At 37.7% G+C, this 117326-nt stretch overlaps 6 protein-coding genes across 16 annotated transcripts in view; 3 read left to right on the forward strand and 3 right to left on the reverse strand.

The window, feature by feature from the left end:
- Positions 1-4292: 4292 nt before the first annotated feature.
- On the reverse strand, positions 4293-22472 carry LOC111262297 (uncharacterized). Its single transcript, XM_022836443.2, has 7 exons — positions 21212-22472; positions 16159-18026; positions 14808-15123; positions 12949-13203; positions 10621-10810; positions 8030-10139; positions 4293-5907 (listed from the first exon to the last, which is right to left on the reverse strand). The coding sequence occupies exons 1-7, from the start codon at positions 21415-21417 to the stop codon at positions 5573-5575; spliced, it is 5280 nt and encodes a 1759-aa protein (XP_022692178.1). The 5' UTR covers positions 21418-22472; the 3' UTR covers positions 4293-5572.
- Positions 22473-22808: 336 nt separating this feature from the next.
- Positions 22809-52428, forward strand: Arp3 (Actin-related protein 3). 2 transcript variants are annotated; one of them, XM_086969022.1, is made up of 9 exons: positions 22809-23057; positions 27219-27448; positions 33877-33932; positions 35729-35900; positions 43217-43434; positions 44248-44429; positions 44751-45026; positions 50563-50772; positions 51964-52428. In XM_086969022.1, exons 2-9 carry the CDS (start codon positions 27342-27344, stop codon positions 52057-52059), a joined length of 1317 nt encoding a protein of 438 aa, XP_086825148.1. In that variant the 5' UTR covers positions 22809-23057; positions 27219-27341; the 3' UTR covers positions 52060-52428. The 2 variants fall into 2 exon arrangements, with proteins under 2 accessions (XP_086825148.1, XP_022692177.1); XM_022836442.2 differs by lacking the exon at positions 27219-27448.
- An 8489-nt stretch (positions 52429-60917) lies between these two features.
- Positions 60918-81388, forward strand: LOC111262299 (uncharacterized). 7 transcript variants are annotated; one of them, XM_022836449.2, is made up of 5 exons: positions 60918-61230; positions 73349-73575; positions 73979-74211; positions 75590-75861; positions 81169-81388. In XM_022836449.2, the coding sequence occupies exons 2-5, from the start codon at positions 73472-73474 to the stop codon at positions 81229-81231; spliced, it is 672 nt and encodes a 223-aa protein (XP_022692184.1). In that variant the 5' UTR covers positions 60918-61230; positions 73349-73471; the 3' UTR covers positions 81232-81388. The 7 variants fall into 7 exon arrangements, with proteins under 7 accessions (XP_022692184.1, XP_022692191.1, XP_022692187.1 ...); XM_022836452.2 differs by lacking the exon at positions 60918-61230 and adding an exon at positions 66163-66564 and having other exon boundaries at positions 75590-75852; XM_086969024.1 differs by lacking the exons at positions 60918-61230; positions 81169-81388 and adding exons at positions 66163-66564; positions 80225-81156.
- Positions 81389-94432: 13044 nt separating this feature from the next.
- On the reverse strand, positions 94433-97756 carry SdhD (succinate dehydrogenase, subunit D). 2 transcript variants are annotated; one of them, XM_022836445.2, is made up of 4 exons: positions 97628-97756; positions 97091-97303; positions 96083-96237; positions 94433-94739 (listed from the first exon to the last, which is right to left on the reverse strand). In XM_022836445.2, exons 2-4 carry the CDS (start codon positions 97278-97280, stop codon positions 94626-94628), a joined length of 459 nt encoding a protein of 152 aa, XP_022692180.1. In that variant the 5' UTR covers positions 97281-97303; positions 97628-97756; the 3' UTR covers positions 94433-94625. The 2 variants fall into 2 exon arrangements, with proteins under 2 accessions (XP_022692180.1, XP_022692179.1); XM_022836444.2 differs by having other exon boundaries at positions 96083-96252.
- Positions 97757-101193: 3437 nt separating this feature from the next.
- Positions 101194-116655, forward strand: CycE (cyclin E). 2 transcript variants are annotated; one of them, XM_022836438.1, is made up of 5 exons: positions 101194-101258; positions 101539-101614; positions 104057-104471; positions 109785-110128; positions 115222-116655. In XM_022836438.1, exons 4-5 carry the CDS (start codon positions 109785-109787, stop codon positions 116021-116023), a joined length of 1146 nt encoding a protein of 381 aa, XP_022692173.1. In that variant the 5' UTR covers positions 101194-101258; positions 101539-101614; positions 104057-104471; the 3' UTR covers positions 116024-116655. The 2 variants fall into 2 exon arrangements, with proteins under 2 accessions (XP_022692173.1, XP_022692174.1); XM_022836439.1 differs by having other exon boundaries at positions 101555-101614.
- Positions 106139-117326, reverse strand: part of LOC111262294 (uncharacterized) — a 28347-nt gene continuing 17159 nt past the window's right edge. The window contains exons 2-4 of one of the 2 annotated variants that reach the window (XR_015311876.1): positions 109897-110040; positions 107592-107684; positions 106139-106423 (exon numbers count right to left, since the gene is read on the reverse strand). The gene's annotated coding sequence lies outside the window, so the exon portion shown is untranslated. The remainder of the gene's footprint in view (positions 106424-107591; positions 107685-109896; positions 110041-117326) is intronic. The other variant, XR_015311877.1, reaches the window with a different exon arrangement.

The raw sequence follows: 117326 nt of genomic DNA on the forward strand, positions 1-117326 counted from the left end.
TATTTGAAAACTCCAACGAGATTGGTCATTTGGACATTGAGGTAAAGGAGAAAGTCATCTGATACTTACAAACTCCAACGAGTTTGGTCGTCTGATTGTTGTGACAAGAAATAGTGCCATATCGTATTTGAAAGCTCCAACGAAATTGGTCATCTGGACGTTGTGGTAAAGAAGAAAGTCATCTGATGCTTACAAGCTCCAACGAGTTCGGTTGTCTGGTCGTTGTGATAAGGAATAATGCCATCTTGCGCTTGAAAGGTTTAATGAGTTTGGTCATCTGGATGTTGTGGCAAAGAAGGGAATCATCTGGTACTTGAAAGTCCCAACGAGTTTGGCCATTTGGCTGTTGTGACAAGGAATAGTGCCGTCTAGTACTTAAAAGCTTTAACAAATTTGCCCATCTGGACGTTGTGGTAAAGAAGAAAGCCATCTGATACTTGAAAGCTCCAATGAGTTTGGTTGTCTGGTCGTTGTGATAAGAAATAATGCCACCTTGCGCTTGAAAGCTTTAACGAATTTGGTCATCTGGATGTTGTGGTAAAGAAGAGAATTATCTGGTGCTTGAAAGTCCTAACGACTTTGGCCATCTGGCTGTTGTGACAAGGAATAGGGCCGTCTAGTACTTAAAAGCTTTACGAGTTTGGCCATCTGTTCATTTTGGTAAAAAAGAACGTCGTCTGATATCTGAAAGCTCCAACCAGTTTGGTTGTCTTGTCGCTATGACAAGGAATAATGCCATCTTGTGCTTGAAAGGTTTAATGAGTTTGGTCATCTGGATGTTGTGGTAAAGAAGGGAATCATCTGGTGCTTGAAAGTCCTAACGACTTTGGCCATCTGGTTGTTGTGACAAGGAATAGTGCCGACTAGTACTTAAAAGCTTTAACGAGTTTAGCCATCTGTTCATTGTGGTAAAAAAGAACATCGTCTAATATGTGAAAGCTCTAACGAGTTTGGTTGTCTGGTCACTGCGAAAAGGAATAATGCTATCTGGTACTTCAAAGCTTTAACAAATTTGGCAATTTGAACGTTGAGGCAAAGAAGAAAGCCATCTGACACCTGAAAGCTCCAACGAGTTTGGTCGTCTGGTCATTGTGACAAGGAATAGTGCCATCAAATTCTTAAAAGCTTTAACGAGTTTGGCCATCTGTTCATTGTGGTAAAGAAGAAAGCCACCTGATACTTGAAAACTCCAACGAGTTTGGCTGTCTGGTCGTTGTGACAAGGAATAATGCTATCTTGTGCTTGAAAGGTTTAATGAGTTTGGTCATCTGGATGTTGTGGCAAAGAAGGGAATCATCTGGTACTTGAAAGTCCGAACGAGTTTGGCCATCTGGCCGCTGTGGCTAGGAATTGTGCCATCTGGTACTTCAAAGTTTTAACGAATTTGGCCATCTGGACGTTGCAGTAAAGAAAAAAGCCATCTGATACTTGAAAGCTCCAACGAATTTAGCCATCTGGATGTTGTAACAGAAGAGTGTCATCTGGTACTCGAAAGCTTTCACGAGTTTGGCTCTTTGGCCATTGTAGTAAAGACGAGAGCCATATGGTACTTGGAAGCCCCAACGACTTTGGCCGTCCGGCGGTTGTGGTAGGAAAATAGTTGAAGCGTGGTCATGAAATAACTGTTCGAATTGTTGTAACAATTTGTCTGTATACAAGAAATTTTGCCCTGAAACCTGGCCACGAAATAAATGTTCGAATTGTCGTAACAATTTATCTGCGTTTTAAAATTTGGCCACGGAATCCCTGTTGAAGTTGTTTTAAAGACTTACCTGTGTCTTGAAACTTGGTCACGAAACATCCGTTCGAATTGCTGCAACAGCTTATTTGTATGCGAAAAATTCTATCTTGACCCTTGACCACAAAGTACATGTTCAAGTTGTTGTAACATCCTGTCTGTATGCGGGAAATCCAGGCCTGAAACTTGGTTACAAAATACGTCTTCGAGTTGCTGTAACAACCTGGCTGTATGCGAGAAAACCTGGCTACAAGATACATGTTTAAATTTTTGTAACAACATTTCTGTACGTATGAAACTTTGTCCTGAAACTTGGCCACGAAGTACCTGTTCGAGTTGTCATAATAATTCGCCTGTGTTTTAAGGGTTAGCTACGAAATACTTGTTCGAGTTGTTCTAAGAACTTGTCTATGTCCTGAAGCTTAGCCATGAAATAGCTATTCAAATTGTTGCGACAACAGGTCTGTATGCGGCAACTCTGTTTTGAAACTTGGCCTAGCGATGCTTGTGTGACTTATAACTTGTCTATATGAGGAAAATTCCGTCCTAAAGCTTCTCCACGAAATACTTGTTCGAATTGCTGTAATAACTTGTCTTCATGTAAAAAGTTTAGTCCTGACACTTAGCTATGGAATATCTGTTCGAGTTGTTATAACAACTTCTGTATGCGAATAGTCTTAAAAAACATGGCCTCCAAATGCCTGCTCAAGTTGTTCCAATAATTTGTCTGTGTCCTGAAACTAGGTCATGAAATATATGTTCAAATTATTGTGACGACTGGTCGGATACGGGAAATTTTGTCCTGAAACTTTGCTACGAAATACTTGTTCGAGTTGTTTTAACAACTTGTCTATGTTCTGAAACTTGGCCACCACATATCTGTTCGAGTTATTCTAACAACTTGTCTATGTCCTGAATCTTAGCCACAAAATACCTATTCGAGTTACCGTAACAAATTATCTGTGTCCTGAGGCTTGGCTACGAAATAGGTGTTCAAGTTTTTGTAGCAACTTGTCTGTATCGCGAAACTTGGCCACAACATATCTGTCTGTTGTAACAACTTGTTTGTGTCATGAAAGTTTGACACAAGATATCTGTCTGTTGTAACAGTTTGTCTGTATGTGGGAAATTCTGTCCTGGGCCCAGTTTCAGGACACAGACAAGTTGGTGTAACAACTTGAACTAATATGTCGCGGTCAAGTTTAGAATACAAACAAGTTGCTGGAACGACTTGGATAGGTATTCTGTGGCCCAGTTTCAGGACTGAATTTAGCTCATACAGACAAGTTGTTATGATTACTACAACAGGTATTCTGTGTCCAAATTTTAGGATACGGATAAGTTGATATCATAATTCGAACAGATATTTCGTGGCAACGTTTCAGGGCACAGACAAGTTGTTATAACTCGAATAGTTATTTTGGGGCCAAGTCTCAACATAAAAGTCTCAACATAAAGTTGTTACAACAACTTTAACAGGTATTTCGTGGCTAAGTTTTAAACCACAGAGAACTTGTTACAATTCGAACAGGTATTTTGTTGTACAAGTCATTGTAACAACTTATCTGCGCTTTGAAACTTGGCCACGAACTACCCATTCAAGCTGCGGAAACGACTTGTCCGCATCCTGAAACTTAATTATGAAATACTCATTAGAGATGTTGCAACGACTTGTCTGTATGCGGAAAATTCTGTCCTGAAACTTGGCCACGAACTGCTTATTCGATTCGTTGTAACAATTTGCCTGCACCTTGAAACTTGGCCACCAGATATTTGTTGTTCTAAAGACTTGTCTGTACGTAGACCCACAGCTAGTTGAAATAGGTATGTTTACCATTATTTACATCTAAGACACGTGTATAGATATTTATTATTAAATTATATTTTACTGTGCTAATCTTATGCCACTGGCTATTACCATATGAATTATGATAGACCACCCTTAATTATTTCAGAGTTTTTTACTATTGTTCTCGCAACCTGCTAACACGGTTCGCATATGTATAGACTTTCATTTTGTCGAGTATCCTAATGTGCTGCAATATAACTTAATATCTTCAACTATTGTGGCTTATATAACACATAATCAATTTAACCTTTCACGTAAACCCATTGCTTCCAAGGATTTGCGCAACGCAATACTATTTGTAGAAATTATCTATTTCGGAATCGGTCTTCGTAAATAGATATTAAAATAAACTAATATATATATATATATATATATATATATATATATATATATAGAAAGAATGGCATACGGTCAAATAATCAAAAGACCTTTCTAAACATAAAAAAACAATCTTATTTTTGTTTCGGCCACAATAACTAGTAAGAAGTGTTTACCACGTGTAACTGCCAACTACAATTCTTTATACGAAAATCAAGTTAACTGAGCGTATTTCACCGGAGTATCTACTATTCTGAGTTACTTGTCTAACGCTGCCGTTATTGTAAAATATGAAGCTACTCATTTGACATAGACTTTCAATTAAGCATATTTTAGCAGCAACGCTTTTAGCACGTTCAATAATTGAGATTGAAGAGGCGCGGCACGTTATAAGACAACGGTAGCCTATTTTGTTTATTAAGAAACAGTATTCCCTTCATAAAATATTTTGATTTAAAATTTAAAAAAATTATCTTACTCTATGCTTATTTTTAACATACGGTTCAAGCGAAATAACTTACTGAAAACCCAATAAACTTTTATTATTATAAGTGCATAAACAATACACTTGATAATGACGTTCTCAAATCGAATTTTTCTTGACGCTACAAAAACGAAAGAAAATAACTGAGATGAGAGCGGAAATCGCACTAAACAACCATATAATGTGTAATTATGATATCCATATTAATAATATGCGATACTAAGAATAATCGAGTAAATGGCAACACATTGCTGTTGTTTTGTTGCAACTGATGTCCTTTTTTAGCTATGTGGCCATATACCTGTTTCCATAACAGTTTTTTTCTATACACAACATTATGTACAATGCACTATATTCACCTAAATGTCAGCAGCAGTTTTCTCGCCCCATGGAAAATGAAAAAATTTATGAATTTAGAAGCCATTCTCTTTAACCTTAAATTTATATACAAGTGTCTGTTTTTTGTTGGGTCTATACTGTACACATTCATACGAACGTTAATTATTTGGTTATCATTTCCGTGCAGCATTCATAACATTATAATCTCGCAGCACGCATTGTGCTGAGGTCATTGCTCATCATGTATAATGAGACCAGGCTTTTCATTTACGTACTGTAAGAGCTGGTTTAGCGAGGACTATTTCCCTTATCATATCTGCCAATTTTATCGCTCAAAATAAATGTACACACTTGTAAAGAAGAGTATGCTCTTGTATATCATTGTTACACGTTTCCCATTGGTCAATTAATCGGTGCAGCACCACAACGGATATTCCCATAGAACCATACACCAGTGCAGATTTCGCACTGATTACTGACACACGACTTATTTTACGACACACGGGTTCTTATTTAAACAACTGGTAAAATTTAACACTCACTAAAAATACTCCTGATAGTATCGTTGCCGAAAGTTTTGCCGATACAGTACGGCATAGAAGATTACACATTTCACATCCACGTATACACTGAGTTTGTGAGAGGCTCTGAAGGGCGAAGGATACGCTAAAATCTGTACACAACATTGAATTATAACTGATTATAAAAAACATTTTTAGAATATATTCAACACAACTTAAACCAGAACGACTGTTCTCTCAAGTATCGCGCATGTTTTGTCGGTGTATCCTACAGCCGTATTCTATTCCGCTCAATTCCAAAGTGTGTGGTGTGCAGATGTCTATTAATCTTTTACTGCAGTAGTGTCACTTGTTTCTGCTGATGGAGACGATGTCCCCGTTTCTATTGTAGTTATGCTACTTGCTTTAATTCCCGCCGTGGTGTCTTGTCGTTGAAGTTGAAGCTGTTGTTGGCAAGTAGCTGCAGTTCCGTCAACATAGCCGACTGAAGAAACGTTATCCAGTGATGAACGCGGGTCCGTGTTGCTGCTGTTGATGCAAAAAATGTTTCGTACCTTGGCACTAGGTGCGTATGATGCCAGGAGAGAAACATGCTTCTCGGCCTTCCAGTGATACAACAAACTCGTAAGCAGCTGTTTGCGCTGGGTCAGTATCTCACCTAAAAGTTGGCACAGGCATATTGATAATTAACACTCAAAACAGATACATTACAAAAATGTACATAACGGATGTCATCCTTCACAAAGATCCGGAAGTTTAGTTGCTTAAACACTTCAAAAAAAATTTAGTTGACTCTTGTTCTACAGTGTAACAAAAGTCTATGGTGACTGTGCGCATTCGAAAAATATTTTGTTTCCACTTCGTTAAATAAGTTTGATCACACGTTCAAACCTTTGAAGATTTAAAAATATATTCAACATAACATCAAAAGTTTATTTAATACTACATATAATTATTTAACATTTAGCTATACAAGTTTGAGCCTGGATGATACCTCAAATTGATCGAGTAAGCTATTTTATTGGCATTATTATTACTACATTACATTACATATTACTATAACATTACTCATTTCAAAAGAATTCTAAATGTGCTGTACTGGAGAATGCTTTCCGGAGACTATGGTGCATGTATCCTATTGGCCTAAGTCTTAGACCGAAGAAAAATTGGGGCAGAAAATTCATGATTTATGAACAGATGTGAAGAAACTAAACTTCCGTGGAAACTAATATCAAAAAGATTACCACTGAACAACGAGTTCCCCTATATTTTCTCCCTATCATCATAATTAGAAGTTCAACATTGATTTACAATGTCTGAAAAATATGTGCTACGTCCTTGAAATACCTAAAAAAAACCTCCTTCAAAATAATTTCTTGATATATGCTAAAACTACCATAACGTTTACGTATCAAAATCAGCAACTCAGAACAACAGATTTCACACACAGCGAACGTCAAGATGAGAAACTCTGCTATATATGGTTTAGCAGAATTCCTATACGCTGAACAATGTTACGTTTCCATTATTAAAAGGCGCACTTCTTAGTCAAACACTTCTGACAACACAGTGATCTTATTATGCTATTGTTATTAATAAAGCGAGGAAGGCCAGAATTGAGTTATTACAATGAATACTTACTATTTATGGGAGAATATCCTTGAACTATTACAGTATTAACTAACAACTAAATTATCTCTTCACACAACTTTGGTATCTTTGTAGTAAACTTTTCAGTCTATCTCGTTATAGTGAGGCATATTGACAATGGTTTTCAATGGGACAATTTACAAGTACTCCGCTTTATTATGAACTGCTCGCTGGTGTTCGAATAGCACAGACCATTTTAGTTCATGTGTTCCAACAATAATTCTCAACCTAATGAAGTGGTGGCGATGCAGGCGAAAGCGTTTATTACATTGCTGTGTAATAACCGCTTTCGCCGCGATTTCTGCCGATAAGTTCTCATAACTTGCTGGGCTACCTTAGTGTTCTAGACCTTTGTTTTTTTTTTTGTTCGAGTAGGTCATGACCCCTTTATTAGCACTCCAGGACCACGGTTATCGAAAAAAACCTAAATAAATGGACAACGCAAAAACACCTAAATATACGTGTATATTTTCACGTAAAACCAACAAAACGCAAACAATAAAGAAGCAAGGAAAATAAAAATGAGATACTTATTTTTATCTCTCTATGAACTTATGTAGTGTTGTTACACTAATAATAATTATTTTTTGAAGTGTAGCGGCTCCCTATTAAAGAACTCTAAAGATTGCAACGATTAGAAATACGTAAGCATTTGTAAAAAAAGATATCGATAAAACAAAAATTTCGGTTTTCTTAAAATACGCTCTTTAATACCTTTTGTTTATTTTTTGACAGATTACCCTTATAAATTCGCAGTCTAATAAAACTGGCATATTTTTCTTATATCTTTTTAAAATAAACCGAGGCAATTTTTTGAACACAGCTGTATATTATTCCAGGGTATGTAGAAACATAATTTAATAATAAATTATGCTTCTACTAAATATGTAAAATATTTATAAATAATAAAAAATATATGTGTATAAAACTAATTTTAAAACATTAAAATTAGTTTTATTCCTCAAACTTCAAATGTACAATGATTTATAGAAATACTAAAATGTATAACGTGATAGCTATGCAGTGTCTACTACATTAACTGAAATTGTACTGACAATATAGTCTAACAAAGCTTTCATTCTGTCATCGATATTTTAGGATTCAAGCATTTTAATATCTACGTAACTCACCTTCGTTGGAAGCGAGCATCTGGGCAAGTTGCTTAAGAGTCTCATTGGCTTCATCTCTTTCTGCCTCTTCGAGCTGTCTTTGCACGTCTTCCTCGCTCCAGTAAACTTCAAAGTCCTTGGGTAGATCAGCCATTTGTACAAGCACCTTGCATCCGCGTAGCTCAACGTGACGCGCTCTAAGAGTCTCTTCCACAGTGCGTTTTGGTCCTCGCAGTTCATCACGTCCTTCCCAGGCTCCTTGGGGTACTTGACCGCTGCGGGCTATCTTATTAAACCGTTCGTGTGCTCCAACTAGAGAGCCACCTGACTCACCTCGAGTTCTTTTTCCACGGGTGCGCATTCTTGAAGTCCTTCGTCCAGTCCGCGCTCCATATTCTATATAACAGTTACTTCCAGCCGGCGGCAGATAGACGGAACCTTCGCTCTCGCTCTCATCCCCAGCCGGTGTGTGAATAAGAGCTGTGCGAGACCTATTAGTCCCCCTCACCGGATGCTCTACGCTCCTATGGTTACTAGTATTGTTGTTGTTATTGCTGCTGTTGTTGTCGGTTAGACTAGCCTCTTTGTGGGCATCACGGATTAATAAATCATTGATCTTGTTTTTTGGAAGGACTAATTCTATTGCGGCTTCACCCATGTTTGATGAGCCGTATGCCTTTTCCTTGCTGGAGTCATCGTCAATACTACTCGAAGGATCCGAGCCATCCTGGATAGACATTTTTTGTGGGTTAGTTCCCTCGAAGGTATCTGTTGTTCCAGGCGAGATAACCGATGAAGACAGATCTTCCTGAAATGCTCCTACCTTCAATGCTTTTTTCTTCAGCGCGAAGACAACATCAGAAGTGACCACATTTTCACACACGTTAATTTCGAGCTTCTTAACCTCTCGTGCAAAGATTCGCTTCGTTTTGCAGTCATCCTCGCTTGGGCTATTGGTTCTCGGTATATCCGACCCCATCTCTTCAGCCACGCCTACATTGAATAGGTTATCATTATTGGGCGAACCTTTATGTACTTCGTCCTTCATGTCTTCATCTAAAGCGCTGCCACTTTTCATTGAGGATGAGCAATTAACCATAACACTGTCCGCATCACCGTCTGCAAACCTATCTGCGTCTTTCTCCATTTTCACGTATTTTTCTTCCTTGGTTTCGTCTTGTTCCAATGGTTCGCCCTTGGCAGCTTTAGTCCACGAACACAATACACTCCCATTAACCTTTAAGTCAGCTAAGTTGTTTTGCGACTCCTGTAGGGTTTCCTTCAAGCTAACGTCGATTTCAATGTTCACCTCGGGGACCACCTTGCCACCTTCCTCTCCCTCAACTTTGATTGCCTCGCTATTTACTTGAGAGGTATTTGTGGTAACCCCATCAGTAGCATCAGCCAGTGAAGTAGTCCTGTTGGCTTGGTCCTTAGGAACAACCTGTTCTTCTGTTAATTCTCTATAGTGTCCATTAGTTTTAAAGTGACATTCCACAGTCTCTCCTTCGCTTTCTCGTTTGATATTCTCCGCTCTGACCGCCTGGGCCGTCCCTTGGCCTGGTTCGGGGCCACCACTGCGGCCCAACTGAAAAGTCCGCTCTCCACTGGAAACGAGGACACTAGTATTTTTGGAAACAACATTGTTGTTGTCACAACTCGATATCTTGTGACCTTTAAGACTATGCCCTTGCCCTTTATCAAGGGTATGAGGTCCTTCAACGCCTAGGTGACCTCCCAGTCCAAGACCGCCCAGGTCGTCATGCTTGAGAGCTGCATCGAGTGAAGCGAGATCAGCTGGGAGCCCGTCAGTTTCGCTCAACTTATCAATTTCCTCTGCAAGTGATTGGATATTGGATAATAGGTCGACCTCGGGTTCTGCTTCCTCATCGCCATTCATCATCTGCAATTGTTCGCTCACCAGGTGTTCGTTTAAAAAGGAGTCGTCTAAAGGTAAATTTAAACAACCACCTCCACCAGAACCGCCCTTCTGTCGGGAGTCATGGCTATGGTCAGAGCCTGGATGCGCCGTACGGCAACCCCCACCACCCACAGAATCTGCCCCTATAACTGGCACAATTTTAGGTAGTGTAACACCACTTAATAGTGCTGTTGTTGAACGCTTAACGCCCTGTAATATAAAAAAAAATACGGAGAGTTATACATGTTCTTGATATTATTTTATATATTATTTTATATATAAGTATTTTCAATTTCAAACCTTTCAATTTATGTAACGCCAATTCCACCGAATTCTACTGCAATGCCGTTTTTTTGGTATCATCATGACCACATGCACACTGACCAAAACCCGTTATAGGTTTCGACCTGCATAGGTCGTACTTTATTATGGCATTTAGGCGTTTTGTTGCACCTCCTCTTTGGGTAATGCTAGTTGAAGTCATGAAGCGTCGTAAAACTATAACAGAGCATTACAATTGAGTTAAAAAAAAATGAATTTAAATTTACCCTACAAACCGTAATAGTACATAAACACAAAAAGAAGGCCAGTGCTTCGGAAGAACTATTCTTGAAATCCTCAAAACTGTGCGGGTTCTAAAAAACATAAAAATTCGGACCAAATGTTACAATAATCAATGCGAGCAAATTACCTTTACAGGCGGTCGAGCTAGCTTGTTCAGGGCTCCTGTAAGAGAAGTTCGAGCAATTCCCTGTGTGAACTTCTCTCGTAGCTCATCATCCGGAGGATGATCATGGGATTCGTCCAACTGTTTAACTTCCAGGCCTGTCCCGCGTGCATTTAGCTGAAACGTAATGCGCGCGCTACACGATCCCATAGGCCTGTAATGTAGCACGAAACGATAGATAAATACGTGCAGTAGGCACACAGAACTATTTTCAGAGATAAGACGTAATGAACAGTAGTTGATTACGTTTTTGGCATAATGAAACAGAAGAACCACTTTTTAGTAATTATTATACAGCAGTGTAGGATATTTTTTGATATCTCGTTCATTGCAGCACACTAAACAGCTAAAGAACATCACGAATAAGTTTGTGTAATGTGACAGAAACATAATACGAGTTTACAACTATTCCTACAAATCGACGGTTGTGATGGGCATATAGTTTACATTTTATAAAAACAAGTCTAAATTATGGGCTGAAGTAGATTAAAAGACTTGAAGAAGATTTTTGAACTCAAGTAATTCGGTCGCCGCTGACCAAAGAATGCCGGACTTAATGTTGTTAAAGGTTGTTTGAGCAGCACAGTATCGTCTGCTCGTTTTATAAATATGCAAACGTAACAGATGTTTAGAAAGGTAACTGTGAAAGCGTTAGGTTTAGCGGCCATCAAGGCTTCCTTTTGTGCAATATAGTTTTCTTGCATAAATATACATACTGTACTAAATGTCCCAAAACGTATAAAGTTTTATGAAAAAAAAATGTTACTTAACACACAAGTTATCCTTTATGATTTAAATTTATGTCAATCATCTTCTAAGATATTTTAGAAGAATTGTTTATTTTGCTTTAATTGCAAAGTATCTCTATAACCGTTTTACTAAATTATGTCGTTGAGCATGAAGCGTCACGAACAATCTCATATTGAAAAATTACGATATTTTATGACAATGTGACACTTTGCAAACCTTATGTTGGCATATAGAATGCACTTGTATTCTGTGAAATCTATACCCGTTAACGTAGATACTATCACTCGAGCTTTTAGCAGACAAGCTATAGTAAATTATGTAAAATCAGAAAATACGAATAGTTTGCAACTGGCTAACTACTACTAAAGCAATTGGCACTTTGAAATTGCAGTGGTGGAGACATTTCGATATATACATTTCGATATTCGGTAAAGATTCTACAAGTAGAAAAATAAGCTAAAAAAATTTGAATCTAAAAAATAAATCTCGTGAAGACATCCCGTAAAAATGAATAACAAAGAGTCCAGGGCGGTGATGACAGCCTACTGATCCTAAGGTGCATGTGTGTTAGCATTCAGATTTGGTGTAAGTAAAACTACCATACTTGTTCAGCTGGGTCAAACGAAGTAGTTAGAAAATTTGACAAACGAATGCCGCATGATCTGAGTGTAAAAAAACAGACAAACGCTTATACATCTTTGCTTTTACATTACAGCAATAAGTAATTTTTGCAGCGAATTTTGACTTGGGCTGAAATATTTGCAGGCAGTCATATTACCGACATAATACCGGCAGGACACAAACGTGAGGCAAATGTACAGCTGCCAAAATTTATGGTGCCCACTTGGTGGTCTAGTACAGATATTACCCACTGTGATTGAAATTCTGATTCGTTGACTTCGTATGCTGTCAACAATTAGAGGAGGTCATCAAAAAAATTTCGCATAAAGCCAAGACTGACAAACAGAAGTAGACGACTCCTGCTATAGGGCAACGCTCGACCTCACACCGTAAAAATCACGGTGACCAACATCTAAAAATTACAATTACAGGTTTTCCTTATCCACCATAACTACTAGGGACTGCCCCCCTACAAATTACTGTTTTTCCCAAAATCTCGACAACTTAATAAAAAGACCATACAAATCTCAACATGATGCCGAAACTGCTTTCGAGATATCATGAACCCTCGAACGCTAAATTTCTACAGTAGCAGACTAAATAAACTATTATCTAAATGGCAAAAGATCATAAAATATAATAGTGTACATTTCCATTGAAAAGGAAAAAACTAAGCCTGCAAAAAGTTAGAGATCGTTATTCATATTAAACGACCCATTGTATGTATTACAACCTTGAAAGCCATATGAATTTTAGTTTGGACGGGTTTGCTATGAATACTAAATGTATTACAAACCTGAAAAGACAAAACAATAATGATGTCCATGTATGTGTTTCACATCTTTAAATATTATAGTGTAAATTACTTGCCTCATTTCAATGCAGGTTGTTAATTTAAACTTCAAATATAACGCAACTTACACCTTGCTACTATTTGAGGTAGAATCATTGTTGTTTTGGTTGGTATCCATGGGAATGGGAGACTCTTGAATGGTGTGTCCATCGTCATCTTTTTTCTTCTTGACATAATTTGACACCATCGTGAGCTGCCTCGAGCGTACGCAACGGAACTTGAGTGCAAAGTATTTGATACCAGGATCCGCCGTAGCATTCGCAAATTGCTCTTTGAGTTTCTCCTTGCCCTCGATCCGCTTAAGTAACATCGAGCCGATTTTCCTGAAACCAAATTAATTGTAAAGAAAAACAATCTATGGGCAACTCGACATCTTGGACTTACGTATATACAGAGTGGATCGCCTTTTCTATTCTCCAGATTTTTGTTGGAGAGTAGAGGTGTCCAGACGTCGGGATTCAAACCTGGGCCACGCTACATAATCCTGAGAGAAATGGAACCCACATTACTACTGCATCTTCGCAATGGTAGACCTTTCTGATCTGTAACAGGCAGCGCTCCAGGGTTTTGGTCTCGCTTATACTACGGCTCGACACCGTAATGTTTACCCCACAAATAATTGAAAGCGCCATTGTTAGAATATTATTTTTATTTCTTTCACTAGTTATATTCATAGTTCTGTTCAGAATTGTTAGCATATTAGATGATACCTGTCATTCCCTATATCTCTCTGCGTAGAAGAAGGAAAAATAACCAAAAAAAAAAGATATACCCTTTATAGAAGTCCTTTATGTGAATCAAGTGTCCAAAAACCAACACGCCTTAATTGATAACCCTTTAGAGAAAAATCATACCCGCGTAAATGGAAGACGAATTATTCACTAAGAGAACATGTGATTTTCGCATATATCGATGTTAGCATGATTCCAGTGTTATCAAGTTGGTGCACTTTCGAATAGCCCTCGCTGGCCTAGACCCCTCGATTTAACAGATTCTTATACTATGAGTAACTGATATCCTCAACATCAGGTTTTTCTGCACTCATGGGCGAACAGCAGGCCCTTGTCTCGGTCACTAAAATCTATCCTTTTGGAATACGTTCCAGTGGCCTATAGTTTACCCTTATTATGTCTAAAACACCTGATCTATAGAGTAGTTCTTATTGATTAACAAATGAAAATTAATAGAATCGAATATCCGGTATGATCACGTAAGGCTCGTCTTTAATATTACACAAATGATATAAAAATCCGAAAACACTAGCAGCGCCGATGTTCTTCAGTCTAAGTCAAAAGCTGAATCGTACCTTAAGTTTATTTTTATAAATTCGAACTTTTTATCGAATTAGAAATTACAAATCTAAACTGAGTTTGCTACTGTAAGACTGTAAGTATAAGGAATCGAGCCTGAAATGCAGGAGATCAAGGCTTGTTTACTCCGTCAGAGAAAAGCACTCAAGGGCCACGGTCGCTTTTTTATAGGGCACGCCGAGTGATCAAAATATTACCTATTTTTCCAAATACACAGGAGTCACAGACTACCACTGGGCTGGCGTATTGCTCCATTCCACAGCTCAGCTATTTCAGAAAAGGCACGGTTTGATCAAGGCAATAGTTTTGCACCAGCTCGACGAACTCGCGCACATTTAAAGAACAAACCTAGTGATCTCAGTTTGACGACGCGATCCACAAGGACTGGCCTTCAATGATTACTTACTGCGTAAAAATACCACGCAACACCATATATAACTATCCTACTTAAAGGACTGAAGCTAGATAAAATGCAAAATCTACTGATGTTACTAGTTTGTGGTATACAAGAAAAATCATTAAATTATGCGGCTTCACGTTCTTCGAGACAGAATAAGTTGGATGGCTAGTGCTTACCAAACGTTCACACAGAATTAAGTTTTTGGCCAAGCACTTACCGAAATTTAAAACCTTTCGGTGATGCGTAGTTCTCGACGGCTTGTTCCGCCAATTTGTAAGAGCAGTAGGTCTGGCCGAGATGAAGATGCGGCACGGCCTCTGTTCCTCCACTATTTCTGAGTTCGAGTGAAGTGGATCTTGTCGAATTTGTTTGGATTCTGTTTGTCCCAGTTGGCACGCCTCCGGCAACGGAGCCCTCGGACTCGGCTTTAGAGTGAGCAGAGTTCCGCGCGGAGGCCCCCACAGAGGATCCTGACGTGCCTCTTGGACCCGAATTCCCAAGAAGAGCTTCCAGTGTTGATGTGTTTCTTGGACCTATATAAAGTAACAGCAAAGAAAAAGACCCTTACACAGCTTATTCGCTCGCACATATTGGTAAATTGGAACGTTGATCCTTTTGAAAATCACCTTGAAGTAAAAGATCATACTTTTAATAGGTTTAAATACTGGTTACCACAATTTACTAATAACCGGATAATACTATTTATCATAGATATTCGAAAGCTTAATGCATGGATGGTTTACACATTTATATCTTATTAAAGCAAATTCTAGATTCTACCATAATAATAATTATAGGCCATATAGATCAAACCCAAATACTCCATAAGCTTAGTCCCTTCTGGTGTCATACAGACCGCAAAACCAAGTTTCATCTTCATATTGAAAACTCCCCCCTCTAGTATGAAAGATATTGCCAATCGCGTAGACTCATCTCATAAATGCCCTTTATCTCTGAAATTCCCAGTATTATAAGGTATTTATAATAATTCCCAGCATTATCAGATATTTATAATATGCAATGAGTGTCCTGCGACAGCTGAAATCTTGTAACATCAATGTCTTTACTGAACGTATCATGTCAGTAGAACAATGGAAATAAACTGTCATTTAAAACAAGCGTGCAATTATATAGCTGATATTAAAAACTGAAACTTTTGATACTGCTAGGTTTTAGCTAGAGATCGAACTCTAGACTTAATACCTGTGAGTCTGGTGCCCTGTCTACAACCGCTACGAACAGCTTATATGTAAATTACGGGTGCTATTGTAAAGCTGCTTCTTAAGAAACCTGTTTTCATTGCAACGAACAATTGTCACCATATGTGAAACCCAGTTTCCATCTCCTTATATTTAAGTGAGTTGTTTTTTCGTAGTACGGAAATTAATACTTTTTGTCTATGCAAGTTTTCAGGAAAGGGATGTGGATACGACAGTTCACATCGCCAAATAACTACGAACACCTTTTACTAAGAAATATGAATCAACAAAAAGACCTACACTAAATCTACAAGCTATAAACGCGGTAACTATACGCATAACCTTAGCACCTGCTATAGTACTACGTACCGGCCTTCAGAGCAGGGACTTTTGATGTGAGATCTTTTAGATGTACTACTTGACGATTGCTGTTGTTTTGATGATGAGAATCGTTTACAGAGGCGCGAATCGTTCCTGGCGTAGTGGCCTTCTGTAATGAAGACGTTGGCTCTGTTGCAGGCAGCTGCTGTGTCTGCTGCTGCTGTAGACTGCATGCTTTACTTTTTTTCTTCCTGTTGGCATTAGTTGTAGTTGTCGGTGTCACCGTCGCGAGCGAGCCAATTTGCATCTGATTCGATCCAGTTGTAGTAGCTCCTTGTTGGTTATCACTGCTGCCGTCAAGCGCGTTATGAACAGCTGAGTGCTGTCGAGTTGCAACGTGCTGATACGACAGCTGAGGCTGGCTGAGGTCAGCATAGAGAAGACCCTGGTCACTCCCGCATGAATCTATTTCAACTAGGCTAGAAGGGTAACCTTGCTGCTGTTGCGATGCTGTTATTTGCACAACACTATGAGGTGTAAGCGGTGGTTGAGACATTGACGACGAACGACTATTTAGCTCTATCACCTGAGATGCTTGTCCGACAGTAAGAGGTTGCATTTCCTGATAATGGGGTTGCGATGTATGTGGGGGTTGCGACGAAGGAGGAGCTCCGTGTGCATGCCCTCTGGTTATAACATCTGTTGCAATCTGCCCGTAGTCACCAACATATGGAACCACCTGCTGGACCACTGATACTTGCTGAGTATGCTGTGGTGGAGGTGGTCCAGCTTGGTGTTGACTGTATACTTGTTGACGTTGCTGTTCTGAGCCGAATGGAGTATTAGCAGCAACCGGCCCGGATTCTTGCTGTTGTCCGACAACAACACTGGTTGGTGCTTGAGGTCCTGGCACATTTACTTGTTGAGCTAAATGGTGTTGCTGTGGAAGTCCAGACTGACTCGATTGCTGATTTTGCGGTGTCGACGACACATCAGGCTGCGGGTGATGGCCGGCCGGGAGGGTAGGTATCGACATTTGCTGTTGTTGGGAATGCTGAGGAGGCGGATGTTGTTGTGAAGGCACAGAATACAGCGGTTGTAATATCGCAGTCGTATGTTGAGGATTTTGTTGATGTTGTGGTGCTGGGTGGTACGATATAGGGGGGTGGTATTCCATCTGCTGGTATCCTCCCTGTGGATGAGAAGAGTACATATGTTCAGGAGGCGGACCTGATGTAGCATACTGTTGATGATGAACCTGCTGTTGCTGCCCACTAGGTTGGGGCGGTGGAGCTGGCGGCTGCTGTTGGCCCTGCTGTGGGCCTGTCGCCGTTGTTGCTTCCGACTGATACCCATGCTGAACAGTTATTGACTGCACAGCCTGCACCGGTTGCTGGAAACCACCGAGATGTCCGAATGATGGCAATGGGGGAAGACCTTGCAAATTTTGAGGATCCTGAGGACCTCCAGTCGTTGCTTGAGCTAGCTGCTGATTAGTGACTGGCACGTACCCCGTTGTTTGTAGTTCCGTATACTGCACACCACCGCCAGAGGGCTGATACGACGGTGGATGTTCCATAGGCTGGTATATCGACTGTCCTTGATCATAGTACATCTGCTGTTGCGGATGTATTGAAGCCATTATAGGAGTCATCTGTGGACTTTGCGCCGGAGGTGCTCCACTGCCGGTAGCGTCGCACCCAATCTGCGTCTGAGCTAGAGGTTGCCCAGGAGTGGCTGGTTGTGGATGTCCTTGAGGGGGTTGACTACTAACTGAGTTTTGATTTTGATGACTATTATTGGAAGGTGCAGGGGGTCCACACTCTTTGAGGTCCATCGCCACCACTTCCAATCGCTCGCCATCTTTCGTCACCCCTAACCGGATCCAGGTGCCACAATCACCGCCGGCCGCCTTCCTGCAAGCCACATAATTCGCAACTGAATACATGTACCTATGTTTTGCTAATAAGCCGCCGGGCGTACCAAATTATAGGACTCAAGTAAAATGAGTAGAATCAAGTGAGACTTTTCGCGTATAACATTCAAGAACAGTTTTAATATATTTGTACCTTGTATGGTTATTACTACCTACGAAATAAATTGCAATACTAGTAACGTTCAACCTATGTCTGTTCGAGAACTTCTTTCATTTCATTTGTTCATTTCAAACCAACTAGAACGTTCTATGAGTATTCGTGCTAATGAAGGAATTCATGGAACAACGGAGGGGAAGATACCATCATTGACTAATAATACATGGCTCACCAGCATACAGCTGCTTTAGTTAGCGCGTTTCCCTAGTACATTGCATATTGAAAATATGGAATTATTTAAGCAATACTACCATGCACTGGACGTTTTTATAAGATGAAGAGACGGGTAAGATATCAGTACGACAGACAAAAGGTAAGCACATAGCTTTTTGTAACATATAGAACATGCAAACTATGATTACTGAAATGGATTGAATTTGTTCATATTTAAATAGAATATCGAATATTTTTTGCGATACGGCAGAGTGGTAATATCGTTTCCCGACTGGCAGGTAATGATATTACAGTTCCGCAATCCAAGAGTAGCGACAGTTCTCTCAGGTGGACCGCTTATGGGTCAGACCATTGGATATATGGTCAGAATGAAGTAATTGTAAAAATATGATAACAATAACATACAGCAGAAGCAAACAAATACATCATCGCAAACTAATACATACAACCCCGCAGTACACAGTTCTATGCACAGTTAATTGTTCCATGATTTTATGCTGACTTTTACCTGTCCTCATATGTAAATCGATATTCGAAATCATCTTGTGGTGGCGCTTCAAAAGTTATCAGAGAGGTCTTGCTGGGCTTAATTACCGTTTTTCAACAGACTCTATCCAGGGTGACCATAATAAAAGCTCCTGTATTTAATAGCCCTGTTCACTCATTTCTCCTTTTTATACATCCTTAATCATCATCTGCCAACGCTAATATCTTAACCAGCAATGGCCCTTATGGTTGCTGTTCACGATACGCATGGCAGAGGTGCATATTGCAAAGATGCACATTAGCCACCCACGTAACGCCGCTTCTTACAATTTCAGTACTAAGTCTCTCTTCTACATTGTGAATAATAATTGACCATTCTTTATGAGTCGTCACCTATCTTCCACTTTTTCTTGCTAGCTGTCAACATAGATACTAATCTTTTCAAAAAGTTTTAAAAAATAACGCTTAAGTTCATTTTGACCGGGTTTCTGCTCGGAAATATATGTTGCAATAATTCACATTGTTTTATTCCACTTTCCTACAGCAAGCAAATAAATCAACTGCATCTACACGAGTACCGCTTAAACATTCGTTATTATATACGGGGAGGGTGGGGATTAAATGAGTCAAGAAATATGAGTAATTTATAAATATAATATAAATATATAAATAAAATTTACAAAAAGGTTCAAACCGAGATACATAGTTTTGCAGAAAATAGTTTCTCATTTCCATTTGAGTTGAGATCGCGACATTTTTGAGGATATTCGATAGTGAATTCACGTTACAGCAAGTTGAAACCAAGGACATCGTGGGAGTACCGGGCAATCTAGGGAAGCACTGCTTATTGGTTCAATCAAATAGCCAACCTCGAAGAGCAGAAATTGCTTCATAAATCACGTTTTCCATTTGGTTACCAATTTGGCGTGATATTATAAATTAATCACATATAGCTACATAGAAACACACGTATATAGCTGCACATTAAATACAAAATAAAGTTTTTATTGCTAGTGTACGTATTATTACACTGAAACGACAAGTAAAATTCTTTCACTTCAAATAAGATGTTTATCAAATGTTAATTAGTAATTTCAACGACAACCTTAAAGTGCGTACATCAATCGACGTTGAATAAGAGCTTTAAATGTAAAAATAATTAATCTGTAAAATATTTGTTTATAGAAACTAGTTATAATATACTTCTGTAAATTTCTAGTGCTGAATTGAACGTTTTCAGTGTTGCAGCACAGAAAAAATTCTGAAAATAAAACATACGTTCCTTCATAATGCAAACACGTATCGAAAATCTAGTTTTCGATTTCGAACTAAAGAAATTCGAAAAACTAGATTTTCGATACATGTTTGTTTCGAAGCTAGACAGAAGCTTAAGTTCTATTCTGTATTAGGTCAAAATATACTGATTGAACACCAAGTGAGTATTCATATTGGAAGGACAGGAGCATTTTATTACTAGCAGACAGTAAATAGGTGCCTCTAAAACAGTGTAGTAGTAACGTGCTTGTCTGCTAAACTTAAGGACGCGTGACATCCTTTAGGTTCGAAACCAGCCATGAACACACTGTTCTGTATTGGATACCAGTGATCTGAAACAATGTCTAACGACAGTACCGGATGTAAAAACTTGAAACTTAGCTAGTAAGGGGTTATCTAACACGTTAAGAGTAGAGAATGAAACTAAATGCTTAGTATTTCCATCACTGTTTCCTAATAGATAATAAACATGTACAGACTTTTTAAATGCAGCCTTGTGTGTAGGCTAGTGTGTTACAATTAGGGCGAAAACATATCACTGCTAAAGCAAGAGTGCTTACTTTCATCAAGCAATCAACTTGCATATTCATAGTCTATTACGATTATTACACACTAATGCTAGTTTATGGATACAGAACGCAGAATTTTAACTTGTGAAAAAGACTCATTGGAAAACCTCAAAATTCGCCCTTTATAAAAAAAGATGGTATTTAAGATTATGCTTCGATAAGCAAGCTCAGTTACTACAATAACTTAGCACTAAACAATAGTAGTGCCGTCCACAGTATTGTAAAATGCATCGTATTATAAAATAATACGATATACATTATATAACTGTTCAAGCATCATATAATATTGTCGCATAACATCTCCGTAGAAACAGCAGCACCTAATGTCCAACGTTAAATTGTCAACTCAAAAGGCAAGTTGGATGGTAGATTTTTATTAAAAAATATATGCCTAACAGTTGCAGTAAGTGGTCATTCTAAAATCTGTTACTACGCACATGCATTTACGAGCTACACTGACGTAATAAGTAAGCGGTAGTAATAAAATGGTAGGTTGATACATACGACTCCTTTCGACTGCAGTTCATTTTCAACCGAAAATAACGCAGGCGTGGTTGCGGTGGTGGACACACATTATTTTGAGTGGCCCATTGAACAGTCTTCTGATAATGCTTGATGAAACGATGCCGGCTTGCTTCCTGAAACGCCAGCAGGGTTGACATAAACTCATCATACGAACTAAATTGCTGGCCCATTTGAAGGGTCGACATTTTCCGGCCGGATGAATTGATCCCCGAGTAGGACCGCAATGAACAAGTCGTCCTATAGGAACGATCTCCGAATTTTAGGGATTGTTAATAATGGTGCAAAAGTCGGTCATCAAGACTTGCCCAAGCATTCCATCGGGCGGAGGACAGTTCTGTCGCCGCGGGGGCTCGTCCACTTCACAAGGCATAGGATGATGGCTCCGCATCGGTTTCCAATTTGAAAACTGTGTAAGTTTATTTTCACAAACGACAACACGGGTCTGGTGGCTGTTTTCGGGAACACAAACGAATATAACTGTAGCACTAACAAGAACAACATCACAACTTAGCGAATACTACATTCGCTACAGTCGTCAATGCGATGTCTGACGATCGTCGACAAATTTACAACAACAAGAGCAACAACGCGCCGCCGGCGGCGTCAAACTGAAGCACACCATTAACTCATTTGCACTTGGTTCTATTGCACCACTCGAACTGATGTCGATTAATACCTCCAACAAAGTTCTTTACTCATATTTCATTGAGTAATTGATGAAACAAGGTATAACTTGATAAAAGTTATTCACTGCGCTGCTGACAATAGTGGCTTAGGGTGAAGCCCGCAGCAAGAAAGCTATAATCTTAATCGGGTCGCGTCCCCCTTCTGAGCAGACAGGGAATTGTTAACAGATATTCATAAGGTATTTTTCTGAGTAATCATCCGGTCCAATTCCTGCAACTAGAACTGCATTTGTATGGAAACCTAGGCCGCTGTCCACTATTGTCAGACACCCTCAGTCAACGAACTCCATAGCCAGCCCGTACGTCTTTCGTGAAAACTATTCCAGACTTCAAGCTTTCAGTTCACCTCGGGCACTAGAGGCGAGCCGCCATGTCTGTGATGGGTTTGTGTTGTTTTGAGTGCACCACGCATGCGCATTCGGCGATGCAAATAGAGAATATCGCTACTCGTCATTATAAAATTAACAAGAAATTAAAGCATATGCTGTGACTTTATATATAAAGTTTCGTAGATTCCGATATCCTTAGGAAAACACTTGACTAGGAAAGGCGGGAAGAGACTTAACTAAAGCTGAATAACTACATACAACAGAGTCCAGAGGCTAAAACAGCGGAATCAACCTCGGGTGGTGACTAGCGGCAAATTTGAATCCACAAATATCGGCTATGCCTGAGCTTCTTCTTTCATTGCATGCTTAATAATTTAAGAATCTACATATCGATTTCTTACAAGGTTATTTATTAACTCGTTAATGAGGAAACTGTTTTAGAAAATACCTTAGTGTGGTGTAATTTTGATTCACCTGCTTTGATTGTCTTGGGCGAGTTACTTGATCTAGTCAAGAACCTGGAAAGGGTTGCTGGTATATCCGTTGAATATTATTGTTTGAAGGGAGTTTCCGTCAGTTGTTTCCTGCAACTGCGACGCGCGTTTGAGCCGCTCAGTGTGTTTAAGAGTGGCATGAGAATTCGAAATAATAAAATTAAGTTCATCTGTGTGCTGATTCTAAAGATAAGCCTAGGAGCGTCAGAAGTTTACTGCGTGTGTTAAAAGTTTTGCGTTTGTGGTAAAACGTAAGCCGAACTTGCGAAGAGATGACGGGTCGGTTGCCTGCAATCGTTATTGACGGAGGGACGGGGTAAGCACTAAATCTTTGATCTTTGCACCGCTTTCTTTTGCAATATTTTTTTTTAATTCTTACGATAATTGTCTTTTGTTTTAAGAAATTACAACGACCCATACAGATTAAATTAGATTTAATAGGCAGTTTTTTACCCATTAAATTTATTTAAAATTTGAAGTATAAATTGCTTTGATAGTAACGACTAACGAAAGCTCAGCTACCATTAAGTAGTTCGCCGTTTATTTGGAAAGCTACGTTTTGCTGATATGGATATAATAAAAAGACTTATTGAAAAAAACGAGAAAAGACACATGATATTTAAAATATATTTGTACATTAGTTATGTAAATGGTTTGATATTTCGACTTTAGATTTTTAGAACTTTAGATTTTAAAAATTGACGTAGTATGTTAGAAACTCACAGCCGAATTAATATAGAATTTGAAAGTTGTCCTATATTAGTTCACAGTTTTCGTTTCAAAAACGAGTAACGCCAGATGTTTATATCATTGACTATATACTGTTGTTTGAAAAGTAGCATCTAACTTGCTCTAGCTCTTTCATTCTATAAAGCACATTAATTTGTCATGATTTTAAGAAAACAGCATAAATATAGTATGAATTGTAACCAGTCAACCATTTAAATATTATCAAACTTGATACCGCCTACAAAAAAAGGAACGCAATTCAAATGATATAACGTAAACACTTTATCGTAGACGTAGTAGTGCAGTAGCGAAGAGGTTACGCTCGTGTCAATGCAGAGAGAGTGCTATGCTATAATTTAATTAACGACATTCTACTCATACATACGTGCCAGCATAAACGTTCAGTAAAAATAAGAGTGTAAGACATGCCCGTATAAGATATTATCATTTCATCATTTCAAGGTATAAAGTGAAATTCTCTTTAACACGAATAAGGTAATTCTAGTGTGCAGCGTTCACAACAGCAACTCTATCCTCATTAGATTCTTGCAATTTCACAAGGTCATATTTTTGTTGGAATTCATTTGTTTTCTTTGTTAAAGATTCTGACACAATTGGCCCAATTCATCTCATACCTCCCGATATGAAACATTAAGGTATGAAGCATACCTGAACTAATGCATGCTTCTCTCACATTATTAAAATTGATATTGAATTAAACGTCACATGTGATAAACAATTGCTGCATGCTGTAAAGTAAAAAAATTGCAAATGCTTGGTTTTACCGTTTTGACAAAAAACGTACTTAATATATCATTATATTAATATAGAAGCAGCCTTGCAGTTTTCTTAAAATACGGTCGATAATTTACATCGAAAGCAAGGCTTGTACTAAGTTTGTACCTCTCGATAATAAGCATTCGATAATTCAATCTATGCCAATGTGCGCGTCGTAGTGATCTGATGTCTAACTTAGACGTTTGAAAGACTCGTCCCTCACATAGCATTCTGTGATTAAAAGCAACAAAATGCTGGCCCTATGAAACGAATCTTCAGGGTCTCTATTGAATGCGGCTGGAAGGGTGGTTAAACCTCATCAGATATCTTTTCGTACTAAATTACTCCTATTTATACGAAGTCAAACAATTAAGCGACCATAATATTATGTAATAAAATTGCGTTCTCATAAACACGAAACTGTGAGGCGTTACTTCTTCCGAAGTAAAGCTTCTCCCTCGGATAGCTAAATTCCCACACCCCTAAAGACAAGCAAACATCCCAGATTTCAATCCTTACGTGGAGCACGTTTTAGTAGAACTCGGCTTCAATAAATCAATATAGCGTCACAAATGGCGCTGTTAACAAAAAAAATAATTCTCTAATTTTTTTTAAAAAAAAAGAGTGCTCCATTTGGGATGGGAATTAAGGAAATAATTGAGGAAGAAAAGGAAATAATGAAAAATTGGAAAATTGATGAGTAGTCTTAGGCGAGTGTGTACTAAGAAGCAATAAGTGCAGTAATTAGTGATACTTCTTATAACTATTCAGTTATTATTTAAATAAAATCAGTTCACATACGACATGGCTTCACATGTACTAGCTTAACCTGGTATGTTCTGATAGCTGTTCCGTATTGCGTTATTCGTCTGTTCAACTTTAAATAGACAAGCCAAGTCGATTGTGCTACCCTTGGATCCTATGTATAACAGGTATACAAACTGTAGCCCACCCGCTTGGAACAGTAAATCGAAACAGCATCCATTTTGAAGCAAAAAGGCTTTTAGGTTGATAAACGACATGTTTGTAAGTCCCTCAGGCAGTATTTTTCTCTTATTTCAAAACTTTAGATCTCAGCAGGGCAATTAAATATATTCTTGTCTATTCATTTTGCAATGCCTTTTAAACTTTATTTCGAGACGCGTTTATCACCCGCGGAATATTGCATTTATTGAAAGAAAAACCTAATCTAACGAAAGAGTAGCCGAGCTTTTTTATTATTTATTTAGGATTCAAAATCATAGCAAAGAGAATTATACGCAAAATTGAGTGAACCGTATGCAGAAATGCAAAAAGTAAATCACCCTCTCGGCAATAGTACGCAACTGGTGGTTGCACAACACAGTTGCACGAAAAGAACAAAAAGGGTGTAGTAGTTTTCAGCTCTGAAGTTAGCATTTAAATTCATATACGATATTATTAATCACCCGTAACTTATGAAATTTAGAGAATTCTTTTAGGCCTATGTATAAAGTCTGTTCGTGAGTTTGGTTCTTCGTAATTTTGAGAGCGAAGGTTTGTCAAATCGTTGGATCCGAACGTAAGGAAAATTAAATTGGCTCAGAGCTATTAAACTCCTAGTGTTCCAACTATGGAAGCGGAGACACAGCATTTCCTTGTAATGAGCAATGGCATTAGTATTATTTTGAAATTACAGTTTCAACCAAGTATGCATTTCTCTCCACACAAAAGTGCAACCCGCTACTAATTAGCAACACTGCACTATTATGAAGGACTATACAGTTGATCGGAGATTGATGGTATATCGACCAGCGGTTATAACTTACACCCTAATAATAATCGAACTAGTAGTTATGCATTATTTACATCTTTGGCCGTTATATTCGCCCATTGTTCGCCCAGTTTCGTCTAGACAGCATTCGTGTTTTCCGTAGGGTTGTGCCTTTACCACAATCCTCGAGCGGTTGTGGCGTTTTAGAACTGCTATCTGTCGTCATAATGAGACCTCAGAGCTTTGTCTACAGTCAGGTGTTCTAGGTTTTTATCTAGAGACTTCGTATAGTGTATAGTTGCTTGTTCGCAATAGGGCATTGTTTTTCTATTCCATCTACTTTCCTTCCGCAGACACTAATCTTAGGCGACCAAGCTGCCTCTTTTCTTCCGTGCTTCAGCGAGGGTAACCACGTAGACGATGGCCTAACGGGCTACCTACTCTAACGACTGGAGCAAGAGTAGCTTAGCTCTGTCGACGATCTGATCTGTGGCCTACATTCCGGTTTTTTCTTTCGTTTTGTACAATAAAAAAAATCGAGCGGTGAGGCAGTTGATTGGTGACAGAAACTCAAAGAACGGCTAGAGATTTTATACCCTGATGACGTTTTGACGTGCAGTTATCTCATTTATATTCTTGATCGTTGCGTCCGTAGTTTCCAAGTTTTCTAATTTGTTACCACTTCTATGGCGCTTTTTTGTTTGCCTGATTCTGCTGTTAGATATATTGTCATGTTACGCTGTAACGGTCTTATTTGCGTAATCCTTTCAAACTAATATTTAAGCTAATTAATCATATGGTTTAAATATTTTTGATTTCCGGTTCCTTCCGTGTGTATCGAAATATTTGTCTAAGTGTCGATGTAACTCTTATGTTTGAAAACAATCCCAATTTTGGTGTGCAAGAATAAATACAGTATTTCTGATGCTATTTTACACGCGTTGTAAGATGAGGGGTGTGCCCGGGAAGAGTATTCAATTTTGAGTAGGGGTACGACATATAAATTGGATATCGCTTGGGTTTTTGAATACCACACTTTTTGTGATGATCTGTAGTGAAGTATACTAAGTCATCTTTGCCTGGTTAGTTGCTCTGCGACTGATGCAAATGCTTGATGATCATTGTTTAGTATAAGTTTAAAGTACTAGTGAATAATTGCTTAAATACGGATGTCGTTCCTTCTATATGCTGCTACTGGTTGATTCCATTTGTTGTTGCCCACCTCACGTTGTCATTTAGTTCTGAAATGCCGGTATCTCTCAATCGACCTGCAAGTGGATGTGGATATCATCTGGGAGAGTCATTCATATCGGGACAGCGAACAAGGAGTGAAGCAGCAAAAGATGCGCCAACTCTGTCATCATGATAAATAGGAGCAGGGAGCCTATTAACTCACGAAAATGTATTATACATTACAAGCACAAACGAGGAAGAAATGTAATGACTACTTACGGAGGAAGCAATAACAGGTACCACCATTGACTGACGTGGGTGCTGAATGTAACTGTCATTAGCTTGGGTTACGTTCTTAAGTCGAAGCTTGAACGGCACACAAGTAATTTTTGAAAACTTTAAAAATGGGTAATAATTATTTAATAGTGGTAGTGATATAGGGGATACTGGTACATCTAAACTCGTGAAGCTTTTGTTGAAGCATGCAATACGCAACGAGTTTAGTTTGGGCTGAAGAACCAACTATCTTAAAAAACGTGGGAGTCAAATAGCCCAGAAAGTTCACGAAAATTATTTGTAAGTACAACCGAATTTGGCATAGATACATCTGTCTGAAAACAATTTGGGATATGTTGAAAATGGCTTTTCTAGCTGTTTTGTGGATCTTTGGACTTTTTCAGTTCAATCCCTATTATGAATTATATGCTTTTCACCAAAATGGCTCTGGTTTCTTCCAAACCCTTACAGTGACGGACAATGGCATAGGCTGTTAAATAGTTTCTAGCTTCCGTCGGGTTTTTTTGGAAATAGAAACGGTGGCCAATAGATCTTCTGGCTCCGACAGGTGAGGTTGAAATTTTGTTTTAGAAAAAGCGTGTTTTTTTTTCTAGAGCAACGGTTAACAGATGAACACGCACATACTAGGACAAATCGCCTATTAATAGATATACAAATTCGGAACTACCACCTAATAGATCTAAATGGATTAAAGTCACTGATTATTAAGATTTCTTAGCTAAATTTAGCTTCATTAAAAACGCAGATAAGAACTAATAGAGAAAACCATACCTGAAGGATCTATAGGGTGTTTCGCGTTGAAATATTTCAATTAAAAAATTTGCAGAAGGAAATGTTTTTGAAAATAAGCATTGACATTTTTTGTTGCATGAGGCATGGTTTATATACACCGCATTTACTCTTTTACAGGTATCCTGATACATTTACCATTAAATTTAAGTTGTATTTAAAATAATCAATATAAATGGAGACAAAAACGGATATCGAAGGTTTCAACAACTGCCATCTCCGTTGTTGCCACATCCTTGATTCGAAACGACGTTGATTCGCGTATACGTTAGCTTTTTTTCACAAAACTACCGCAATAGAGCTTCTGCGACACTGATAATTCAATGTTAGAATTATGATCAAAAGAGTTTGTGATATAATTACCTGTCAATATTCTCCATTTATTCCTGACTAACTGAGGTACCTATAAACGCCAATCACATAACTGATTCAAGATATCTGCTCTGTGCAAGCGACCTCGAGTGGATGCATTTCTTTACCCATCTGTAAGTCATTTAGCAAAAAGCTGGAATGCTTACTTTTTCTAGAATCACAATAAATGGACTAAACGGGACTGCACGGACAAACTACTTGTAGCCTGGCTACAAGTAGCTTGTCCGTTCGGAAAGGTTCCGTCGTCCTAAAAATTAAGACGGCTGTTTTAAGGCTACTTGAACAAAAGTGGTTTCAATAGAAAAAATAAACCAACACCAATGTATAAAACAGAATAACAAAAAAAAACGGACCATATTTTCAATTACAATATAAATCAATATTGAAAGATTTAGTAGCAGAACATTTTGTTCACATGAATAAATTTTATTGTGAGATGTCGTATAACAATCACCATGCCCTCTTTCACAGTGCAATTATTAGTATTATTATTACAAATGGTTAGTAGAACGTTTCATAGAAACGTTTTAACTCCAGACATTTAAATTGTAATGATGTGCTTAACGCTTCTGCCTTTGATTCACGCATCGCTAGACACCGCTACAGTGAGATCTAAAGAGAACATCTTTTTGTGACTTTTTTGATTCACATACTTTCAAATTCATTTTGCAAATGCTGGTCTCTACGGATAACCATGTTTGTACTAAATACTGAATCTAACAATAGCTTCAAATAGCTGTGGTGTTTAATATTGGTAAACATTAATCGCCCCTGAGTTGTTTTAATTATCTTTTCTTTTTTTACCTTGGGCAACGCACTAAGTTAATTAAGCTAGCTTGTGTTATGCATTTTCTTTTTCGTTTACAAGTTGTATACAAGAATTTCACTAAAGACAAGAATATATTATCAGTAGACCTAATGCCTGAGCTAGATCGCTTTAAAGACAACCACAGTAGAGTTCATCTGAATATATCGCGAGCACTTAAGTTGTGTTCATTCCGACGAAAGGTTTTTTTGACTTTTTCCGCTTATATTTGAGATATCGTAATAACATTTAATAGTGTATTCCAAAGCGACAGCTCCTGTGACCCGCTTGAAGTTGTAGGAGTTGTCGTCTTCCTGGAATCCGACACTAGCGTTTGAAATGTTCCACCACTGAGGCTCTGGAAGCTTTTAGTGAAATGTGCGAAGGAAGACTATGTTCATTCAATAGTTTGTCACAGGTTTTTCCACTGTATGTCCAGAAATATAGAATGTAATATAATGGTTATTTATCAGTATATATGAATAAGGGCTTTGCTTTTAAAAACCAGATCCTTTACATTTCATACTCTAGCATAGGGCAGTAGCTTCGAGGGTAAGAACACAGCATTATGATTAGAATTTTAAATATTTTTAACAATTTTCCTATTTCGTTCCCACAGGGTGAAACCTCTCATACCTAAGTGTCTCAGGATTATATCAACAAGTACAAACTCAGTCAGCGATAGCTGGGTGAGAATTTTAAGAACCTATCTAGATGCAAATCTAGGTTCCCTAGATGCAAACAGCTTACAGAAAGAAAATGTAAGAGAGTGAGAATATTTTTTACACCTGACGCGGTACATTTTTAACTGCCGTATCTAGCTAGTAATTATGTAACCAATTTTTTTTATTTGTGAAAATGACGCCACTGTCTCATCAGACCTCGACTATTTGCAATAGAGGTACGTCAAGAGCTTCTGCTGGATGCTTTTCAATGCTTATAAGCACGAAGTGGTTTATGGTCTTTTCCGCAACAAAAAGATCATGCTGGGCATCGGCGCATTCTACAGTTTGCTCGTTCCGTCAACAGGGAAAAAATGCACTGTTATGTAAATTAAATAATGAGAGGAGGTAAATGTCTTACAGGTAAAGGACATCTCTTGTGATAAACTGCAAACGACTTAGTTCTCGAAAGAGTGGAAGCAATATTTACACTGGCCATTCGTTTCTTTGAGCTCGACGAATAAACAGTGATATTGCAGAGTGTTCTATTTCACATTGACTCTCGCGTTGTTCTGAATATAGATCTGAGGATGTGACCTAGCATTATATTGCACTGTACGGCTGATGATCCTGTATGTGAGAGTAAACTAATCGACAACCAGCGACTGAGGAACTGAGGAACCTGTGCCCATTGAGGTTATTATTACCTCGTTATTTGATCAAATAGAAATTAGGGATCCAGGGGTTGAAGACTCTTTCAATCTTAAAAATCAAAATAATCATTTTCTAGAAAAGACTAACAAAAATCAAGTGTGTAAGTGTTAAATTAAATTAAATTAAAAAGAAACTGATTTTCTTTTTCCGCGACATAAGCCACATGACCCTCTGAAAATGTTTGTATTTCGTAATAATATGGAGTTGTTGAACACACTGTGTGAAGGATGAGTTGGTACAAGCTTCGACGATCTGTTAGATGTAGCGGTATGTGCTGATCAATGCTTTCGTGCTGGGTGAACGGCTACGCATATTACAAGCGTATAAAATCGTTGGCCTTCATTACTGCCGGTTGTTATTTGGCTCCTAGGAACATTTCCATGGAATAAAATTTAACCGGGTCTTTAACCGGGATTCGATTGAAAAAGTTATTGAAAAAAGACACAATTCTGATGATCCAAGGTACGATAAAGAATGCTTTCCAACTCAATATTGCTTTAACGGACTCCATGAACCAATATCGCTTCACTCACGGTTATTACCAAAATTTTTTTGTTTATGTAAATTACCTGTTAGCGCTTTAGACTATTAATTATGAGAGCTAAATTATATAAACACATCTATAATGCTATTTTACTGAGTAAAGATCTTATCAAATACATCTGTCATGTTATATATTGAGAAAAGAAGTCCTATCAAATCCTCGGCACCAGGAGATGCTGAAAGTTTATTTATATAAAGACCTCATAAAGGAACGACATAAATTTGTTTGAATTTACTTTAAGCATCCTATCGGTTTGTAGATATTTTCAAATCCCGCTTTATTGTGTTTCATTATAACGTGCTCTATATGAGCGCACGGTAACCTTGAATTGCGGCATAAATATTGTGAAGGACTAAGACACTGGCCGATGAGTGATCGCATAGGAATTTTATACTCTAACCGAGCCCACACTAGCAATTATCCTTTATTTCAATTCCTCACAACATCCACGCAGCACTTAAATGGCTTCTATAGCACATCTTTCATGTTAATTGCTTTCCATGAATGAATTCAACTTGTACCCGATTGGTTCCCATGCGGTATTGACTTTTCCTCCCTTTTCAGGGGCTCTACTGCAGACCCTATTCCTTCGTGTTCGAGTTTTATTTCATCCCTTGCTTCAGCGCTTTTGGATCACCGCGTACCGTTTTTGCGATGAGGTTGGTTTTTTCCCGTCAAAAGCCTGGTCACCAATCCATATACCTCTGTCAACGATATAGGCAGTGACTTTCGGATTCCTGCTCTTGACCTCGATCTTTTACGATCAAGCGGAAATCAGCTAGACCGATAGCAGGACGGTGTCGAAGTCAACTATTTTGGTTTATTCAACAGGTTTGGTCAGGCGAAAGTTTTGTCACTGCCATTAAAATTATGAACGACTAGACGACCGTTGTTTGAAAACTGTATATCAGCTGAGGCTCTTACACCCTAACCGCGTTTAAACTAACAGCTGTTTATTAGTTACCTTCTTGGCCAATATATTATAGTGATCCGTTCAAATTCGCCGTTTTTTTTGAATGGCCGCACGCGGTTCCATGTACGCGCTCTTGTCAAATCGGTTCTACTAGATGAAAACTAAATTAAAGGATGTAACTAAACTTGCCGCCATTGCCAACAACAGGCATTTTTTAATTAAAGCGATGATAAGCTTCTATCCAATGTTTTTGCCCAAGACGAAGCGTCAAGGTAGTAATAAATTACCAAATCCAATTAAAATAATTAATTATTAATAGACAGTGTACAACATTGTGAATAAATCTGCGGCTGGAGCGAAAGCAAACTCAAACGCAACATAGCGGAAAATTCTTGAGACATAAAACTATATAAATTTTAGGGTTAATTGACGTCGTAAAAAGTGCATTGTCTGATAATCCCTTTGTCCTGATAAGGTCGTTAGCGAAGCTTTATGCGGGTATGGCTGCCATGTCACATATTGCCTTCAAAGACGTCAAATACAAACCATATATTAGTTGGACATATACTCTGACATTTTAAAACCTTGAAACTAACTTGATATCGCGTACTCCCGAGGTAGCATGTCTTCGATTGTTTCTTGACAGAAAAATGTTCACCACTGATGCAGAGATCTACCGCAGAAGCGATCGCTAGCTTATAACGTCGAGGATATGTGTATGACGGGTGAAACTAAATATCTAGTTAATGTTCTCTGTGTGATGGCTAGTGAAGCAGACAAAATAACGCCGTACTTTTTTCTAAAAAAAGCTAACTTATCAGCAGACAACGTGTTCTAAAAACTTATGAGACGTGAATGTGTTTGAGGGGAGACAGACGTTTTCCAGCAAAATGGCCCATCAGCTCATCCTAGTTGGTCAATGTAGATGCGGCTACTTGAGAATTTTAACATCTTTGTCATTAAGCACAGATGGCGGCGGAAGAACCTAGCTTAGAACCTGCTGTATTGCTTCGGATAGAGCATTATTGAGCGAGAGTCTGGCAGACTTGACATGACAACGTTGACTCACTCACTCGGCTTGTCAAGGAAGCATTTGCACAATTGCACGGGGAAACTTTGGAACAAGTCCGTTATAGGAGCTGTAGGCAAATTGAACGGCGGTGTTGTGAAATAAACTTGACCGTCAAAGCTAACAGGTTTTAGCAAATGCAAAGCATTTTGCTACAATATTTACTTTTGTTTAGATACAGCCTTGGAAGACGGAATTCCGAATATATGTATAACAAAAAATGGAAAGAGCCGCCAAACGCAATCGTAGTAAGTTCTACGGTGATACATTTTTGAGGTGATTATTGTTAAACGGTAACCATGAATACTAAAAATATTAAACTTTAATTTTACAGGAAAAAAGCTGTAAAAATATTTTTTGCTTAGATTTAAGGTTAACTGGGAGGATATCATAGCCACTTTTCACAAAAAAGTTCGTGTTAAGACCCAAAAAAGGCTAACAATCGAACTGTATGTCAACTGGCGTAAAAAGGTGCTCAAAAATACGTAGTCCAAGATGAGATTTCCTTTCAAAATCTACATTACAATTTAAAATTTTAACGACTTATTTTGATTTGCAGGTATACAAAACTAGGGTACGCTGGGAACAAGGAACCACAGTTCATAATACCGTCAGGTTAGTGTTTCACGTGTTTCGAACGTGTCTAAACTGACAAGTAAATGATTTTATCAGGCTTACTGCGAGTGCTTGCAATTACCAGATCAGAAGAGGTTTTCCCGAATGGAGATCAGCCCCAAAAGATGGGATCAAATTATTAAGAATTTGTGTCCATGTTTGTCGTTTTTCACTTCACTGCCCAAAAGAGTTTTTAGCGTTTTTGTTTTCAATATTGGTTATTGTGATAATATTTCCTTTTAAAAAGGTTGAGAAATTGCCTGTTTTTCCTCGAAAATAAATAAAATATTACCATTACGTCTAACTTCATCACTGTTACAATTAACACCATTTTTATTTTGGCCTTGGAAATCGAAAAAATCTTATCGGTACAAAGCTTTATATTGCAATGAAATATTTGGTAGCTGTGCGTTGCTTCAAAATTTCTGCACTAAAAAATTTCGTAATTTTTTAGTAGCTAAACGTGCAAAAAATGAATAGTAAAAGGCATAGTCCCTGGACTGGTTTGGCCAGCGGTGGTTCCAATGGATCTCAAGAAATGAAAACAAGTGGCCCTGCAGATGGTGTACCATAAATTATATCTGGTGAACGCGAGTGAAATTTGCTAACACAGAAGGTAATAAAACAGCTGTAGTAAAAGTTGGTGGAACATTGTGATAAAAACTAACAAGTTATCTGTAAATGGTTACGGAATTAGTGTAGTGACGTAACTGTTAGTATAGAGCCAAGCTATGGTTCACACTGGGCTGTGTATGACACTAATTAATCGCATCAAAACTCTCATGTAAGTCTATTATTTACTAAATTGCCGATCTAAAAAACGTCTTGCTTCCTTTCATGGCTGTGTACCTTTAACAATAACGCTGAGTACCGTCGTGTAGTATTGCTTCAAATACCTGGCAAACGTAAAAATACAATACAACTGGAGGGACCATGCAAGAATAGGGCTTAGTTTTGTTCCTTTTGCTCCATTTTTGAATTTGGTACTTTTGCCATTGCGCGGATTCTTAGTAAGAGTGTATGTAGGTTCAAAGTTCTAACATTTGTTCAAAAGGCTAATGTGTGAATTCCATTCACAGGTACCAAATTCAGACTAGAATAATACGCGGCTTCAGTCAACGTTGTCTGACTATACCCACTAAATATATATCTTTGTGTATTCTTAACCTTAAATTTATACTTTTTTAATACATATTCTTTAAATACAAGCTAAAATGTTCAAATCTACTCGTCACTGCCACCGAACTCTATTTCCTTATAAGGTAATGCCGTCCTCTTGCCTGGTTTATGGCTAGCGATAGAAATTGAACCATGTCTTGACTCAGGCGGGTTATTTTGTTGATTTAAGTTCCGTAAATTGTTCATGGAATACATCATACACATTTTCCACTGGCCTGGACTAAATTCACGAGGGACCCAGATTTCATCCTCCGGAGGCGCGTATATCAAAAGTTATTCAATTCAAAGTTCGTCGGATTTGCTTACAACAACCCGCAGGTTCATATCCTCTATATAATTCACCCTCTGATGTGTCAAAAGATTCGTGACCCACAGAAGTTTTTTTTATATGACAGTCCTTATCGTTCGGACCTGTCAGTTTCGAACTATCCTATTTCATCCGTGAACTAAAGATCTGCTAGGAACCGATGTGCAACATACATATATAATCTTTGGGAATTGTTTTCCTAATTAATAAATTAAGAAAAGTTAGGTTAAATAGACGAATTCAACATAATTTTGTAGTTTTTTATAGCTTCACTGTTGCTTTAACATGGCATATTTTTTCTATGTTCCAGCAATTGCAATTAAGGAGAACGCCAAAATCGGAGATATGGCGACGCGTCGCTTAGCTCGTGGTGTCGAGGATCTGGATTTCTATGTTGGAGACGAAGCTGTTGATGCAGCTGGATATGCAGTCAAATACCCTATCCGGCATGGAATGGTTGAAGACTGGGATCTTATGGAAAGGTGCGTTTCTGCAGATCTAGAAGAAATCTGATCCTAAACATATATGTAAATCCCGGAGGCTTCAGTTATTCGTACCCTTTACTAATGTAATTTTCTAATAATCGATTATCACATACAGTCTAAGAGCTCTTTTGTTATCTTTGAAGCCTGTTGTCATTGTAATCTGATATCTAAAGAAATTTATGACTAGGTTTCGAAGTTATGTTTTATTCTTAAAGCGCGACAACTGAATGTTTTTTAATTGGATTAAAAATTCAAATCAACATTTTAAAAATACTCCGAATTTAACATTACATGTGAAAATCGTTTAAAAGAAAAAGATTTAAAAATCATTAAAAAACAACGAAATAAGCTTCTATAATGACCGGTAATATACATCGATAATGGTCATTAGAAGATAATGCTAATGAAGATATAATTTAGCACTTATTATTGGTGTATACTTTTTTTTATATTAAATTTACTGTTCGCCTTTTCTAATGTCATTTGCCGTCCTTACCAACTTTAAAAAAAAAAAACAATTTTTGACTGTTTGCTGTTTTTTAGTTAAAAAATAGGATCCATATTATTTTTACTAAGGAAACATACAAATCCAGTACAAACACGTGTCAAATAAGGAAATACTGCCGTCTGTGAGAACTAATTCCTAATTTTTTCCACACGCGAAATCTCCTTTAAACGCCTTCCCTTAAATTGCTGTTTTTGAAATGAACATATTAGTAGTCATACCATTATTGTACTTACAATTATTGATTTTTTAATATTAATTTAAAATAAATTGCTATTAATATTAGCTCTTTCATGCACCTATATTATTTTCCTAAAAGATGTATTTTGCCACTGTATATTTGAACGAAATTATGCTTACTTAGCCTGTACTGTGTTGACGGTAAAAATGTCAGTTCGTGTAGTGTAGAAACCAAATTGGGGAACGTAAGAAGTTTGAGATAAAACATTAATTTTCTAAATATGAGGTAGCAAAGTGTGGTGCTGCAATAGTGATCTACTGAGCAAACAAGTTGAGTGTGAGAGAGAAAAAAGTGTAGTTACAATTGTCATTGAGTAAATAAATGAAGATTGCCAGTTATACGTCCTACAGTGCTGTTAACAATTATCTTCTGACATTATATTTGCACTTAGACCTTAAAAGAAACGGAATTACAATGCCGTACAATTGGTAAATCGCCTCCAGACCCTGAGAGGGCACAACAGTATATCTTAAGGCCGATCCATTAGCATATCATTCTCGTTACGGTATTCTGCCATATTGCTGATAACTTTGTTATACCGATAGATTTCTAAATTGTAGAAGTACGCATCGTCAGTATATTTTCACAGCAACTGTAATTTTGAAAACGTTTGATAAATCTCAAACATATGTACCTTGTTCATGATCTATTTATGGTTCATTACTTTAAATTGGTTTTCGTGTATTATTTTATACTTTCATTATCTTTAGACTCAAAGTATGACATATATGTGAAATATCATCAAAGTTTCTGCATTTTGAAAAATGACGCATTTACTTTAAAACTGTAACTCCAAATTATTATAGTCATTGTCTAGTCGATGACAACAGGGTTGGCAGAACAGTCTCTACTAACTAAGAAGTGAGTAAACGTAAGTTGCGTGAGAATATGTGAAAACCAAATATTTGCAATAACACACTTCTTTTAAAGGTTTGTCACGATGGTGCACGTATGCCTGAAGAATTTAATTTCTTAGTCCACTCTAAAAGCTTGCAACAAGTTACTATCGTGTTTGTCGGTACATACGCATGTTTTTACATTATCTCTGTATTATATTAAAAATACTGATAGAGTTAAGTACATCATTGAGTTTATACGTATGAATTTTACATGAAGATCTCAACTCTGTTTTGACATTGACTCTAACTTTAGAGACTACGGTCTCTGAAAAAATTTTGAATCAATTTCAGCAGTCGATCACTTAATGTGAGGAAGCACCTTGAGAAGCTTGGGATGAGTAACTTGTTCGAACGCTGAAGTCAAAGCGCTGAGACATGTTGATGAACTTTATAAACTGTGTTTCCAGCACCTACAGCACCTAGGCTTGGTTTCTGTTTTTTGACGAACTGAGCATTGGAGTCCTGGCACGTTAGCCTTCTTGTAGAGGGTTGCGCAGGTGTTGCTTTCTAGTAGTTTGCGTGTTACATGTTACTTATTCTCGCTTCTATTTCTTATCTTTTTTTGTTCACCGGGCACACTATGGCAGTTCGAAATATGTAAGACGTTTGACTAGTTTTATGATGTAAAAATATGTGAAAGAGGGATGTAAACTGAGATTCTGGACCTTTCAAGGATAACATAATTCTGTCCGGTATCTCTCTAGTTTGGGGTCGTAGTTTCTTTAGATGTTCTATATGTTTACTGAGTTGACATTTAGTACATCGTGGACAGTGAATTTAAGGGAACCTTCAAGAAGTAATAAAAAATCTATTTGATTTCGCTACAGCAGTATGTACATGTATTCGAAAAAAGCACTAATTGTTTTTTTTCGTGACCAGCCGTATTTGGAATTTCATATGTGCACCGAATAAGACTCAACTGGTTCTTCACAGTTATAATGTTTTGGATATTGTTGCAAATTGCTTTCGGATCACTGTTTTACCGAATGCTATGTTCTCTCATTATTATTCTCTGACGCTTATTACCTTTATTTTTATAGGAAAGTTGTCAAGTTTTTTCAATGATAAATGTAGCTGAATTATATATTCGAAGTTTAGATAGAAGATGTGTTTCACTTGGGTGGAACGTAGTTGTAAAATTTAATTTCCCACCACGTTGTTTAGATCCTTGAAATCGCTAAAGAACATTTTTCCGTTAATTCAGTCTAGATTTGATTTTATTGCAGCGTAGTTTTCTCTGTTTGTAACACTCATCATACCTGGAAATTCAGAACTTTACCAAATAATGATCAAAGTTGCTTGAGTTGGCAAGCTCTTTAGCATGTGACATTCGGTTGTCGTTAGGTAACGCAATACCAAACAGATGTTGTGCTTGTCATATTTGTAGCAAACTGTTTAGGAATAATTCTCCTAGGACTTGTATCTGTATGCGGAAAATAGACTGACATGAGCTGTATTGGTCCTAGTGGAAGTGCGGTCTACTTATACATGTAATAACGTCGCACGCGCAGAATCTTATTCCATATTTAAAAATACACGAACACTTCGACTACGTAATATTCTGGCCTTTCGGATTACTTCTAGCGGGTTTTTCGGAGAGCCATGTAGATTTCTTGATCTCTAGGTATTGGTCGAGAGTCTGTGTACCCTTTAGTATATTTATTTATTTACCATGGAGTCTGTTTTCGATTTTTGTCTGTCTTGGGTGTTCGTTGTTTGTTAGAGGTGCATTAAAAGTCTTGCATAAAAGTTGCAGTTGATGGAGTAAGTTATATTTTGGTGCGAGTTTTTATCGAGGTGTGTCCTTTTGGACGAATTCGAACCTTTTCTAGTTTGTTCTTTATATGATGTTCTCGCTTATATCCGCTTATGAATTAATCTTAATCTCATCGTCGCCATCTGACCAATCTAACATTAGTTTTAATGTCTTCAGTGGCAGATTCACCAGGCTTTTTTATTTCTTGCTTCATTTACCTTATCGAAATCGTTAGTTAACTAACGTTCGATATAAAAGTCATAACTTATGACTTATATATATATATATATATACACTTAGAAGTCAATTGCTTGATAGCACAGAGGTGTAGACGTAGTGCTCACTAAAATACTAGCTCGGGATCGAACAAAACACAACCTGAGTTGCCAAGTCATTGTTCGGCCTTTTAGATTCAAAAATTCTTAACCATTAAGTGATCGAAGTTTTTTGTATACGCTTAGAAAAAACAGAGATTTCATGTTTCCACAAGCGAATTACGGATGATCTTAGATTTCTTATTGCATCCATTACTACATATCTTTCTGCTTACAAATCTCTTTGAATATATTCCGCCTTGTTGTATCCTAACTTGAAACTTTCTTTTGTTCCAGTGCTGCATCTGGCATATATGTTGCATAAGCTCATTAGAAGAACCACGCTGATAAAACCTATTAGCTTGCTTGGCATTTCAAGATTAGATGAAGTCCAACTAGTCATAAATCCAGCATATATTATACTGAATGAAACAAATTAAGTTAAAGCATTGAAATGAATGAATGAAGCATTTCACAATTAATCTCAAAGACCATCAAAAGGTCTTGCGCGGAAAAAAATGTGTCTAGTAAACTAAAGGAAACTATATCATTAAAAAAATTTGATAATTCCCTCTACAACAACTTTCGATACCGATGCTTAGCATTGCGTTTCCAGACAGAGTACGGATTGGCCGAAACGAACGGCGTTTTGAGTCGACTCAACGGGTAGGCATCATCTCAGTTGAATTCACCGCGACACTATGAACCAGTGCTCCAGTAAGGAAAGTCTGGGGCCTTCCACTTTACATTCGGACCCGACACGCTAATATAATTTTTTCCCTAAATGATCTAGCATGACTTTCCATGAAGGGCAACCTGGGTAGTTCGTCCCCGCTGTGCAATTACGCGTCCACGAAACCCTTAAAGCCATCTGTCAAGGCCCTTTCTAACTTAGCATTAGAGAAAGCGCAATGGGAGTCACTAGAGCGCTCTAGGATCTTGCGTTACCCCAGGATATGAAATGCGTTTTGCGCAGTTGTGCGTAAACAGCAGGTCTAAAAGGGTCTTCTTTATTTGGTGCTTCTTTATTGGTGGTAATGTTGGAATCCAGCGTGGCTTGCGAGCACTTAACTAAAAACGCTAGTTCGTTTCCCGGCCTTCCCAGCTAATTCCTGATGCTCGTGACGATGTCCTTAGCTGCTTGAGTGTTGTGAAGGGGAATGGCAATCCATACGTTTTGTCATTCGCCCGGCAACTCTTTCGTTGTATCCGCTGTCAAATCCGCCTAGGTTTTCTGTTGTTCTTGAGCGTTCAGATCCGATGGGATAGTTCCTGCCAGGACGAGGACTGCCTACGTACAGACTATCCGGTAAGGTTTGAGGCGCCCTTCGAGCGAGGGTGTGTTGAGCGTTTTGAAGAAGCCTGCTATTAAAATTTTGGGTTGAGTCCGACCTTGCCCAAATTGGGGCTTTAAACAGGACGGTTGACTCCACCACTCTTATCAGCAACTGTCTTCCTACCCTTGAAAAATAAAAGTTTAGTAATATATTTACTAAATTCTGATACTTTCATAGCCCTACTATCGTGCTTTTTTCTTATATACACTGAAAGCGGCACACTGAGAAGCTTTAGTTACTGCAAAGCTACAGTTTTGACGTTGGGTGACTTACCCACTGTTGGCGAGTTTCTCACTCCCTGAAACAAAGTGATGTTATTTGGCACCGTTAAGTGCAAGGCCTGATACGTATCGAAAGTCGATAACCCTTGCAGCACACACAACATGAATTGTGCTATTAAGGTAATCACGACGTGCGCTCAAGGTACAATCATACAGGTACCAAAGTTGAACTTTCGCAAGTCATAGGTTAATTTATGGTCTGCATTGTTGATGTCGTATCCTTAATATTGGAAACTAACTAAAAATTTGGATGTCGGTGCATCGAGTGATTTTTTTGAATAGGCCTCGAGTAGATGATTGTTGACGAATTCTAGGATCAGGTCTTTCCTCAGGAAGCTAAATGCACGCTTGGTGAAAACCAAGCATGGTCCAGGAAGAATTTGTAGTTTTGTCAGTTCATATACAAATTAGATATGAAAAATTTTAGATTGGTCTTTTTATGAGCCGTTGGCTTATCCTCGTGTTATTCGGCACATATACGGACGGTTTGTATATAACAAGATCTGGAAATACAACCTTAGTAGCCTGCAATAGGCATATTTTAGCGTGAGAAAAACTCAAATTTCAATCGAATCTGAGTCCGTTCGCAAATAATAGTAATACCTTAACTATCTACCGTTTTGCAACCGTGCCATATTTGCCTTTTCATTGTTTATTTTATGAAAGTTCAATACTTATACGAACGGGCACAACTAGGGCAAAGTCTGTTTTATGACAGTTGGGCTTATTTCAGCCATCACCACTATTTATTCATTTGTTATTCCTTTCTTACGCTTCACCCCGAAGCAATCCGCATCTTCGCTCAATAGTACTACGGGTTGCGATATTTGCCTCGTGTCCAGTGAAGGTTAATGTTCAGAGATTATATGCCTTCATGAAATCAATTGGTATGATAGGCTGACTTCACAGCGAAAGTTAAGAAACTGATATCACTTATCTTTGGCGCGGTGTCAATAAAGTATGATTATAATCGATTTGACTTAAAATTATAACAAATTTTGGTCGATTGAAATGACTTCTACTTTCAAAGACAACCCACTCAATATGCTAAGCTCGTTTCTGGAAAATTGATAAAATGTAACTAAAGAGGTTTTTATTGTTTCTAGAGATGATGTCGCTTGCAGCCAACGTACTTGGTTTTTCATTCATTTTTAAGAAAAATCGCTAACATTAAAAAAATATGGTCGCTATAGAGGTTATGCGTAAAGAATTCTAACCTATGATTGACTGTGTAATTTATATTTGGAATTGAGCAACCTTGCGTCTGGTTACGCATAAACTTGTAAACAGTATGTGCATGTTAAACAATATTCAACTTAAAATAGACTAAGCAGACAAGACTAACATTGGGTGACATAGAACACAGTGGTTACTGGATAATTCTTCATTATGACTTATATAATTATTGCCTAGCTTCACTAATCGTAAAAGTCACTTTAGTTTCTAAGAATTCATGAACATATCCGGATAATCCTAGCTGTTCTGCAAGGTCACGTAAACCGTCATCGTCTTAAATTTTACCGAAGTAACTACCGAATGGAAAGTGTAGTTATAACTGTGCCTTTTTTCATGCATGAGGATTGCATATGTTGACAAGAAGGTTCTAATGTAACGATACGATGATGCATCTGATTACTTACATCCTTATCACTAAATTCTGCTCACAGGTATTGCTTGATAGAAGAAACCACACAGACTACCATATAGCGCTCATTTTCTTAAAATTATGACATCCATAAATAAGGTTGCATCAGTAGTATTTTATTCAAATAGCACTGATGCAACCTTATTTCTATAGCCTAGTCATGACGTTATAACTTACGCGCTTCTTAGGTAAAACTTGTATTGAGGCCTAGTATATACCAACCTTGGTTCTTCTACGTATTTTTGAGTGTTACCATTTCTTCCATGGCGCATGATACCTTGTCTTGCGAACCGTTTCCCTGTTCTAGCAGATAACTGTGTTATGTAATGTTGCAGGTTCTGGGAGCAAAGTATATTCAAGTATCTACGTGCTGAGCCCGAGGACCACTATTTCCTGCTGACTGAACCACCATTAAATACCCCAGAAAATCGCGAGTACATGGCTGAAATAATGTTTGAAACGTTCAACGTACCCGGGCTGTATATTGCAGTGCAGGCGGTGCTTGCCCTAGCTGCAAGCTGGAGAAGCAAAGCCGGAAAGCCCACGCTTACAGGTACGTCTCAGTACTTATTTTTAAATTAAAAAAAAAAAACGGTTCTGTATACAGTAGGTTTTAAGTCGCTACGTCGTAGGTTGTAAGGCAGGCTGTAGTATCCGCGTCAGAACAACGGTGTTTGTTTTTCCCTTCCGGCCCGTGTTGACATAATTTTTGTTCGAGCTTCTTTATTCCATCGACAAACAGAACTTCGTCTCAAGGGTGAGATTTACATTCGCTCAAACTCTGATTTCATAATGAACCATTAGATCGCCATGCTTTCGACGATCACATTGTGCGTCAAATCAAAAACCGACTCGGCTTATAGTGTCGTGTGTTCCAGCTCACAGGAAAAAGTACTGTTGAAAATACTGAGCTTCAGTCTAGCACGGAGAAAAAGATACTAAAATGAACCAACAATCACCGCGACCGCAGCTAAATCAGCATAGCGTGCTAACTGAAATCAAAAAGATCTTACTTACATTGTTAGAATTGAGATGTATTTAACAATGGTAAGGAGCTTATTATTAAACGCAGATATTAAGAAAAAGCGTTGTTAAGCAACTGAAACTATTTTGGTTGGAGGCATATGCTTATAGGTGCTAATAATACAAAATTAATTTTACACGAGTTTACAATTTTTCAAAAATTATGAAATTATCGTTACAGCTTTGAAAGTCCAAACGTCTCAATGCCTCACATACGTAATATAATCATACCTAGCTTCACCTGTAATTTAATCAAATTTAATTAAGTTTGTTAATACGGACTGTTAGGTTAAATAAATAATGTTATGCTTCTCACTCTTTGATAATGGACCTCTCACTGTAGGACTAGTTATAGACAGTGGGGACGGAGTAACTCATTGTATCCCTGTAGCCGACGGATACGTTGTGGGGAGCTGCATTAAGCATATCCCCATTGCCGGCCGGAACATTACGTATTTTATTCAGAACCTTTTAAGAGAACGCGAAACTGGAATCCCACCGGAACAATCTCTCGAAACTGCAAAGGTATTGTATTATCTAATTGCAATTAAACACGATTATATGAATAAAATCTGTTAGCACGTATAAATTCCAAGCTTAGTTAAGAAATGTGATAGAACATTTTATAATATTACTGTACATAATAAATTTAATACAATGATTTTTAATAAAATAAAATCAGTAATCTATGCATATGCCTAACTAAAGCATGCACGTATACGAACACCTATATTAGGAAATGCCCTAATATTGTTTTTCATACGAACTTGTACCTCAGGTTATAGGACACAGATAACTCGGCAAATAATATGACGAATGTACAATTTATATTGGAATAATTTTCAGGCGATTAAGGAAAGGTACTGCTATATTTGCCCGGACATTGCGCGGGAATTCGCCAAATATGACAAAGAGCCCGACAAATGGTTCTTGTCATATGAAGGCATGAACAATGTTACTCGTCAAGGGTTTAGCGTAGACGTAGGCTACGAAAGGTTTCTTGGACCGGAAATTTTCTTTCACCCCGAATTCGCCAACCCTGATTTCAATACGCCGATTTCGGAAATTGTAGACACTTGCATCCAAAGTTGTCCGATAGACGTGCGCCGACCACTCTACAATGTAAGTACTGGAGAAGTTCAATAAAATGAAGAATGTAATGTACTTCCAATAATTGTTTTATAGAGGGAAGCTACTACTGGTAGCTTTACATTTTTTTTAAATAGTAAAATGCATTTTTATTAAAGGTAAACACGTATTTTCTTAATGTAAATTATGATTTACCAAATGCAGGTCTTCTTTGTGGCCACTATTGAGCGCTAACCAAAACAGGTACTGCAAAATGGGGGCGACTCGAATCATTTTTCAATTGTTTCGTTTGTTTCCTTTGTGCCCCTATTGTCGCCGTGTCGATGGCTCTAACGTAGCTAGAGAAATTCATACTCAAAGTGCTTAGTTCACTCTATGAGGTAAGGTAGCTTGAAGCATTCATGATATTGGATCTAATGGAAGAAACCGCATTTTGTTTCGTTTTACACTCTTTTCACAAGATCCTTTGGGTTATTATAAACTAAGTAAAAATAAATGCGGTAAACTATCCCGATATTACTGATACAAAAAAAAAACTAAAAACATATTATTTTAACGTTGAAACATAAACAGAAGTTTTTTCACCTCCCTTTGTCTTTGGACATAAAAGGCTTGTCCAGACACTGCTGTGTTTTTACGTTGCCTGGATACCCTTTTTATAATATTGGGTTTTCGAAAAAGCATTGATTGTTTTCAAGTCAAAATAGAAACAAATACTTTTTTTTATTTTAGAATAGTACTAAACTGAATATGTATTATTTTCATCGATAAACTTTTGTTGTTTTTTGGTAACAGCATACTCGCATCACTGTAGATGTTCTGTGGTTCCTGGGCGAAACTTGGTGACAAGTAATTTTTGCACCTCTTAATTGAAGCTAAATTGACACAATTAAGGAATTTCTACATAAACTGAAACAGATGATATTCTTGTGGTGGGCAATCCGAGCTACACGATAAATGCATTAAAATTTCGTATCCAAATTCTCTCAGTTTTTGTGGGGTAGCTATGTATGTTTGTGGTACATCATCGTCAAGATGGGAGGCAGCCTTTATTTACGATTTCCTGTCGATTTTTTCAGTGAATTGTTGTAGTCCGGTTAATTATTGACAGTAGAAGTCAGAACCAATCATTTTGCCAGGTAGCAGAAACCCGTAATGCGCCATTCCTTTCCAATCCCGTCAAACACACACACCTTTCTTTAATGTTAGTGTAAATATTAAAATTAAAGAGCGTATTTTATTTTTTTATTTGCACATTGTAATTCACTTCATTATCTGTGGTCAATCGTTCTACAATGGTTCGATTTTCGTAAATGGAGATACAACTAATTAAATTCTTTTGCGTCATTTCGTGTGGCACTCGGAACTTTCTTTTGTAGTTAGTTTTCTTCACAAAGACTATTTGGCAGCGGAATAGTTCTTTGGCGGCTCAGGTGTCGTTTCGAAATAATTCTATGAACTTTTTCCATGACTAGCCTACAAATATGAGGAGCATCTTTCACACCGGATTTCCAAAGCAAAAGCGATAAAACCATTTTTGGGCCGCTTTTTTTCGATAACACATATTGATCATGAATAGCAAACATTTTTCTGCGAGCCTTTCAGCTTTAAAGTGACGTTAACGTCAACCCGACGCGGTTTATATTACCTATATGAGACTCGACCAATATGTGTGAAAGCCATCCAGCTAGGAGAGCGGTTAATACTTTTTTGGCAACCCAATAATAACATGCTTAAAAAAATAGTAAACTCATACCGAAGAGAAATTTTCTGAAATAACCACCTTTGTATTATAGCATCAAAGAACTGCCCCAGAAGAAAGGTAAGTGAACGACGGGTTTTCTCTAAGAGGTCTACTGAACGACGTGGTAATCATATAACCAGCTAGTAACCTTAGCTTGGTTTTTTTACAGTGATGATTTCTAACATTTCATTTTTTTAATATTAACTAATATTTAATTCCTGGTAATTATTTTGCGTATTCTGACATTTGAGCTAGCGTTGCTGCATGCTTGTTTTGCAAAACTATTACTGCGTATTAACTACGCAGACCACACCGTCATGTCGCTATTTTGCTATGATGAAGCCTTTGCTATAGTTGGCTCTATTTTGTGATCGTCGTTTCAAGGCCCTGATTTCGTAATGTCGTTGTTGTATCCTGAAGTATTCAACAATAAATTTGTTGCTTCTCAAATGGTGGTAAATATAATCACCGTAAGAAAGCATATCTGACCGAGTACACCGAGTGGATAGATTACACGGCCAGGATGAGCATATTGGCCTACATGTCGTCGAACTTTTGTAAAAAAATGTTCATTGTTAATGCTTTCGTGACCTGTAGCTGGTTGGCTTTTTTCGTCGTAAACTGGTACTTAACGGAAATATTGTTGGCTCAATTTAGCTTATATAGTATGCAAACTGCTTCTATTGTTGCAGTTATCATAGCAGATGTGTTTGGTTGAATGTGGCTAGCACCCGTATTCACCACGTCAGCGACCTGGTTTGAGCGGCCATTAGAGCACCGCCCGCGGGCTCTGCTCCGCTGCTCAGTTTCACTACTAAACACGTAAAATTTTATTTTTATAAATTTGTGTAGGATAATTAATACTTTATGATAGTCACCGTCGAATAACAGCTAACTATTATTTCATGATTTAATTTAAACATAGTGTTTTCTGCAACACACGCTGAGCACGTTTCTTCACGCAACAGTTGTCACCAGACAATGCCGGTGCAGCATTGAACGATCGAAATGAGAAAGTAGTTGCTCCCGTCGGTTAACGATTAAAATTTATTGCGCTGTATGGAAAAAAGGACCTATTTGGCCAATCGGTTCTATATGTTGCACAAATTTTTTTCCGGTTGAACCGAACCACTTTTTTCTTGGGTGGGACAAATTTGCTATCCAAGGGTTTGGTAGAACAGAGAAAAAATATATTTTAACTAACATTACATAGATCGTTTCTATCGGATAAATCGCTCTAGCCTCGTTTTCTGGAACTGCTTGAAAAGCTAATGATGACGATTGCGAATGAAAGAAGCGTTCTAGCAAAGAAGTGCCATAAACATAATAGCGCAAAAACTTTGACAAATGATTTTATCAATTGTTTATTTAGCCTATTTACCATATTTTTAATATCATTTCTCGATTATTTAGCAATTAAGCTTTCATATATTGTATACATAATCATAGACGATTTAAGCTTTAAAGAAATTTAAGCTTTTTATTATTTCAGATGACTAAAAGAATCACACTTTCCGCCAGTTATGCTCTTCTTTGTGCATATCGCGGAAATCATATGTTGATATTCACTTCTACTCTTAAATATAGATGGCTCTATCGGTATTTCATACTGCTTTTATCGTACATCTAGTGCAGCAAAGTCAGTAGTGTGCGTTTATCCGTCCAAATAAACGTAGTACCATTGAAAAATGATAAACGTTTGATGTGAAGAAGGCAGTAAACCTTAACGTCACCGACTATGGCTAGAACATTCGAACGATAAGATGTAGAACTAACACAAATTAATAGTATCATATGATATTTTAAGTATTTTGCGACTGATATCGAAAGCACCGTTTTCGATACAAACTCAATAATGGCATAGCGTAGGTGTTGGCACTATTATATTAATTAATAGGTTAAATTAATTTTAAAAAAAATTCGTTTTTCCCGCAAGTCTTCGTAATCCAGTCTAGTAATGTACAGGATGGGGTATTCAAATTTCGATTGGTTGATAGTAGTAGCGGGCCTGTACTCATCCGTTATCCTTAGCAGTATGAAAAGCCAGTTTTTTTTTCTACAAGTAACAAGCTTGCCATGCCGAAAAAGACTATACCGTTTTCAAAATGATATAAGAGCGAATATCAAGTCTTCCCGCTGGTTTTTATCAATATTAAAAACGTCTTTTTTCGCTCAAAATAGACGCATTGTTGTCAGTTTCCATGTAGCTTTTGAAAACCCGAGGAAGACTTTTGTGATAAGATGATTTTGATTCAAAAGGCTCGAAATCTATCAAAAGGACTTAAAAATATTTTTTATATTCTTGAGTTTTTAATATAAAAGTGAATACCATTGTGGAGAAGAAAACGTTTTTACTAATTGTATCTATAAATCAGCTTCAACGATTAGTTTTTTTTTTAAATCCTTGTTGCGTTTTTAGCATCTTTGAACTTTTGGCTGTTTCGGTCTTTTGAATTCTTTAAACTTTCTTCTGCTGTTAGACCAAAATTTGATTCCTCCGGAATCTTTGGTGTGTACATATATTAGTCTACTTTTATTAGCACCGCTTGCCACACAGTCATTATTAAAATAATTTGCGAATTTAAAGGAATATCACTTAGTGGTTTAGATTCTGAATTGCAGCTGGATCACAGTAAGTGGTAGTGGTAGTGGTAGTGGTAGTAGGAAACATGACTGCCAGAGTTACACTTTTAGCAGATGCAAAAGAATACGCGGGGTATCGGTTTCTATTTAGATACAATATTAAAAACAATTAATAACAAGACGTCCGGATTCAGACACGGACGCGTCACCTAGGTACAGCAAAAAATTTGATTATGTTCGAGATCATGAAATCTTGCGCAGTCGGATTTAAAGCTGCTTGTATCAACGATACACGTGTGTGTCGGCCAAAATCTGCAACCGTTCTGATAACATTGGAACAGCTAGCCCCGAATTAGATGCCGTGTTTACTCACCCAAGACCTAAAACTGCATTCGAATGAACGTTTATAAAGCTCTGTTTGAAGCAATTTGAGTAAAATGTATCGTAAATTGACGATTTGTAAAAGTTATAGGGGTTTTGGCAAGCAACTGTAAAACACTTAGCACATGACCAGGATACGTGGTGCAGTTCTTTCTAAGCTTTTCAAACACAGTGTGCATATAATTTATACGCTGTTAAAAACCTTGTTTCTTTCCTTTTCTCATATCAGTCTCTTGGCGGAGTCCGGCGGACGCAAAAACGATACTACACCATAAAATAATGCTGTGAAACATCTAGCGGATCTGGGTTCGGGATGATAAAAACCTAGACTATTTCCATTCATCGCGCTTCGGAAAGAGCAGATTGTAAAATTTTGAAAATATGCGACCCGCGTAAAGATCTTGTCCAAAATAGGTTCAGTATAATGACGCTTTATCAGAGATGGGAAAGTTCAATCTCGAACTTACTGCTCAATGTCAAAAGAGTTCTCACTACTTTTTTGAAGCAATCTATCAATGTAATCAATCCCTTAGCTACCTGAACTCGTGAACTGCAAAACATCTATTCTCTCAACAGCCTCATTGAGGCTAAATTAAGGCTACTCCAGACAACTGCAATCCTAGAATTTAGAACTAAAAGAGCTTAATTTTAAGAGAACTCTGACACACTACAGGTTTTTCCAACGTTACTCACTCGATTACACTATTGAACTACAATATTGCAATTCACTCTATTTCTAAACATAAAATTAAAAGATCCCCTTACTAAATATACTAACAACAAAGGTCTTATGATCATAGATTTCTTGTCAAGCTTAGGTTAGAAAAAAGAAATCAAAACTTGCCTAAATATGCGTTACAGAACATTGTACTGTCGGGTGGTTCTACAATGTTCCGCGATTTTGGACGTCGTCTCCAGCGTGACGTAAAAAGGGTTGTCGACGCACGCCTGAAGCATTCGATTGAATTGAGCGGAGGTCATATCACACCCAAGCCGATAGACGTGACAGTCGTTTCACATCATATGCAGAGGTACGCCGTTTGGTTCGGCGGCTCCATGCTTGCGTCTATGGTGGGTACAGTCTTAACGTTCGCTGAAGACTTATATATCGGGATTTGCAATCCGGACGTTAGGCGTTTTCTAGTCTCTTAACAGATGAAAGCATAAGTCCCAAATTAAAATACGGGTTTCTTAGTTCTAAGCAAATAATAGAGTCATTCTTGTTTATAACGATTGTAATTAATATTTAAATGTCTATGTAAAGCTAAATTTTGGCTTTTTAATAATCTTGTCCTTGTAATCCTCTGTAAAAGCCCTTGTAATCTCACCGATTTTGGCTCCGACACTTGAGAATTATTTTGTGGGTCCTAAATGTGTTATTTGCAAAAGACAATTTTGTACTCAATATGGTTCACTCTTCGTACCTGCTGGTTATTTATTAGTTAGTGTTATAGGCGTACACTTACCTCATTCTATATTAAATGCAAATGTTTGAAAAGGAATAATAGCTCCGAATATATTTCGTTTAAGTCTCATATAGTTATCGATATGTAAAAATCTAGCGCAAATTTAGTGTCCGTCCAATATTTCAAAAAAACCAAGCTTAACAGAATGTGTATCTATGTGTGAGCTATCCATTGGCCAACATCTTTCTTTCTACTAAAATAATTGGTTTTATTGTTTTATAGTTATTGTGTCAAAACTGAGAACCCTGTTTAATAGCCGTTCTTTTTTTTAACCCCTAAATACTTATATTGTCAATTCTGTATTTAAACATTGCATGGCTAGCGACAGTAAGATACTATGAAGGCACGATGGAGGAACCGCACGCCGCAAAATTCCTACCTGCTCTGCTACAGTTTGTGCCTATATTACGCGTGGCAATTTTTTTTACAGCTAGAAGAAATTGAGTGTTTTTAACTCATAAAAAAATTATTTTGGAGTAAAAAACGATGAAGAATTATGTAAGTCTCTCAGTTTATATTTAACGCCAATAGATTTAGATTCGATTAAATTTATGGTAGACACACACTGTTTGGATAGGATGCACACCATTTTAAAGTGTGTATAATTTTTCAACAGCTACACATCTGAACTAATCCGGCCGCCTGGTTTTATTACTTGATTAAATTTTTGTGTTATTGTTGGTAACTTCCAACCTTAGCAAGTTTAATCTAATTAATAACAACGCACGTTTTTGTTTTGTCTCTTGTTTTTTTATACGTAACGTTGATATTTCAATACCGATGGCGTTAATTCTAGCCGGAGTTCTACCCAGTGTGCCACACCAAAGCGCAGTACGAAGAACATGGTCCGAGTATATGTCGACACAATGCCGTCTTTGGAACCATGTGGTGACCTGCAAGATCGGTAAAACCGGCAGCAGTTGACGGTGCAATGAGACGTGATTTCTATGGAACGTTTGCCGACGATCTATGCACAGCTCGGATATCCATCTCGGCACTGCAATCTGAAAAAGAAAGCCTTTGGAGGAAGGATGATGAAGTAAACGTTACTGCCTTAAGCACAACGGAGGACCGCGGTTGGATACTAAACCCGTGATTTTGTCTCTCACTATTATTGATAATATTACGAGTAAACTAACCTTGATGCTCCATGATTCCTCACTTTATAAGTTTAACCGCCGCATTGGCTGTAAAGGATGTCATTTATCTCGTTATATGAGATATGCGGTCAATAAAGTTGAAAAAGAACTCTCAAGAACTACGTTTGTTGAATATTCATTGAATTAACTTCATTCTTAAAGTACAGTTCCAATCTATGCACCATATAAAGACTGAAGTGCGAATCATTATTTATTCTTTCGATTGGTTCGAAAAAATAAGTGTAAGGGCACGATCTGTGTTCCACTTGGTTTTCAAGGACAAAAAGAGTACACAGATAGTTATATTGTGGCAGAGCGCACGTCAACAGAGCTTACAAGTTCTTCAAGGAAGACACGAAGTATTAAAATGTGCCACAGAGGTTACTCACTACATGTCAGCCAAATACAATCATTGGGCTTCTCAGTGGAAAATATTCTAGCGTAGATGAAATTATAACTACAGCTCCGGAATAATGCAAACGTGGCTGTCAACGAAAAACCCACAAATAATGCAATAATAAAATGTTCAATTGTCAGTGTGACAATAATATCGAAATTCAATGAGAAAGAAGATGGCAGGATTTCAAAAGTTGCCCAATGAACTCTTTAGTAGCATACCATTCATATCTTCGCAAAAACTAAGGAAGAGCATACGTGAGACGAAATACATTAATGATAAGACTTCACAACCATATATAATCGAACCCATTTGTCTCAAAGTGGGAAGCATAAGTTATAATATAGATACCATTGACCTCTGTTTAGTTTAGTATACAAGTGAACTGTTTCATATATTGTAGGTCTATTATAATATACCTTAGTGCTCTTAGCAGCATATTCGCACAAAAAAGTTCACTCAAATTGACTGAAATTTCATTTCACACCTTGTTACTTTGTTTGGCAATCGCAGCGCAGTCTTCTTGATAAACGCTCGTTTTTTTTCTGATTAGTTAGCAAAAATAAGTAAACTTTAAATATGTATGGACGGCGAATACTAATTATTAGTACTTTTGCTTGAGTTTTAATTATTAAGTTACAAAAATAGGTCTGTAAACAGAATAAGGAAAATTGTTAATTTCCTTTGTTTTGGGGTTGGTCGCCAGTTATTAAAATAAAACGACATTATTCGCTGCGTCTTTTCATGCAGTTGTCTTTGTCTTTATGCGATAACAAACTTCGCTATATTATAATGTTAAATTGAAAAAAAAACAAGCTTGTTAGATAATGTGGTCGTTAAAAAGCATGTATAGCGTAAATATGCTATCGTCCTAACTTTCACATAACTTTATAGTTGTTCGCCTTTGACTAGCACCAAACAGTAAGTTTTCATTATATTTAGCAACTCTATTATTTGAGAGAAAGTAAGTATGAGTACCCCAAAGGTGTGTTCTAAAAAAGCAATTTTACGTTTAAAAACGATCTTCTGAATGGCTTTTGGCTGTTTATGCGTATGGATTATTTGTTTTTAATTACTGAAGGTTCACGACCAGGCAGTCTGCTAAAATAATGGCGAGCTATCTACTGTATCAAATGTGCAAGCTCCATTCCTATAAGAATGATAACAATACCACTACTATGTGCTAGTGGTCATAGTAGGCCCTTAGTCAGGAGCTGAAACTAGGACGACCCTTAAATTGTAAGATTGCTAGTTAAACCATGCATATGGGTTACAAAAATATAGATATTTTAAGATTGTTTAAAGACTATGATAAATCGAATGGGTTCTGACTTCACAAGTAGCTGCTTATTCACTACGTTATTGTAAAATAACACTAGATTCGGTGGAACGCTTGACGTAAAAAATACTTGTCTATTCAGATAACTGATGATTATTAAGGGACACCTGTAGCATCCATCAAATCATGCCCAAGCAACCACTCCTATGATAATCGGTTACTTCATCTATTGAGATCTGAAGCTCATCTCAGCTAGAATACAGTTATATTTTTCATTTATATATATATATATATATATATATATAATTTTCAATAATAATAATAATAAGTATTTTTATTTATCCACGCTCGCACAAGTAAATCTCGCTGGATACGTTCGTTTTTCCACGGGTGGTATGGTAGCATAACGTCTCCTTTACTGTGCGCCACATTTAGAGCTTAAACATTGCTCAAGAACTTGTTTTTTTTACCCACGATAAACGCATCCTGTAAATCCTTCAAATTTGGGTTGGACAACAGCCATGTGTGCTCATTGCAAAGTATGCTCATATCCCGAACACAACCAACTTCACAGTAACTGGCTCGTATAAGCCGGTTTGCATCGTCTGCAAAACTCAAGGTCCTTCCTTAGATATTAGCTATCCCGAGTCGCATAAACATATGCAAATTAACTTCCTTATTGATACCTGCGTCTTTGTGGAAAAAGTACAATGGATTGACGTCTTCTTTACGGGACAATACACTCAGAACGTGAGCACTGACCGGAAGGTTGTTTCTATTTAAAATAGGCACATCCTCGCGTAAGCGAGCCAGTGACTATAGGGTTCATTTTTTTGCATCGATGATATAAATTTTCCTATGCAGAAAGAAAACAAAAACTATCTGCTACTTTATTTTTAAATAACCGAGAAGCAAAGAACCTCGACTAAATCGATTGGTTTTAGTGTTGTCAGAGGCATATGTCTGACTTTTATGGCATGTTCTCGCGGACATGGTGGCTTTACCCACATCAAGTTTCTTGGCTAATTACTTGATAAAAACAGCACGATTGCCAGAAATGCCTTTTTGGGCGGGGTCAATCAGCCATAGAGCCTGTGCTACTTTTCCCGTTGTGCTGCGCTGAGGGCGGCTTTTACAACCGTATACTCACCTTCAAAGCCGTGGACTGTCGATTTAGGCTGATTCAGGGTTTTGAAATTTTGGCGAAGGTTTGTTGAAGAGATTGCATAGTAGCTCAAATTGCGAGAACGACTCATTGTCTTTTGTTACTAACTAGAAAAAAACTGGCTTTCCTGATTCCGAGAATAGCGAGCGAGCGAGCGAATATATGCATGGCAAACAGTTTTTCAAATAAAATGAGCCTTTTTATGTGGCTGTAGTCAGCGTGACGTACATCCCTATATTTAATTTTACAAAACATAAAATCTATATCGATTGCGGTTAGTAACACTGACAAGCTGTAGTTTAAAAAACAAGATTTCTCGCACCAGAAAAACTGGCTACCTTGAGCTGTAGCCCGTGTAGCCATTGTGTAGCTCATTTATTGAAGGTACGCTTGGAAGTTACCTAAGTTTGTTAACCTTATATTTAGAGAATGAAACACGGTAACTTGAGATTAATCGTCAATTTACTTCAAAGTCTGGTAGCAGCAGCTCCACCTGGCTGCGCTCCGAGGAGCTAACACTTGACTGCGCGGCAGGGTTTGGGTCATGTCAGGTTAGACAGTACAGTTTCCCGTTAACTGAAGAGTCGCTCCGAATCTTCACGTAGTTGCAAGTTGTACGAGACAGTGCGTGGGCTTGGGTGTCCTATGCGGTAAGGTATCCGCAGTATGGAGTAGCCCCGGACAGCGTCAGTTGTCTTTTCTCGTGCAATAAACGGCTTGAGTTGTCAACAGTGGATATTTTGTTTATCTTGTTCGCACCCTGGTAACACTGCGGTGTCTGCTGATACAACTTTTACATTTATCGGGTTGGTTATCCGACTTGTGTTGTACGGGCCGAACTACAACCTTTAAAGCTTGTCCGATAAACAAAGCTTGCGAAGCTAGACCAAGGACATAACCGAGTTTACAGTGTTGAATTTTCGCGCGCGCCTCTCTTGGTTGCACAGATCTCCGTTGACTTTCTTCTATTGGTCAACTAGGGTTTATGCCAACTTCAGCGAAAAGCATGTTGAATTAGCTTTTCGCACACGGAACACAAACCTACGGCAACGTTTGGTTGACCGCTGTGAAGCGGTAAACTACGAATGGCAAAATTTAGCTCAGTCGTATTAACATTCACTAACGAGTTTACATGTCAGCAAGCGTTTTACGTGGCCTCTCTATGTGAGTTAGTCTTTGAATGGGGGTGCGACGCTGATCGATGTGACAGGAAACCGTAATATTTTCCAATAACGCTGACATTAACGTTTTTTTTTATGCTCTATGTTTTAGGATGATCCGATTGATTAGCGACTACGTGAATAACTCATTTCCGATGAATTATCCGATAGTGCCTCTGCCACTAAATATGTTTAAGGTGACACAAGGGGGGTGGCTATGACCCGGCTGCCATAATTTGTCTGACTGAAAGACAACAAATCAGTGATATGGAAAGGAGTGACTAGCATTGGTATATGTTAAACATCATCGAATTTAATCAAAAATATTTTCTTCTTTGGCACTTTAAACACAAACGGACAAGGCATTTCGTGTTGCGGTATGCTTTGAACCAGACGTACCTTTCGTTAACCTAAGTCCGTGCCAGGCCTATTTATTTCGCTTGCTGATCAGTGTGCTAGTCGTGCAAAGTCTCTTCGCGATATCTGGCAGGGCAAGCAGCAGGTCTTCACTCTGTCGGCGAGATTATAATTGTACCATACACCATTGACGACAGTGAATGCTGATGAAAAGGGTGCTTAGGCTATGATTCCATTTTCAATAGAAATGGGTCACCCTGCTGATCTTATGTAAGATCTGCCATGAAGATTGTGGCTATCGGTTAGTGCTTTTTCATTTCTTCGCGTTATTACCACTTAATGTTCCAGTATTTCATGCTCTGCTTATAAGTCACCGTAGTTTGATGTTTCTATTGTTGAAGGACTTATTATGCTAATCGACTAGCCAGATCCTTAACAGATATTATCGAGTAAAGTGCGTGGGGATCAGCTATGTAGCCCTAAAGGAGCGTGTCTTAATAGTTAACGATAGATTCGCTTCATAGAGTACGTTTTGAAACCGCGAATTGTGTTTGTCGCAAGAGGTCGAAGAGGCAAGATATCAGTTTTTGGATAAGGTACATTATTTAGTAGTTACAAGATCGTCATTCAAGCCGAAGGGCATCATTTGAAACCTGAATAGGTTGTTGAGCATGATAAATGCTGTTTCTTCGATATCTATTTCTTATAGCGGGCCTTGGGAATATCCTTGTTTAAAATCTAGGGATAGGAAATACGTAGAACCGATCAGGCAGTTGAGCGTATGGTCTGCGAGCGTAAACGGATTCTTCGCTTTCTTTTACAATATCTTGTAGTTGAAGCGGTACTTCCCCGTCTTTTCTTCACTAATACCACTAAGCTACATCATAGCTTCATGAATCTGCAGCATACATCGGTTAGAAGGAACCGACGGTAGTTATCTACAGCGCGCTCCCTAAATAAACTAAATTTCTCAAAAAGCGATTAGTGTTATCCACAATAGTTTGCAATTAGAATTTAAATTACCGGCAGGCGAATTCCAAATAATATCTTCAATGAAATCTTTGTGTTTCCAATTCAGTATTCAATAAATGGGATGATTTTCTGATAAAGTAAAAGATAAAGCACGTCGGACCACCTTTAAAAATGTAAGTTTCATTTGCATCTAAGTCGTGAATCGAAGATCAACGATTAGGTGAGGAAGGGCTCACTGTACAGGTTTAAGAAACCCATTGGAAACTGAAGATCATCAATTAAAACAATTTTGGGAATATTACCAACTTGTGCGCGAATGAATCATTTTTCAAAACCTGTGTGATTCTCAAATAAGATCAAACGGAAGCCTAACAGCTTTTGTACACCTCGTGAAATCCCTGGAAGATCTCTGTCGCGCAGTTCCAGTATGGCTAGTAAACGTAGCAGAAATCACCAACCTTCTATAACTATTCATTCAAGAACTAACATCAATAAAGCTAATGTATCATCGGTAAATTTTGGAAATCATCTTTAAATCACAGCGGTGAGAGTCAGTACGATCACTGTTTAGGCTTGACCAACCAAAGTTGACCGTATTATACATAATATGGATGTGTCTTGGGTATTTAAAACGGGCGTTAACCGCTATTAAAAGCAAGTGACTAATATTACTAACCAATTTACTCTAAACTCTTCGAGGAAATTAATAGCAAAGAGGTTGTCCAAATAAAACATTTGATATATAGTTTTAATAGGGTTTTCATAGAATCGCTTTTAATCGGTCGCTTTCCCTGGGTACATACAATTTGTCCCTTTAGAAATAAAGATACGAACGTAACCAAAACCCACAGAAAATTAATCGAATAAAAACAGTAGATTTTTTTTAGAATTCGCTGATGTTTCAATGGTAACTGTGCTTAGTACATTTGATTTATCCGTAACTGTACCAAGCAGTTTCCATGCTAACGCTGTAAGCAGAGAAATTTTGATACCAAAAGAGGTCGAGAAGTAACTGAACTTTAGTACGGACAGAAACGATTGAGATTAATTGTATTAAGTTAACAGTAATGAGGGTTTCTCCTCTAATGCCCCTTTTGTTTTTTATGTTTCTATTGTTTGTTTTTGTTTCCTCTTGTATGCGTTATTTGACAGTGCTTCGTGTCCTGTACAAGTCAACCATAGCTTTGTGGTTTAGTGAACAAAGTTTTATCTCGAGTTCAGCGTTCAAAGACGGATATTCCTTGTGAAAAAGTGCATGTTAAACACCCACCCCATTTTGACATCTGTTGGGATGAAAAAGCTGCCAAACTAATGGATATAGAGTTCCATGCAGGCAAAACGTTTGTAACCGAGAAGATTACTTAAAAAGGTCTGTCAAGATCAAAGGTAGAATTTTGAACCTGCGGGATGTACGAAACCCTCTAGGATTGGCCATTTAAGGTCGATAAAGACCCCGGGTGGCGAACACTCAGCTATTGGCAGACATCTTAAGTCTATGGAATTCTAACAAAAATAAGGCGTATGGATGTCCTATACGCCGGATAAAATGCAGTATCTTATCCATTCTAAATAGCAGAGTCATCTTTTTCGACGACAGTACCGGACCAATAAGGCCAAATTCTTTAACATCGCTTTGATTGCGTGAATGAAAACATCCTTTGCATACACATTATCTTTTTAAACTCGCCAACGGATTACCACTTTTTACAATCACTGTGGTATAAAATATACACCAGTATCTTTAACAGTGAAGAAGATCTCAAAAGAACTTTTCAACATCAAATTTGAAAAGAATAGTGAAACTGGTTGGCGGTGGACGATTGATGACAAATAGATGATACGATAATTTGATTTATTTCTAGATTCAAAGTAATAAGCGGATTTTTCGTTAAATTAAATGTTCGAACATAATGCAGGTTTCTCAGAACTTTTAGCTAGCGAAATGCTCATCTAACTCAAGATGGAATGGTATTTACGTCAAGCATAACGCTCTGATGATAGTTTTCATTTCAACAAAAAATTATTTTTAGCGCTTCAGTAATATTATCAATTTACAAATAGGTTTTTCTGTATATTCTTAACACGTAGAAATGATGTGCGATTGAACAGCTGTGGTGACATAGATTATAGTCAACTCTACGACATTTTATGACAGGATTATGAAATAAGGTGTGTATATTTATTACATGATGGGCTGTATGCAGAGTAATGAAGGGCGAGACTGCGTTTCTTTACCTAAGGTAATGAAAGCACAAGAACCTTTCGCAAGGGTTTTAAGCTATTTTCGATATTTTTTTTTATTGTACTATCTTCAGTTAATAGTTCTATGTAAAAAGAAAAAAAAACGGACAGAATCGCGCTTTTGTAGGTATGGCATCAGAGACTTGGTCCTGCTAGGTCTTGCTGAATTTATCTTGGATTTCTACAACAAACCTATGAAACGACTCGATAGTCATACAGGTAGCAATTAATACTAATAATAGTGATAATGACTTATTTTTCTTTAATCCTTCTTGTTTCAGAGTATTAATTTCTGGTAATTATTTCTGCCAAAGCTGATATTTTGACCAACGTAGCAGCATGATTGTTAGTTATGGAGACTACAGCAATGTACTCAGAGAAATACACATATGCTTGTCAAACTCGGTTTTTTCGAGGATTATAACTATAGTATAAAGTGGCTGTCTTCCTTGATTTCATATGAATTCAGCAGGATCTACAAAAACATCAAATTCCGTTTTTTTTTTATAAAGAGAACTGATTATTTAGTTTCTTCTGGTTGAAATCGTAAATTTTGTCATAAGTCAATATATATATATATCCTTATTAATTCCGTGGAATTTTCTAAGAATTACCTACTATTTTGTGAGTCGATATTGTTTACTTTTCACGCTGCGCTTCGTGTGGTCTCTAAAATTAGACAGAATTCAACGTAAAAACGAGGTCTTGAACGTCAGGACAATTATACTTTTTACGGCAGATAAGTAACAGTTAGCTTTTTCACATAATAATTAACAGTTGCAAAAAGCCAAGCTTCCCTGTCGACCTTGTGGGTTTTTTTAATCCCGGTTTTTCTTCAAGAACCGTCTCCTTTATATCTCAGATATTTTTTTCTGAATTGAAGTAACTCGTAAAGCGTTGAGAAATGCTTAATCTCCGTACGTAGAATACATTGCATCTAGAAAGGTAATTTATGATAGATATGAAAGAATACAAAAGTTAGGTCTATGAAGCCACTTACAGCTGTGTATTTAATGCATGAAACTTAATGCTGGCCTGTCTATAGGTCAAACCAAACTAAGTGGTCACACCATTCATCGAAGCTCTATTAAATATTTAACGCGTATACCTTCTTCAGTCTGTGTGTCGAGCGCGAGTATCCGGAGAGAGGTTTGACCCTCGCCTAGCTTATGGCGGCCGGCAGGTGCACGTTCGCTTCCTCAAAGTTCTATAGGAAAACAGTACACGAGTAGTCCGACAAGCAATAATTGTCACTCTCGTGAGGTGCTTCCAACAAATCTGAAGTTCTTATCCGTCGTGGCACGCGAACCAGTTTACCTGCAAGCAAGCTTGTGCGATAGCAAAATTTGCACGGTAAGTTTAGATATGTGATAATTAAATATGCAATAGCGTAAGCAGGTAATTTTTAAAATATGTAGCACGACTGACGACACTGAAAATCTAAACCAAGTCGAAGCTCAGACAAGCGCCAATATGTGGCATTCAAGCTACAAAATTCCCCACTGCATTATTTGTTAACTACTTACTTACCCAGAGGTACTTAGTCGACTCTCTTTTCATCCCGCATTAGTATTCGTGGGAAAATTTGGCAACAATAGTTTTAGTGCAGTTTGCAGTTCAAAAGACGTCCAAAGCAACCCGCAGGCGCGTTAATAAAATTTTTTAGCCAACCCATCATACCTGGGATCGAGTCACCCGGCGCCACAAGCAGAAAAAATTTTTATCATACAACTCAATGAAGAACATTCTTCAAAGTAGTAAAGTAAAAAAAAAGACAGGTGTAAAATAAATTTTCATTTATTTAGGTTCGTTAGCTGGTTTGCATAGCAATATCATCACGTATAATATACGTCTACTGTCAATGTATTTTAAATGAGAATCTTCCAATAATACGTACATGAAGAGTAAGATAAAGCAAATACTAAGTGGTCGAAAAAATATTGGGTACTTTTTAGCTAAATGACTTTACAGCGTTAGGTAGTGAGTCGCATCACGGTGGGTCAGCTTTGGTGTCATTAGAAGGCAAATATTTGTAGTTGTTGGAATGCCTTTATTCGGATTTATGATAGGACACCTTGATGATGGATTAAATTTCTGCAAAATTTGCTATATTTTACAATTTTATTACGATAAAGGCACAAATGTTGTCCAGAATCATAAAGAATGTGTGCTGTTTGTGGTTATTAAGACGAACTATTACCCGTGGTTGTTGCTTCCATTCTGGAAATTTCCGTGTGAAAGATTCTCTTTTATGTCGTCGACCAATCACTGAAGATTGATTAAATTATGGCGAAGGTTGTGCAAGTCAGACACGGTAGTAACCGCCACTAAGCCATGACTGAAGGTTCACTAAGTAGTCTTAAATCATTCGAACAAACCATCCAGTGAAGAAAAGCACGATGTCTTGTGGCAGTGCTACACGAATTAAATGCAAAAGATTGTACTCGAACATATTTCGATTTGTGACACTCTACAGAAACGCAACGAAATCGAGCTATTTTTAATACGGTTCGTCACGGGTAATGGATAGTGGATAACATACCACAATGTGCAAATAAAAAATGTAATACACAATTTGTGGCAAAACGCAAAATGACGCTAAAGAGGGTGACTCCGTGTGTGTGGTGCAACTGAAATCGACAAAACGTCAGTTGAAAACGACAAAAATTAGTGAGCAGAAAAGACGCCGTTTTCCACCATGACAATACCAGGCCACATACATTTTTAGCACCTTGACAAAAATTGAGAATTTTATATATATATATATATATATATATATATGCATCCGTAGTCGTGTAGCCCGGATCCTGCACTGTCGAACAAACTGTTTCAGCCAAGCAGAACTAACTTAGTGGTCATAAAAAAAAATATCACAAGGTTTCGCTAAGACACTACAGAGGTTCTACAATGCAGGACTATTGGATTACTAGGAAAATGACAGAATGTCACTGATGGCGTATTAGATTTTGTTTTACAATTAATTATAATAATAAAAAATGTTTGAAAATAAAAATGTTTTTCGTTTTTAGTTTAAAAACGGTCAGTACTTTTTAACAACCTAATGTTAAATGAATATAGATGTTACTGAATTGTCGAAGATTGACATTAATCGATTCGCAACAGGTTTTTATATCAACCTCGTCCACTACAACTGCTATTTATTTCTTCAGGCAGGTCTTTTGCGAGGGGGCTAGCGTGAAAAAATAAGTAACAAGGACTAATGTTTTTGCTGAAGATCAAACAAAATATCCTTACAAAACGAATTAAATGTGGAAGATTCGGGATTTAGGCAAAAATGTAGACAATAAAAATATATTTTTTGCATGGTCATGAGTTTTCGAGTGTTTCGACGTTTAAGATATGCATAGCTCAGAAAATGTTTTCTTCAACCACCTATACTAGCTAGGCAGCTTCGTAGTGGCTGTCACCGTCGCTGAGATGTCTTTCTTTTAATGTTTAGCTTACGACTCTAGTTTATAGTTATCCATGTGTATTTTTAATTATATGTATACAACCTATTTCGATGTGTTCAATAACCCTGCATGTAGTTATGCGACCCTGTCGCCTTTTTATGCGAATTTTCTATTGTAATTAAATCATAATCTTCTACAGCTCATTACTCTTTGGTGAAAGGAAAACACTCTCAACGTTTCAATAACCAAAATAGTAGACGTACAAACCAGAAATAACGTACTACGTAATTGGTGGTTACAACATCATCAAACAACACCTGTGATTGGGTACTGCTGGAGACCCCCTTTTACTGTAGATGTTCCATTTTGAATGTTACACTGACGTTAAAGTAGCACACATATCTTTGATAAGGACTTTGTAGGAACTTACCACTCTTACCGTTTTTTTGCCCATTAGCCTTAGAAATCTCCTGAATTTGATAACTAATCACAATACGTCGTGTCAATGAATTTGTATTGGACTTTTAGTACTGGTTACAATTTATATAGATCAATATAGATCCCCACGTGTGTTTTACGCTACTACTTTTTCTATGCGCGCTATTTGAGTATGCAGTGTGTTACCTTTAAATTGGGGAAAACTTCGGCCGGCTATTTGCCGTTACGGGCACGCGTTCATTTGTTACTCCCAATATTAGGAGAAAGCCAGCTTTCTTTAGAACGAAGCAGCAAACTTATTATCTTGGAACTCGAATGAAGATCAACCATTATCTAGTTTTTCCGCACTAAATGAAATACCACCAGAATTAAAGCTTGCTTGATTATCTGCTTGAAATTGACTGTGTACGTCATTGCTAGTTCTCGTGCAGCTTCTGAAATTTTATAAAATCTATGACGCAGCCTGAAAGATTCTTAATAGGATTTAGATTTCGAAGAATTCGAAAATTAACCAAAATGTCCCAAAAAGCCCTTTTTAAAATATAAATGTTCGATACAGAAATTAACGGACGTTTTAGAAAAAAGAATATCGATTTCCAATTGGATCGTCCAAGTAAGTCCCAGCGATTAATATTTTTTAAAGTTTTTTGTGTATATTTTCATCTTTTTTTTTTAAATTTTTCGTCCTTTCTAGTATTTGTATTGCATTTTTGGGATTTTTAGCCCGCTATTAGTCCAAAATTTGATTCCGATTGTAGCCTATGTGAGTAACACCTGACACACTGCTGCCATATTTTTCTATGCTTTCTTCGAACACCAATGTTCGATCTTCCAATACTATCTAACTCCCATTGTGAAATCGAACTGGCTCAAATATTGACAAAAAAAAACACGTGAATAAAGAAACTCGATTACAGGAAGGTTCTTGGCGCTTTTATTCATGCATTATGTATTTTCTGTTAGTCTTAACCGACTTCTCTAATTTGTCGATCAACTAAGTTATCTCTTCTCAAAATCTTCTGAAAAACTTATTTGACCAGGTCTTAAGACCCGTAACTTGCAAGTGAGCGGAAAAGACAGTAAGCCATTGACTTGAGATTTGAAAATTAAAGCAGATGCAAAAAATATTTTACTTAAGCTCTTACAAGGCTGCCTTAACGAATTTCGCCTTAGTTGTTGGGCCTTTATCTTAGATATTCTTATTTATTCGACATCATGAGCCATATATAACATCTTTAATAGCTATAAATAGTATCTTTGTCAGTCGTTCTGTTTTTCCCATGCATTTTCCAGTGCATTCCCATTTAGTGATATGAAATATATCTTCTTTGGGTGGAGATGTGGCTTAATTCCACGCTTAGACGTATCCCTGGAATTATTCTCTCTCCAGATTCTATTCCACTTCATAGCACCGTACAAGTACCATTTTCTAGGAAACATTCATTGTACCTGTCGTTCGAGATACGGTTGTTTGTGCTTGTGCTTAGTGTATAGAGCGCCGAGGCTTCTGATTTTCTAGAAAATCTCATATACTCGAATTCCCTTACGTACTCGGCATCTATACTATTGGCCAATGAATTAGTTACCCATTATCTAAGGTTCCCATTTACCTGGTAAGGCCTTCCGGGATGTATCCTCCAGGTCCAGAATGTAACCTTTGAACCTGACGATTCATTTTCGCGCAGTTGCTTTAGTGTTTTTTTAGCCTGGCAAAAGACTGTAAAGTATACAAAACAGCCTTTTTGTGAAACGAAAAGGGTGCCTTATGACCCGTGAAACGGTGAATTGCCTCACGCTACCTTTTTTTCAGACTCAACTCATTCACACTATCAGGTGCCTATTTTGATATAAGTCCTGTGAGCTAGAAAACTGGGGAATTGAGGGAGGTCAAAAAATTGACTTCTGTCTCTTCAACAGTCGAGAAATCCTCGAGCAAATGGTAGCGGATTGTAGATCACAACGGCATTTTCTTCGAAAATTCAAGTCTTTACACTATTGTCGAAACTATCAAAAGACAGAAAGATTATTTATATACCTAATGTCTATATTTTACCAGTTTGACAATATACGTTCAGCTGTATCACTAATAGTTAGTCATCAAATTAGCTCAGTTTTGAGGTTCAATATTTGTAACTTGCAGCACTAATAAGGTAATGCTAGCCAGCGAATATGGAACCGCCTACTGAAATCACATTCTATAAGCGCCTTATTAAAAGAAATGTCGAGCACACGAAACGAGCCAGAGGTCCCTACTATGAGAGTCACCATAAGGCATACGCTACCAACAACTGAGGCCTTGCTTGTGACAGCGCTATAATTCGTGCTTCACAATAGCTCAACTATATGAGCAGAAATCATAGAGCAGAGGAGGGAAATCATTGAACAGGTGCTCAAACAGAGTCTGTTAGCATTGGCCGAACGTCCTAGCTGTCAGTGGTACCATTCCTTTTCTCCTGACGACTGCGCACTAAGTATTGAGTTGAGCACCAACGAACGGCCTTTTGGCAGTAACTGAATAACAATCCATGAAATAATAGAACCTGAGTGGCATATATACAAGAGTTGCTATAGAGGTATTTAATGCAAAGCAGTTTCTAATATATTATGGAAAACTTTTTTATACTCCGTTCAAAAGTCATACTTCAATGTTCATGTTAAATGATTTTAATAGAGTTCATCTAAATCACTAAAACCGGACCTAGTCGCCCGATCTACTACGATCGCTCAGGATAAGAAAATTGGCTCCCGGTCATGCACCAGGGAATACATGGAATTTCAACCTTTAAATTGTATATGCATTTGGGGATGGTTTTCTGCATAAACATCAAACGTAACCGTAAGTTGATCTTATTATAGCGGTAACTTTTTATATTTAATTAAAATCATTTTTTAGGCAGTTTAGAATAGAGAAGTGTTAGGTTCTTAGATAATTCGCTTGAGAAATATGAGCTATAGACATCAGCGTACTTTAATCATTAAAATATCGTTGATGAAACAGTGACATCGGAAGTGATATATGAATAATGTAAAACTGTCGATTGGGCTAATCCTGAACATTTTTTGACGGCTTTTCTTCATTTATAAGAGGGCTGCTTTTTTTTACTGTTATCATTAGCCGATTAGCTTTAATCGATAGTCCTGATATTCATTTATATTTTCGTGGTTTTGCCGCGTCTATAAATAACTAAAAATGAACCGTATATATACGTGTTTATTATTATTAGCGTATATTAATATTCAAAAATCAAATCGAATTTTAATTATGACGGCAACTGTTTTATCGAGAAAGCCTACACTATATTTCATTATGCGTTCCAACGGACCCTTTTTTATCATTATAAGGAAGCACAGCACTTTTTTTATTGTAAGGCCGTTTGGAGAATGTAAAAAAGACACTCGGATATATAATATAGATTTTCAGTTGAATAAGATGAAAATCTAAACCTCGCAAAAGATGCTGTTTGCACCATGAATCTATCTTGTTCAACTATGTAAGTTCCTTTTAATGGCTATGGGAAGTTGAGCTATCATCTCTCTTGCGACTTCGGCGTTTTCACACTTGCCTTCTTGGAATCCCAATATTTGTTGACTCGCTGCTAGACCCGTTTAAAAAGTAATTTACTCACATACTCATGTATGCATTATTCCTATTTTAACATTAGGAAAACTGCATCATTTTGAAAAACACCTGATAGCTACGATATTTCTCGCATGTTCCAGGTATATTTACCGTCTCTTTTTGTTCATTTCAAATTTTCAGTAATATAATATTGAAAGCTTCGTGCTTTTTATATTCCCATTGGACTGCCAAAAATTGCCCATTAGATTTAACCACCCTCGCACATGTTGGCTCACTCTAAGCTTTAGTCGAAGCTCAAGGAATAAAATTATGGAAGACAGTACTGAGTGGCGGAAGAGTATTATTTTAACGACGAAATCCAAACGCCTAAGTCGACCACTAAATCGACGTAATGAGAATGGTGCCAGATAATAATAGCCTTTGGCGAAGCTATAGATGTCGCTAGGTTTTACAGCACCTTCTAGCGTAAAGACCTTAACGATCTACAATAAAAAGTGGATTTTATCGTTATTCTGGGATTTCGCGCATGAAAAACTTGAGTGGAGAAGTATATTTAACTTCTGTAGGTAGTCGCTTTTATTAGTCGATCACCGGGTAGCAGTTGAAATATTTTGAATTCAGCCGATGAGTGTGTATGCCCTCTAGGATGGACTGAAGGGAGCGCTTATTTTTATTTTCTTTTTCGTTCTAAATTTCTTATTTTTGGTGCACTAAAAAGAGTTATATAGAGAATAAAGAAAAAATGTATATATTCTCAAGTAGGACCTTAGACATTTTTACCTTTGACCTGCTTCCCATTTCGGCCATCCGTGATAGCCAGTTGAGAAGGTAGGCGTTACGAGTCTAAACCCATTGTGAATTATACGAGGGAGGGCGATGTGGAACGACTTCATAAATTCGCACACCTGGCACGGTGATACCTCTGGTATTTACTGTTACCCTTCATCCCTAATCCAAGAAAGTAATATCCGAAAATTATCCTGTATTGAGAGAGAATGCGCATGTATTAATTTTTTTTCTAATTTGCATATTAACCGTCATTATAAATGTGCTAAAACATCCATGCAATGGTGACGGCGTAACATACTGTACTGAGCCGGCCCACCAGAATCATGCAGCCCGTGCAGATAACGACGCGCAGAGGACAAATATTAAGGCTTCTTAATAGTTAGCCATTTCTATAATTTATCTTTTTAAATGAAAAACAGTATTCAAGTCTACAACAGTGTTTAGCGTTATAGTCCGTTAAAGCCCACTCTTGTGTTGCAGTGATGTGGGTTGATTGGAGTGACATGCATGTGCACCCCTTGCCCAATTGAAGTATGCGCACATTTGTTCGCTTACTGTCTATTAGAATATTGGGCCGTCTAAAAGGTATTCACTTTCGGTAAAAATGGTAGAAAACCTTTTTTTCTTCCAAAGTTAAAGCAAATATTTTTTTTGAAATGGTATTACTAAAATAAATATGGCTTGTTTTGATTGATGATATTCTGCTATTTTCTTTGGCAGCATCCTAACCCCAACACTGCACAATTTCTGGGTGAAAAATTAAGACAAGTGACCTTTGCATCTTTCTATCAAAACTAAATTAACAATGCTAATAAGGTTCTGCAAAGACTGAATATGCGGGCTATACGGCGGATGCATTAAAATTGCTCATTAAGGTTCTCACAATTCTGCCAGGCAGCTGAAGATGTTACGGTGGGAGACGACGCTTCAATGGCTTGTTGTAATCTTGTTAGTTATTGACAACAGTTTATTCAGGCGGCTGCAACACGATGCACGATTCGACATTGACGTGAGCTTTTTTAGCGTCACTCTGGCTTTTGCTACAGGTTGAAGGGTACACTTATTTTATTTCCGCATCATTGTCGTATGTAATCAGTTTTTACATCATTGTTGTATGTGATTCACTTTTCCTAATTCGTTATCAATGGCTTTGGAAATGGCCCGATTTTGCTACGTTTCTGTAGGGTTTTGCAGTCAGAAGTACAATTGAGCAAACTTTTTTGCATCAATTTGCATAGCACTTAACGTTAAGTTTTGAATACCAGCTTTCTTCAAGCCCTTTGCGACGTCATGCTCAACTTTAACAATTTCATTAACTCTATCGGCTTTTTCGGCATCTATTACACCAAAATCTCCAGAACCATCTTAGGCCGTTTTATTTTTGGTAACGTTTGTTTCTCTATCGTACTCAAGTTATAGATACAGTAATTTTTAACGGAAATTTTACTCATTCTCCGATTTGAATGAATAATTAGGAATACTGCAAATCTCAGCTTTTCAGTGCATGCATCATGCGACTTAAAAGCTACCTCTCTAAAAAAATGGACAATACTTTTTCTGCTGCCCCAGTATTATATAGTGCTATATGGAGTCTTTGCAAGCGAGTTTTTTGTTGCCTAGTTGTTGATGGATCTATCTCTTGTGGGCTACGTAGGGCGTCTGCACTACTATGAACATTAAGCGTTACCCCAAGTTTATATGCAAAATGTCTCTTTGTCATTATTTCCAATATCTGTATCTGCTGTAGTAAGGCATTTCAGCGTTTCATTGCGGTAGTGCGTGAATGATTTGATATTGGTAGAGCTATGTTATATTGCGTTCGAGAAGTATTCGATTGAGAGAGTGCTGCTATGAATTTTCAAATTTTTATTTTACGGATTGCAATAATCTGTCCCCGTTTTTGAAATTAATACACGATACATGTGCCGCCGGCATACCCGATGAGGCTCTTGTTTGTGTGTTTGTATGTAGGTCGTTTATATATGCCCTCAATGAGGGCATATATAAACGACCAATAACAAACATATATAAACAAGGTTTCCCTGAGGTTCGCTGCAATCGATAAAGCATGTTTTCTAAACATTAGTGTTTACTTTACAGATCTGCTCTTTTTTATCGAGATATGACTTTGTTCTACAGTGCTGCTTTCCGAACCCTTATTTTTCCAACTTAGTTTAAAAGTCACCCTCTCAGCAGTGTCAATTGCAGGTGAAAAATCTGAAAAAACTACTATTAGCACTTCTATATTCTAAAGCTTCCTAAATGTATGATTACGAGCAATGTATCCATCTCTTCCTGATGCCGAGTTGTCTTTCCGATAAAACTGAATTTGTTTCTAAGTACTCCATTAGTTGAATTATTAATGTTTAGCAAGATGGGTCAGCACCGTCATAGACTTTCGCCGTTCCGTATAAAAACCATTGTAGTTACTTTTATTATGCTGTAATATAGGCCGGCAGTAAAAATGAATTTCACAAAGTAGATTATTAATGCATATATGAATGCGTTTTTTAGGTGTTAGGTTATCCGACTCAGGTGCTTTTCTATTTTTAGACTCTTGATATGCTTTTCCAATTGTCTCGAGCAGCAAACCCTGTCGTTACAGTTACTAACCGCGAGCTTGGTATCTAGTTTTATAGTGTGATTCATTTTTAACAAAAATTTATCAGATTTTTCCGACTCCTAAAAAAATCGTTCGCTTTATTTACCTCACTTCGGCTCTAACTGTCATTGTTGAATTATCATAGTAAAATCAGTTTTTTCTGTTTGTATATATCGTTAAAAAGGTAAGATTATTAGCTTCCCAACTAGCTAGTCATTTCCGATAACTGAAACGCAAATTCCAGTTCGGTAGCTGGCCAATATTGCTAGTTTAGACCCTTCACTTGCCGACTATATACGTGGAATCTATAGTCATATGTGAGAATATTTTCAAGGAAATAGATTCATTGAAAATGTCGCTTTCTGCTTAAATCATTTTTTATATTGGCCAAGCTCTTGTTACCAATTCACTTATTAGGTGCTATAAAAAGCTTGCAGGAACCGTATTGGAAGATTGCCTAGTATACTCCAAGTTTTTTTGTGGAAGTAAGTCGATCAAAAATGTTCTACAATAAGGAAGCAGGTATCGTAGAACCTAACACAGAAATGGAGGGTACTTCTGTTACTTATATTGAACGGGTTTGAAACATGAGGCGAGCAGTGGCAGACGTAAACTATGTGGTCTTGCGGTAAAATAAACTAAATATTATTAAAACGTCAAACAGGCCGATATGCGAATACCATTAGGATGCTGGAGATAATTTGCTGCAGCCTAAATTGAAAACCTTTACTTTGACTACCAGGTACTTCAATGCAAAATTTACGCCCCAGTGCTATGGATTGATCTGTCATCAAGAACCATGAGGTACAAGGTGTATGCAACTGCGTTTCCACTGGTTAAAACCCAATTGCGACAAACCCGTTGACCAGATGAGATTAGCATTTCAATTCCTGCGTGCATCAAGACGATTACTCGCCAAGCAAAACAACGAAGCTTTTTTTCAAGCAATGGTGGACTTTTCTTGTGAGCAGTATATTGAAGCTCATGCCGTTTATTTCAAAGCCACGAACATCGCTGTTACATTTCATTGTCATTATGAGTATTATGGGTATTCTATCGGGTACACGATCACGTCCAGCAAGCAGGACTGCTGTCGTGCTAGATGGCACTATTTAACTAGTGGACCCAAAGATTCCCTTGAGGACGGTGTACCTAAACATCACTGCAGGCGACCAGATTTGGCCAGAGAGATAATTTAAGCCACAAGGGAAATGCGGATCACTTCGTTGGTACAAAAGAGAATGGAGACTTTATTACTCGGATATTATTATTATTATTATGAGTTATCAGCATGTGCAAGAGAATCTATAAAGTTTAAAAAAGGGTTTACTCGCACGGGTAGACAAGCTTAGGCTTCAGTTTGTAAGCCGATTTAATTACCTCCAACCCTTCAATTCGGTTTTTTAGCGATTACATGGCAGCTTATTCGATCCTAAAATAGCTCCAGTGAGTTTCGATAGTGTCGACCTAATACTGAGAATTACCGAAGTGCCACCCAGGGCCAACAAGAAAGGAAGAGGAAGCGTCTAGGCTGACAGAGTTTATGCTATAACTAGTCTTCTAAGAGAGAAAAAAAATCTGGTTAGGTATGGTAGATCAAACTGTCTCCATGATAGTATAGCGAGACTTCACCTCGTTTCATACCGGGAGGTGTTGCCAAAGGAATATCCAAAAACAGTACCGGATATAAAATTCGACGGAAACAGGAGGCGTATTTAGTGAGTATGGAGCAATTGGCAACAGCTCTGCGACAGCGGAATCAGTTCTCAAAGCTAAAGCCTTGCAGTCTCAACTTCGCCTGAGGCGTTTTCATGGATGTGTACAAATCAGGAACCAAATCTGCTTGAATGTTCTGTTGTTTGCAATAGCAATAAGATACTTGATGAAACAATAACCAGCGTTTAGTAAAAAGGCGCATATGCTACCGTACAGGTTCCGGCATAGCCATCAGAAAAGTACGACTTCGCGTGGAATATGTTTACTTTGCTTGACCAGTCTGCAAAACCCATTTTTGTGTGAGTAGTCAAATTTTGATTGCCGTCGACTTATGACTTAGCACCAGGTAAAAGAAGAAAAGAAAAAGTATTATTTACATGTATTTTCAACAAAATATGGAGTCTTTTAGCAGCCAGTGCACCAGCAGCCGTCGAAAGCTACGATTTAAGGAGCGAGAGACTTCGCTACCGCCCGAGCAAGTTACAAAATATACTTACCGGAAAGTTTGCTTGGAGCGGTTGCTAGGTCAAATAAGCGTAACAAATTGCTCATATCCTAAATAAACTAAAAGAAACGTTTGATGGAACAAAACAAGAAAGATACCGTGGTGTGACTGTGTCTAGTTTGTCGTGCCGGTGGTATCTGTCGTGCTTATAATAAGGTGTGGTGTGGAGGGTCGTAATGCAACGGCGGCTGCGCTGTGAAGAATAAGCGATGCTTTAGGGCTCAACGAAACGAACATCCTCTTGATGTCGTCGTTGACTTGGAAAAAAAAGCGAAACAGCAATTCTGAGAGGATCGGATTGGACGTTTGGGCTTGGTAGGGGTATCATTGGGCAGTTTTTGTTAGAGGCTTCATAGTAAACTAGTATTGTTAGTCTGCATTTACTAGGAGTGTTATAACAAGTAGCTCTCGTTAAATTTGCGTGTTAGGTATGTCACAGTGGCGAGAGCTTGTGCGGGTGAGCGCGTGTGCCTCTGACCGAATTTTAGGATCGAACTAAGAAAATGCAATATTCAAGCCTGCGGCTCTCGTCGGACGGGGCGTTGTAATCAATGTTGGACAAGTCACCTAGATGCGTTCCAAGACTTCCGTCCGGAGCTGCCATTAACTTCTGTATTGTGCAGTTGACTCTGGCTTGTGTTTATAGAATTACTAGGCAAGTACATTGCTACTGAACTAACACAAAAGGCGTGCGATGTGCATCGAGGGATAAAAGGTATCACTTTTCGTTTGCTTTTCCATTGATAACTAATTGATCCCTCCGATGGTATAGTGGTAACGTATTTGGCTTTTCAACTCATAGACATCCTTTGATCCTCCAATAATTAAATAAAATAAGAAAAAACTATACATAAGGATTGGTTCTTTTGGTTAATAAGTAACACTTGCAGCAGGTGACCAATCAGAGTGTGATGTCTGTTTGGTAGATCAGTGCAAGTTCTATCTGCTACAATTTCATGAATTTCATTTCTTAAGTTTAATATATATATATATACTCTTCAACATACGCGTATATATCTGCGATGCCATAAACAATAACTTCTTTCGACTCTTTTTAGCAAAATATTTTCGGAGGTAATGGAATCCCCAGAACCGAGGTCCCCTCCACCTGTATTTGAAACGGAGCAGCAAAGGTCAATAAAAGGAAATGTTAAGCAGGACAGCTTACAGGATAGTGATCGACATACGAAGTCCGCTATTTCAGCGAAAGTACAACGTTTGTTTACGAGCGTAACTGTAACGGCAGGACAGAGGATAACTACCGCAGCAGACCTGCAGCGATGCAACGGGGGTGAGTGAAAAGCTATGAATAAAAATGTTTTTGAAGAGTTTTAGCTGGAGGCCCTTCGTCACCAACCATACTCATCAGACCTGCCCTCACGGATTACTATTCTCAAGACTTTTTAGTAGGAATATTACTTTAATTTAACGTACTCCCATTCCAACGCGTATATTCACGAGCATAAAATAAATCCGGAACATAAAATAATCATGTATAAGGTCATTGTTGGCACCCCTTTAACAATAGGCGACTTGAAATGTCAAACCAAAGGGTCATTGAGGATCAGCTCTTGAGAATGGCGCATATCAAATTTCCCAAGATTTTTTAACTTATATGGTTTCGTTGTTGCACAAGGACATTATTTTGATTATCTTCATCACGCCAAAGCTCTCGTACAATGACACAGATTTAAGCCAGTGAAGTTGAAATTTTAATAATTAGATTATAGTAATCACATTTATACCTCTATAGTAATGTTAAGATAAAATTTGTTATCACTCCGTTTTTAGATAAACTAGCAAAGTTGAAATATCATTGTTTAGCTGGTATAAATTCTCGGAGCTTGCGTACTGACGAAGATAGCTTAAGGTCAGGGGTCACGAATCTGTGATAAACTGGTGATATTTTCGACCTATTTTTTTTTATAGATCTATTATATAACGCAATTTCCAATCATAATCAGAGCAAATTCTTGATCAAATCAGAACAGAATTAGCTTCTCAAAAATAAAAAGTGAGGTAAAGGCTTCTGAGAATTAACTATATATATAAATAGTTTGCTAAGTTATGTAGTAATACTCAACTCATTTAGCTTTTACTGAAAATTCGGAGAGTTCACGCGCCACAACATCTCAAAAAACTCCCATTGTTAAAACCCTTATTGGAAATATGTATAATATCAATAGCTGTTTAAAAATTCACAACACATATTAATGATTTCAGCTTCAGCAACAAACAAACAAACAATGAGAATCACTAACTAATTTGCTATATGAAAACCCCTTTATTTAGGAATAATCTAAGGCTAGTATTGTATTTTCAGCATATTTTATATAATGTAACTGCATAGAGAGAATATGTATTATGAAGCAATATAAACAAGAGACGTATGTTGAATATTAGCGTTAGTGTCCCTGGTGCAGTGACACGAAAGGGTGACTGGTAAACTATCTGACGGCCTTCAACCGTATCGCGAACTTGATTTTCCCTCATTCATACATGTATTTTGGTTATAGCTGAACAAATTGTTTTGTCAACTTATTGGTTCTTCGCCAACATCTACTTTTGTATCTGGAATTTCTATGTGACTAATACTCATATAGTCTTTTCATAAATAATTATTCACAATTTGATTGTCTCTTTCAAAAATACTCACATGAAATTTTCAGCACCAACTAACGGCGAAGACAGTAGCCGCGATTCATGTGGGGGTGACGACGTCACTATGTCAAAGGACCCCTTTTCGCCCGAATGCAAAATCCCTTTACCTGTAGCATTCGCTCCATTCGATTATGGTTGGGTTGAGCCCTCGTTTATTCGCAAACGTAATGAGCGAGAGAGGCAACGTGTTCGTAACGTGAACGATGGCTTTGAAAGACTGCGGTCGCACCTGCCGTTGCTGAATAAGTCCAGAGATAGAAGACTCAGCAAGGTGAGCCGGGTAAGAGTCTAAAACCACACATTTACACCTAACTATTTATGTTAGTCAATCAATTGTACTATGGATCTTATCCTGTAATAATAGCACAAAGTTCGAAGGTTGGGAGACGTGTTCATCTTTATATATATATACACACAGAAAGTTAATCTCACATTTTGAATTCCCCTTGAAGCTTAGTTTAGAAAGCTTAGCCGTTTTTTTATTATTTTGCATATATATATTTTATATATATATTATTTATATATATATATGCAGAGATTAGATAATATATATAATTAGAGAAACGTTAAAAAAGACACGTTAGGATACTACTCTACAGGTTTAGATCAAGAAGTAGCAATTTAATCGGGAAGGCACGATCAATGTCTGAATCAGTTTATTATCTGAAGATAGTCATTAACGCAAGCACATTTACTCTAGATATATCAATAACCCATAAGCTGTTTTCATGAAAACAGTAGACCTTGTTGTAGAGGTTGTTTTTAATACTGTCATTATATTTTCTGTTTTTTTGGCTTAACTAAGCCAGAATACAAAAACATAAGACTACGTAATCGCGTAGACTTCAGCAGAATAAGCATTTTTTTGAACCTTCGTTGGACATCTTTTTACTCAAATCAGAAATCACTTGAGGCTCAATCCACCCAAAATGCACTTGAGGCTCAATAAATCTAAAAGGTAACGAAATTGCGACACCTGCTCGATGTTGTAACTGAATTCGATTTCTCTCCCGTTGACGCCTTCTGTCGCCTGCCGTTTTTTCAGTTGGCGGTAGAGTTTGAACCTTGTCTCATCTACAGCGATCGTATGCTTCAGGCGGGTGTTCTGTTGATTGAAGTTGTTCAAGTTGTACGTTGAATATATCACTTGCATTTTCAGCTGGTCTAGAATCGATTTACGAAGGACCAACTTTTTAATTCCATTTCTGCATTTTTACTGCAAAGGGTTAAATTTTGTAACACGTTACGTGCGAAACGCCAGCTTCGATCGACAGAGCTTTTGGATACCGAATTCTGCTTTCGTAAAAAGCCTCCTCAATTGGGGTACTATATTGTCCTACGGGACATTCGGTTGTTTCCTCGCTTGTCTTTTACATTCTGTTCTGAAAACGTTTGCGCCGTTCACTTTAAGGCCTTCTTCTCTAATGATCTCACTGATCTCCGATGAATCGCTGCAGCATTGTCGCCTTCGAGGAATAAAAACTTCGCCATCGAGCGTAAATTCCCGAAATTTTCTTTCAAAAAGAGATGTCGATCATTAAAAAACAAATCTCCGAATAGCGAAATTTAATTTGTTAATAAGGCGTCATCCAAAAGTGATTCAGTTGTATTTGGATTTATTTGTAGCAGCCTCATTGATCAGTTTAGTAGGATTGATAGAAAGTCTTGACAAAGTTATCAAAGACCAAAAATGTTCGTTATATGATAAGCAACATAACAAGACCATAAATAACAAGGCTTCTGTAACAATAAGCCATCTCTCTCTGTACTCTGTATGAAAACTCATAAGGAAAACTGGCTTTTAAAAGTCTAAAGGATGATGTCCTTGTAGTAGGTAACAAGAAAAATGAGCTCGGATCATCACATGGGCGACGTTTATTTTCCAAAATATAACAACAGCACGGAAAAAGAGTTTGACATTCGATGGAGTCTACTTTTCTGAACTGTTTATCATTTTTTTTTAAATTTTAAAATTGTTGAACACAGTATTTACGTCAAATTTTGACCCTTAACGTAATATAATGTCAAATAAAGAAATCTATTATCCATCGTGAAAACAAAGCAACCCTTCACATTTGGCAAATACTAAAGGATTTGCTGAGCTTCTGGAATATTAATATTCCAGAAGCTATGAATTCTTAAATAAATCTTTGCTTTTAGTGTTCTGGTTATGTCAATTAACGCCATGGAAAATTTGGATAATTCTGGTTTTATAAAGATTTTAAGGTAAGAAAACTTGCAGAAAGGATTAATATTTACGTAATAACCGTGATCCTTGGTAAAGTAAATGGCACTCACATTTATTGGATACTGACAACCATAAATAGCCGATTGGTGCGGAAAAGTAGTTGAAACTTTTAATAACCAACTCAGTTTCAAAGATTAAAATCACTTGTGTGCCTATGGGAACAGAAGCCGACAGCTTACGCAATGGATACTTTGATCAGCGTTTCTCAAGAAGATCGATTGTTCCCAAGAAGAAAATTGTACGATGTAATGCAAAGGTGCTCGCAATAGGACCGTGAAATTACAGCACTTAGTAATTGTGCAAGATGTGCTTTTACGAAACTGCTTTGAATTTTTTGTGAACGGCCAGTTGTGGCTACTCATTTGTTGATACTTAGGCGCAGGCATGGCTCCCATGTCCGCTGTCTGCCTGTAGAGATTTGATATTTTACGGTTTCAGCGTAGTTTTAAATATCGATCAGTATTCCGAGTAAGCGCGAGGAGCTTGGCAAGACGATTAGAAGTTTTCAACAGTAAAAAAATACAAGCTTTTGATTTTATGCTTGGACATTCGAGACACTTTTAAACCAGAGCGAGGAATTTAGGAAACGATTCAGAAATCTCAAATTATCACAACCCTTTTCTTTTAGAATTTTTTTTAGTTAGCGCTAAAACGAAAACACATCGTGATTTCATTCTATTTTAGTCATTTTGGGAGAGTAAGGATAAAAGTAATAGGCAACATGTATGACCGTCGAACATCGACGAAGGTATCGTAGAAATTAAAAAATATAATTCTTTACACATTGTTTTACAAAATTGGGTCGCTGACATTATTACCACCACTATTATTATTATTACCGGATGCAGAATATTCGCTTATAGTAATGCATGCATGTAACAAGTAAATAGCAATAATCGCCAGCCGGCAAAATTATGTTTGATTGAACAATTTTGAATTTTCATCTTTTCTCGCAGCAACTCGAATCCATTTATTTATAGAATGATGTGGTTCCGCGAATACACATTACAAAATCACGTCAGACCGGGATACCGAGTATCTGTTGGAAACTAGAGGGGGAAACAGGAAGGAGGTACATTACAGGAAAGGCCGTTCGATCAGAAACTTTAGTTAATGTTCTACAAAGTAGTATGACAAGTATGAAAATAGTGAGAAAATAGCCTAAGCAATTGGCATATTGATATATTGAAGTAGTGGACAAGTTATATACAAATTCAACAGTTATTTACTTTTAGTATTTTTTATAGAAATCTTTCGAAAGATTTAGCTTCCCACGAATAACTTCCACAATACAAGACTGTTCTCAGAGTCGTAGCAAATTGTTCTGACGGAAAGTTTACTGTTAGCTGTAGGTAGGTAGCCTAGCAGTCTTTAAGAACCAATAATCAGTTGTGCGGCCATATTTTCAATTTTGATATTACTCGTTTCTAACTAGACATAATGGCTCCTGATGTTAATGATTGCGTTCTTCATACGAGGTTGCAGGTTTGCAATACACAAAGTTGCATTTTTCCCCTTAGATCAGAGTGCTAGTGAGGAAATTATTATAAGGCTGCTATGTTACAGATTGGTCATAAGACATCATGTGAAAGTTACACGGTTGTTCCTTCTGGTTAATAAAACGCAAATAAATTGTTTAACATAATTTAGTATTCTTTTTTAGAGTGAAGCATCACTTCTGATCCTTCTGAAATCCTTTTTCGGCAAAAACCGACTCCAGAAACGATCGGAGCTGAGTGCACCCTGATTTTGAAACAGCCAATTCCCCGTATGAAATGCAACTGGAGAAACTTGTAACTAATCCTATAGTTCAAATATCGTGGCCAATTTCACTCTGATAGGAAGTGCTGGAAACTTGGCTATTGGCTATTGTCTCTTGTAGAAAAGACCTCGTCAAATGGCTCCCTGTTAAGTTTGTTATAGGTAAGAGTTCTACGATACCCTTGCTGTGAAATTGCATATTAAATAATCTGATTATTTTAGTAGAAAAATCGGCCTATACCTGATTGAGTATACTGACCTTCCTAACCTCTGGGAACGTTTCTCAAATATCTAGCATTGTTAAAAATGTGATAAATGTTGCCAAATTAAAAGGCTGCTTTTCATCTCGACAGCTGTCTGGAAGTAAACGTTGTCATTCAAGAACGCTTTTTAGATCCTTGATCTGTAAATAGTCTTTTTTCACTCATAAAATCGCTTCATTTAGCTCTCTGAACATCGTTTCACGAGGATTTCGAAGCTGAATATAACGCTGTCTTTTCACACTCCATAAAACACATACGAGAGCCTTGTTTTTGTAATTATCTTGTTTGCCCAGCATAACTCATAATATCTACGTTTCAAATAGTAGCAGAGAATTCATATCTCATTCTTAATAACAAATCTCTTTTAACAGATTGGATAACGCGGGTGCAGTTCGGAAACAACGGTTGTTTATCAAGTTTATGGGAACTTACCTACTTCCTTTTCCATGACGTGAAGACGATCTCAAATTACTCACTGAATCACTCCAGACTCCGTTCAAATTGCTGGTGCATTTGAGCGGAAATTTCGGGAATGGCTGGCAAGGTCTAAAATTGTATTTCACGACAAGCTTTGGGCCGTTTACACGATAGGTCATTGTCTAGAGAAAACTATCCTACACGAAATCTGGCAAACCTTTATTAAAAAGTCACAACACGTACTGAACTATTAGATTATTCAATACGTTATGCTGTCCGGGTATATTACTTCACATTTAAAAATTAAGCAGCATATAGTGCCTCAAATGATATTTCCGAAACTCCATTTCTCAACACATGTTATTGCCACTAACCATACCACTAACACAGATTTATATGCCTTAGAACACATAGAATGATGATATAGCAAGGAAGTTAAATTTCAAGCCGATAGTCTTTTTAAAGCGAGAGTAGACAGACAAGTGAATAGTGGAAAAGGCGATGCATCTGAGAATTGCTTTGCCTTTGCTATTGGTAAGGTTTTTCTATTAAAGAATCAAGTATGTATCTACAAACCTTTATTTTCTCACATATTACTTAGGATACAACAGCATCATCATGAAGACAATAACTTAGTTGCTTAGTCACTAACTTTATAGCTAGTACATGGAGAAACCAAAACTATTTGCAATCATACATTACGGAAGGGGCATGTAAAGCAAGTATGAGTGTTTCGTTTCGGCGACAAGTTTTGTGCTCTTCATGCAGCGTAAATATGGTTATCATTAACGCAAACAAATTGTGTTAGTCTTACCGCCCACATTTCTTGCATAGTGCGTAACTTAAATTAATTGGTACAACGGTAAATTTATATGGTTTAAATTTCTTTTTCGTGTAGGTGGAGACGCTGAGGTATGCGATAAGCTACATACAACATCTTCAGGCTATGCTGAAGGACTAAGTAACGATATGGCAATATCATCGGAAATGTTCAAACTGGATTGCATACGTTATGTTAAAACTCTCCGTATATATATATATATATATATATATACGGGGAGTTTTTTATTATTACAAGACAGATAAAATAAATTAGTTAGCTATTTTTATCGGTCTTACGTAACGAGCAATCTTTCTTTACTAAGTACACTCGACCGACGAAATTGGCAAAATTACCATCTGAGGGGCGCCAAGCGACGCTTCAAGAATCATATTTCGTCTCAAGCTTTGAAAAAATAGTAAGAACTGTTTGATTGTTCTTCAGCTCTCAACGAGTGTTACCGATCCTGAAATATGATCCGAAAAATAAACGTTGGCCAGAAGCGACGAAAGTAAATTTTTCAGCAACTTTTCTAGGATTTATAATTTATCAAGAAGTGGTAGCCAATTTATGCGTCGTAAATAAAAGGGATTGAACTTTTTCCCTGCTTTACCTAATTTTAAATAATCGGTTGCCAATCAAAATGGTTTTAATAATTTTTGTAAATGGTATGTCCTAATTTGTTTTTACTTAATAACAGCACATATTGAATATATGCTATTATCATGTGTTTTGTTGAATCCAGCGCCTACAATCTCATCATTTATTAAGCTGTTACAAGTCAACTTGACGGACTCTGAAATTGAATAACTTCTGGGCTAATTGCTCTCTGTGTGTTAGGAGCTGCGCTCCTGTATCTTTACACACTTAACTCAGTGGTCTGGCAGCTTATTGATAGGAATATACCTACTATTTACGTTCCCATGTGTAATTTCTCTATTTTTTTGTTTTTAAAGTGAATCGGTAATAGGTACTCTTGTCTATTAGTTGCCCTTTTCTAGGCACGGTAGTAAAACCCACGGACATAGATCGGAAAAGGTTTTGCGCCATTCATGTGCTATACCCTCGTTCAAAGCCTTTTAGCTTAATATAGTCACCAATTTTCAATGAATTTTGGCAGCGCTGTGGCTTTCGAAACTTTGACTAGTGAGAGTTGATTTTCCAAACTAAATTATATTTTACTGTCAAAAGCCACTTTTTCTGAAGTACATTCAACTATTTTTCACTTACATGTTTCTAGAGCTCTGGAGTATTTATCAGCTAAATTTTTTGGACTATCAGCTAAATTGGGTTGCGGAGGCCTGTTCTTCAAAAGTTTTTTCAATAAAAAAGTTATAACTTGTAACAGCATAAAATTTATTAGTACCTCAGAAAAATGTTATGGTTTAATAAAATATACATACAACTATTTTTCGACTTCAGATGATACTAACGATATATAACTTATCTTATATTAATATATATATTATCTTATATTAAAAATGTTATGTAAAATAGTTTGTCAATTTGCTTGACGTTCGAGTACATGTACAGCACGTTGCTTTCAGTATTTGTGCTGTTACTGCTGCTTGAGCTTTAAAGTAAAATTACTAAAAACATGTCCGTTCTTGAATAATCTTAGTAATACAGGCTTTAACGTATTTTCATCATCGTAATTGAGTATGCTAATCAATTCCGAGAAATAATTTTTTCTTTAGCCGGATACGTACTGGAAGTGTCAACGCATCATTGTATTGAGTGTTCTCGCGACGGCATATGGAGTGTGTCTTTCAGGCTAGGAGGCGAAGTGTTTAGGGTATTTTGACCCTGCTGTTATTTGAACGAGGAATTCGGTGATTACTTAAGAGGCCTGTTGCCTGACCGACGTGCTCGCCCGGCTTAAAGGTTCTAGTATTTTTCTTATATAAGAACAAATTTTGGTAGCAAAATTTCTTTCCATCGCGATGGTTTTTGGTCGGTTACAAATGCCCGATACCTTCGAGAATATACCCTTTGTGGTTATCAGCCGTGGTGTTTAGTTCAACAGGCGTTGTGACGCCATCACAGCGCCTTCCAAAAATGGTTTGGTCTCCAATTGCGTCAAACAAGTCTATATATGTATAGAACCTGTTTCAGTGTAAGCCATTCACTGCGTCGCTCAATAAAACAATGCCTCGACGACCCATTGCTCTATTAGACAAAATGTTTTTTTACAAGCTCTATATCATTTGAAGGGTTGGCTTTGAAGCTTTTAATTGATATTGAAGTTCCTCGTATGATACATAATCGAAGATTATCAAATAATGTCCGGTCTCATGTAGACGGTGTATACAGTCATTTACATATGCAACTGTCATTCCACATCAAAATAAAGAAGTAAACGGCTAAGCTAGCTCTGTAATTACGAATTTCACGAGAGCTATTGAGCAATTGTGAAACTGAAAGGAAGTCGAACTACATTCCGTACATGCATGTAAAATGACAGCGCTGAATTATTACAAAAAAAATAATCATATAACACTCTTATTAAAATATATAGAAAGTACGAGCCGTCTGACCTTTCTGGTACTGTCTGTAACGTTATCCACTTGCCGTTCCGCTTAACTAGTGTAAAACTATTGCTGCGAAAATGAATTCAAATCCGTATTGGGATACTTTTGTTCACTAAACCTTTACACGACATTTACAACTTAATTAATGATAGAAGTAATTAAAACACGAAGAATATTACTAATAATGAAAACAAATTCCCTAATGTACTGAATAAGCATATTCCAGGAACAAGTCAAGTGAGATAAAATGTGCTATTGACGGAAAACCTCGGTAAAGGTTTGAAGGGGAAATGTGAGATCGAAGTGAGTTTCCGACGGAGTTCTGTGATTTTAGCATACTCATAATAAAGAACAGTAGTGAGTGATTATCTTAATGATTATTTCATTGCCGCTTTCAACCGCGCAGTACTCAGCCAGATTGCCTCTCTAGTATGTGTACATATTCGCTAAAAAATCTGCAGTTATGACTCAGCCGCGCATCAGCATTGCAAGGCTTACGGCGTCCGGATCTATCACTGTAAAAATCCGCACTTCCATAGCGCTAGCACTGCAGTTACTCCTATCAACTCCATTTTTGATTCTCCAGCTCGTATTAACCTCTTCCTAAGAGGCGCTTGGGCAGTGTTTCTCTCGCTGTTCCTAGCGTCGGTTTTAGCTATTGGTTTTTAAATTTTTTTTGGAAAATTTGAATAATTCAGTTTACCTACGACCGGACATCATTAGGGCGCGATCATCGGCCTTTATCATGTGGACCAAGTATGGATTTCAACCCCGAGGGTTAACTTGTTTCCACTACCCAGTAATTGCCTATTCCTACCGCCCTAGATCATCATTTATTAGTATAACAAAACGATACAAGGGAGTGGCAAAACCCATCGGATCAGTGTGCCGAAATCTCCTAACTGATCTAACTGTCTTTCCAAACGAGCTAGTTTCCTGGCGAAGTTGCGTCCCTTGCATTTTCTGTAAAGCCGAGGTACTAGCTATGTCTTAAGCCGGCCCATTTCTAAAAAGCTTGTTGGCCTTCCCTTTCCTATCCGAACTTTACCTCTAATAATTTCTACCGTAAGTGTTTTATATATTTCCCATTATCTTTTATCATCTTTTTTTTCGTCGCTGTTATGAACTGCAAAAGACCCCTTGAGCCCTTTCTGATTGCCCTTCTGACCTTCAATACGAAGAACTACTAGCAGTGTTTAACGCCAAGCAGTACGCTAACGTGTGCATGGTGGCCGTCATCTTCGCGTAGAGGAGCACACACAGAAGTCAGGAGACGTGCCGTATTTGGTGCGGATGAATTGGAATGTTTCCGTCATAAGCTAGTTTTTATATTAAGCGGCCAAAGATTGAATCATGTGGAACTTCTACTCTTATTTGACAGACGCGGCCTAGACTGTGCGGTTCTTGAGATAGTCTGAAATCATCTGCAGAACATATGGTGAGCTGTCACCCGCGTTAAGTGTCCGCAGTACTATATCCTAGAGAAGACTGTTGAAGACGCTTCTCACATCAAGTAGTATAACTAGGAATATATCTCTAAAGCCGTTCATTTCCTTTAGTCGTTTTTGTTTTCTCTTTATTAACCGCTGTTAAGAACGGTTGGCTGTTTCAAAACCTGTATAAATTGTCGAAAAGATGAATTATCAAAACCTGTATGAAAAGTACGGCATTGTTTTCCACACACTCATAGAGACTTTGTTTTATACTTTTTGCGGACTTTTCTAGCAAGCAAAGGTACCGATACGAAGTTGTTACAAAGACTAAATTGCTTTTTTTTCATTCCTGTGGTAGCTTGCCTTTCTTTACGACTTTTGCGGAAAACTCGGCAATTAACGGTACAAACTCTTTGAAAAGGAGCGTTGTAGCATAAATCTAAATCTATCTAGAACAGGAGCCTACCATTTTGATTCTCCCTGCTGGGAATAAAGGCCCAGTCGCAGCTCTCCTTTCTTTTGTACCTAAAATGCTGTTTTGCTTTTTACCATGTAGTACGGCCAACTCCAAAGGAGTCACCGTCTGTTTCAGCAAGAAGCTTATCACATTGCCGTTTTTGCTTTTGGACATTTGTCTTTTCAGGAAAGTTTTTTTAATTCCACTTAAATGTTTTCTGGTGAAACCTGGGTCCCTTAGATCTTTGTTGTGTAAGGTCATGGCAAGTTCTTAGGCGTTCTTTTGGAGCGAGGTCTGCCCTCCCGTTTCACTAACTCGTAAAGTTGACAGGCACTCTTCTCTCTGGACGTATTTGTCTTGGCTCACAAGTTTACTCCAGCATTTTTTTGCAAGGCTGACCCATTTAAGGCAAAATTTTTATCCATAATTTCACTTTTTATTGTTGTTTAACTTCTTTGCTTTCTTGGTATTTCCTCTTACGGGGCAGGAACGTTGCGGTCTGAAGCAGGATCTCTTTTGAATAAATACCACATTCAATATAATTGTGATAACTGGCCTTTTCTTCCTCTTCTAGCATTTATTGCTCAATTCTTGGAACAACCGCGGGCCACAGATCGTAAAATCGACGTGTGAGACTTCTTGCTTGTTGTGGAACGTTGGTCTTTATCCGTTATTAATCATAATCGGATCGTGTTCGTCCATTCAATCCTCGAGAAGCGATCTTTGACCTTGTTGGCGTGGTAGCTCCAAAGCTTTGTTAAGGTCTCCCAAAAATACCACGAGAAAAATCTCGCATTTTTAGCGGAGTTTGATAAATCTTTTAGAAACTGTTGGAGCTCCTTCATTGTGCTGTTTGAACTTCTATAACTATATGAAAGCTCCTCTCGGTGTTTGCCCTTGAGTTCCCAAAACGTCAATAATGCAAGTGTTTTTAATAGTGTTCTTCCTCGTAAATGCTAGTTTCGTAAATGTTCTTTTAATCTAGACTATGCTAGATTTGTTTAATAATAGTTCGTCTGTTTCTCTAATGCTATTTATGATTTCTGTAAGGTCGTAAAGATATCTACAACTAGCGTTACTGTTAGCATCAGAAATGTTAGGTTGTTTTTCTTTAATTTGATTGCCAGGGAGCACGCCTGCTTTCTCGCTACGGCTTTTTTTGTCTTTAATATTCACTTCGTTTTAGTAGCCGTCATTTACATAGACCGTGTCATGCAGTGAGGGGTGTTGCGCATCTATGGCTATTGCAGCCGCACTCGATGTTGCTACTGCTGTTTTGGTCCCGTTGTTTTGCTTGCGAGGCATGCTTTACAGGCCAGATACGCTTTTGAACTATCTGTGTGTGATGGTGTCTCACAGTTAGAGTATTTGGGAATCTCGTTGCACCCCCTCGAAACATGTTCGAGTGTGTCGGGTCTGTAACACCTTTTTCCCTTAGTTACATCCTTTGTACATTCCCATGCTTTGCGTCTAATCGTTTAGCAGCTAAGGCAGCAAGGAACAGACATCCATTTGGCAATTGGGCGTGAGACCCAATTAATGGACAAATGGCCAACTGCTATAAATCACTCTATTGTCTTGTCGTCTGAAGAATCATATTGCCACGGTAAATCAACTAGTTGACTTTCTCATAAATTCGTCTACGATAAATTTGCTCTTCGTGTCCGGGATCTGGTTTATAACTCTACACACGGTTTTCCTAGCGATATTTGACTTAGATTCCCAATTATCTGTTTGCTATGCGTCTCAATTTGTACGCTTGTTTCCTCTCAGTGAAATCTCCAAAGAGGCGGCAGTACCTCCTGAGGCCCTTTCTGTATAAGTCCACGTCGCCATTTTTTGACTGTGGAACTTGGATGAGAGTTACATTGTGCTGTTTTGAATCAATCTCTTACTTCAGTATGTCTGCGTAAGTGCGCCTCTTCCTTTTTTTTTTTGTAATCTAAGACAGAGTTTCTTTTGATTGCGACGCTGTCGCTGCATAGTGCCATCTTCCCGTTACGTTTGTAATCAGAACAATAAAGGCTCCGGACAATAAAGGAATTTTCCTAAAGGATGAATGCAAGGATTTTTCTAATGCCGCTGTCGTCACCATCATTTGTCCTCTGAAAGGGTATTTTTTTTTCATGGTGTTCGGGGTAATTTTTCTGGCCACTAAGAGACCTAGTGTGGGTTCCTTCCTGTTCTTCTATTTCTTTTATGGTTTTTAACTGTAATTTTGCCCACTGTTTCTGACGCTTCACCGGCGGGAACGTAGAGTTCGGTATACATGTATATACAAGCTATTAGTACTTTTAGAGCGCTGTCTTTTACTATGCTAGACTTAAGGTGGGAGGTCTTCGCAAGTACCTCTTCAAATCATTCCATATTTAATAGTCATACTAGGTCTTTTTCTAAGCTGCATCTGCTAATTAGCTTTTCGATTGTTTTTGCTTTTGCCTTCTCTATAACGCTCTCCGGTTCTGTCTGGACACCAAAGTCATTGCAATCTGCTTTAGATTTGTTCGCTGCATTCTATGTATTTCTATTAATATGTAAAAGTTTGCAGTCCTTTACCAACGGACGAATAAATTTCGCGCATTACTTGATCGATTTGTGCACATCGAAATATGAGAATCATTATTGTTTACATCGGTAGTAAACATATTCAGTCTATTCAGTCTCCAAAAAGCTTCCTGTTTTCATATCTTTTCCAGTTTGGTTATGGTTATGTTCTACATCACTGTCGTACGCGAGTACATCCTTGTTAAGGCGCATCAGCATGTTCTGTCGTATTCTTCCTCGTAAGTGGCCCCGTGCATGAAGTTGTGACCGAATGGTTATTACCTGGCGTCAGACACGATTTTTCCCTCGCCCCCGGCCTAATTTTTTTTAATCGTCTTTAATATTTTTTATTCTTCAGCTTGAGGGCGAATGCAAGAGCCTAAAGCTGTCTTTCAGGGTACTGCCTTTTACCTGCCACGTATGAAATCTAAACCAAGAGTGCCTGTGTGGTGATACCCAGTATGTGGTGTATCAGTGCCAGTACGGCGTGTCGAACTTTCGTCTTTTCTAGCACAGTGCCTTTTCAGACCATTTCTAATCATGATCTAGGTGCGCACATTTATTCAGCAGCACCTGTTAAAGGCTGGTATTTGGTCTGAAGAGCTTTGCCGCCTACCACCGCAGTGTACTTTACCAGTGGTTTGCTGTATTTCAAAGTACTTATAGGGAAAATAGGTTTGCATTTTTGTCTCGCCACTCTAAGAGCTCCTGCCAAGGGTTACCGTTCCACACGATAATAAAAGCAAAACTGGTTAGCCCGCGCTCAGCATTCACTATTCGATATGTACTCTTATAGTACATAAAGAATTGACTGTTCTTTTGTTTACTAAAATTGGAAAAAGCAAAGCAAATGGTAATCTTATTAATTGCCCGGAACTGGCGGTTATTGAGCCCGTTACGTTTTTAGGCATCCAATATCTGATGTATCATTTGGCATACAGACCGATCCGATTCGTTTTATCTGATTTGCTAAAATATTCTCGTCTCCTTTAGTGAAAGATACGGGTTTCCCGTAGCAAAAGTCATTGTCAAGGTCGTAGCGCCTGTTACAAGCTGCTACTCACTTATCAAGCGTTACGGGTAAATAGACCACTTCCCTGTTAGCTAGAGAACTGTTCAAAGGGAGTTAAGTAAAACAGGGGTTTCATTTAAAAAAAACTTGTTAATTTACCCAATAAAATTTTTAGCCACAAACATTGTAATTATTACACGTTTAAGCATGTATGCGGGGACACCGAAATCGGCGAGGGTGCTTAAGAGTAAATTCTTTTAAATGGAGTCGAAGACTGTTCTAAAGTGGATTGCGGAGCTACACTTGTCGCTCGCTTGACGTTGGCAAATAGGATCTTGCATGCCGTGTCGGTCGAATGACTCCTTTTGAATTGACGCTACTCCTTGAGTATCGTACTCACATTCGCCACAAACGCACTTAATCTTCTTGCCGGTAGATATGAAACCTACAGCAAACACTTCTTAGCGATCCCGTACTATGATGATCACTGATTGGATCACTTTTGCCTTTAGAAATAACAATTAGTATTTTATCCTTCCCTTGAGAAAGAAGCAGTCCGGAACGAAGACATTAGTAGATGAAAGCAGTCGAGCATGGCGTCAGCTCTAGATCAGTTTTATATATAAATTCTGTGTAGTTCAGCTGCCATCTTTGTGCGTAAGCTTTAGCGCCTAAGTCATTTCCAGAACGAAGAACTCTTGACCTAGCGGTTCACGTTTGTCCGTTGTCTGTTCGTCTTACCTTGTGCTAAACAGCGTCTCTCCTCTCGCACGGTGGCGGTAGATGAAAGCATCGCGACAAAATAGTCGATCAGCTATGATGAGTTAATGGAACACTTGCACGGACCAAGCCATTTTTATTACTGTCGCTCAGCCTCTCTTTACTGTTTCCAGCAGGTCACTATGAACATTACAAACAAAAATTTCCGCTACAGGTCACACTGTTGCCCACATTCTAAAAAATCCTTGGCAAGCAAGGTAGCAATTGTAGTTAAGGCGATATTTTCTACAGCGGGCTGAACAAACTGAAAATTGTAGAATATCGACATAAGTGACAGGCATAGACCTCAACATTAGCAAAGTTTAGCGTTTGGAAAACCCCGTGAGCCCGCTTCAGAAACTTCTTCGTGCGTTACCTAGCGATACAGGTTTATTTCTCCTGGCAAGGAGAGTGTAAAAGTCAATCCGATGGGGATGTGTGTCTAAGTTGTCCTCTTCCACAAAGAGAGTGATTCCCTTCAACGTATTTAGTTCAAGAATATCTTAAACAAAGTTTCCTGCAAGACCAACAAAAGTTAGTGCTGTGCTTAGGTTGACTATCTAGCAAAAAGCTCACGTACGGCTTAAAATAACCCGGGTCAGACGCGTATTGGGGTCTTTTGATTCGATGGTGGAAGTTCTTGGAGTAGAGTCAATGACAGATTGTAGACCACTGAGAAGTTTCTTTGTGAGGGTAAAGTGCTTCTTCTTGGGTGCACTTCTCATCATTTAATCGCACTCACGGCATTATAAGCCGTATCCTAGGGCCATAGAAGGCAATAACGTTGTTCTCCATATGACGCGAAGTAAAGTACCTGACTCCATGATTGTAAAACATAAACTGCGCCACTGAGACACCCAGAGCTTATTTCTTTCTATGCAAGGCAGTGGACGGAATTAAATCTCAGTAAGTTGAATGGAGCGGTTGCCGATGTCTCCGTGAGCAATATGATATCGACTGATTCCTAGACTTTCTCTGCAAACAGCGCCAATTTAAAGGAGCCCTTACAGTTCTACTTAATGATCTGTAGCGTTTTCTGCAACTCTGGTGTCGACTACTTTCAGTAATTTTAATATGTGTGATTGAAAAAAGCACAATATTGAAGGGCTCACTCTCTTTAGTTACCTGTCTGGCAAGTATAGTAGTGGCCTTATAGCTTATCCTGACGAGTGTGACAGATATGAAGTGCTGTTTGGATTCTGTCCTTTCGTTTTCGTAGCAAACGGTTCAACTGCTTCTATGTACTGGTACTTCTCGAACTCAATGCATTCGTTCTGTAGGACAACAACTTGCTATTTGAAATTTTGAAGGGCTTTCTTGCGTCGACCATCTCACAATTTCAATCTTTGGGATTACAATTAATGTTTTTCAGAGCATGAAATCCCTCAAAGCTGCTCTGAGGGATCCGTCGATAGCGTCGTTCACAACCAACACCGTTTTTGTCGACGAAGTCGCTCTACGGGTAAGAACATAAATTCGCTTTTCGACGGCTTACTGTCCCTACATTTTATAGTTAACCTGTTTATAACGGGCCAACTACGCAAACCGCAGTCATTTCCTCGTTGGCTTCGATTGCGGGTCTGTCCCGACAGCTGTTCGGCATGCAGAGTAGAATGCTTTGTTGCATTCATTACATCGCTTGCGACCATGCAACCTTTCATCGTATCGCACGCATAGAAAATGGGATCCTTTTGAACTGTGGAGCCTGACGTCGGAGACTCGTTTGCGCTCACTTAGGCCATGGGGAGTCAAAAGTCACTGCCGTGTTTTTCGCCGCAGTTGTTTTGTTATTGCTCCATTACAAAGATCGGGCTGCGTATTCTAACAGAGTTGACAAATAGACCAACAGAAAGTGAGTACAACTCAGAGGTGATGTTTAAAAAGTTGTGCGTAAATCAGCCGCCGATTATTACTCGCACTTTTAAAAACAGGCATAATTAAAATATTTGCACTGAAAAAGTCCGGGCATTCTAGTGACATTAAATTTTGCGGGAATTACATCGACAAAGACAATAGAAATTTGGATAATTGAAGCATGTGCAGCTGGCATAGAACCTTTACATACTTTTTTAACACAGTATTTATGAAAATGTACTTCAAAATCTATAGCATTGTAGGAACTGCAAGTGCTGAAGAGAACAGCAGACTGATGATTGATGAAAGTAGACAAAACGTCTCCTGATTTGAAAGTATATTTGTTGCTTAAGCATTGTTATAGTTGGTGACACCAAAGTCGCCCTTGAAACTTTATATGCAGTCTATTTTTCGAGCGGCGATGCAGGCCTTGCTAAATCAATTTTGGGAGGCTCGCGAACCTTAAAATTTACTCTAGAGATGTACCTTCACGCATTAATCTCTGGGGACACTAGATAGCCGATAGAATTATTTGATATGTATCTCAATAGCGTCAAAACGCGATTTACATCATGGCAATGAAAATAGGATAAATAAAGTAATAAGCGTGAAGGAAGGCTATGAGGAAAGGTCAAGTTTTCAGAAAAACACGCATAAATAGGAATCGAAGCTTGTCCTGGTTTTAGAAGCTGGAGATAAGTAGTCGCGAACATGCATAGTCCACGGTGTGTCACTGGAAGCACGTTGAGTCATATCAAGGTGGCAGAGATCATTTCTGAGAAATCCGACGAAATGTGAGTGTGTAATTTATGCTCTCTTAAAGTTAAGACTTCGAAAACAAAGAGGTAAATGGGTACACGGTGAACCTGATTTCCTCACTTGTTTAATATATTACATCTGTTGCAATACAACTATGAATAGTTTGAATTTATATATTGACACAGATTCCATAAAACTTACAGGCATATAAATATGACTAATGGCAAATATAATCGTGATGTTAAACACCGATGAGGTGACATATTTAATCAATGCGATGTGTACTCCCAGTTTTTAATCTGCAGCCCATGCGGGTTAAAAACTGGGAGATGCATTTTTTTCCTTAAACTAAGTTGGACGAGAAAAGCAGGGACCCTCGAGTTTGGCGGCTGCAAACCGAAAGTTTGCTCGAGGAATTAGGAGGAACGTATGCCAAACAACAGTGGCGGAAGGGCTAAGTTTTGCAGGAAATCGGGAATTATCAGGACTGCACTGGTTTAATACAAACTGAATAAAGATTCAACCCCGTGAAGACTCAGGGAAAAATATCACTCATGCAGGCCAAGCAAGCAGAGCTTGGCGAGGTGGGGCTAAACTAAAATGCAGAAATCGCATAGAGAACTAATCTATTTCCTCCAACACTATGTGCTAGTTTTTTGACCTAAGTGAAATATAGAACGATTATACCACCTCAGAACATGATGCCCGCAAATACGATTCCCGGTTGTTGCATCGAGGCCAATCAGGATTCCAGCCCGGCATTGCATCACGACCATCCGACTGCAGTGTTTTTTTTACTCTCAGTTAGAAAGTTTGAATTGAAACCATTTTAGGAAATACGACAACTTCACACCAACTAATATTTTCTTGTGATCACCAACTGGGAACTCTATCGCGCTGAAATCACAGTGCCAACCGGCTGCCATCTCAGGCACAAGACGTTCAACCGTTTACAATATCAGTTCCTCACGGAATGTCTAAAGTACGTCGTTAACCGTCCGTTTATCTGACATATCATGAGATACTGGTCAGGGCCGTCGCTAACGAGCCTCTCCAGAATCAAGGAAGTGATGCATTATGGTAGCAGTACATAACGTCAAAGTACGGTCGTTGCAAACGAGAGCACCGAACTAGCGATCATCAAACCGGGACTCCACGTCACTGAAGGTTCAAATAATCGTCCTTATACAATATGTGCATATATACATATCAGGTTGTAACATTAGTACTTTCAGCTCGTTTTTATATTCCTCCATTGTTGGTTTACTTGTTTCCAAGGAAAATGAGGACTTTGGATGGCAAGTATTAATTCATCCAGAAGATAAAGATAATAATTCGCCAAGACCAGATATCTTGAACGTGTCTGAAGCAATATTTAACGGTACCAAACGTAAAACTCGAAACATTTGTTTAGGCATCTGGGATGTACGCAGTTTTATCAGAAAGTAGGACCTTGGGTTTGTCATACACTGGGCAAAGGGCGCGCCATACGCCCTGTAAAGCACACAGGTTTCCTATTGATCCTCAACACCCAGTCCGGCACAAGGCAACACGGAGCTACAATTACAGGTCATCGGTAAAGTGAAGAAGTATCCTCACATCGATATAAAGCGAAGAAGGGGATGAGTAGCTCTGGAAAATATGCCAAAGCCATAGTCAAATCGGATGAGATATGACTCAGTTGCATCGACTGAAAGAGACTATCCGATAGAAAAGGTAAAGTTCTGGTTCTTCGAAACAGTGCCAAATCGCACATGGCAATAAATCTAAAAACCATTCTGCAAAAACTTGCGTTCTTTTGCGTTCAAAGTATTTTTCAAAACTCGCTCCGATAACTTATCACCTTTACCGATCATTGGCATCTGCTTCCAGTGCTCCCATTTGATGATATGTTATACGTGAGAGATTGCCCCAACAAATACGCTGTATTACCATTCTGGTAAAATAAGCCATTTGGGCTCGCAAATATATAGATAAATCAAATACACAATAGTTTTGACGTTCACGTGTTATATTCTATCTGTAACGATTATGTAATATATAGGTCGTGTTTAATTATAGCAACTACAACTCTCGACTATTGTATTAACTCTGTCGGCACATATCCAATAATATCCTTTTCGTCGTTGGTGTAGCTGGCCTGGGCTCATGAAAGGCGTATGACGTAATTAAGTACCGCATCGTCTTTATAAGCTCCAAAGCATACGAATCGCGTGAGCGAGTCCTACATCGGTGAAGTTGAAATACATAAGACCACCAAGGGTGGCGAATGACAGCGCGTAGACAGTGCCAATAGCCACCTTAATTACAATATACAAATCAAGAAAAAAAACAAAAATATTTTAGTATAAATAAAACAAATATAGACGATTATACCCGCACAAAGAAAAATATGGTTAAAAATGTTAGGCTTATACAACCGAATATCACTCTGTTAAATTGAACACGAGTTAATTTTTTTAGTAGGACAGGTAAAGTTCGTATAGATTCTCAAATTACTTACTACGTTTATTGTATTAGTAAGAGACGGCTGTCTTTGTATAAAAATATTAAGTCCTGACTCATGATAACAACTCACTAACTACTAATACGAAAATAATTATACCTTAATTAGTTATTATAAAATTATGGTAGTTACTGAGCGTGCTTATTTTTGCACTAATAATAAATAAGCATCGGAACCAAACGAGCGTCACCTTTTCTCAAATTTACCTGCATCTTTAAAGGATTTAATATTTACAGATAATCAAAAACAGCCATACTCAGTGACGTATCTGCACAAAGGTGGCATACCTAACTTGCCAGCACTATCTGATATCATGCGCAATTCAGATTGACAAAGTGATTTTTATTTCGTAGACAAAGATAATTCTCATGGGACCAAGTTAATCGAGATTATTGGAGCTGTTCTTTGTCCGGACGTGGACTTTGTGGAGATTTGTCTGGACCAAAAAACACGTTGATAAACTACGGGGGTTTTAGAATATAGTAGAAACCACTAGAGTTAATCTCAGAACCGCATAAATCAGTTCTAATCTACCTCGTTTTAAAGCTATAACGCTATACGATATTCCTTACTTAATACTACGATATTCGCTAAGGAAGAACAATCAAAATTCGTATTCATTATTCAGACTAATCCAAATCGTCGGAGTATTTCCGACAATATATGATGCATTTGAATAATTCATTCAAATACAAAAAAAATCCACGTCACGTGCATGGGATATGTTTTTTTTGTACAGGATTCGCTAGGAAAATTCATAGTTCATTGACAGACCTATCGTATCTTTATAATTATTTGACTGCTTTCACTGTACTATTTTAGTATTGTAACTCTACAGTTCTACTTATAGCAAACAAATCAGAAGCTCTACATTTAGAAACTACATGCGTTCCGGCACGTGTCCACTCATTCTGTTATCTCACCAGTAAACCGGCAATTGGTCTCGATTTGTGTAGGAAAGTTTATAACATCTAAATTTTAGTACAACAACATATTTTGCGTACCATTGTATATATATTATCAAACGACTGAACTAACTAAATCGAACCATATAATGAATATAATATGGATTATCACATTATGACACATGGACTTGAACCTGAACTCCACAAATTAATTTACAGTAGGGTTTCTCACCTTCGACAAGAACTCGCCTACAACTCGAGGCCTAGCGTAGTCAACGGCTACTGCCTCTATTCCCCAATGAATATGAGCAGTAAGGGAAAGCGCTAAAATGAACTCTGTAGCCGGGTTCGGCATCATGAGGGCAATAGGAACGATCCCTACGAGACCTAGATGAATAATATCTAAATATTAGAAACAGTTAAATTTTACTTAAATTTTTAGTAAAAAAAAATATATTCGACCATAGGATCGTAAAGTTATAGCCAACGCATTGTTTAGATTTATATTACTACTTTTACTAATAAGCTGATATTGTTTAAAAAAGTCGGGCTATAAAACATGTAGCATACACTGGGCTACGAAGTGCGCAACGGTGTGCTACAATTGAAGCAATATTGCCTGAGGCCTGACAATATACTCAGATATACATGTAGTCTTCTAAATTTCCACTACCGATGAAACTATCGGTTTGGTTCTATATCAGATGGCTAAATTGTTTGAACAGAGCTTGACACACACCAAGAAAGCCCTTTTGTAGGCTAAGTTAAATTACTAAAGGAATTCTAAAAACGGTGGCAATAATTTGGCCTGCCAAATGTGACGGGACTGACCTTCTGAAAAAAATGCTAGTATAAAAAGCATGTCTGAATTCTATCTGTAGAATCACATTTCAAGTCAAAAATAAAAGCATGTGTCCTGCATTAAAAATAAACATTACATGCTTTATTTTTAATTACTATGTACATATTGTTCACAAAGATGCTCTAGAATAGAAAGTGGATGTAGGCTCTGAGAGCAGTTATTGTAAATCTACAAGACCACCGAGTATTCAAACGTTAATCCTGTCGTATCAGCGCCACAATATACGCAAACAGATATATTTAAAAATGACGCACATATGAAGAAGAAAAATTCCGTTACAATTCGGATGCCAGTCTACGAACTTCTCCATTTTTTACAATCATCCTCCTCAAAAGACATTTTAGGGATTAAAGTACTTCCGTGCGTATAAATACTGACCAGCGGAAACGGCCCTTTCCATAGTCCACAGTGGTGTGAAATTTCCTGAGCTGGAGCTACGCTTGGAGATCATCATCGAAGATGCAGAAGTCGTAACGGTAGTGGACGTTACGGCACGACTTCTAAAAAGTGCTTGGCGAAGGATCGCCCGGCTGACAGGCATTGCTCTCTGAACAATGAGAAGGCTCATACTTGCTAACGAGCTGCAAAATTCTAATATTTTACAACAGTTGGTGAGCAAAATTGGTTCATAAATTTACCTCAGCAAAACATTGTCGTCCCAAAGCTTATATTTTGAGAACTATATTTAAACACTACTTTATTTTTCGCGCCCTAAGCTGCTTCCAGGCGTATAGCGAATTAATTGTTAGTTACCTTATCACCTTGCAAAAACACTAATACAAATTATTTCACTTTACTGCATAACACTACACATTAGCTATTTTCCAACATTTCTGTTTGAATATATGATCCAGCAGTTAACAGGTAATTCGCTTGCGTGAGGTGACGAAGATCGTTATATTTATAAAATCCTACCTGTACGTCCTGCAATGCTCGGTAGAAGCAGCAAGCCTTTTGTTTAAACGCAGAGCTTTGTTGACGGTGACCCCATATATGCGGCACACCTTCTTTGGTCAGCTGGTGTATGGGATTGCAGCGGAGCGGTGCTGTAAACGATAATAGCGCGAATATTATAGTCTGTCTAAACAGTAAGGCAATTGGCGATAAAGGTTACTTTAATCTATACATAGCGTGATTGGGAATTCATGGAATGTTTTAAGAGGGCTATAGAGTTCACAATTGGTACAAGCAATATTATTTACATTAATATCTTTGTCATAAAGGCTTAATATTAGAATGTTTAAAGGATATATATTCTTTTGATACAGGTTTTCGATATGTGCTACTATTATTGTTATTATTATTTATTAACCATCCATGTTAGGTTAAAAGCAATTTGTGCTTATCTAAAACGAATGTGAAAACGCTGTCTGAGTAATTATTTCAGTTTTATATATAGACAATTTATTATCTGTATATTACTCGTTATTCATTAATACACGATAATGCCGAAAAAGAGTTCATCTCGAGTGTGTAATATGTCACCCGAAGTAGATTTAGATTTACGCGACAATGATTTGCAAATGTTACTTGACATGTAAATAATAGGCTACTTTACAATGGATTTTGAAGCTCAATTTAACTTTCCAAAGATATTATTTGGGTCAGTTTCATTTACGTAAACGAAGGTGTTGTCTACTCTTACCGTTCATCCTCTATTGTAGAAAAATTCTCAAGCTGTAGCGGATACCTTGCAATGTTTCGAAAAATAACTTTCGCATACTTTAGGCAAGAACTCCATAAATTAGAACTTCAATTATAGGTGTTGCGCGAGGCCATTTATGTTTGTCCGGCCGCAGACCGCTACATCATTGAAATTACCGCATTTTCTTTATTCATGCGTTTATTTAACCATTCGCTCATAAATGTTGACTAGGAGTAGGCATATACGCAAGAACGTGGTTTTCCAGAAATCTCTTGACCGTACTTTATATTGATGACCACATTTGACGGCTTACCTTAGAGAACATCCTCCAGTAACCAAAAAACACCAACACAGTATACAATATTGACTGCTTCTAATAGGATGTTTTTCGACGAGCTGTTTCCTGTCACAATGACGTGCCCCTTACTGTTGGATAAATTTTTCTTACAGACATACTTGTTGTCAGCTCGTATGTTTCAACTGTGCTTCCTATCTGTTGTCTGCCTTAATTAGATTATAGAATAATGGAAACGTCGCACTGTCGCCTATAAATTTTTTATGCTTCATCGTTATATACATTGATTGAAATATCAGGGTAATATTATTCGTATTTATCATAAATAACTCTGGTTGGAGTTGGAAAACAACATTCGTACGAAGCCAAGAACCGCGCTCAGTAGATTCTAAATCATGCTTTTCACTAGTAGTAGTACCGCAAATGTGTACAGCGACTGCAACAGGACATAGCCGCAAAGGTTATTTTGCACGTGCCACTCCGATAAAGAAAGCTTGTTGGTTTTGATGCCACTGGACCAGTTTGGTGCAGCTTTTTTATTTCGGGTTCTGCTAGCAAGGTTAGTTCCGATCCGCCATGTGAAGTGCAGCACAAGTTATTCGAGATTTGTTCAGAAACTTAGCACAGCCTAGCTTGGACATGAGCTGGTATCTCCTTGCTGATCGTCAACTGATTGACAGTAGTTTCGGACATATTAGCTACAAAATGTACCTCTGCAGCTCAATTTCTATTTACCTCTTCCTTTAACGCAAACATTTTTGTTCTTTAGCCAATTTTCTCAGAATGATTCCTTCTGCCATGACCAGCTCATTAACCATGCAGTTAACCAACAGCCTCTCCTACAGATCTTATGTTTCAATGCGGCACACATTTATCATGTTGTACGTCTAGCTTAATTTTTACCATCTTGAGTAAACAGACATTTTAGTTTACTTACCGAACATTAATGCCGAACATATTTAAAATTGCCTCTGCATCTAACAGAACTGCTGTTTAGAGCATCGTCGAGATGCACCTTTTTCTTCTTTTTTTTTTTTAAACAAAATATTGTGACCAATTTGGGATTCCCAAAAGCACATCTGGTCACCCTAAACCGGTAAGTCCAAGCAAATTCTCTATATCGTCTCTGAGAAACTAAAAATTGCGTTACCGGTGCGTGACTTAGGGTAGCTACGCTGGCAAACGTTTAAACGCTCATAAGAAAACGATAAAGAGTTTTACTTGAAAGAGATTTTAACAAGCCCACATTTACTAGTATACAACTCTGGGTCAACCTTTGACGATGATAATAATCAGCAAACAAAACTTTTTTTAAGAAGTCTGTGGAGCTTTGATATCACCTTTGCCAATAAAGATCGATATATACGAGTAGTATAGCTATTTTATTAATATAGATCATGTGATTGTGTGATAACCACTACTCCGATAGAAAAACTGAAGGTGAGTCGAGAAGAGTTTGCTTCCATTTACACCCGTTTAAATTGGATGAAGATTAGTGGTGCAATAGTTTTTAGTACCCAGACTTACGATCTACCAATCAACGGTCCTATTCACTGAATGCAAACCGTGTATTTATTATGTCTGCTTTTTAACATTAAAATAAAATTGCTACAAATATTTTATTATGATTTACGATCTAAGATCAGCCACGTAATGATACAACCCCTGGTTCATTGAGTGGCAGTCACACGTCAATTTGGGTAACATAGCAAAATGGAAACGGGCTTTTAACATGTATTTTATACAAACCGAAATACGAGAAGTAGGTGGCCCTCGAATGCTGTCATAACACGTGTTTAAAACTGCGACTCAGGCTTGATAGTTGCAAAAAATTATAATTTTGAAGCCACTATTTTAAAGTATTTTCTCCGGCAAAAAAACAGTCCAATAATTGTATTGTGTTCGTATGCGACAGGGTAATCCACAAATACGAAAGGCCGAATAAATATATGATGCTGCAATGTGCTCGCCATACAATTAATTTAAAAGAAAGGTTTCGTATCATAGGGCTGCCAGGTCGTAGTGTCTTTCAATGCAGTGTGTATCAACAGCATTGTGAAACAGAACAGTTTAATCCCTATTTTGTAACTGCAACCAACTTATATGTGTATTGTAAAAAATCGATTACAGAACATACGGCGGACGCCGAGAAAGGAAACATTCCATACTTTCTGAAAACTTAAATACATAAGGGGAAAGGGCATTCCTAACTTCATAGGTTCTCACTAGTACTCTTCATATTCTGGTACATATCAAGGAAATGCGAACATTTAGATAAATCCTTTAAGTTCCTTTAACGCCTAATCGCCTATTAAGCGGAAATGTTTGTAATTTTCTACCTTTATAAATTTTCATATTACTCATGATGTAACAAAGTACTTCACCAAATATACAGCTCTATGAAAATATAGCTTGTTTTTTTAATATTATTTCTTAAATTGTTAAAAATTAATTGTTTAAAATTGGCGCGCTGCGCTGAGAGCGCCCTCTGCGTATCGATACTGTGGCGGCGGGACATTTTCGTCTGCTAATCGAGTCAAACAAAATTTAGGCGCCCGGTGTCAGTCGCACCAGAAGATGAATTTAAGTCAAGTTAGTCTTCAGAGGTTTGTGTCTTAGTGTACTGCCTTTATGTCATATGTAACCGATTGATCGAATTGCAATCGTTGGGAAACTCCTTCATGTTATTTGCGGTTAAAACACGCTTACTTATCAATTGTAGATCCCTATAATTGCTCTGAGATTCTTCTTAGGTATTAACCAGTCTGCCCAGTGAATAACTACTACAAGTAATACACGAGTTTTTATACCGTTAGGGTTTCTAGTATTAAATAGCAAATAGTCCGAGTTTATTTTCGAATTTCACAGCGTGTACTGATTCTGCAGTCGCGGTTTCCCTTAGGTTCTATCCAGTTTGAAGACCGAGGGCACTGGCAACATCAAATTCTTCTAATCACATTTGGTAAGTGCGCACCTAAGTCAGATTAAAATAGTACAATAGACTTGAGAAAACAACCGAAAAACATACCAGCAAAACAAGCTCTGACCATTATCTGCGATTCTCAAACATAAGGCTACTTTCGTGTGTACGTTCAAAGCTTTAGTTTCTTCAAGTAGTTATTTGGCTGACATTTCAAATACACATATTAAATACTTTATAGTTCCATTTGGTATTTGGCTAGTGAAGATTGCAACGACAATTACCGTAACGAGTACACGATTGATAATACTGATACTTGTGGGTGATGATAACAAGCAAAATAATGGAAAAAATATATAAGTCGTTCACTATGAGATGCAAGTAAAGTTAGCCTCATATTTAAAAAAGGTCCTATCTGAAAACTGTGTGACATTTCGAAACACTGTTTTCAAGATGCACTTTTTTTGAGGTCTGAAACAGTTCTCAGATCATGGAGAAATTTATAGTGACACGGTCGCTTAGGCTTTTAGTAGGAAGTAGAGGATCAGAATTTGAGTGGTCTATGAGTGTGAGTTGTGTCTTGGAAATGCAACGGTAGTAACAAATTACTATACACAATTTGCTCGCGGTAAGGGATCTACGACTAGGAGCACTGTAAACCGTTGATTTAAAAAATTTTACGAAGAAAATTTAAAATTAGAAGGTTAGCCCCGCGGAGGGCACTGTGCAAGGGGAATTATAGCACAGCGTTCAGAGCTATGGTTAAAGTGGATTTCTCGAAGCACACAAATGTTAGCACTTAAATTTGGTATGTAAACATTCTACACTTGTCAACCTCGGTAAAATTAATAAAGCAAGAAAACTGGATAAATGAGTGATACATGATTAACACGCTGAGGCGCTTGCTTCTCTTTACTGTGACATTATGTCGTTCTTACTTTACACGTTCTTTATTTAACTTACGACTTGTGACGAAAAAGATCTGCTACGATAATTGCCGTTAGTCACATTACTGGTGAAATGTGTCTAAATCGACGAGACATCACCTTAAAGTTATTGTGCTACTACAAAAGCTTATGGTGGCTACTTGGTGGTTTATTGCAAGCGTGTTATCCACTACAACTTCATGAATCTAGGTTCTTCTATTATTGCTGACGTTTACGCTAACATTGCTTTCACAGATAACTATTTTTTTTTAAATCTTGACAGCTTTTTGATAAAAAAAAAAACTGTTCATATCTCAATAATGTGTCGAGATTGTCTTTTGAGATTTTATAGACTCTTTTATCTCTGACTTTCACAGCAATGGAATAATTTTCCAAGTAGCAGAAGATGGTATAATTACGCATTTCATACTGATTGCCCATATATATCTATCCTTTCTCGAAGCGTTTTTGTCTCAGTAAAAAAGCGGCACAGAGTAGACAATAATGTCGTTTGTTTTTTACCGGTAGAGTTATTGATATTGTTTATAGTGTTTACCTTTTTTAAAACTAAATACGGATTGCGGAGAGACTATGAACACTTTTACTTGCAATCTTTACCTCGGATGAGCCCAATTTGATGCACTAGAAAGTGCGTCAATGTAAGGAGATACTATCCAGCAATTGTAATCTATTTAAATGTACATCACCTCAAGCAGTAACAAATTAAATAGGAAGCTATATTCGCGTTTGCACCAGGCGACTAAACACTAAGAAATCTTGGCCCAGATATACAATACAAATTTTCATTTGGAATCACAAACGCGGAATCCGTGTGTTATACAGCGCACGTCAATAACATTGACTGAACAATAACTGATTGAAAAAGCATTTGTTAGTAAGTGTAAATACTATAGTATTAACCTGATGTATACCCTTCATTTAATCAAATATAATGAAGCTCTTGGAAGTGTATTGCACAAGTATTGCACCTTAATCACTATGAAAGTAAAAAGCGGTTCTTAGTACTGCCTCCACTAAACTTTATGATGTTCTTTATCAATCATCTGCGCCTTCTGCTACAATTCGCAGCTAAACAAATATAGAAACACATGCAAGCAGTTTGAATAGACTAAGAGGTATACTCTTGTACTCATTTGAATGAACAAAACAATCTTCGATAATGACTAGATTCGAGATTCTCACACTGTGAGACAATACGTAACAACATTTCATAACAAATGCCTAATACGGTGATAAAAAAAATATTCATTATAAGGCATCCAAAATAAAATATAAAATATTTCAGCATATTTCTATATATGCCAAGAAAAATCAGTATGTTTAAGCAGAAAAAAATTCTTTAGTACTAGCAATATGTTTAAAGTAGTCTTATCTAACCAGAAAGAAACGTTGAAAATATCAACAGAAAAAATAATGACTGATTAAAACCAATTGTTACCTCTTCTTATGTTAGAGCTGAATTTCTGCATGAGTATGATGTTTGGTTTTACTTTTTGTGCATTGGCAAGAAGTATGAATCTACCTTTTATGTTTCCAGATGATCACGAGCGAGTCAACGTATTAAATCGAATTTCAGCTTTACTTCTTGAAATAAATAATCTTTAAACTAAAAGCGGGCCACATAGTCGTCGGAAAGCTGAGAACGTTTGGAAACTGTGGGCATGTCCGAATCCATATCGACTTGCACGTCGTGTTTTGCAGTAACAGGCGTTAAAAATCGTAGAGAAAGCAATGAAAGACGTTTCATCGATGAATGAGCAATCGCTGGAACTATAACAGAAACCTCGACAAATCTGGGGGTACCGATGGAACGTTAAGCAAGGATTTTATCCAGAAATCTCTATCTGCCAGAACTCAAGTAACGCGATAGGCAAGGCGAACTCTTCCGTGATTGTGGCCGACGATCCGCCTGCACTGCAAGTGTCACAACTAAGCGATTTCTGGGACAAGAGGTTGGTTGATTTTTGAATTATTTAAGTAACAGAGTGACTAGCAAATTTTGGTAGTCCTTTTGAAAACATCACTGAGTGATTCTTAAAAGTTTATGTTCGTACGATAGTTTGATAAGCGTTTTTGTGTGACTTGGAAAAAGCATGATATGAACTAATTTTTTTTAGAAGAATGCCTATAATATATACAAAATCCTACAATAAACGACACAGCATTCTCTGGATTAGTAATACTAATGGGTTTTCTACGATCGCTTGCACATTTTCACCATGCGCTCCGCATGTTGGTTCGCGTTCTCTTCCCTTTTTTTAACTTGTTTCGGACTAATTTAACAAATAATACTCAATACGGTGCGGTAAAAGGCCTGACATGTAATTTAGCTGCGCTACTATACCTCCTTATTCCAAAAATAACAATAGATTAGCCACTAAGTTTTTTGCAGCATCTATCCTATATTATAGAACCGAATAACTTTTTACTTTCCTTGCTTGCGATGGTACTATTATACTTACAATTTCATTATATGTATGTTAATATTACTCTCTACTACTTTTAAGTTATATTCTTACAGGGCAATTGGTTTGTTTTCTGTTCTGCTAACCTTTTGCCTGACTGTGTATTTTTTTTAAACTAGATTAAGCACACTTAATTATTTTTGAAGCTGACAGAGCTATTGTTATACAAGCATAATTGGATATATATACCTAGAATCTAATACCTTTTAAGCTTTATTTAGTTTCCTCCTACTCATATCTTTAGGTGTCGGTGGTCAAAGTCAAACCTCGTTTCTTTCTTAGCGGTGAATTTTCTGACCTCGGTTATTCAAATTACTTTTCTTTATTAAGGGCATCTATAACTACCGAAAGTAGTATTCTGGAATATCTGAAGTCTACTTTCTTTTCAACTTTATGGACATGTGGCAGATGAATTTCCAGAAATGATGAGCGTGATTCTGGGTCCTAGGATTTTTGGAATTTTGTGGTTTCGTGATTGAAATCGATGAACAAGTTGGTTTTTTGTTGGAAGTCTGAGAAGTTAGCGTTAATTATTGAAAATCGATCTCTAAATGTAAGGTTGTAAAGTACAGTGTAAATTACAAAGTCATCCAGCGATACTTGTGGAGAAACCCGTTGGTCTTTCAAGCTGCGTAGGAATACTTCAATTAAACTAGCTCTAATTCGGCAATTAGAAACCCACATTTTCGTTCACATTCCTTGAATAAAATCTCAAATTTAGAAGTTATGCTGTACTCTATCTGACCATACAAATTTTTTTTCGGCATACGTGTTTGGAGTCTTCATATATTTTATCTAGCGTTGTTCCAATCTCAACAAGGTTTAGTTCATGAACTGATTTCTTGTACACCAATGTGAATAAAAAAAAATAAGCTGTTTGACCCTCTACTGATTTTTTTATTTCCTAAATTTTATAATTTGCTCTTTGTGAATTGATTATGTACCTGTCGTGTTATCGAATGTAGCATATATATTGATTGTTTTAATAGTCTTATCTTTTTTTAGAGTGTACTCGAGAGGTTGCCATACAGTGGTCTTCTTCATGATATTCTCCTTCCTCTGTGTATTAGTTATTAATAATACTAATCCTCGTCATTACTTTGTTTGCTTTTTGCCTGACCTCGTATTTCTCGGTTTAGATTAAGAGGACTCAGTAATTGTTAAAATTTCGATAATCTTTATTGTGTCATCATATATATATATATATATACATAAATTACCATTTTCTAAAATACGGCAGATACAATTAATCAACTCTCTGCTGTCAATTAAAGTTCTCATATCGCTTAAAGCACTTTATAGGTATTTTCAGTCGGCCATAAGCCACTTCGGTATAGAGCTAGTCGGCCTTCGCCTTGTGGGTGGCGTGCTTGTTATTGCTTGCCGGTCGCTTGCAACCGGTTTTTCGTTTTCTCTCGTTTCCTGAACATTCTGACTCACTGCAATAGTAATTAAATAATGTTGTTATTTTTTTTTCGCTAATCACCCGATTTATTTAGTCTTGATGACAAATTTGATCCCCGGACACTACGCTCCCCTTGGTTATTAGAACTTAGGTGAGTATGAAAATGTATGTCAGTTTTAATCATTCATTGTTTAAAAGAGATGTGGCATTATCGGCCACAAGGCAACGAGGGATAGAATTTAAAGCACATCTGCGGATGATGTTGAAAAAGGGATCTATGAATCTATCTTTTTTACATAGACTACATCGATCACTGGTCCTTGATTTTTTGTCACTAGGCCCATAAAGTCCAAACATATACAATCGAGTATAGTGGCCATGTTTGGCCAAGGTTTGGAATCATCATAGTTGTTTGCTGGCTGGCCTTTTTGATAGATTTTATGCAAAGATATTTGTAAACAGCGGGAACTATACGACCGTTTTAGCCGTTTTTTTTCTTACTCGTAATGCCACCATGTCTTTTGCGAGGCATTTGTATTACCAAGTTTGCAAACTTCTTGGGATGATCGTTATCTCAGTCCAAATTATAGCTCTTTCAATGAATGATAGCTCGTAAAATGTACCCAGATCTAAATATGGAGTCCTTATCCGAGGTCTTATCGATTTGAGAATAGCTTAACCGGGGGTCGTCTAAACTGTCGAGAAAACGTGTTTACTCCAGAGGTTCCATGACTACTCCATTGTTTGCTCTGCCTTGCTCTACCTCATGCTAACATGCAGATATATAATTTCGTGATTGCACGTGTGCAGAAGTAAGCGGGTTGCTTAGAGGTAATTACAAAACCTAATTTTAACTCCACATTTAATTGGTAGCGCCTTTCTCTCTGGATAGTTAAGTTCGATGGTCGACAGCGTTTTCGATGCAAACGCGAACGTTCTGCTCGCGGCTAGTAATAACATGGTGCAACACTGTATCAATTCCGACAGGCACTGGTGCAGCATCTTACCTCAAGTGCTCAATTTGACTCGGATGGGACGTAATCAATCTCTATCGATTATCACGTCGCGTTTGCCTCCTTTCGATTGTGACATTTAGATAGTGCGACGTCTTCTTTAGCCAAATTATATAAAGATTGCAGCCTCATAGCTTGAGTGGGACTGAAACGGGCGTTACGACTAATAAGGTCTAGAAACAATTTTACCTGATACTTTTTGGTGGTCCTGGGGAGTCCCTAATCGCCTCACTTTTATCAAACATTGCTTCTAACCATTCTCAGCTTTGCTTCACCTTGAATCTGCAATTCAATCACCATAAAGTTATTCACTTACAGTCAATCTCAGGTTAACTGGAGTATTCTGCAAAGACTTTCTTTAACTCGACCAAGATGATATTGCAGATTGCCTGAACTTTTGATTAATGTGTCATCTAGCCGGCACACCAGCCCAGAAAATTGCTAAGTATCATCTCTAAGCCAAAACCGAAGGGAGACCGTTCGGCACTTTTTTATATATTGAATTAAATCCTCGTGCGTTGCAGTTACTATTGCATGCTTGGGTATCCTTTCGCAGACCAGCTTTTCCAGTACTTTTTAACCGACTTTCGTTTCCATTGCACCACTCACTTAGCCGCACTGGGCCTTGACATCTTTCCTTCTTTTAGTTCCAACTTGACGTTTCTACATTTTTTTCAGCCTTCAAGCATATCCTGCATTTTTTTACGAACATCTTTAGTTTGGATAATCTTTTGTCAGGTCCATTACTTCTCATTCGTGCTTCTTTCAAGCATACGGCCTTGCACTGCTAGTAAAAGATTGAGCGTGCACATCAAGTATCGAACGAGAATTCCTTTCTTGTCCACTACCGACCATTCATACCTGGAGGTCTTTGATACCCCTGTTAGTCTTTTTGCGCTAGTCGCCTTTTCTTTAACCTCGACGGTATGCCTAGTCTAGAAAATAAGTAGGATTCTGTGTGGGTGTGATTTGTAGACATTCTAGCATTAACGATTGATATACTTTTTAGCAGTAATAATGCACAGCGTGAGTCAACTAATAGAAGCATCGGCGTTCTATACGATCAATGGATGTTGTCGTACCTTTCGTCGCACCTGACTCCATTTTCCTCGATTTCATTTGACTAGCTGCTCCTTGATTTGCAGAATGTTTCGAAGTGGCCCTATCTTTTATACATGGGACACACATTTGCCATGTCGGTCTCACCACAAACAAAACAGACACTGTGTGATCCACCTTGAATACTTCGTGGCACTGAGAGCATTTCAATAGCAGGCGAAGTGATGGCCTTCAACGCTGCCCCTGAGTGGATTGTCAGCGCGGCGTCGACTTTAAAAGTTGAGGACGAACTTTGATCATTATAAGTTCTTGATCCATTAAAGCCGTCTCCATAATTATAGTCCCATTCTCCGTACTTGCTGCTATTTCGATTATCGCTACGATTTATATCAAGTGCGTTTCATCTAGCAGCCCTTTCATAGTGCTTTCTAAATATGAATTGGTCTCTTAATCGCTGGTGCTACATTGTTACGAAATCGCACATAACCGCCCCTACTTCAAGGTGCTGTATCTATTCAGCGAATAGTTAAGTCAAAAACTGCTATCACCTTTGAAGCTCGTATCTGTGATTGATATGACAGGAAGTTCATATCTGCCAACCATTTTGGCAATTCTGCTTTCAATAACTGTGCCGAACTTGCGTTAATTGTATTCTGTGTGGTACCAAGTCCGATTCAGGTTGTGATATTCGTCCCCTGCTCGTGTAATGTAAAAGATACAGGATTACGCTAATTATTTTCTACTATTGCTTGCTTAAGTAGCAATTACGCAGATGTACTGCGAATTACTTTAATCTCAAATGTACGCATAAAAGCTACATAAGTGAAGCCTAATTCTTTTTTTATTATTCTAGCTAGCGGCCATATTCCTGTCTGCACAATTTATAAAAAACATTCAATAGATACCAGGGAACATTTGTTTGTCAGGGCTGACGTCTTTTGTCATCATATCAACATTTCACGACTTGTCAAACAATAAAAAAAAATATATATATATACATAGAATTGGGAATGTTGCTTTATACATATATATTTCACAAAAGTTAATATCTTATAGTCGAACAACTTGTTTGTAATTGTAGTTTCGATGATCATGGAGCAGCTTACATGTAGCTTTCGTATTGACGTAATATGATTAATAAGCATCGACTATTTTCTATCAATTGATTTAATACTATGGTATCTAATACATAACACATAAAACACATGCATATGCGTTTTTCTTGTCCAAGTTCGACACAAAAGGGAGTCACATTCTGACTCAAAAACTTCTTTGGCTTTTTACTGAACGTGTTTTGTTATCTAAATCATGTAATATTGTTAGATGACACCCACAAAAGAAACTCCTCAAAAACGACACTATCGGGAATCCATGTCGTCGCGTGAGGCTAATACCCCCGAAGTTAATATGATGCGGAGCTATTTGATACGCTTACCTCGAGCAATGCCGCGACAACTCCGGTGGGTTATGGGCGATGATCTATGGAGCGTGATACACTCAAAACAATCTAGATCCAGGGGACCGGAAAACCTGCCTCGAATATTGCGGAACCATCCTGCCCTAAAACCTCAAATGAGAGCTATATTACTGGATTGGATAATTGAAGTTTGCGAGGTGTACAATCAACTCCGGGATACTTATTATCTCGCAATGGATCTTTTTGACAGGTAAGTTTCTGTAATATTAATTAGCTATGTATGAGATAACAATAAACCGATGAATATATCAAAAAGGCAGATTCAGTAGTTTTTGTACGTATAATGGTATTATAAGCAACAAATATGCGTGCCATTACTTTTTACGATTTTCTTCCATTCCTCAAGTCCTCAATCCACCAAAAATGTTCGAGTTTAGTGTTGAAGAACTCCCTCTTCATTATCAAACTTCCATTACTATACGTAATATAACAAGTTCACCCATTAGTGATCAGAAAAAGTAGCAATATATCGGCATGAAATCTGGAGGTATGAGGATTGCAGAAAAATTACTTCAGAAAGGTTCTTGCAGGATAGCTTGAATAGTTTTTGCCATGTAAGATATGGCGTTGTCATGTAGTGGATAGCTTCGCTTTATAAATCCTGATCCAGCAGAAAAGTTGCTTCGATCCTATTAAAGCATATACAGATTTGTCTCGATTGTCCTGTTCCTCTAAAGCACTTTCTTGTGTATTATTAGAGTCCCACCAAACGTCATAGAAATAAATTAGGTCTTTTCAATACGGAGCAGGCTTTATGACGTGACCGAAGATATGTTAAGCCACTCTCTATTCCATTCTGAATGTTGAACGGGGGCTTTTTATGCTTTCAGTCATCTATTTGCATCCTAATAGCCAGCGAAAAAACGGTTTCTCAAAAAGGTGAATGGTCACTCCGTTTAACTGTATCCAGTACGAATGAGATTAATTTTTTTGTCAAAACGGGTCAAGCATACTTTCCTCCAGGGCTTGCCTCAGTGCCGGCTATCGTAACTAAATCGCGGCTTTTAATGTAACAACGGTTTATCAAAATAACAAAAATATGCCGTTAATGTTAGCCAAAGAGCCGCATAAAATTTATATTGTCTGACGTGAAATATATTAACCTCAATAATCTCAGCATTATTCATGCTCATCTCCGTAGTCCGCAGGTAAACCATTGTATACATACTTCGATCGACTTCAACAATAGTCACGAGCCTTGCCCTGCCCTTGATTATATGAGCTATCATCTTGAAGTGTTGCATTTGAAATTGAGAAAAATGATCCATCGGATTTCGGTTAACCAGTTTATAAAACCTTCTTATTTCAGCAGCTGGCCTATAGATCTTAGCGAAACAGATAATCTGGAGACGCTTATGTGACACTGAACCTTTGTGAAAACCTACTCTGGACTCTGTCCGGATATTAATGTGGTTCTGCAAATAAGGGCGATGTATATCCGAGCAGCACTAGTTATTTGGAACCACAAAGCTCTTAAAACGTAACATTGAAATCAACTTCCAGAAACTCGACCTACCAGAAGCTCCCCTACATAAGGAATTTGAAGTGCTCATAGTTTTATTGAATTGTGTCGAAATCTAACAAAGGACTAACAAAAACGCTGAGATCTCGCTTATTGTGGTAATTCGAAAATGGGATCGACCTAATATTAGGTTGGTTAGTTTTGTATTCTATAATAACGTTATTTTATAACGGCGCGTTATATTGCAACGTTTTCTTTTGCTTTCGAGATGCACTTGTAATTCTTGGAATCTGGTACTATTCACTTGGGCCATTCAATCTTAAAAGGCCGCGCAAAATTATAAAATTCTTGGAACTACAGCAGCAAAGACAGCTTACCGTATAAATAAAGTTTGTATTTGGTGAAGCATCTGCCACTAAAATCATCGCGAACCGTTGGTTTAAAAGATTCATGGAAAAAATATTTTAAATACGAAAATGAGTTTCGCGGAAGCCCTTATATGTGATAATGAGAAATTAAGTGTCCACGACTGCGGCATTCTCAACGCTTACGGATGTGAGCACACAAGTTTGGTGCATGCAAAAATATCATACTCATTCAAACTACTAAATGGTGGTCAAACTACTAAAATAAAAAAATGGAGAAAGGAGTTACGTATGATTTAAGCGAGGATCAAAAACGAAGGCGTAAAGACGCGTGCTTCTTTTTGGTCTCATGTTATAACAGTAACCCATTCTTAAACTGAATTGTGACTTGTAATGGAAATGGATGTTTTCCGATAATTGCAGACGGTCACATCGATGGAACTAAAGTATCTAAATGGAAATCACCTAAAGCAAATATCTATTCGGTTGTCTAATATAAGTGTTATTTCCTAAAGCTTCAAGATTCTTTTTCGTCGATTATGGGGCAAGTGTTCTATGAATAATTAAATATATGTATATGGTGTATGGGCTGAATTATGTGTGATAAAATAATTATTACACATATGTAAAGGAGTACGGTTGGGATTCTAGTTGCACAAAGCTGGTACAGTGCGTTTTTTCACATGAACATCATCTTAAAAGCCTTAGTAGTTTCTTATGGTTGTGATTAGTTAAAGCAGTATGTAGTTTCACATTATTAGCATATTATATGCGTATAGTGCCCACAGAAAACTCGTAGTCGGTATTTTAAAGCGGAAGAGCACCTAGGTAGGATTTTTGGTGCATTTACCCAGTGAAGGTTTTCCTTCGTTTACTCTGACCGTATATTTTCTCTCGGTATATAACTGCATAACTCAGTTTTAATCGCATTTTTTTACGGTGATAAAATTTTAATAATGTGTGTGTGTGGGGGGGGGGGGGGGGGGGGGTAGATAACTGGTAAATTCTTTGAAAAATCAAAACACAGTCAGAACTATCTTCATGGTTAGAGTGAATCCTCTGCTATACTTGGTGCGGTGGGTTGATTTGCCCTTCGTGAAGATGAATCCAAATTGCTTCTGTGAACCGCGTTAACAATAACTGGGTGATAGAAGCACAGGTTGCATAATAAAGGAGGCTCGGTCAAGGCGGAGGCGAACTCTTTATAGTAATAATAATCGTTATTATTGTTATCAATTAGGCAAATTATTAAAAAATTATTGCAGAGGTGTCATCGGGAGTTTGTATCCCAACTGTACTTTTTTACATATTCAACTCATACACCTAAAGGCTAAACAGAGATGTAAGTTTGTGTTTCACAGCTATGCGTTAAAAGCGGCTCCAAGGCCTTTCTTTGGGGCAACTAGGAACGACCCCGAACCACGACATGGTTTGCATTGTCTTATGTCTACAGTGAGAAAAGCTCATTTGTAAGCCGCGTTAATGTGCGTCTTGCGCAAGTCGGATGAACAGACGACCAAGCACCCATTTGCAGGTTCATAGAAGGGTTAAGTTAGTTTACAGTAAAGGGTGTATTTATGCTGCCATACACTTTAACTAAGTCTCTGCCCGCTCGGAGTTATTAGGTCTCTATAACGAGGTACACGCTGAATATTGTAACTTAACTGTAAGGATGGGAGCTCAACTGTTTTGAAATCTGAAGAAAAATTCAATCTATAGGATTAAATCCATCAAACCCAAAACAAATTATCTTTTCATTGGAAATTATCTTCCCCTTACGTTGAACAAAAAGGACCGGCTTTTTTTTTCGCTACTCCAATTTATAGGATTAGAACAAATGAAAACATTTTTATCCAAGTAGCACTTTCGCTTCCTACGACTGTGACTCATATTTCTGGCAGTCGATGTATCCTGCGAAGTAAGAAGGTTTCGTCCTTGGAAATGATTTAATTCACCCTCGACCCATATGCAGACTTCAGAATTCTGAAGTGTTTCTTTAGCTGTATTGGCCAAATAAGTCATAATCAGATACAACTGTGCTCCAGCTGTACGTTGAGCGAGACAAGGTTTGTTGTTAGTGCTTGCCGAGTCATCAAACTAGTGCGCGGTTTGAGGCTGAGATGCAGCAATATTCTTTGCATTAGCCAGTTTAAGGTGTTTTGCGATTAAGACAGATTAAATTTAGTTGCGTACCAGTTTTTTTATAGTTCCCTAACGAAGAGGTACGGCTTTTAACTGTGCATGTTGGAAGGGTTTAAGCGTTTAAATTTGTGTTTAGAGGTGCCGTAAAAAATCCATCTTTTATTGCTGGCAACGATTTCGTGTAGAAATAGTTTTTTTGTGCATCGTGCAAGCAGCCAAAGGACTATTGTCAGAAGGTTTTTGCCATCCAGAGAGTTCCATAAAGTAATTGACTACCAAAAAGTCTACTTTTTTCTTTTCGGTCTTTCCTAGTGCATAAAAGCGATTGACATCAGTCATCTAGGTCTCTGACAGCTATGCAAAGAGCTGTCGGATCGACTGCGTCGCATTTTGCTTAAGGAGTGCCTGCAGTTCATTGTTGCTCACTTCTTGTGGCCATTCGAAGCCTGATTTATCATTCAGGTTAAAACCTCCAGTTCTCAAGATTAAACGATGATTAAACCGAAACTCGCAAGTGGCAACGCTTACTGCACGTTCATCTTCCACAGCGTAAATAATTATTTTTGTTTCGGCAGCACTTTTTCCGTCATGAAAATAGTAAAAAAGACAATCCCAGTTACGTATCTTTTTGAGCTTAATGACTGAGCGTATTGAATCATCACTTATAATGACAACAGCTCAGTGAAAACAACAGGGAATACACCCAACAGTCGAGACAATCATTCCTGAACTATCTAATCGAAGTTTCGGATAAATAGATTAGCCGATGGGACGACTTCAATGGAAACATTTATTCAATCTAATATTCGCATCGAAAATAAGATTATTTAATCTAAAACACTAAAAAAAAATCTAAAACAAGCTTCCAGAAGTGAAGGCGACAGTTTAAAAGAACTCCGTCAACTTCATACTCGAAGCTGGTCAATTAAGAGCTCGTTCCTTTTACAACATCTGTGATGTTTTTGTAACAAATAAAGTACCTCTTTTCAGTAGTAATCTATGTTGGTTTCAGTACCAGTGCATAGAAATTTTCAAAAAATTATGCCGCTTTTTTTGAACGTACTTCATAACAAATGACAAATTTGAATTAAAAAAAAACTAGACTTTCGTCAAACTTTGTGAATACATATCTTGGGAATTAAGCCCGCAACACTGATTCTGGTATATTGGCACTATTAGTTATCATACAAAAGAGTCACCCACATGTGAACGTCTGAATCGGCCAGTTTCCTTTCTCTGAAGCCGTTTTTGGAGTCAATAAATTCTAGCTTGACAAACTTGCTTTCATCGTTATTTTCGTTTTTGTTTACACAGGTATCTTCTTACTACGGAAAATTTACCCAAAGAACAACTTCAGTTGGTCGGTGTGGCATGTCTCTTCATTGCGGGAAAAATGGAAGAAATTTACCCTCCACAAATCAATGAATACTCTTATGTTTCGGACGGAGCATGTGAAGACAGGCAAATAATAGCCAAGGAGTTGGCTATTCTGACGGCCCTCAAGTGGGACATATGCCCGATGACCCCGAACAATTGGCTGACACTATTCTTACAGTTATCACAATTAAGCCCATCGATCAGTGGAAACACGGAAGTATCTTGTTTGGATTCATCAACAGGTGACCTGTTAAAATCAAATATCTGCCCCCAGGACTTCACTGCCTGTGCGCAGTTACTCGACCTATGCACCCTTTGTATGGATAGCGTTTGCTTCTCCCCTTTACATCTAGCGGCATCTGTAATTGCTCATACGTTAGGTTGTGATGAGATGGAGAAGGTCAGTGGGCTGAATCAAAATGCAATTAATCATTGTTATCAATGGATGCAACCCTTTGTTTTAACCTTACGCGAGCAGTCCTTGTTAAGACCTGCTGCTACCGTGAATTTCAACAAACAGGTACATAATGTTAATTTGAGTCTTCTCGAGCGTGCGCAGTCAATGCGACACATTTTGCATGGAAAACAGTCTGGTAACGCCACACACAACAACACCCCAGGTATAGCAACTCCTATGAAAACGCCAACCTCTACTCGGAAGCGGAGTTTCCACGATGATATCATGACACCTCCGTCAACAACGAAGCTTATGCGATTGAACGATGAGGATAGGCGGTGATTAGAAGCAACCGTATTAGGTCATTAAAGTTGAGATAGTCAGATATAATTTAAAAAGTTATAAAACCACGTTATACTATGATGCGCTGGCTAAGATAGAGTTAGTCACGTCATTATATCACCAATATATGATAGTATGTAAAGGGGTTTTACATATTCACCTTTAGTAAACCGCGAATCGCACCAAAAACAAAAAATTATCGTCAGTATTTTTTTTAATCAAAAGTATGTCATCTACTATGAATAATTTCATCTTAGCCAAGTTCATCTTTTTTTCTGAATAAATGCTATTTTCTTAAAACGGCTTCTGTCATTTAGGAAATTTCCGTTTAGTTTCTTCTTGTTATGACTATTATTGGAACTGAATTATTGTAGAGATTTTCAAATGAAGTAGGTAATGTTTTATAATTAATAATTGATTAAGCCATGGAAATAATTTTGACGACAAAGTAAATATGATCCAATTTTCGTTGAGACAAGAAACTAACGACACGAAGGCGAGCGTTTGTACTATCGTCGAACTGAGGCATAGATAATATGTCACTGCACGATTGAGTTTTCGAATGGGCTGTGTACATTTATTGTGATAACTTTTTAATTATTAAAATTGTTGCGTTTTACGTTATTCGGGAATTGCGCTTCGTTGATAGACCCTGCAAGTAACCAATAGGGCAGTAAATAGCTAAAGAATTTCGATCAAAATCTGTATATAATCAGTTGATAATTTGAAGAAAAAAAAAAACTAGAATAGTTGGCAAAGGTACTTGAGTTTCTTTTTCTGGTCATATGCACCTTTTGTACATAAGAGAATCTTTACTGTTCCAATTTTACTTCTGAAATCGCTATACAGAACCGCAGATATTCCGTTGCCTTGTTTGAAATATGTTGTATCTTGATGGCAGTTTTTCCGTTGCCCTAAAATTAACTGATCTTGTTTTAATTTTTTTTTTAGAAGGAATTTTTTTAATTTACAATCGAAATAAGCCAGCGTTTTTACATTCGACATTCTACTGCTCTTCAATTATTCTCTGTAGAGATGACCTTTTATTGCTTTAATATCGGCTACTTTTCTGTAGCTATTTTATTGTCCTGTTCATATTAATTGTTATTATTTCTGTGCCATCCAATCTAATTTCAATTGTATTGTATTTCGAGTGTCGGCGTACTCAATTACAGTAATCGCATTGCAGGTATACGGCGATCCCGCTAAAAGATCCGTTGTTTTTTGCGGGTGTTCGGTTGGTTCACTGGAATATTTTGGTAATGCTATTTTCCCTTTGAGATAAAAACAGGGTTATGTTATG

Source organism: Varroa jacobsoni, unplaced genomic scaffold (genome assembly GCF_002532875.2).
Source record: "Varroa jacobsoni isolate VJ856 unplaced genomic scaffold, vjacob_1.0 scaffold_643, whole genome shotgun sequence".
Taxonomy (NCBI): Eukaryota; Metazoa; Arthropoda; class Arachnida; order Mesostigmata; family Varroidae; genus Varroa; species Varroa jacobsoni.

Excerpts from the sequence above, each read along its gene's own strand:
- LOC111262297 (XM_022836443.2), bottom strand. The coding sequence starts at position 21,417 with ATGTCGACCCTTCAAATGGGCCAGCAATTTAGTTCGTATGATGAGTTT. Across the intron at positions 13,204-14,807 it reads CCGAAAGGTTTTAAATTTCG|GAAAATCGGCTCGATGTTAC; the intron begins GTAAGTGCTTGG and ends ATTTGGTTTCAG. Across the intron at positions 10,140-10,620 it reads TAGCTCGACCGCCTGTAAAG|GGCGTTAAGCGTTCAACAAC; the intron begins GTAATTTGCTCG and ends TTTATATTACAG.
- Arp3 (XM_086969022.1), top strand. The coding sequence starts at position 27,342 with ATGATAAATAGGAGCAGGGAGCCTATTAACTCACGAAAATGTATTATA. Across the intron at positions 44,430-44,750 it reads AATCTCTCGAAACTGCAAAG|GCGATTAAGGAAAGGTACTG; the intron begins GTATTGTATTAT and ends AATAATTTTCAG. Across the intron at positions 45,027-50,562 it reads TGCGCCGACCACTCTACAAT|AACATTGTACTGTCGGGTGG; the intron begins GTAAGTACTGGA and ends TATGCGTTACAG.
- LOC111262299 (XM_022836449.2), top strand. The coding sequence starts at position 73,472 with ATGTTGGACAAGTCACCTAGATGCGTTCCAAGACTTCCGTCCGGAGCT. Across the intron at positions 73,576-73,978 it reads TGTGTTTATAGAATTACTAG|CAAAATATTTTCGGAGGTAA; the intron begins GCAAGTACATTG and ends GACTCTTTTTAG. Across the intron at positions 74,212-75,589 it reads CCTGCAGCGATGCAACGGGG|CACCAACTAACGGCGAAGAC; the intron begins GTGAGTGAAAAG and ends TGAAATTTTCAG.
- SdhD (XM_022836444.2), bottom strand. The coding sequence starts at position 97,280 with ATGAGCCTTCTCATTGTTCAGAGAGCAATGCCTGTCAGCCGGGCGATC. Across the intron at positions 96,253-97,090 it reads GGAAAGGGCCGTTTCCGCTG|ATATTATTCATCTAGGTCTC; the intron begins GTCAGTATTTAT and ends TCTAATATTTAG. Across the intron at positions 94,740-96,082 it reads TAGGCGAGTTCTTGTCGAAG|GTGGCTATTGGCACTGTCTA; the intron begins GTGAGAAACCCT and ends ATTGTAATTAAG.
- CycE (XM_022836438.1), top strand. The coding sequence starts at position 109,785 with ATGACACCCACAAAAGAAACTCCTCAAAAACGACACTATCGGGAATCC. Across the intron at positions 110,129-115,221 it reads GCAATGGATCTTTTTGACAG|GTATCTTCTTACTACGGAAA; the intron begins GTAAGTTTCTGT and ends TTGTTTACACAG.